This window comes from Pelodiscus sinensis, chromosome 9 (genome assembly GCF_052426305.1).
Source record: "Pelodiscus sinensis isolate ZL-2025 chromosome 9, ASM5242630v1, whole genome shotgun sequence".
Classification (NCBI taxonomy): domain Eukaryota; kingdom Metazoa; phylum Chordata; order Testudines; family Trionychidae; genus Pelodiscus; species Pelodiscus sinensis.
The window spans coordinates 48,870,286-49,014,464 of NC_143060.1; the positions used below are offsets into that span (position 1 = coordinate 48,870,286).

Genomic DNA, 144,179 nt, shown 5'->3' on the forward strand with positions numbered 1-144,179 from the left:
GAGAAGTACTTAGAATAATTTGGACTTTATTCTTTGTAACATTCACTTAAATTCTCTCTCTACCATGAAATTTGGTGTCCTGTAAACCTCGTTTCATGAGGCATGAGAGATCGGTCGGCAAAGGCTTTCCTTGCCTACCGATCTACATCTTGACTACCGCATTGTGCCGATGATCAGCTGAGCCAGCACAACGTGATGGCCATTTTTATTTTAATGAAGCGGGGGATACTTAAATCCCTGTTTCATTGACTATGTCGGTATGTCTAATTTACATGCCTCTGCTGGTAGAGGCATGTAGTCTAGATATACCCAAAGATTTTAGTAGAACCTGGATTTGCCATCTAAAGATACAGATCTATTTCTATTGAATATTCCAAAGCACAGAGGGTCATAATTCAAAATGATCTGGATAAATTGGAGAAATGGTCTGAGATAAACAGGATGTAGTTTAATAAGGACAAATGCAAAGTGCTCCACTTAGGAAGGAACAATCAGTTTCACACATACAGAATGGGAAGCAACAGTCTAGTAAGAAATACGTGAGAAAGGAATCTAGGGGTTATAGTGGATCACAAGCTAAATATGAGTCGAACAGTGTGATGCTGTTGCAAAAAACCAGACATGATTCTAGGATGCATTAACAGGTGTGTTGTGAGCAAGACATGAGAAGTCATTCTTCCACTCAACTCTGTGCTGATTAGGCCTCAGTTGGAGTATTGTGTCCAGTTCTGGGCTCCTCATTTCAAGAAAGATGTGGAGAAATTGGAGAGGGTCCAGAGAAGAGCAACGAGAATGATTAAAGGTTTAGAGAACATGAGCTATGAAGGAAGGCTGAAAGAATTGGGCTTATTTAGTCTGGAAAAGAGAAGATTGAGAGGGGACATAATAGTGGTTTTCTGGTATCTAAAAGGGTGTCACAAGGAGGAAGGACAAAAAATGTTCTTCTTGGCCTCTGAGGATAGGACAAGAAGCAATAGGCTTTAACTGCAACAAGGGATGTTGAAGCTGGGCATTAGGAAAAACTTCCTAACGGTCCGGGTGGTTAAACACTGGAATAAATTGCCTAGGGAGGTTGTGGAATCTCCATCTCTGGAGATATTTAAGAGTAGGTTAGATAAATGTCTAGCAAGGATGGTCTAGACAGTACTGGGTCCTGCCATGAGGGGACTGGACTCGATGACCTCTTGAGTTCCCTTCCAGTTCTAGTATTCTATGATTCTGTGAAGTCACACTGAAACCAAAAGCAATTAGGTACCCAAGTATCTTTTATGAAATATTTATGAATGAATATGTATGAAATATTTTGAGCTAAGCAAAACATTTTGAAAGGTGAGTCATTAATACTTGCTCAAATTAAATCTGAGTTCCATGTTTTCTGTTGAATGTTTGTTACATTTGTATTAAATGTTCAGATAGAAAGTGTCTAATTGCAAAAACATCTTAGAATCCTGCAAGCCTTACAGATTGTAACATACATGATTATGAAGATGACTTGATATGTATCTTGCTAATTTTTGCTATTTGTTTCGAATGAACTTCCTTCTGGAATAACCAGCAAAAATAACGTGGTTTTCCAAAAGAAATGGGGAGTAGTCATACACGTTTTGAGCTATAGTCCAGCTAGCATAACGTGTTCCTAACAGTGCTTAGTGCTTCCTATAAAAGACAATTACAGAATAATTTGCCTATTGTGGAAATTTATTCCTAACCCCTGATAGTTAGACTTATGCCCTAAAGCATGTGTGTTTATGTGTGTTAATGGAATAAGTGTTATTCTAGCTAGTATAACTGCAGAGGCTGTCATTTTTATGGACTGCTGGTCACTGTCATGTAGCGGGTCCTTTTGACCACGGCCTCGCATGTATTTCCCATACTGCTACACAAAAGCCCCTCACAAGAAAAACACAGGCCACTGAGGCAGATCCTGAGGCAGAGCTTGAAGTCCCTCGGGTGCTCAGCACTGTTCTCAGTAAACGGAACTTACCTTGGCAAGCAATTGGGCCAAAAAGATAAGAGCAGGGACACAAGCTGTCCCATACACTAAGTTAACGAGCACTAAAAAAACAGGACAAGATAGAAATAAGAGAAATGAACTGTCATATACATCAGATAACAAACACCTGGAGCAGGGAAGCAAAAACATAGCTAGCTTTCACGTGTGCCAGTCATGTCTGCATCAGGCACTGACCACAATGCCTTGAGACAGACGTCATGTCACAAGGAAGGAACCCTAATATGGTACTGGATATCAAATAACCCTAATATGGTACCGGATGTCAAAATTATAGTATAAAGCACCCTGAGCCCTAATCTCGGGGAGGTTCCATATAAAAAAATAGAAGGCACGTATCGTCCAGCCTGGCTGAGGGGTTGATCACCCAAGGCCGCCTCCCACCTACCGAATCACGAAAGGGTGTACGAATCCGGAGCATGCTATGTGTTATTTTGTGTCTGTGCATCATAATTGTTTCTGGGCTTGTGAGTATTGCTTACTATATTGTATTAACCATTTCATATTTAGAGGTTGTTAAGTATACGTAGATTAATGACTAACTCCACCAACTGTTCAAAGATAACCATAGAAGGATTGGCTGCAGGAGTTTTTATTATTGCTGTATTGATTTTATTTGTTATATTCTTTTTTTGCATGCTGCGCTGTCTAAGATGAATCAGAGACAGTGACTTAATATAATCAAATTGTAGTTAATAAAGTTTGTAATTGGTTAAGTGCATTTAAGTCTCGGGCCTTCCTCCTTCGCTGCCCCAGTCCCTTGCCACAAAAAACCACCCCTAGACAATCCTCGAACCTCTGGTTCATAAGTCACGGCTCCATAATTAAGGTGGTTTTGTAAGTTGTACTGAAACGGGACTAAACCCCTTTTTACATAGTTTAACGAGTTAGTTTGCCTTGAACTTGACTCACTTTGCCTTCCCAGGCTAGTTGAAATTTCTACATAATGTCCTTGATTACAGGCCTTTTCAGGTTTATTTTAAAAAGGTTGATATCTAAAAATATTAGCAAGTTTTTTTCTTTTGAGGAATTGCATAATGTATCTGTGCAGATAGAAAGAAATTATTGAGTGTTGCAAGAGCCTTAGGGGAAGTGATTACTGAAGTCAGGGGAAAGAATCCTTTACAAGGTCTTTTCCAGGAGGGATTTGTTAGTGAAAGTAGCTGAGAGCAACAGAAAATACCAGCTACTGTTGTAAATCAAATAGATAAATTCATGGAGGATAGGTCTATCAATGGCTGTTAGCCAGGATGGCGTCTCTAGCCTCTGCTTGTCAGAAGCTGGGAATGAGTGACAGGAAATGGATCCCTGTTCTGTTCGTTTCCTCTCAATGGATTTGCCACTAGCCACTGTCGGCAGACAGGATACTGGGCTAGATGGACCTTTGGTCTGGCACAGTATGGCCGTTCTTAATGTTCTTAATGGTATCCAGTCTGGTTCTGAGATGCTGAGATGTAGGGGAGTCAGCAACCTCTGCTAGGTCTGGGCAAGCTGTGTGTGTGGAGGCCTTTCTCTGTATGCCCAGAAAGGGCAGGGCCAGGATCAGCCAGCCCACATTGCTGCATGGAGCACGCAATATGGAGGTTTGGTGGCAATTTAAAGGGCTCTGGGCATGCCACTGCAACTGTGGCTGTGTGGTGGCCAGGAGCCCTGGGTCCCTTTGAATCACCAGGCCCTGGGGAAATTGTCTCCTTTGCCCCCACCTCACCCCCGTCAGAGATGATATGGCAGAGTTGCTGTTCTGCTCCTTCTGTGGACATGTATTGCACAAGAAGGCAGGTTGTTAAAATGAAAGACCTGCTATCCACCATTAGTGTCTTGTAAAACTTATTGCTGCAATGTTCGACTGCTCATGCTCATTACACATGAGGTGTGCATGCTCGTTGTGTGCACCAGTGCAGGAAGTTTTTTCCTTAGCAGTACCCATAGAGAAGAGCCTGTAGTGTCCTCTGGAGTGGAGCCTCCACGGTGTGTATAAGGGATACTGTGCTACCCCCCACCCTCAGTTCCTTCTTGCTGCCAGTCATGGCACATGGAACTGCTTTTGTTCCAGCTGCCTGCTGTAGCCCTTTGTTTGGATAATAGTGTTTCATGGGGTTTGTGTATATAGTACCCGAGTAGCGTAGTGCCTGGCTAGTTAGTGATTTTGTTATTCCTTTCGGAACTTTGCCCAGATCAGAGCAAGCCCCAGATCTCAGGCTACAAATCCTGCAACAATTGCAAATGGCCCAGCTCAGCATGTGTCTCCTGCAAGAGTTGCTTGTGCAGCCTGGGCGAAGGTTACTTAAGTGACAAGTGCAAGATTTGCAAGTCCTTCAAGCCTAGGACTAAAAAGGGGTGGGACTTTGCACCCTTCTTTATGGAGTCAGCCCTAACTCTGCCACCAATGAGCTGATTTGACTCAGCGCTGAGCATTGTAACTTTGGTGGACAGCTCTTTAGCAGTACTGTACCAAGTACCCTCCAGCACCGCGCTCCATCAGCAGCTCCGGTGAAGCTGAAGATGATGATATGGGGCAGTTCACCATCCTCAGCAGTCAGTGGGATAAATCTGGGGGTGAGCAAAGACCCATGTCAGGCAGTTCTTGGTCCCCCTCAGGCTTCTACACCCCAGCTCAGGTGGAGCAGAGTAACCCAGCCCACTCCATGCTGGCTTTTCCGGACAGTCATGGGATTGTTAGCAAGATCCACGGGCCCTTTAAGCTGCAGGCCCTGTGGGTGGCACAAGGGAGAGTGACTCTTTCAGTCTCCCACAGCTCCCTGAACACAGGGAAAACCTGTGTGATGCCAACAGGTAGAACCAAACCTGGGACCTCCAGAGATTAGTGAATGAGCCTCTGTCACTTGAGCTGAAAGCCAGCTGGCTGTGAGCAAAGGCTGTAGAGGAAACTCATTCGAACTCGCTGTAAGTGGTCTCAGTGCCACTACATGGGACAGTGACCCAACCCAGTAGGTGTGTGACTTACACCTGTACTCAGGCCTACTCAGTCCCTGTCCTGGCAGCACCGTCCCACACTAAGGGAAGAGTCCAGGCAGAGTTCTCTTGCATGCAGCTACTACAAATTGGACCATGAGATCCATACCCTGTTGACCCCTCTCTGACTGTGGGGCTGGGAGTCCAGACAGAGGGAGAGATGGAATGACTCTCCAGCACAGGAGCACAGACCTTTGGTGGCATGCACACCCCAGCAGGACCGGGGACACCAGTACTTAAGATCCCCAAGTCAACGGTACCACTCATGCAACCACTCATGAGAAAGGTGCAGCTCCCCGTGTGGATGCCTTCTCTACCCACTCCCCCTCATAGTCACAGTCTCCTTAGTGGCCCCATTCCTGCAGTGTGTGGAGTAGATTACTGCCCACGGGCTATCCCTCCACCACATGAGACCACATGTGAGGAAGCCTCCATGATTTTATCTGGGTGAAAATTCTTTAGTTGCTGTCTCTCAACTTATGAAAAATTCACCATAAAAATACTATCTACATAGCTAAATGAGAACCCCAGTGATGGCCCATTATGCAACATTTCTCCATTATCAAAATTAAAAGTGCATTCAAAGCTATGATGAGCCCAATTGCTGGGAAGGCAGGCAACCCACTAATTCACTTGGAGCCTCTGGGAAACCCAAAAGCTGTACATTACATCACTATGTTTAGAAACAAAATTAAGAAAAGTGAGTGACATGATTCTTCTTCCATTAGAAAGTTATTGAATGTTTAGTGTAAATGTCAACATCCTCTGTTCAATAAAACAGTCAATAAAACAGTCACCAGTAAAACTGATTTCCATAGAAAAATATGAAAACAGTACGAGAAGGGTCAGCTCCTTCCTATTGGACTTTCCACGTCTCTAAATTTGACGTTGGGGTTGAAATGGATTATTTCAAGAAGGTTTTGACCTATAGAACATTCGTATGATCCCAAGTGTCACAGGGAGGGTTGGGTCCCCTTAGGAGGGAACTGGTCCAGCCCACACATGACCCGCACTCAGTTTGTAATAAGTGCCATGCCAGGGCTCAAGCAATTGTTGTGCGATCATAACTGATGCAGTAAGCCCAGCAGTGCGTTGGCCCGGAGGTTCTGGGGCTCAGCCCTGGCAAGCCCTAGCACTGTCTGAGCCTCACTAACAGCCCTTTGATGGGCCTGCCTGATTGCCGCTGGACCGTTTCCAGGGCTGGAGGGGAGCAGGGCACTGGGAGAGGGAGCTGTGGCTGAGTGAACCTGCAGAGACTTAGCAGACTCCTGAATGCTGCAGGGAGCAGAAGACTCTGAAGAAAAGCCTGTGGCTTCAGGGACTGTGATGGGCTGTCCCCACCTCACAGATGTGGAAGGGGCTAATGGAGGCCAGATGGGCCAATTAACCCTGAGGGCTGTAGTTGGAGGAACAGGCTCATCCTTGCTGGAAGAGGTGGGGCCTGCACAAGCCAGGTGGTTCCTGGTAGGGGGTTGCTGTGGCTAGGAAAGGCAGCTGGGAGTTGGCTGCTGTCACTCCCTCAAGGGAAGGGGCTGGAGGCTGACAAACCCCTGAGAGTGGGGGAGGCCATACACGTAGCAAGCTGTCCAGGGAAAGGGCAGCAAGAAGTAGGACTCTGCAAGGATAGTGGCTGCTTAGTACAAGGTCCCTGGGCTGGACACTGGTGTAAATGGTAGGCCGGGGTTGCCCTACCTGCCACAGGAAGTGGAAAAAGCCAAAGATCAGCCAGAGAGATAGAGGAGAGTGATTTCCCAGAGGAGGAATATTTTAGTGTCCTCTCCGGAAGGCCAAGCCATGTGGTGGGAGGCTGTAGATCTGTGTGTGGCTGAGGCAGTGAAGTGAGAGAAGCTTCAGATCAGCAATGACGTGCAAGCCATGGATGGGACAGAGAGAAGAGGTTGGCCTGGAGCTAATCCCCAGAGAGACCGGGAAGAAGCAGCAGTCCAGGAATGAGTGAATCACCCCATGAGAGGGACCAAAAGACTCCAGCCAAGTAAGGCTACAAATGGCCAGCTAAAAGATTGTGAAGAGCACAGTAGGCATCAATCTGTAAGAGCACATTCAGTAACCTTGCTACAGTTAATTAAACTGGCTTTTGCCAGGGCCTCCTAAACCAGGGGATAGTCTCATAAGCCAAGGAAAAGGGACTGTGCAGCAGGAAGAGCAACTCCATGTATGGCAATGTCATTTGATGGGAATTGTGACCTAGCCTGGCCACGAATGTACATTCCTGTTTGGAGGGAAAATCCCAAGCATCATGGACTTTCCCCATGCAGCTCCAGCTTATCTTGATCTTAAACTGATCTCTGTGATCCACGTGGACCTGCACAGGAATGGACTAATATCTTTGCTGTTAATGTTCTCATGTGTTCCACAAGCTGTTGTCATATGAGTCCCAGCAATGGCCCCGCACAATTTGGAAACCCTATTATCTCAAAGCCAGCAGTTACCTCAGGATTATCTTTCATTCCTGTCACCTTGAGGTAAACCATATGCCTGATAGCTTGAGAAACCTCTCGCACCACTTACCCGCTGTTAACTTCCCAACTTCAAATTGGTTGGCAACAGGCCTGTGGCAGTGTGGAGTAGCCAATTTTCAGACAATGTCGCAGTCGGTTACTGAATGTGCTCTTACTGAATGTGTTCTTTGTGTTGATTCAGTATTGGGAAATGCAGTAACATGCACCTCTCAATGTCCCTTGCAAACAGAGGCAGCTTTCCTTCACATGGAAGAACTTCTTTCAAAAAGAAACTTTCTATTTCCTTTTCCTTGTAGCTTTTGATTCAACTCATTTTAAAGAGAAGTTAAATCCACCATGGTTTAATGTTCCTGCAGGCCACCGAGGACCCGTTAATTATATATATTGAAGCCCCCTTTCCTTGAGGAACATCCTAATTTCCACAAGACATGATGCAAACTTCACCAGCAGCACTGCACCCCTGGAAAGCCATTTTACCATGTTATACACGAGAAGATAAGGCTATTGGCTGCTAACTTCTCAAAGAGGCTCCCAAAACTGTCAATTACAGAGGGTGCTTGTCACTATTTTTTGTTAACAATGTACATGGCCATTTATGTTAAAGATTTCCTCTAGAAAGATTTGTGCATGTGGTGACCTCTGGTGGGTTATGCAGTATAAAGAAATTACATTGCATTCCACATTTTTTTAAATAAATGAAACCTTTGTGTTCCCCTTCATGCTCAGTGCTCTACCTGTAGCAATGGAAACTATTCTGTTGATGTTAGTATCTTTTTGTTTCAGACATCCAGCAACAGCAGCTGCAATATATTAACACTGAGCTTGTCCGTAGAGTCATACAGAGGTAATAGAGTCTCCATCTCCCAGATGGCTGAGGTTTCTTCCAGTGATTTCTGTCTTTTCTGGACTCTCCTCGAGGGATGAGAGGCCATGGAAGGTGAAGTGGAATCTGACCCATCAAAGTAAGTAACTATAAATATTACTAATTGTCTTTAACATTTGGTGGAAAGTTCCCCGGAAACATGACTTACTGGAATAAGTTCTGCTTCACTGAATAATTCAAAGTGTCTCTGCAGCCAGTGAACTCCTGATCAATGCTTGGTAAATAGTCACGCTTGCTCAATCCATCTTGCCCAAGTAAAGTGCTATCTCCCAGAGCTGGGCACAATAAGGTGTTTTTAACCCAAAGTTGAGTGTCTGTCAATAGAGGTGGCTTACAGAAATGTAAAGTTTGGCATTTATGCTCTTTAAATATTTGTTCCAGTATCCAAATGTTTTGGTTTACCAAAGAGATCTCAGCGAGGGTAATACACAGATATTCTGGGGTTGTACAGAAAAGCCTTTTAAAACATTTCCATTGCAAGTGAGTTAACTGGCAATCAAAGAAAAGACCTCAAGTGTCGACATTCTATCAGGTATATGTCCTCTGCACCTGCCAGTCCAGCTGCCACTGTCAGCTGATGCCTTTCAGGTGAGAAGTGGACTGGGGTCATGGAAATTCATCCTGAAGATCCTGCCACATTCACAGGCTGGGTGAACCACCTACTAGATGTTCCAATATCATGGTGTGTGCAAGGTTCAGTCCTGCAATACATTTGTCTGTACTAAGCAGAGTGTTAAATCTGTTTATATTAACCTCACTGATCGTTCCTTAAGTAGTTGCTACGCTGAATCTGTTGTAGACATCAGTTGCATGTTTTCCTTCTCTTCTTGTGCAATGTGAGAGTCAGTCATTATGTCTCTAGCCCTGTGTATATGTGTGTTTCTCATCAGGGATCTGTGCTGTGCACAACTGCATGTTATAAAGAGCCCAGAAATGCAATGAGGTGAGACCTTCTGTGTAATCAAAGAAGAGCATGGAAAAATCCAATGTGGGCTGTATTCCAGGGAAGCGTGCTCCTGTTATCTCTGTACTTTGATGTTGACTGATGGGGATGCGAAGCGCCAAGGGGGAGTGGAGGCTTAGAAGAGCCATCAAAAGGAGTTGTTGAGGGCAGGATCCAGAGATGATCAGAGCTCCACAGCCACTATTCTGAGTGCCGGGATGATATTGCTGAGCTGCCTCATCATTCAGCTATTCTGGGCTTTCTGTGTCAAGGGACAAGGTAAGAGGTAAATGAATCAAAAAGATTGAACAGCACTTTGCAAAACCATTCTCTGGTGTGCAGGGATAGATACTAAACCAGCCTGATAGTGCAAGGAGCCAAGGTGTGGTACAGGAACAGGTACCACATAACAGGTTATGAAGCCTCTTTTTTGTGTACGTCTAGAGAATATTTTCACCTGTCAGAGTTAGTGCCTGATACAACAGGGCTGGGTATATTCCTCCCGCCCCCCGATACATTGGAGTGCAAAAGTGCCTGAGTCATCCCAGCATTTTGAATGGGTTGCTTATGTAATCAGAACAGCCAATGAAATTCACTCTGTACATCAGTCCCTGATCCCAGTTCTACTCTGGAATTATCTATTCCACTATGTGAACTGTAATTATATTGATTGTGTGCATGTTTAAAAATTGTATCACTCCTGTATTCAGTTTATGTATTCCAGGAAACAGACATGGGTTTGATGTGTAGCTACTGTATGCAGTGCTGCTTGTCGCGTATGGATAGATAATACATATGAGGTCCTATAGGGCGAACAGGCCTTTTCATTCCTGACACCCATTCTGCTTTGTGCATTCCCAATAATCACATACGATAAATCTGCCATGCAGCAGTGTTCCCTGTAAGCGAAGTGCTTGAGCAGCTGCTCAGGAGAGATTCCAGTGCCACCCAGGTGATTAGCAGAGCACCCACAGCCCAGCAGCATGTGTTTCTACTGATGGTGCACACCTATACAAACCTTGGTGCACATAACAAAATTTATTCCACAGATGGATGGGAAAAATTAGGGAGCACTTTGCAATGTATGGTTTTTCCAGGAGCTTGGGTGATTTCTTGGTAGATAAGGATTATTTGGGTTTGCTAGAGGCAAAGGAAGTTCCATTTGAAATTTATTAAAGAGGACCTGCTCTGAGGAAGAATCAGGACTGTAGAGAGAAGTAGTTTTATTTGTAGTATCCTTGCCTCACTTGCGCTCTAAGGACTATGGTTAGCATTTCTGTCCTAGGGGACGTCTTTTAACGGTCCACTCAAAGTTTATCCAAATAATCCCATTGAAGCAAGGGGTAGAATTTGTCATGGACTATGCAGAGGGTTCTGTCCCACAACTCACATATTGGGTGTGTGGGAGGGGGGAGGTGTCTCCAGGACATGACAACAAAGCCACTCACAGACCGGGTCCTAGCTATTTTGGAAGTCCAGTGTCATTTAGGACTTTGGGAAGCAGTTGATTGCTCTGGGCCTATGTGATCACCAAGCCTAGAAGAAAGCTGCAAAGAAGCTATTATTGAAGAAAGGGATCCAGGTGTGGCTGTAGCTCATCAGCACCCAGCATCTTCACTAGCTATAGCACAGCTGCAGCGATGAGCTGCTGCGATGTAGCTCTAGTCGTGCACGTGGCTTTGGAAAGCTCCACTTCACGTCTTTACATCACGTCGGTGGTTGAGGTATTAGGGGATGTTTTATTCCCTCATTTCTTAAGGCGGAGTCTCAATGCTCCTCCACAGAGATGAAGGGGGTTGCATTTTTGAGTACCTAAAATGCTGGTTTTTTACTTCCCTTGAAATACTGCTTCTGGCAGGGCACTCCTGTTACATCTTGTTTCCATTCACTGAGACCATTTATTTTATGTGAACACACCTGATTGCAGACTATATACGAGCTGCTTTTCACTTTAAATTCATACTCTGAATTAATGTCCATGTGTAGACGAGCCCCTGCTTTCTGGATCTCTTCCGGAATACTTTATTTCTAAATTGAGCGTCCACACGCAAAAAAGAGTATTGAAAAACTATTTGCAATTTCAAAATAGAGCACCCACACTGATTGGATGCTATCTTGCATTTAAGGCCACCTGGAACCGCTTCAGGCAGGTCATTAGGTCAGCAGTGACTTCCTGGAGCTGCTGCTTGAGGCTATCTGAGACGCAAGCTTAAAGAGACCCCCCCGTACAGCTGTGTCTCAGCTGTTTATTCTCCTGCTTGCCAACCGCTCTGAGGGACAGCAAAGCATTTCCACTGCATGCTTTGGTTGCCCTGTGTTTGGACAGCACAAAGCTGCCTGCTATGGAGCCGGTGCTGCCCCTGGACATGCAACAGCCATAACTGTCATGCTGCAGCTTCTGCAGACTGCCCTCCAGGCCCTGCAGGAACGCAACCTCAAGCTGCTTGAGGAGACACTCAACATGTGTGTGGGAGCGCAGCTCTTTCAGATGTAACCCACTGTGGAGCACCGCTTCTGGGACCGGCTTGTCATGGAGCAGTGGGACAACTAGCAGTGGCTCCAGAACTTGAGGAAGAAGACATTTCTGGAGCAGTGTGCCTGGCTCACCCCTACCCTCATGTGATGGAACGCCCAGATAAGACCTGCCATCCCCCTGGAGAAGCGGGTCACCATCATGATTTGGAAGCTCGCCATGCCGGACAGTTACTGATCTGCCGGGAACCAGTTTGGCATGGGGAAGTTGACCATCGGGGCCCTCAACATGCAGGTATGGTGCTCTCAGGCTGCAGTCTCAGAGGTGGGGGTGACGTGCTGGAAAGGGGAACCCTAGGGAAAGGAGGGGTGGGAGTGAGTGGGATAGAAGGTGGGAGGAAGCCACTGTCCTTGGGCAGTTCTCCAGTCCAAACCTAACACAGCTGTGCTAATGGGGATAGACTATATAGGGGGTGGCTCCTGTTGTGTTTGGGTGGGGGTGGGGGGGAAGGATGAGGATGGCTTGGCCATCCTCCCAAGGGCTCTGGCACCCCTGTGAGTCTGTTTGGTTTGTTTCTCTCCTTCTGCAGCTGGTGAGGGCAGTCAACACTGTCCTTCTGTTTGGAGTCATCCACCTCGGTGACGTGGATCCCATAGTCGCTGGTTTGTCACCATGAGCTTCCACAACTGCGGGGAAGGAGGGAGGCTATTGATGGCATCCACATCCCCATCTGGGCCCCCAATTACTAAGCATCTCTGTATATTGACTGCAAGAGCTATTTTTCCATAATCCTGCAAGCTCTGGTCAACCACCGTGGCCAGTTTTTGGATATCTTCATCGGCTGGTTGGGGAAGGCACATGACACCCGCGTCGTCAGGAACTCCAGACTCTTCCAGAAGCTGGAAGCTGGCACTTTCTTCCCTGACCACAGCATCAGGGTCGGGGATGTGGACATGCCCCTGTGCATCATGGGGGACAAGGTCTACCCTCTTGTGCTGTGGCTCATGAAGCCCTACACCGGATACCTTGACCCCAGCAAGGACTACTTTAATGTCCGGCTGGGCAGGGCCTGCATGCAGGCTGAATGCACCTTTGGGCTTCTCAAGGTGCAGTTCAGATGCCTCCTGACTGGCCTGGATGTAGGGGAGCAGAACATCCTCCAGGTGGTGTCTACATGTTGTGTGCTGCACAACATCATGGAGAGGAAGGGAGAGGCTTTCCTTCCAGGGTGGGGGGCAGAGGCTGGATGGGAGTGCAGGGCCTTTGAGCAGCCGAACTCAACTGCCATCTGTCGGGCCCATCAGGTGGGGGTGCAGATCCGGGAGGCTCTGAGGGAGAACTTCTCACAAGGACCCAGTGACATTCTCCCTTGGGCCTCCCCATTGGGGCCTGTGTATCAACTTTCTCTGCCTTTCCTCCAGCAAGCCCCTCTTTTCCTCCAACCTTCTCCCCTGCAGAGACAATAAAAAATGGTTTGGTTTTGAAAAAAAGAGCTGGTTATTTATTTGGGATAGAAGTTACTGGGAAGGGACCGGGGAAAGAACCTAGAAATGGGTGGGAGGAGGGAGGAAGGGGAATGAGAACCTTGGAGTGGGGAGGGAGCTTACAGGGGAAGGAGGGAGGAGGAGAGGCTCAGGGGCTAGGACTAGTGTGTGGCTTGGGTACTTCCTTTGCTTCATGTGTGATGACCTGGGCAACCACGAGGGCCGGGGGGAACGGGGAGGCTAGGGGGAGAAGCAGGAGGGTGGGCCTGAGCAGCATCTGGCATGGAGGGGGAACAGGGTCAGGCATGGGAGGGGGGACGGACTGGCATGAGAGGTGGTCAGGACCAAGGACTGGGGCAGGAGCGGCAGCAGGGGCAGGAGCTGGCTCCGGATGAGTGAGGAGAGCCTGCATTGTCGCGCACATGTTGTGTCCCCACTGCAGCAACTCCATCCATGTCTCTCTCTGCCACTGCGTTTCCTACCGGACCTTCTGGACTAGTGTCTCATGGAGGGCCCAGAGTATGGAGACATGCTCCCGCATCACGTCTTCCTGGGGGCTTCAGCCTGCAGCTCCCCTGGTGTTGGGCAGTGCCTCAGGTGGCATTGCCTGCCCCCCTCTTGTAGCTGGTCTGGCTGGGGAGAATAAAGAGAGACGGTCAATCATCCCTGGAGACACTGTCCCTGAAGCTGTATATAAAACCATGGTAGATCCACATCTTGAATACTGTGTACAGATATGGTTGCCTCGTCTCAAAAAAGATAGATTGACAAAGCCCTGGCTGGGTTGATTTAGTTGGGATTGGTCCTGCTTTGGGCAGGGGACTGGACCTGATGACCTTGTGAGGTCTCTTCCAGCTCTATGATTCTATTAGAAAAGGTTCAGAAAGGGGCAACAAAAATGATTAGGGGTTTGGAACGGGTCTCGTATGAAAAGAGATTAAAAACACTGGGACTTTTCAACTTAGAAAAGAGGAGACTAAGGGGGGGATATGATAGAGGTCTATAAAATCATGGAAAAAGTGAATAAGAAAAAGTTATTTACTTATTCCTACAATATAAAAACTAAAGGTCACCAAATGAAATTAATAGGCAGCAGGTTTAAAACAAACAAAAGGAAGTTTTTCTTCACTCAGCGCACAGTTGAACTGTCGAACTCCTTGCCAGAGGATGTGGTGAAGGCTAATACTTTAACGGGGCACAAAAAAGAGCTAGCTAGATTCATGGAGGTAGGTCCATCAATGGCTATTAGCCAGGTTGTGTAGGAATGGTGTCTCTAGCCTCTGTTTGTCTAGAAATGGGTGACAGGAGAGGGATCACATGAGGCTTACCTGTTGTGATCCCTTCCTCTGGGTCATGTGGTACAGCTTCTAATGCTAAAGGTTTCTTTTTCACTTCTCCTGAAATACTGCTTAAGACAGAGCACTCCTATCATATTTTATTTTTAGGTTCTGGTGTCCCCCTATTTCTTTTAATTCAAAAGTGGAAGACTGGTATTAAATATGTTGTTTAAAGCTGATGGTGAAGTGATGCTCCTTTCCTGACACTGACTTGTCTTTGCCTTCTGTTTATTTAACCCAAACAAATCTTCCAGATCCGAAGAAAGATTCAAGATATCTATCCCGTTGTCTAGATAGGCCTTTATATTTCTATAGAGACTAATTATTTAAATTCTGTGCTGAAACACAGATTTATTATTTCCTGATTAATATAATTCTAAAATAACCATATCAAAATAAATTCTTTTGGATGTTCTCTTAGGCATCACAAATGGTTATGGATTTTGTTTCTTTCATCTTTAGAGGTAATCTGCCAGTCACCAACAATTAACAATGGAAAAGTAATTACTCTAAAGAGAGTTTTCAAGGAGCATGAGCAGTTGCAGTTTACTTGTAATAAAGTATATAAATTCGGTGAAAGATCTGATGCAGAATGTACCGAAAATGGATGGCATCCAAATCCATCTTGCAAAAGTCAGGTTTTGTTCATTTTATACTGCTTGTTCTGTTACTTTTATTTTGCTAGCCAACGATGGTCCTGATCCTCAAATAGTACTCACAAATAATATGTACTGTACCTTCAAAAGCAGTGACTCCGAAAAGATTATAGAGATCATAGTGGAAAACAACTAAACCGTGATGCTAAGGCAAAAAGTCTAATGCAATTATTGTATAAAGTGAGGTAGAGTAAGTAGAAGTAGGGGGGTGGGTTTTTTTTACTTATACGTAAAGCATTTGTGACACCAATACTGGAAAATCATACCCAGTTCTGATGTCCACATTTTAGAAAATATGTTGAAAAAATGGAAAGGAAACAGAAAGGAGACACAACTAGTTATCTGGACCAATACCTTACAATGAGATACTCAGACTAAACTAAACGAGCTTCTTTTCAAAAGGAATAGTAAGGCATACATTGATCTTCATGGGGAGAAAATATCAGATACTGAAGTGTGCTTTAACGTAAAGAAAGGCATAGGGAGAACCAATGGCTGGAGACAACTCAGACAAATCCCAATTAGAAATGAGGCACAACTTTTGTAACCATTGGAACAAAGTACCAAGAGAACTGATAGATTCTTCATGTCTAGATGTCTTCAACTCAAGTCCTGTATGTCTTTCTGGAAGATATGCTCTAATCAAACTAAAAATAGAAGTGGCTGGTCAAATTCGATCCTTTGTGTTATACTGGAGGCCGAACTAGAAGATCCTTTCCGGTCTGAAAATCCATGAATCTATGATGTTAGAAATAAGAATGGGGAAGAGCAATAGTCATATTTTAACCCCTGCCTATCCTGGCAAGGCTTTGTAATCATGAATTTTGAGAGGTGAGGACTGCATGGTTATAAAATAGATTCAAGCAACTACTAAGAAATATTCAGTATTTGAAAAGTCATGGAAATGCGAGTCTGGTCCTGCCATCCCTATTCATGCGACCAGGCAAGTAATACTCAGCATAAGATTAGTACATTTTTCCCCATATGAGCATAATTTAGTTGAAAAGGCAATGTTGGCATTTTCATCAATGCACTTATGCGTAGAAATTGGACAAAATAGAAAGAAAACTCATTTCTAAAAGCTCCCTGATACAGAACACTAAAGTGAACCAATGCAGTATCTAGAAAAGGTTGTATTGCATTTTCTGAGTTACTCTGGAGTGCAAAGAGAACTGAAAAGCATGAGGAACTTTCTTTTCCTCACAGGAACTTCAGCTAGCTTGATTCATTACTCCTATCGGTAAATGAAGATTTGTGGAAGGCAATACATAATTGTACCACTGTGGAATTCTTGTCACATGTTGCTAAATGTTTGGCTGCATGTGTGTGTTCCCTCTGTGTGCCTCCTCAACTCCGCACAGACAGACAGCAAAGCAGACCTCCAGCAAACCACCCAAATATCACAAAATGGATAAGGGATGAAGGTACCTGGTTAGGTTTATTGTCAATGAAGCATGGTTCTAGTATCCAGCAAACTCTTATCAGATCACTAATACATGCATTCCCCTTGCAACACAGCACTCAGTCAGTGATGGGACTTTCCATTGCCCTCTTGGTTGGACAAAGACTGTCCCTCTGAGCTATGTCTGGAGTGATGTATAACTCGTTTCTATCAGTGCATAAAGATGTATCAGGGCGCCAACCTTTGATGTTTCCAGGGGCCTCCTGTTATCTTGTACATGTTGCTTTGATCAAAACATCTCTGTTCAACATGTTGTCTTCTTGACCTCATCTTTAGGATGGGTCAGTGTATTCCTGTTATCTCTGAGGAATGTGCTATTGTCAAGGTGTTCTGGTACCATCTTTCTGGAATATGCTTGTGCGAGTGCTCTGTGCCTGGCAATATCAGCCTCATGTTTGCCACATTCTGTGAGCAGGGCATGCCTTGTACTTACAGCTTAACTTTGCTTTATTATCAGCATAGTTCTGCCTTCTTAAGCCTGGGCCTCCTATCAGGCTTCTGATACATAGGCTTATGTTTCAGACCCCCTTCTTCAATTGTTATTATGTGAACAAGAATTCACTCCATAACAGAAGAGATATCTAGTCTAGATATTGAATGAAATCACTGAAATTGTGCAAAATAATCTGTACTTCTTTACTTGAAACATTTGTTTCTTCAAAATGCTTCTAATGGTTTATGATTTAATTCTGTTTTGGCCAGTTTCTTCCCTTAAACATATATAGGAAAACAGCCACAATCAAATCCAGTTAACAATGTTTCTTTTCTTTTTTTCCCAATTTGAGCAATGTTTGTTTTGTTTTATGTGTCTTTTAGATATTATCTTGTGGAACATCCCTACAAATGTAGGATCTAACACTCATTACAAATCTCAAAATATACTGTTTCTGGTTCCACTATTAGCAAATATGACTTCTGGGGGGAGATTGAAAGAACTGGGTTTGTTTAGTCTGGAAAAGAGAAGACAAAGGGGACATAATAAAAGCTTTCTAGTACCTAAAAGGTAGTTACAAGGAGCAGTGAGAATTCATTTAGCTGCCAACCTTGTCCCCCACCCTCCTGCCCCCATTTCCTCTCCCCTGCCCCCAACCACAGAACTGTCCCCCTGTTCTCCCACTACAGAAACCTGCTCCCACCCGCCGCTACAGAAACCTGCCCCCCGGCACCCTGCCTCCCGCTGTAGAAACTTGTCCCCTGCTGGCTTCATGCCCCCTGCTGCATAAACCTGTCCCCTGTTCCCCTTGGCACACTGTTCCCTCTCCTCATTCCACGAGGAGTACAGCTAGTTCGGATTAGAAGCCTAATCCTAACTAGCTACTCCGTGCCGTGTGTAGCCGCGCGGCACAGGGTTCGAACTAGCCGCCATTTAAAAATGGCGCCGGCCGGCTTCATGCAAATGAAACCCGGGAAATTCAAATCCCGGGCTTCATTTGCAATTGTGGATGACTACATTACCCCCGCTAGTTCGAACTAGCGGGGTAGTGTAGACATACCCCTAGTGTACCCCAAAGGCCTCTGTAAAGACAATGGAGAAATGTTCCATGCAAAGCCAAATGTTTGCTTTAAAGTGGGCACTGTGCAGCAGTTGCCCAGAAGTCTCAGCAGAGCATCGGGACACACTTGGTCTGGAGGCAAGTAGGCATGGTAAGGGAATAGCCAGGTCAGGGACCTGTATGTGGGAGGGGTGTGTAGAAGAGGGCAGCTTCCCACTGAGTCCAGCACACACCAGATCTGGCCAGTAGCAGGGAACACACATGGTTTGCTGGACAGAGTACTACTTTGCCAGCCTGCAGGAGGTGTATGTGTGTGTGTGACACACATGTGGCCTCCTGGACAGTGTGCTAATAAGTTCCCCTCTTTCTCCTTCCTGCAGGTTGCTATGCGAGATATCAGTCTTTTCTAAATCACAACGAGTGATCGGGAGTGAATGCTGAGTGAATGTGTCCATAAGCCTGGGCTTTATGCACAATGCTGTGTGTGGGAAGATGTCCTGTCATCAAGGATGGAATAAGGCAGAGCTCCCCAAAAACCTTGTGGCTACGTCTACACTGCATGCTTTTTGCGCAAGAACAAGTGTTCTTGTGCAAAAACTTGCAGAGCGTCTACACTGCATGTGAGTTCTTGTGCAAGTAAATTTACAGTAAAACGTCAAAAAACATGGCTTCCTGTGCAAGAGTTATTCCTCTTCCCACAAGGAATAAGCCCTCTTGCACAAGAGCTCTTCCACAAGGAAGCAGCGTGGACAGGCAACAGGGGTTTCTTGTACAAGAAAGCCCTGTGGCTAAAACAGCCATCAGAGCTTTCTTGCACAAGAGAGCATTCACACTGCCACGGGTGCTCTTGCACAACAGCACATGGCAGTGTGGACACGCTCTTGTGTTAAGACCTTTTGTACAAGAACTCTTGTGCAAAACAGTTCTTGTGCAAAAAGCCTTCAGTATAGACGTCGCCTGTGAGAATGATCAAAGAGTTCCTGTGTGAGAGCTTCATGGGGCTGAGCAGTCCGAATTAGCAACAATGAAGCTGTGCAACTGTTCTGTTTACAGAGACAAAAGCTGAATGATTCTCAACTATGTGGTGTTTTCACTTCCAGTGAAGTGTGTCTGAGCTCACAAAATGATATATTAAGTCCAGTTCTCTTGCAACAATAAGGCCTGTGTTATGCAGGAGATCATACGTGGTCCATTGATCACAGTAGTTCCTTCTGGCCTCATAATCTGTACACAGCATTGGTACAGGCTTTCATGCCATCCATGTGCCTCAAGCCTGTCCTGCCAAGACACCTCTACAGATGAAAGCACCATGTCAGTCTCTATACCTACTCAGTCATTGGCATTTCTGCTTCAGTGCTAATGAGGGAGCTCACTAATGTCAATTGTGCTGCTGTTTTATAGGACATAGATACCTCTCCACTAGAGTCGAGACAAAACTGAACTTGTTTTGCTGGCCATCAATTGGCCATGATATAAATATTACTTTGGGGAAACTACTTAACTGGGTCACCCTCAAACCAGAAGTGAAATGATCTATATTTATTTACAAATCACCCAATCCTCTATGAGAAGCTTTTAAAAATCCTTGCTATTATCTACAAACTAGTGCTCTTAATTTCTGACTCATTCAGCTTCAACAAGTGTATTGAGCTATGAAGTGATGCACAACTCATCAGGATCCGATTTAATTCGAGAATGATCTGACAGTATCAGTAAAAAAAACAAAAAAACCCCCACCCTTCTCTTACAGCTATCTAAGACACCTTCCTTCACATGAGCGTTCTCCAGATTTCATCACTGTAATTTGGTGAATATGAGCCAAAGTAGAATGTGTCTGTCGTCTTTGTCATAAGCATAAGATAAACATAGAAGCCAGGAGTAGTGTCAGCCGATGGTCAGGGCGGTGTGTGGTGTGTGCGTGTGTTATACACCTGAGTCTTCAACTGCTAGGACCGGGGTCACTTCGCAGCGGGCAGCCAAAAGGCTGACGGGCGCCCTAAAGTTTTACACCCAAGTCTTTAGCTGCTAGGACCGGGGTCCCTTCACAGTGGGCAGCCTGTAGAAGGATGACGGCTGCCCCAAGAGTTTGCAGGGAGAGCTTTTTACATCCGAGTCTTTGACTGTTAAGACACAAGGTCCCTCCACAGCAGGCAGCCTAGAGAAGGCTGACGGATGCCCCAAGGATCTGCCCCGTGGAGGCGACAGAACCCAAATGCTGTGTCTGCTCCTATGACTGGCTGGAGTTCTTTTAATTGTGTCTGGTTCTGTTACAGCAACAGGAGGAGTCAGGTTAAAGCTTAAACAGTTACAGGTTTATTAGAGTGTCTTATAAAGCATGTGATTACAATGGCTATTGTTCTATTTCTTAACTGCTAGCAAATACAGATCTTAACATGCTTACAAAGGAAAAGGAAGAGAGAAAAATATAAGGGTACCAAGTGACAGCTTAATCTTTAAAGAAATCTATTCTATGCGTGCACTAAAACAAAAAGACACATACGGGTACAATTTTTACCCCCTTCTGCGTCCCTCGATTCCAGCATGTCAGGCCAGGATCAGTCCCTCAATTCCTTGGAAAGACGAATACGAGGTGGGCGTCCCCGTGGACCTCGGGAGGCAATCACCTAACCCGACCAGCAGGTAGATGGTAGATTGACACTCAGAGTGAGTGTGCTTCTGGGTCCATCTTTATACCCATGGGGTCACATATTCTCTTTCTTATCTACGATGCCAAATTGTGCTGGTTCGCCTTTGTGATGCCAGTTCTTACAAGGGAGTTTCGACGTAATTTACACTTGTAAGAGAGAGAGAACTAAATTGGGAGAACTGGACATTCTTTGCTCAGAGGGAGATTCCTCTCCGGGATGCCTGTGTGTGATCGTATCAACATAGGTGCCAGTCAAGGGCAGTTTCTCGCAGACTCTTGGTCAGTGATTAGCTTGACCACCCTCTTATCTATGTTTACAGTTGTCCAGGGTCATGATGAGCCAGCACATCTGGTCCTTCTGTCAAGGCTTCAAAGACTATGCTGATTTTATTGCTCTCTATGCCCTGTGTGCTCTGAGGCACCTTATAGGAGCAAGCAAAATGGAGGTTGTGGGGAGTGGGGAGGGTTCTGTCTGGCTACAGGTAGGGAACTTTTTTCTGGGACAGGGGCTGCTGACTCTCAGAAACATTAGTTGGGGGGGCATATACAAGTGAAAAGCAAACCAAAAACAATAACAAAACCCCCTCAATGAACCCTCATGGATGTGACCCCTGACTGAGAAGGAGAGAGACACTCCCACCAGTCCCCTCACATGCCAGAGCCCATGGGGGCTCAGGCTAGTAGATTTTGTGTGCTTCAGCACCATGAGCTCCCCAAAGCTTGGGGAGCCCTGAGCCTCAGGGGCCAGATCCAGGCAATTTGCGGGGGCCTCATCCATCCCCTGGGACTGAGGTTGCCCACCCCTGATATAAACTCATACATTGGTCCTTTCAAATATTTGCCAAAATATTTCCAAAGTCAGTTCAAGGAGCTGATCATGCACACAAAGCCATTAGTAAATCAACTCCCAGTCACATTAGATGTTGCATCTCCATTTATGACTGGCCAAGAAAGTCTCTGAAGAGGTGCAGGTGAGCCAGAAATAAGGTATTTTTGCTGAAAAAAAAAGTGTTGTAATAAGTGAACTCAAGCTCACTTACTACAATTGTAAGCTCAGATCTTTAGTAAAAACCTGGCTTAGGTGGCCAGGATGGTATATTTTGAAACACTGCTCTGAGTGTGAGATCAAACAAGCAGCTAAAAGCAATGCCCTGAACAGCCCAATGCTGATACAAGTTTGTCAGAGCTTTAAGTGCCTGGGGGAGGAGGAGTGTTTGCCGTAGTTCTGTTTTTCCAGCAGGGAAATTTCCACTAAGAGTCAGCACCAGAAATAGAAGCTGCGTTCTGTATTTGTGCTAAATGCAGGACAATGTAGCACTTTAAAGACTAACAAGATGGTTTATTAGATGATGAGCTTTCGTGGGCCAGACCCACTTCCTCAGATCAAATAGTGGAAGAAAGTAGTCACAACCATATATACCAAAGGATACAATTTAAAAAAAATGAACAAATATGAAAAGGACAAATCACATTGCAGAACAGAAGGGGGATGCGGGGGGGTGGGAAGGGGGAGGAAGGAAGGTAAGTGTCTGTGAATTGCTGATATTAAAGGTAGGGAGAGTGGGATGTTTGTGAGTTAATGGTATTACAGGTGATAATTTGTATTTGTATTTGTATTTGTATTTGTGCTAGTCTTCTTCTCCCTTTTGTGTATAAAAAAGAAAAAGAAAAGAAAAAAAGAATGGACCTGGAGCACCTTAGAGACTACGATAATAGCATGAGCTTTTGTGGGCACTACCTACTTTTTCAGATGAATGAAGCAAGGGGTCCAGAGTACAAATAAATAGCAGAAAAAGAAGGGAGATTCGGCGGGGTCAGGGCAGGGAGCCTCATCAATTAAAGTGTCTGTGCTAAATGAGGCTGGATACTGCTTTTAACAAGCCTCTGTCTGCAGCACCGGGGCAAGCTTACCCCATAGTGGAGTACCCATGGAAACACCATCTCGAAGAGCGACAGTTACTGCACCGAGGTGAGTAACTTCGCTTTTCCAGCCTGTCTCAAGTAACTTCCCTTTTCCCTTAGGCTGTGTCGAGACTCAGGGGTTTTTTCGGGAAAAGTAGCCTTTTTCCGAAAAAACTTCCCCTGCGTCCAGACACAAGCCGCGTTCTTTCGAAATTAAATCGAAAGAACGCGGCTTTTCTTTCGATGGCGGTAAACCTCATTTCACGAGGAAGAACGCCTTCTTTCGAAAGTTCCTTTCGAAAGAAGGCGTTCTTCAATGTAAATAGGGCTTCTTCGAAAGAGAGCATCCAGACTCACTGGATGCTTTCTTTCGAAAAAGCAAGCCGCTTTTTCGAAAGTTCAACGTGCAGTCTAGACGCTCTCTTTCGAAAGAGGCTTGCAGTCTAGACATAGCCTTAGAGAAGTTAGCACCATCTTTAATAGTATCTAAAAACTGTCAGACAGAGGGTGTTCTTCATAAAACCTCTAGAGCTAAAGTGAAAGGGATATTGTTAAAATAAAGTCTGTATTTGATTCTTTACATTTCAAATGCTTTAACTGTTTTCCTTTCTTTTCTGTCTTTAAAAAATTAACATGATTCCAATAACTTGTTTTCCATGGCACCAAGCAGTCTCAGAATTCTGTACTTAAACCCCTGAGCATGTTTGTGCCATACTATGGCAGGACCATGTTAATACTTTAGACTCTGGGCTTAATTATTCCATCCAACCAGACACAACAGGGGTGAAGTGTGGAATGAACTGCCAAAGAGACTCGACAGATCCCGTCTGACCACCTTTAGGTCTCACGGCAAGACTTCATTTTTTGGGTAATGTTTTTCAGTAAGACACATAACAAGAATTTCCTCCCTTTTTCTCCCCAGCTAACCTTAGTAAATACTCTGAGAGATTGGAGAAGTACAACAGACTTCACCAAATCCATGTAAACCTCACTGTGCCAATTTTATGCAAAAGATATTCAGATGAGACAATGTTAGTAAAGCTAGTAAAAAAAAAAAAGGCAAATGCTAATAACCTTAATTAAGGGGGATTTATAGCTTCATGTCCTGTTTCTAGATGTTAAACTTGTTTGTGTATTTCGGTTTAGAAATTAGATGTGATCCTCCATTAGTGACTAATGGAACCTACCACCCTCAAAGGAGAATGTTTAGAGAAAAGGATGTAATCAGAGTGAGCTGTAATGCAGGATTTCACTTTGATGCATATAATAGACACAACATTGCCGAATGCACAGAGAATGGCTGGTTACCTATTCCAAGATGTATCTGTAAGTTGCTTTTACTTTAGAATGTCAAAACTCAAACGATTATACAGTTTCTGCAATCGATAATGTAAAAGACATATTTCCAGGGTTTTTCCTTTTACAAAGTTTATTTTGATGGACTTGGATAAAGCAACTATGTCAATAACATGATATGATGTAAGTCAGGGCTACTCAACACGCGGCGCATGGACCATTTGTTTGCAGCCCACGGTGCGATTAGAATTTATGTGGGGCTCAACACATGGCTTGCGGGTAGGAGCCAAAACAAAAAAGTAGTCAATAGAATGGTTTTCGGTTGCTATGCGTTTTAGTAGTTAAATTCCAGGACTGTTATTGCTCATTAAAAGTGCTGTCATATGGGTAGAAATTGGGTAAATATTGCATTTTATTAATATCAGCAGAACTGATTTAAATGGGACCTGTGTGTTTTGTAGTCTTGCCTTCATCTTTTTATTCACGCCCGTCAGTGTGAAAGATGCTATTTTTGCATATATATTTGCATGTATATGCAACCACACTTAAGATGCAGCCCTCTGCATGTGCTGTGAGTATCATTGTGGCCCTCGGGGCTTCCAAAGTTGAGTAGCCCTGGCGTAAGTTAACAAAGCTGTAAATAACTATAAAACATCACAATATGCTATGATTGATCTGACAAAATGTGTGAGATTCAGTCCTTCTATAGGGAAGATTAATAGTTGTATATTTTATCCATCCAACCGGTAGCATGCCAGGCACTCTATTTGTATTGTATGTATGGTAAAAAGAAAATAAACACTCACATACACCAAAGTCCTAGTTTTTATACCATCTTCCAAAGCCAAATCAACAAGTTCTTTCTCAGACGTATATTCAGGCTTTCTTTGGGTAAAATCCCACTGTCTGCAAAGATAATTGAGTAGGGCCTGAATAAAAATTGAACAAAGGATTTCAGAATCTGGGGTTGGGTTTCTATTCACATTATATAAGTAAAACTAGCTACTTCCTTTAACTTCACTAAACACAACACATTATTCAATATCCCAAGGTAACAAAATTAGATAAAAAGGAAGGTGAAAGAGAAGGCGGGGTGGGGGGTGGAGAGCACGGGAGGAGATTTAGAGCCTTACAGTGTTGTTATAAATTAACTGTCTGCTAATGGAACTCTGGATTTTCTGGGAAAACTGTAGGAAGTGCCTCCTAGATCTGCACATGGAGGAAACTGTTTCTATGAGGCTCAATCCTGTCTTGTGTGGAGGGGATTCAGTCACCTCCTTGACACTATCTTGCCCACTTGTGGCTATCCCTGTATAATGAGAAGATCTCCCCGCCCTCAATATGTGGGTTCTGGGGACAGGACCCTCTGTTAAACAGTAGAACAATTCAGGTAAACTGTGAGTGGAATCTTACAGAGTTTTCCTTTCCTCCCACCTCTTCCAAAAAGTGTCCAAAGAAGGGGGCAGTGCTTCTTGGAGTCTGTGAATAGAAAGCTGCTATGCAACTATCAGATCCTGCTAGGTAGGAAAAGATTACCAGTGAGAAGAGAACTAGCATGTGAATATTCAACACTTTACAAACTGGGTTTTTCTTGCATGCGCTTTGTAATAATAATATATATATTTATCTCTTTTTCAAAGTACCCTGTGCCTATCCACATATAGAAAATGGAGCATTAACTAGGGCTTATAAATATTACAGAGAACAAATGTTTCCAGCAACGTTAGGTAGGACAATTCACTACCAATGTGATCAAGGTTACACACCTAAAACCGACGAAAGATACGCCACATGTACTAAAGAGGGCTGGGATCCCAAGCCACAGTGCCTTAGTAAGTACATATACATTTGTTTTTTCTTTAGAATTCCATTGCACTATACCAGCATTTCCCAAAGTGTGGTCTGCGGCCCAGTGCCAGTCCTCGGAAAAAAAATACTGGTCCTCAGAAAATATACGAATTATCACGCACAATCCTATTAATTTGGTACATTTAGTATTTTACTGCATGATGTGCGCATGCTTTCATGTGGCTGAGCCTGTGTCAACGGTTTTTGTGTCACGTGACACATCAGTCTTAGTTTGTTTCTGTGTGGTGCGACAATGTGTACGTCTTCTTAAGTTAACTGCTTAAGTTTTCTTTGTTTATTTTCAATTAAATACTCTCTCGTTTTCATCTTCAATGTGAATAAATGGCTGAAGAATATGATGGGAAATACAACTAATAAACATTCTAACAATGTGTTACCTAACACAAGTGAGAATAAGAAGATTAAAACTCCTTGGACCTGCAATTTTCCAATGAGCATTTGAAATTTGGTTTTATAAGTGTTGGTAGTGACAATCGCTTGCCAATCTGTCATGCAGAACTATCCAATAAGTGCATGAAACCATCAAAACTGAAACGCCATTTGGAATGCAAACATCCAGAATACACAAGTAAGCCCACAGATTTTTTCATAAATAAGAAAAATGAATTATTTTCTACTAAAAAAAACATGAAAAGTGCACTTTCTATGTGCTCTTCAAATGAAAACTTTGTGTTGGCTTCATATGAAATTTCAAAACTAATAGTCGAGACAGGTTATCCACATTCTGTTGGTGAATACTTCCTGCATTGCATATTATTACATCCCGTACTTTATGGAGGAAGAAAGGAAATCAGTTGGGTTCGCTGTCTTTATCCAACAATACAGTGAAATATAGAATTGAAGATATGGTGAAAAATATTGAGGAAACTCTTGTATGTCGAATACAAAATAGTCAGTTTTTTGCATCACAAATGGATGAAAGCACTGATATTGCCGATGATGCCAATTTGATGTGTTTTGTTAAATATGATTACGAAAGCTGCATTCAAGAAGATCTCTTATTTTGTAAAGCACTTCCAACAAGAACAACGGCTGTCAAAATTGTTAAGCTAATCGACAATTTTATTATTCAAAGTGATATTGACTGGAAAAAATGTGTTGGACTGAGCAGTGATGAGGCTCAAGCAATGGCAGGATCTCACACTGGGCTTGTCCTACGCATTCTAGCTGTAGCATCAGACTGTGCATAGGTGCATTATAGTATTCACAGAGAGGCACTAGCTGTGAAAACCATCACTTCTGAGTTCCACTCTTCAAGAATGTGTGAAGATTATAAATTATATAAAATCTCATCCTTTGAATTCCAGAATCTTTACTGCTTTGTGCAACGAATTAGGAAGTGAGTATGAGCATCTCTTACTACACTGTGAGGTTTGATAGCTATCAAAAGGAAACATTTTGAAACGATTCTTTGAAATGAAGGATGAAGTTTTATTGTTCTTGGAGTGACACCCTCCATCGGCAAAATATGTTATATTTAATTTTAAAGACAGGTTTCATGAATTTGATTGGTTAACAATGGTGGCTTGCTTATGTGGCATATTTTGTCTTTTAAATGAGTTAAGTCTGAATTTACAAGGCACTAAAATTAATATTTTCAAAGCTCACAAAATAGAGGCAACAATTTAAAAACTTCATTTATGGGCACAGCAAGTTAACAAGAGAAACTTTAAATCTTTCTGTATTTTAACTGAATTACAAGAAAAATATGCTGAAACTAATATCTCTGCAGCAATCAAAGAATATCTCTTGTGGCTAACATCAAGCTTAAATGAATATTTTCCTCCAACTGACTCCAGTAAAATGTGGATGAAGAACCCGTTTACTGTTGAAATCGAAAATGAAGAAATATTAAAATTGAATGCATCCGAAGTGGATTCATTAATTGAACTTTCCTGTGACTCTGCCTTAAAAGAGAACTTTGATAAACTTTCCATGATTGATTTTTGGGTGAGCTATATAAATGAATATTCATGTTTATCTGAGAAAGCAGTCAAATTCTTAATGCCTTTTGTCATGACATATAAATGTGAAACTAGTATCAAAAAGACTGGGAACCACTGCACTATACTAAGCATTATATAGCAGAATGGCATCATTGGATAGAATCAGGATGGAGCAGGGTAAGTGTTACTACTTCATTGCTCCAGTCTGGCTCCTGCATTCCCCTAGCCAAGATTGTCATCCAAGGATACACCTTTGCATCTCACTGCAAGACTTCATTTTTTTTGTGCATAAAGTTTTCCGATAATAGTTAGAATGACACATAACAAGAATTCCCCCCCCTTCACTCCCCAAATAAAATAAAAGTTTACTTTGATGGACATGGATAAAGCAACTGTGTCAATTACATGATATGGTGTAAGTTAACAAAGCTGAACGTATAAACTATCACAATATGCTATGATTTATTTGACAAAATGTCTTAAACTCAGTCCTTCTACAGGGAAGATTAATAGTTGTGTATTTTATCCATCCAAATGGTAACATGCCAGGCACTCTGTTTGTCCCGTATGAATGGTAAAAAGAAAACAAATAAATAATGATGGGTCATAGTTAGATTCTGAGTCACTCATCCTAGTTTTATACCATCTACTTGTTCCCTCATTTTTTTTCTGAACTGTCCTGAAGAAGAGCACTGCATAAGCTGAAAACCTTGTTTCTCCTGTTTCCTGCAGATAACCCAGGGAACACTCATATACCCTCCGAGGGCTCAAGGCATGACCTGGTTAATTTAGCCCCCTCCATTTCTTTCTGAGGGCTCAGGGTGTAGGTTATCTTTCCTTATCTATGGGGCTCAAAGGGAAAAAAACTGGTCAATTTAAGTACCCACTCTTTCTCACAGGGCTCTGAGCAATATGGGCCTGTGTGATCCAGTGAAAGAACTTTATATTGCTGTTCTAAACATCTAATTATTAGCAACACATCGAGAATATGTATGCCAAGCAAATCTCGTATGCTCACCGCTCCCAAGTATAGAGGCATTTCACTAATGGGCTAGTTAGGTGTCACTCATCTGGAGGTTCCTGGCAATGCCTCTGAATTTCATGGTCACACTGAGCAGTCAGAGTACTGGCTGCTCAAGGTTGATGTCCAGAAATGATTCCCAAAGAGACAGTGTTATAGCTCTTTAAAGATTAAGCTGTCACTTGGTACCATTATTTCTATTTTCTATCTTTACCTTTTTTTCCTGTAACCATTTTTAAGACCTATATATATTTGCTAGTATTTAAGAAATAGAGCAATAGCCATTGTAACCATATGATTTATAAGCTTCTTTAATAAACCTGTAACTGTTTAAGCTTTAACCTGACTCCTTCAGTTGCTGTAATAGAACCAAGCACAATTTAAAAGAACTTCAGCCGGTCATAAAGGGACAGTCATAGGAAGAGCTTGGGTGTTTGGATCTGTGTCACTCCCAGGTGACAGATCCGTTGGGGCACTTTTCAGCCTTCTCTAGGCTGCCCGCTGTGAAGGAACTTTGTGTTCTAGCAACTAAAATCTAAGGTGTAATAAGCTTTTCCTATATAAAGGGGCGTCTGTTGGCCTGCTGGCCACCCTCTGCGATGGGACCCCGGTCCTAGCAGTAAAGACACGGACATTAAACCTTTTCTCGGAAACACACACACACACACACACACACACACTGCCCTGACCGTCGGCTGACAGAATTGGCGTAGTCGGCAGGATTGTGCTATTGGTTCAGATACAGCAGCATGAAGCCAGTCACGATTGACATGGATCTTAGCTGTATCTGACGGACCGAGTGCTGTCCCCGGAGTGCTGGGGAGAAGCGGCTTGTTCTGCCACGGGTGGGGCCGAGTGCGAGCCCACACGAGCGGCGTCCAGCTGCGCCGCCGCGGTCCTGGCCGGGCCGGGAGGACAGGACTCCAATTCGGCCCCGCCGTGCCAGACAGCGCAAGCGCCCGGCAGGATGACACCACCCGGCGGAGGAGGTGGCCCCGCCCCGCGGCAGGAGACGTCATTGGGGAGGGATGCTCAAAAGGAGTGCCGCTGCTGGAGTAGAGGAGGAGTTGCTGCCGGACGGAGGGCGGCCAGGCGGAGGCATCTCGGGCCCCGGCTACGGACACTCGAGAGACCCAGCTGCCATGGCGATGCGACGAGGGAGGTAGGAAGCGACCCAGGGCAGGGTACTGGAACCCAGGGGGTTGGTGTGTTAAGGGGACCCTCTCCCCCACCAACCAGGACTGGGGGTAGCACCCCCCAGACCTTAGGGCCCTGGGTCGGGGCTCGGAGTGAGGGCAGGCCCAAGCCCCCCTATCCTCCCCCACCAGCGCAGACACCAGTGAGTCAACCCAATTGTGGACCGGTCCTGCAGGGCACCAGGGGCAGGGTACCAGAGTGTAGGGAGCACCAAAGACGGAGACCTTGGGTGAGGGACGACGGAGGGGCAGGACAGCAGCCCTGTGCGGCCCGGAGGGGGTCGCCCCGGCGCCACGCCTCTCCACATGTGGTAGAGAATGTGGGTACTGTTGGTGGGGTATTGACGGTGGGTTTCTCCTGGGGAGAACACAGGGGAACCAGACCGGGATGCCACGGACCAGACATGGAGACCCCCAAATTGTTGGAATGGATGGTGGAAACCCAACACCAAAACCACCACCAACAGACGCAGTTAATCCAGCAACTGATGACGCAAGCCCAGGAGCAGCAGAGACAACTGATCCGGGAGCTTTGTGACCGACCTCTGCCCCTGATGGGGGGAGGGGAGACAACGGGGGGCGAACCCCCCAGGCCCCGATCCGCTTCACCAAGATGAGCCACTCAGACGACCCGGAGGCGTACCTCGTGATGTTTGAGCGGGTGGCGGTAGTGGCCCGGTGGCCCGAAGAACAATGGGTGACCATCCTGGCACCCTACCTTACAGGTCCAGCCCAGCTTGCATACAGGGGCCTCTCGGCGAGAGAAGCCCTCCATTATCACCGGGTCAAGGAGGCTATCCTGGACCAGCTGGGCATTACCCCGGAGACCCAACGACAGAAGTTCTGGGACATGAGATACGCCGACGGGGCACGGTCCCGGGCGGTGGCGCAGAGGATCCGAGAGGCGAGGAGCCGCTGGCTCGACCCAGAGGGGAAGACCGGCCTGCAAGTGGCTGAGATGGTCTATTTGGAGCAGTTCACGCACATACTCCCACCGGAGGGACAGAGGTGGGTCCGCCGACATTGGCCCGGAGCAGTGGGCCTTATGGAAGACTTTCTCACCACCGAGGGGATTGGCGAACCCGGGCGGCCTTGGATGGGGACCCCACGTGCCACGCCATCCAGCACGGGGCTCCGGAGGGCGAAGGAGGGGTCTGCGAGGGAGGGCGCAACGCAAAAGGGGTGGACAAGAAGAGGCGACTAGCCCCGGTCTGGTCATGGCTGGCCCCGAAGGACACCGCGAGTCAGGGAGGGGGGCCACCTCCGGATGTACCGCGTCACCCGGACCCCGAGCCCAAGGAAAACCTCTGTTTCGAGTGTGGACAGGAGGGGCACTTCCAACGCGATTGCCCTTTTATGGACTGCTCTTTCGGACAGGCGCTCACCCTGTACCAGGGCAGACCGGAGGAGAGGCCCCGACTGATGGTACAGGTCCACCTCAGCCCCTATGTATAGACGCCCTCGTTGATACCGGGAGAAGCCAGACCCTGGTCAGAGAGGACCTCGTGGACCCCGCGACTCCGAGGGGACCCCCGGTGAGGATGCAGTGCATCCACGGAGACGTCCGGGAGTACCCCACGGCCCGGGTAACTCTGACCAACGAGGGAGGAGAGACTCAGTGCCAGGTGGCCTTAGCGCCGCAGCTACCCTACCCTCTGATACTGGGACACGACTGGAGGGGGTTTCACCACCTATGGGCAGTGTGGCGCAGGCCAACAGAAGATGGGCAAGCCTGTGCGGCTGAACCCGCTATCCCAGAGGCCCCCTCCACGGCGGACGCAGAGGGGCACAGAGGGACGGTGGCAACTCATGATGGAGGAGGTCCTCGAGGGGAGAGACTTTGTCGAGGCCCAACAGGCCGACGCCTCCCTCCGCCGAGCATGGGAATACGCGACCAACGGGGCAGTGGACGATCCCGACGACGGACAAAACAAGACAAGGTTCGAGGTACATGCGGACCGGCTGTATCGCGCTTTTAGGGACCTGGTAGGCGGGGGTGACCGGAGACAATTACTTGTCCCGCTCACCCATAGGAAAGCAGTCCTGGAGCTGGCCCATGATAACCCGTGGGCCGGGCACCTGGAGGTGGAAAGACCCTCCAGAGAATACTGCAAAGGTTCTATTGGCCCAGGGTGTACCGGGAGGTGCGCAACTTCTGCCAGTCCTGTGAGGCGTGCCAAACGACAGCGTTGGGAAGGGTCCTTAAGGCCCCTTTAGTGCCCATGCTGCTGGTGAATGAGCCCTTCAAGCGGATTGCCCTCAACCTAGTGGGACCCCTTGAACAATCTAAGACGGGGAATAAGTACATCATGGTGGTCATAGACTATACCATGCGGTACCCCGAGGCGGTCCCGCTAAAGAACACCACCACCCCTACCCTCGCCACCGAACTGGTGCGGATATTCGCGAGGGTGGGGATCCCCAAGGAGATCCTGATAGACCAGGGCACCAATGTAACCTCCCGCTTAATGGCCGAACTGGGTAAACTGATGGAGATCAAGCTCCTCAGAACGTCGGCCTACCACCTCCAGGCAGATGGCTTGGTAGAACATTTTAATCGAACACTGAAGGCAATGCTTCGCCGATTTGTGGACGAGGACCCTAGCGGCTGGGACACCCTACTCCCCGCTTTGCTGTTTGCAATCAGGGAGGTCCCGCAGGCGTCCACGGGGTACTCCCCCTTTGAACTCCTATACGGGCGAAGACCCCGCGGGATATTGGACGTCCTGAGGGAGGCCTAGGAAGAACACGGCCCGAGGGGAATGAGTACGGTCCGGTATATTATACCACTCAGGGAGCGGTTGCAAAGGCTGGCCGAGTTCACCAAGGTCAATCTCACCCAGGCTCAGGAAAAGCGGGCCCGCAATTACAACTGGGGCACCGAACGGCGGAGCTTCGAGCCCGGGGACCAGGTATTGGTACTCCTCCCCTCCCAGGAGTCCAAGTTGCTGGCCAAGTGGCAGGGCCCGTTCAAGATTCTCCGAAGTTTCGGGGAAGTGGATTACGAGGTACGGCAGGAGGGGAAGAGGCGAACCATCCAAATTTACCATGTGAACTTATTGAAAAGGTGGCAGGTTCGCGAGCAACTGCTGGTTGTCCCAGAGGAACGCGAGGTAGACCTAGGTCCGTGGGTTGGAGACTTAGCCCCCTCACTGCCGGTGCGAATGCAGGCAGCCCTGACACCGAATCAACAAGACGACCTCCGCCTCCTACTCCAGCAGTACCCGACAGTACTGTCAACTACGCCGGGAAGGACGGCCATGACAAGCCATCACATCATGACCACGCCCGGTACGAAGGTGTGCGACGCCATCCGCCCCCGCCCCCGAAAGATGTGGGACACGGTATGGGGAGAGGTCCAGGCGATGCCGGAACTAGGGGTCATGGAAGAATCCCATAGCGAGTGGAGGAGCCCCATTGTCCTCGTGCCCAAACCTGATGGACCCTCAGGTTTTACATAGATTTTAGAAAAGTGAATGCCCTCTTTCGGTTTGACGCGTACCCCATGCTGGCCCGAGGAACTGCTGGCCCGATTGGGGGGGCTAAATACATCTCGACCCTCGATTTATCCAAGGGCTATTGGCAGATTCCCCTTACCCCCGCATCGAAAAAGAAAACCGCGTTTTACACTCTGTTAGGGCTATTTCAGTTTGTAACAATGCCCTTTGGCCTGCACGGCGTGGCGGCCATCTTCCAAAGGCTTATGGATAAGCTGCTACACGACCACCGGCAATACGCCACGGCCTACATCGACGATATTGCCGTCTTTAGTAGGTCGTGGGCTGACCAACCCCAACAAGTGCCGGTTCGGGAGGCAAGAAGTCACCTACCTCGGGTACACGGTCGGGGGTGGGATGCTGAAGCGGCTCATAGATAAGATCGAAGCACTGAGAGACTACTCGGCCCCAAAAACAAAGAAACAGGTCCGCCAGCTACTGGGGCTGGCCGGGTATTACCACCGCTTTGTGCCGGACTTCGCAGCCATAGCAGGCCCCTTGACAGACCTGACCAAAAAAGATCAGCCGACGAAGGTTTTTTTTGTAATGTTGTGTTGAATTTTGGTTGTATACTCTTCAGGGCAAAAACTGGGGCCTTATTTGTTTTGTAAGGAATATAACACAGATTTAGGAACTTAGCAATAACGCACAAACTTGTAGATGGAATATAGAAAGGATGGGCCCATTTCTCTTTCTTGTTGCACAGATTTGGAAAAGTCCACTTCACATCTTTCCACCTCCCATGGGTGCTGAAATATCAGGGCATGCTAAGTTCTTTCATTTCTTAATTTGGTGGGTCGAAGTCCCTCCACAGAAATACAGGAAGTGGCATTCTTCAGTACCTAAAATGCTAAGTGTTTCTTTTTCACTTCTCCTGAAAAAGGCTATGTCTACACTAGCCCCCTAGTCCGAACTAGGGAGGCTAATGTAGGCATTTGAAGTTTCAAATTAAGCCCAGGATTTAAACATCCTGGGCTTTATTTGCATCTTCCCGTGCAAAAAATTGTGCCTGCACGGGAAGATGAAAATAAAGCCCAGGATATTTAAATCCCAGGCTTCATTTGCAACTTCAAATGCCTACCTTAGCCTCCCTAGTTTGAACTAGGGGGTGAGTGTAGTCATACCCATACTGCTTAAGACAGAGCACTCCTATCATATTTTATTTCTAGGTTATGTCCATGCATGAACTTGGAGTAAATGGCTAGGTTTGGAAATTAAATTAATCAGCTAGTGTTTTGGGAAATTATACAGGTTTAGCAATTAAGGAAATTAATCTTTCCCCTGTGAAGAGAACAACACATATAGGATTAGTTTATATGTAATAAGCTTTTTTAATTACTATTTTGTCACATTTCCATTTCATTGCTACCTAGCCTTTAAACATTTACAGACTAACCTGCAAACAGAGTTTGAATCTATATGGGTATGTCTACACTAGCTCATATCCCAGGCTTTATTAGCATGTTCCCATCCGGCCGCCATTTTTAAATCCCCCTAAGTTCAAATGAACTGCCGGCTGCTACACGCGGCAGTTTAAAGTTAATCTGAACTAAGTCCTTAGGTCGGATTAACTCTTACACCTCATTCCACAAGGAGTTACAGTTAATCCGAACTAAGGACTTAGTTCGGATTAACTTTAAACTGCTGCATGTAGCCACAGGCAATTCGTTCGAACTAAGGGGGATTTAAAAATGGCGGCCGGACGGGAACATTCAAATAAAGCCTGGGATATTTAAATCCCGGGCTTCATTTGCAACTCCGATTGCCGGATTTGTCTACCTAGCTCGAATTAACGAGCTAGTGTAGACATACCCTATGACATTTGATGTTTAATATGAAAACCAATGTATTCTTCCACTTAAGGTATTTAAAACAGAAACAATCCTAGTAGATCATGCTTTATTCAGACTGACATGGCCAGATACATCACTTATTAGATTCTTAATTTGTTTTACAAATGGAGATGATAGTATGGGATTGAATTGCTACTATCCTGGCACCAGGCATACTTGCTTCTGAGAGGATTTCTTAACATTGCCATTTAATATTGAACTCATGAGTTTTCAGAGTCCTGAAATTGTTTATATGTTAACTGAATATGAAGATGTTTATCTAGGAGATGTGTGACAGGTGATAGGTACATTAACTGTTTGTTCTCACAGTTGGACTAACTAACATTTGCAGCTCTGGTCTCCCCCTATTTCTTTTAATTCAAAAGCAGAAGGCTGGTATTAAATATATTTGTTGTTTAAAGATGATGGTGAAGTGATGCTCCTTTCATGACATTGACCTGTCTTTGCCTTCTGTTTATTTAACCCAAACAAATCTTCCAGAGCCAAAGAAAGATTCAAGAAATCTATCCCATTGTCTAGATAGGCCTTTATATTTCTGTAGAGACTACTTATTTAAATTCTGTTCTGAAACACAGATTTAATATTTCCTGATTAATATAATTCTAAAATAACCATATCAAAATAAATTCTTTTGGGTGTTCTTTTAGGCATCACAACTGGTTATGGATTTTGTTTCTTTCGTCCTTAGAGGTAATCTGCCAGCCACCAACAATTAACAATGGGACATTAATTACTCTAAAGAGAGTTTTCAAGGAGCATGATCAGTTGCAGTTTACTTGTAATAAAGGATATAAATTCGGTGAAAGATCTGATGCAGAATGTACCGAAAATGGATGGCATCCAAATCCATCTTGCAAAGGTCAGCTTTTGTTCATTTTATACTGCTTGTTCTGTTACTTTTATTTTGCTAGCCAATGATGGTCTTGATCCTCAAATAGTACTCACAAATAATATACGTTCAAAAGCAATGACTCTGAAAAGATTATAGTGATCATAGCAGAAAACAACTAAACCGTGATGCTAAGGCAAAAAGTCTAATGCAATTATTGTGTAAAGTATATTGTGTAAAGTATAAAGTGGGGTAGAGTAAATAGAAGTAGGGAGGTGGGTTTTTTTTACTTATACATAAAGCATTTGTGACACCAATACTGGAAATATTGTATCCAGTTCTGATGTCCACATTTTAGGAAGTATGTTGAAAAAATGGAAAGGAAGCAGAAAGGAGGCACAATTAGTTATCTGGACAAATATCTTACAATGAGATACTTAAACTAAACTAAATGAGCTTCTTATCAAAAGGAATAGTAAGGCATAAATTGATTACATTGTATTATCTTCATGGAGAGAAAATAGCAGATACGGCAGGGTGCTCTAATGTAACAGAAAGTTATAGGGAGAGCCAATGGCTGGAATCAACTCAGACAAATTTCAATTAGAAATAAGTCATGACTTTTGTAACCAATTTGAACAAAGTATCAAGAGAACTGATAGATTCTTCATGTCTTGATGTCTTCAATTCAAGACCTTTATGCCTTTCTGAAATATATGCTCTAATCAAATGAAAAATATAAGTGGCTGGCCAAATTCAATCCTTTGTGTTATACTGGAGGCTGAACTGGAAGATCCTTTCAGTTCTGAAAATCCATGAATCTATGATGTCAGAAATTAGAAATAAGAATAGGGAGGAGTAAAAGTCATATTTTAACCCCTGCCTATCCTGGCAAGGCTTTGTAGTCATGAATTTTGAAAAGTGAGGCCTACATGGTTATAAAATAGATGCAAGCAACTACTAAGAAATATTCAGTATTTGAAATGTCATGGAAATGTGAGTCTGGTCTTGCCATCCCGACTTATGTGACTACTTACCAGGCAAGTAATACTCAGCATAAGATTAGTACAATTTTCTCCATATGAGCATACTTAAATTGAAAAAGAAATGTTGGCATTTTCATCAATGCATTTATGTGTAGAAATTGGACAAAATAGAAAGAGAACTCATTTCAAAAAGCTCCCTGATACAGAACACTAAATTGAACCAAAGCAGTATCTAGAAAAGTTTGTATTGAATTTTCTGAGTTTATTTTGGAGTGCAAAGAGAACTGAAAAGCATGATGAACTTTCTTTTTTTCATGGAAACTTCAGCTAGCTTGATTCATTATTCCTATCAATAAATGAAGATTTGTGGAGGTAATACATAATTGCACCACTGCAATTTTGTTGGAAAAATTGCTGTTTTTCCAACAAAACTTGAGGAATGTCTACATTGCAATTGTGTTCTTCCACAAGAAAGAACAGAAGGGTTTCTCATTCTATGAGGAAGAAGGCTTTTTGAGAAAGAGCTCTTTCATGAAAAAGCATGTGTAGATGGGGAAGAGGGAGCTTTATAGGAATAAGAGCTTTGTTGGTGGCCATTCCATCCATTGCAATCACAGCTTACATGCAAGAGAGCATCCATTCAGTCTGGATGCTCTCTTTTGAAAAAGCAGATCGCTTTTTTGATGCACTTTTGCAGTGTGGATGCTGTTTCGGAAGAAGTTTTTCAGAAGCTCTCATCTGAAAAAGCTTCTTCTGAAAGAAGACCTGTAGTCTAGACAAAGCTTAATAAATTGCTTATGGAGGTTATGGAATCTGCCTCACTGGAGATTTTTATGAGCAGGTTAGACAAACACTTGTCAAGGATGGTCTAGATCAGAGTTTCTGAAAGTGTTCCATGGAATCACTTTGAGAAACATGTTAACTGACCACCCCGGTTTATTTATTTACCAGTGCCATGGCCACACAGACTCGTGGCTGCTGTTGGCTCCGTTTCACTCTTTGCAGCCAAGCAGAGCAGAAGAAAGTGGTGGCCCAGCCCACACCACTTCCCGCAGTTCCCGTGGGCTGCAAAGGACAAAACTGAACCAACGGGAGGCTCCATCGCCATGGCACCAGTAAATAAATAATCCAGGGTGGACGGTTAATGTTTTTCTCAAAGTGATTCCACTTTGGGGACAGGACTTGATGACCTCTTGTGAATCCTTCCAGTTCTAGGGTACGTCGAGACTACAGGCTTTTGTCAACAGAAGTTTTGTCGACAGATACTGTCGACAAAGCTTCTGTCGACAAAGAGCGTCTAGACTACATTCAGTTCTGTCGACAAAGCAAGCTGCTTTGTCGACATAACAGTGTGGACGCAAAGGACAGTTTAGATGCAATAATGCCTTCTGTCAACAGAACTCTGTCAACAGAAGGCGTTATTCCTCGTAAAATGAGGTTTACCAGCGTCAACAAAACTGCTGAGTTCTGTCGACATTATGTTGACAGAACTCAGCGGTAGTGTAGACGCAGGTTTAGTTTTGTCGACAAAAGTCCACTTTTGTCAACAAAACCCTGTAGTCTAGACACACCCCTAGTGTTCTTTGACTCTATGATTCTTTGAATTATCTGCTAAACAAGTGCTGTCATTTCTATTTTATTAAGCGTCTACAAGTTAATTGAGCTATGAAGTGGTGGTGCCCATGGGCCGATTTAACTTATCAGAGAATCTAGGCGATCTGACAGCCTCAATGACAAAATAAAATAAAATACAATCTTCCATTACAGCTTTTAAAAGGCCATTCCTATTATGGTGGGAACTGTTGTCACTGGGGGCAGAGGTTGAGCTAAATATATAATTAATTCAGTAAGGAGAAGAGATGTAATTGGCAGGAAGAGGAACTAATGGGGAAGCACAGAGAGTGAGCTGGATGTGGTAGAGAAGGCTAAGTGGAAGGAACTTTCTTAACATGTGCCCAGGGAGTCAACAGCCTCCATGGGCCCCTGAGCAAGAGCTCCAGGTTCTCAGAAAGGGCGGATCTTCAGGCAGACGGGATGGGCAAGGACAGCCAGTCCTTTATGCTGCCCAGAGCATACCACACTGCTCCTCCAGAGCCGATAGAGCCACACAAAGCATGTGGCACAGCATTCCACCATGAATTTAAAGCAGCAGGGCCTCCGTCCACCAACACTGTTACAGTAGCACTGGTGGCCAGAGGCTCGAGCCCTTTAAATCACATGCCTATACTATGGTTTGCAGCACTTGGAATCTAAAGATTAAAGATCTTATGGGGGAAAGAAACTGTGTGTATGATATAAATAAGAGAGCACACAAATGAAAGAGATAGTGCAGAACATTAGGTAGCTGAATGAGCATCCTCTGACAAATCCTTAAAAAACCCTTCAAGGAGAGTTAGATGGCTGGATGGGAGATGAGCAGTCTGGAAGCAGTGGGATTTTGTCATCAAGGCTGCATCCTTAATCTCATGGGTTACGATCACACCATTGGGCATTCATCTTGATCCTGAAAGATGTTTTGACAAAACTGGAACACAGTAATGGACCGACAAGACATTGTCACCTTCACTGTCTCCAGCTAAATCTTGAATACCTCCCGTTGGCTCCGTTTTGCCCTTTGCAGCCCACGGGAACGGCGGGAAGTGGTGTGGGCTGGGCCACCACTTCCTCCTGCTCTGCTTGGCTGCAAAGAGTGAAATGGAGCCAACAGCAGCCAGGAGTCTGTGTGGCCATGGCACTGGTAAATAAACAAACTGGAGTGGTCAGTTAACGTGTTTCTTGTTGTCCTTCGTTCTGTCATGTCATTTTCCACCCGTGCCATATCTTTACTAGCTATCTCTCAGTTTGCCTTTGGTTAGTACAGTGTTTCTCAAAGTTGCTCCCCTTGGCTAAAACACTGAACCACAGCCAAAAGGACCCTCAGGCTCTGTGGCTGCAGAGCTAGTAAGTAGCCAAACTGGGGATGTGGGCAAGGGGTGAGGGCACTCACCTGAGGGGTGCAAGGTGGTGGGCCAGCTAGCTTCCCCCATTAGAAAGGCAGGATAAGGCACCCACTGAAGACACAGTGGTGGGGATGGTTGCGGCATAGCATAAGGGTGAGGACACTCACCTGGGATGGTGGGTTTGATTCACATAGCAGTTTTCTGAGAGTGGCTTCATTGACCAATTTGAGAAATGCTGGCTCAGTAAAAGCCTGGTCTAGCCAGCCAGGATTGTACAGTTTGCAACACTGCTATGATCCCATAACCAAAAAAAATTAGCTAAAGGCAATCCCTAAATAGGTACACATTTGCCAGGTGCCAGATAAAGGGATTTGCTTTGTTTATGTTTCTCCAGCATTGAAGTTGCAAGTATGAATCGGCACCAGAGACAAAAGCTGAGTTGTCTGTTTTTGGTATTCCTTTATTTCCCATTTTGTTTTATTTTGTCTTGAAGCAGGATCCAAATTTAACAATAGCAGCTCCAACCCATCTGAACTAACATCTCTTTTCCTCGTTAAAGAACAGTTGCCAACATCTTTAATACCGTCTAAAAATAGTCATAGAGTTATTCTTATAATACTCTCCACTGCTAGAGGAGTAGGACATAAGGGATGCTGTTTAAAATAAAAAGTCTTATTTTATACCTTACATTTCAAATGCGTTATCTGCATTTTCTTCTTTTTTTCCATGTCTTTAAAATGTTAACATGACTTAAATGATTTATTTGCCATGGGCTCTCTTATTCTATCCAGCCAAATACACCAAGGATGCAGTGTGGAAGAGATTAGACAAATCCAGTACAGTCACATTTAGGTCTCTGGGAGACTTCATTTCTTGGATAATGTTTTTCCACAGTAGTCAGAATGATGCTTAAAACAACAGCTGCTCCATTCTGAAACCCAAAATAAAATAAACTACCTCAAGCAAATATTCACATCAAAAGAGCTATAGAATTTTAGTCCATAGGAATTTTACTGTGCCAATTTTATGAAGATGATGTTCAGATATGAAAAGCTACAGATTGGACCTCCCTGGTCTGACACCCTTAGAATCTGACTGATCCCGAATGAGGGATTTTGCCAGACCAAGGAAGGTCATTTCTGGGATCCCCCTGCCACTGCCCTCCCATCAGCCATAGCCCTGTTGCCTTTCTCTGAGCCAGATTCCCCCTGCGGCAAGCCCCTTGGCTCAGGGCTCTTGGCCCCACCATGGCAGCCCTGCCACTGGAAGCACAGCCCCACTATCAGCCTCCCAACCCCTCAGAGCAGTCCTCTTGCTGGGATTCAGCTGGGTGGCAGCCCTGCTTGGGATTCAGCTTCATGGGGCAGCCCTGTTGCCTCCCAGCCTCACCAGCACCTCCACTGGATGGCAGCAAGGCTACTGAGTTCTTTGCTGCACCATCAGTCCCACTCCTGGGTTCTTAGCCCTGTCATCAGGCAATTCCATGGGTGGGCTCCTGGCCCTATGGTACAACCTGCTGTCATCTAGTCCTGCCAGACAGTTGGGCTTCTGGGAAGCAGCAGGGATGCTGGGCTCCCGACCCTCATTGCCAGATAACTCTATTGCCTCCCAGAGTTGCCAGCCTGGGTGGCAGCCAGTTGCACTGCCACAGGGCAGATCTTCCACTGAGCTCCAGCCCTGCTGTAGGGCTCCAGCTACCAGCCCTCCATGGGACTCTTTGGTCCTGGAATATACCTGGTCCTTTTGGACTATGGAAGTTGCTGGACCAGAGAGTCCCAGTTAAGAGAAGTTCAACCTGTAGTAAAGCTAGTAAACAAGTTAAGGTACATCTACTCTGCAGCATTATTTAAAATAAGCTATTTGGGTACATCTACACTAGCCCACTATTCGAACTAGGGAGGCTAATGAGGGCGACCGAAATTGCTAATGAAGCACGGGATTTAAATATCCCACGCTTGATTAGCATAATCCTGGCCGGTCACCATTTTGGAAACTGACTAGCCCGAAGTAACTGCCAGCGTTTACATGTGGCAGAGAAGCGGGATTCCGAGATAAACCCTTTAGTTCAAATTAACTGCTACTCCTCATGGAATGAGGTTTAAGAGTTAATTCAAACTAAAGGGTTTATCTTGGAATCCTGCTTCTCTGCCGCATGTAGATGAGGGCAGTTACTTCGAGCTAGTCAGTTTCCAAAATGGTGACCGGCCGGGAATATGCTAATCAAGCGCGGGATATTTAAATTCCATGCTTCATTAGAAATTTTGGTCGCCCTCATTATCCTCCTTAGTTCGAAATAGGGGGCTAGTGTAGACGTACCCTTTCAGAATAATAACTCCCAAAATAGTTATTTAGATATAGGCTTTATTCCTCATGAAATGAGGATTTATTATTCTGGAATGAGAACCCATTATTTTGAAATTATTTTGAAATAACAGGCTTACTGTGTAGATGTTTACCTTGTTAATTTGAAATAACTCTTGTTATTTCAAAATAACATTGTAATGTAGACATTCCCTAAGATACAAATGATCTTAACTGAAGGGGAGACTTACAGCATAATATCCTGTTTCCAGTTGTTAAACTTATTTGTGTATTTCTGTTTAGAAATTACATGTGATCCTCCATCAGTGGCTAATGGAACCTACCACCCTCCAAGGAAAGTGTTCAAAGAAGAGGATATAATCAGAGTGAGCTGTAAGGCAGGATTTCACTTTGATACAAATAATAGGAACAATATTGCCGAATGCACAAAGACTGGGTGGATGCCTTTTCCAAGATGTACCTGTAAGTTGGTTTTAATTTATCATATTTAAAACTGTTACTGCCCAGTTATACAAGTATTTATATAATTTCTGCAACTGACAATGTAAAAAGAAATGAAACAGACATAACTACAAGTTTTACCTTAATGGACTTAGATAAACATCTGTGAAAATCAGATGATATGGTATAAGTTAGTAGAGTTGTAAATTACTATACGTATGTGCTATGATTTGTTTGAGAAATGTGCTAGATTCAACTTTCAACAGGGAAGATTTGTAACTGTGTGTATCCAAATGGTAGAATGTCAAAAATAAGACTGATGTACTGAATGAATGGTAAAACAAAAACCTATAGGTCATAATTGGATTCTGAGTCAATCACTGAGGCTATGTCTACACAGCAGGGCTACATCGAAATTAAGCTGCGCAATTCAGCTACGTTGATTGCATAGCTGAAGGTGAAATAGCTTAACAGCTGTGGTGCTGCCTACATAACAGAAAGTCGAAGGAAGAACACTCTTCCTTCAACTTCCCTTACTCCTCATGAACTGAGGGTTACAGGAGTCAGAGTAAGAAGTCCTCCACCAGCTGAAATCTACTCGCGAGTATATAAGTGGATTTGTTGAGCCCTGATAATGACAGTTATTCTGAAATAATGCTGATGTATAGACAAAGCCATACATAATAGCCCTAGGTTTGTACCATATTTTTCTTCCCTCATTATCAATTTTCTAAAACAGTCAGATCCTATTACAGTAAAACTCCAATAGTCTGGCATCCAATAGTCCCACACTCCTGATAGTCCGTCATTAAAATGGCAAGAGCCTAGTGAGTGAGCCTCATCAAAAAATGAGTCACAAGGTAACAGCGGCAGCAGCTGAACTGAGCAAAAAGGGTAAAAAAGGCTTAAAAAATCTAAAACATTACAGTATACTGTATACAGTATGTACAATAAAAGGGTTAAGAACACTTTATATACAATTTATAATGTATACAGTATATATATATAACCTGCTTATAGTACCTCCTGATAGTCCGGCATATCTGATAATCCAGCACCACCTAAATCCCATAGGTTCTGGATTATTGGAAGTCTCCTGTAGTAGGACAATATTACCAATATGAGAGAGAAGATAACCCTGATCATTAGAGTGTACATGTTCTGAACTCCTCACTCCAGTTAATGTAACATTCAAGTAATAAAGTACAAACGCTGAGAAGAGAACTAGAATGCGAATATTCAGAACTTAGCAAACTGGATTTTTCTTGCATATAGTTTGTAATAATATTTATTTTAAACTTTTTTCAAAGTGAGACCCTGTGAGTACCCACATATAGAAAACGGAGCATTAACTAGGACTTATGAATATTACAGAGAACAAATGTTTCCAGCAACGTTAGGTAGGACAATTCACTACCAATGTGATCAAGGTTACACACCTAAAACCAACGAAAGATACTCCATATGCACTAAAGAGGGCTGGAATCCCAAGCCACAGTGTCTTAGTAAGTACATATACATTTGTATTTTCTCTAAAAAATTTACTGTACTATAAATACTAATATTTATACAGTGCAGTGCATCATTGGATGGACCAGGACTGGGAACTGGGTGAGTGTTAATACTTCATTACTCCGTTCCGGCTCCTGCATTCTCCTAGCCAAGATTGTCATCCAAGGATACAAGTCTCTCTTTAAAAGGATTCTTCTTCACACCAGATAGTAGCAACAGCATTAGAAGGCACCAGAAGTGGGAACAGGCTTTCAGTAAATTGGCTGTAGGATTTGGAGAGGTGCTTTTCTCTTTTGTCGCTTTTCCTCCCTCCTTGTTGCTGATCCTTCCACTAGCATTTCTCTCTCTCTTGAAAGGGAATAGTTTAAAGACTTAGTATCTCCCAGAGAGAGAGAGAAAGAGAAAGAAGATGCTGGGGTCTAGCAGTCTTAGAAAGTGTGAGCAAAGATCAATAGAAACCTACGTTGGGAGTGACCTATGAAGAGGGATATTTTGTGTTGTGAAAGAAAAGCTAATGTGGTTCTTTTGTCTTGAGGATTTTCAATTGTCAGGAAATAGCCTGTGAGGGTGACAGACTTACAAGGATTATATACCCTTATGTGCTATTGTCCATGTCCCAGGTGTGTATGTACATACACACACTCACACGTACATGCGTGCATGTACATACTTTCTGTCTGCTGTGTGGATAATTCATTGTTTCTTAGAGCATGTCTAAATTACAAAGTTCAGTTCATTTAATGTAAGTTGACATGTAACTGATGTGTAACAATGCCAGTGGTGTGTGTCCTTGCTAGCGGTGCTTGCATGGATGCAGAGAGCAGTAAACTATGGCAAACCATCCCAGAGTGAAGCTAACTGCAGAGGAGACTGGGAAAGGTTGCAGTGCCTTACAGTACCAAACATTGTTGCTGTGTGGAATGGGAACCAGACTTCACATTCACAGGTGAAGTCTCCTCCCTTCCCCCAACTCTACTTGGTGTCAATCGCAAACAACCCACATTCTTGTACCTGTTTTCAAAAACCTGGCTTAGCGTGGTATATTTCATAGGCCGAGAAACATGGACCTCACTCAGCTGTGCACGCTTGCTGTGAAAGTTACAAATACCTTTCCTGAGACAGGAGTCACTGTGCAGAGCATTATGATGTCCTTCAAGCAGCCCCCTGAAGTCAGTTGTTGCTTGCAGTACGTGGATATGGTGGAACACTGTTTCTGAGTCTGAAAAACAAGCTCTGGCTGGTGGGGTAACATCATTATGCAACTCTGGGACAGTGAGCAGTGTTTACAGAATTTTTGAATGTAGAAGGGCACTTTCCAGGCGCTTTGTATAGAGCTTTCCCCAGAAGTGACACACAGCATTGCTAAAATGAGATGTGCTCTGATAGTGGACAAGTTGGCAGCAATCATTCTGTGGAAGCTTGTAAAGCCAAACCACTGCCATTCAGCAGGGACTCAATTTGGAGCCGGTAAATCCACATGAAAGCTGTGTGATCCCAACTTTCAGGTCCATTAATTGACTTCTGCTCAGCATGGTAGTGACTCTAGGAGATGTGTAGAACATAGAGGATGGTTTTGCTGAAATGGGATTTTCTAAGGTACATTTACACTGCACACTTATTTCAAAATAAGCTCTTTCAGAATAGAAACTCCGAAATAGCTGATTTAAAAATAGCATGTCTACGCTGCACATGCCCATCAATGAGCTATTTCAAAATAGAGCAAACAAACTGATTGGAGTCTCAGTCACGTTTAAAGCTCCCAGAAGCACTTCAGGCAGGGCATCATGACAGCTGTCACTTCTTTGAGCTGTTTCCTGAACCTATCTAAGGATTAAAGGGACCCCTGTCTACGGTCATTTCTCAGGCTCTTCTCCTTTGCCTACTTCCTTGAGGGACAGCAAAGCCTTACCACTGCCTGCTCTGGTTTCCCTTGCGGAAACCACAGCACTCCTGCCATGGAGCCAGGTCTGCCTCCAAGCAGTCAACGGCTCTTAGACCCCATGCCGCACCTCCTGCTGCAGTTACTGCAGGCTGCCCTTGTGGCCCTGCCAGAGCAAGACCCCCAGCTCATTGTGGGGCACCTTCTCTCCTCTCTCCACATGCTGCTCATACATCATAACACCTCCCTCTCTTCCCTGTGCACCATGCGCTGCCTCCTCTGGAGACTGGGCACCAATTCCGACTGGTGGGACAGGATTGTCATGGAGAAGTAGGGTGACCAGCAGTGGCTCCAGAACTTTTGCAAGTGCAAGGACACCTTTCTGGAGCTGTGTGAGTGGCTTGCTTCTGCCCTCAGGCAACAGGACACCCACATGAGACCCACCATCCCCTTCCAAAAGCAGGTTGCCATCACACTGTGATGATGGTGGAGGCTCCCTCTCTGAATGATTTTTCATTCCCGCCTTCACAAAGCCCTACCAGGGGATGGGGTAAGTAGCGGGTTGTTCCTGGTGTGTTTGGGGTGAAAGGTTGAGTTTGGGGACCTCCTGAGGGTGCTGGCAACCCTGTTATTTTCTGTTTATCTCCTTCTACTGGTGGTGAGGACCCTCAACGCCATCCTGCTGTGCCGGCTCAACATCTTGGGCAATGTGGACCCCATTGTTGCCAGCTTTGCCATCATGGGCTTCCCTAACTGCAGGGTGTGTATGTATGTGTGTGGCTATTGGCAGTACATATATCCCCATTCAGGCCCCCAAGCATGAGGCCTCCGAATACATCAACCAGAAAGAGCACTCTTTCATGGTCCTGCAGTCCCTCATGGACCACCCCCACGGTCGGTCCACCAACATTAATGTTGGGTGGTCAAGGAAGGCAGTACTGCAACTCCAGCATCACCCAGAAGCTGCACATAGGCACTTTTTTCCTAGACTACACCAACAGAGTTAAGGAAGTAGACATGCCGATACACATCATGGGGGATGCTGCCTACCCTCTGGTCCCCTGACTGATGGAGTCCTACAAGGGAAATCTCAAACAAAACAAGGAATGTTTCAATGCCAGGCTCAGAAAGGCCTGCATGCTTATGGAGGGCGCCTTCAGCCATTTGAAAGTGAGGTTCTTCTTTGAGTGATTATTCACATCGATTCCAATTTAGGTTTACATGCTCCACGTACACAAATGTCAGAAACTTTTCCCCTATCAGCTCTTGTAGGGTTGGTGGTGGAGAACCCTTGAGTGGTGCCACTATATCAGAGCATATATACCACTGTCGACACTCCCCTCCTTCGGTTCCTTCTTACCGTCCATGTTGATATTGTAACTGTAGCTATCTCTTGCTTAGCGAGTGCTTAGTCCCTAGTGTTAGCTTTTGTTCTTTGGTCTTCACTTTGTTTTTCTCTATGATGAAAAATACAAGATTTGCCAAAGATTTAAGCCTTGTACTAGAATGGACAGAGAGCGTAGGCTCCAACAGCTCCTGATGGAATCCATGTTAAAATACCCTTAGGGTGAAAAATCAGCCCCAGGAGCCAGCTTAGTGTGGAGAACCCTAACCTTGATAAGAGATGCAATGCCATTAATAGGCAGGAGCTCAGTGCCATGCTGGAGGACGGCTGCACAATAGCTAGAACTTCTCTCTGGGCAGCCATAGATTCTGCAGACTCAGTGGCATGAATTCTCTTGACAGAGGTGGTTTTGCACCGGTCTGCATGGCTTCAAGCCTCAGGACTCCTCCCGGAGGTCCAGACTACATTACAAGATATTGCATTCAAGGGCAACAGACTATTCTCAGAGCAGAGTGACAGTAAGCTACACCCCCTCAAAGACTTGCAGGCAACCATGAGATGCCTGGGGATGCATACACTGGCCTCTCAAAGGTGATCTTTCACCCTCAGCCTCCCCAGGACATTTCTCAGGCAGTTTTCCTGCCTGCCCCACCCCCACACAGGCTGCAGGAGCCATGGGTATATCTAGACTACATGGCTCCGTCAATGGAGCCATATGAACAAGTTTACCCAGCATAGGAAAAGAAGCGGGGATTTAAATAAGGCATAAGGGATCGGTCGGCAAAGGCTTCCCCAGCTGACAGATCCGCGTCTAGACTGCCACACTGTGCCGGATCAGCTGATCATCGGCACAGTGCGGCAGCCATGTTTATTTTAATGAAGCAAGGATTATTTAAATCCTCGCTTCTTTGCCTATGCCAGGTAAACTAGTTTACATGGCTCCGTCAACAGAGCTAGACATACCCCATGTGTGTTGGTGAATAAGAGCCTGAGGAGAGGGGGGATTGTTCTGTGGGCTTGCTGTTCTTCAAATTGTGCTGGGGGCAGGCACAGCAAGTGAAGCACCACTCCTCCCTCTCTCAGGCTCACAGCCCAGAAAGAATAACGTTTTTCTGAGCGAGGTGGGCGAGGGGGCGTAGGGAAGCAGGGGAATATGTCTTTGGCTTCCTGCTGCATCTGCAAGACAGATCCAGTGGCTGGGTGGGCCATATTTTTCCGAGACCTGATCTAAACTCTTCTTGACAAGTGCTTGTCTAGCCCGCTCTTAAAAATCTCCAATAACAGAAATTTCACAGCCTCCCTAATTAATTCATTCCAGTGCTGAACTATCCTGACAGTTAAGAAGTTTTTCCTAATGTCCAACCTAAACTTGCTGCAATTTAAGCCCATTGCTTCTTGTTCTATCTTCACAAGTTAAAAGGAATTTTTCTCCCCGTTCCTTATGACAACCTTTTATGTACTTGAAAATGGTTACCATATCGCCTCTCAATCTTCTGTTTTGCACTCTAAAGAAACCCAGTGTTTTCAATCTTCTCTTTTTAGCTTATGTATTCTAGACCTTTAATCATTTTTGTTGCTCTTCTCTGGACTTTCTCCAATCTGTCCACATCTTTCCTGAAATGTGGTCCCCAGAGGTGGACACAATACCCCAAATGAGCCCTAATCAGCATAGAGAAGAGCATAAGAATTACTTCTTGTGTCTTGCTTATAATACCCGTGCTAATACATCTGAGAATGATATTTACCTTTTTTGCAACCGTGTTACAATGTAAAGTCATATTGAGCTTGCAGGACACTGTGACCCCTAGATTATTTTCCACAGAACTACCTCCTATGCACAAAATTCCCATTTTCTGTGTTTGCATCTAATTATTCTAAATGGAGTACTTTGCATTTGTCCTTATTACAATTTCATTCTATTTAATTCAGACCAATTTTCCATTTTGTATAGATTATTTATAATTTTAATCCTATCCTCCAAAGCAATTGCAGTCCCTCCTGATTTGGTATAATCTGCAAACTTTATAAGTGTACTCTCTATGCCATTACCTAAATAATAGATTAAGTTATTGATCAGAACCTAACCAAGCAATACAAAACACCACTTGTTATGCCCTTCCAACAAGGCTGTGAACCATTGATAACTACTGTCTGGGAATGGTTATCCAACAAGTTTTGTAGCCATCGATAGTAGCTCTATCTAGTTGCATTTTTCTAGTTTGTTTATGAGAGGGACGTGAAAGACTATGAAAAACTTTACTGAAGTCCCAGTGTACCACATCTACTGTTTCTTCCAACCACAAGGCATGTTACTGCCATCAAAAAAGCTATTAGGTTTGTATTAAGATGTTCATAATAAACCCATCAAATCCATGCTGATTATTACTTGTCAACTTACTATCTTCTAGATGTTATTAGCTTTCTGGGTACAAGAGTTACACTGACTGACCTGTAATTCCCCAGGCTGTCTTTCTTTCCATTTTTATAGGCAGATGCTACATTTGCCCTTTCTAGTCTTCTGGAATCTCTCGCATCTTCCAATGACTTTTCAAAGATAATGGCTCAGATATCACCTCAGTCATTACCTTCAGTATTCTACAAAGCATTTCCTCAGACTCTGGTGATTTAAAGACATGTAACTTGCCTAAGTAATTTTTAACTTGTTCTTTTCCTATCTGATCCTACTCCATTTTCACTGGCATTCACTATGTTAGGTATTCAGTCACCAGCAATCTTAATGAAAACCAAAACATATTCATTAGGCACCTGTCAGGGCTGTTCCCCATTCTGGCTCTCCCAGTTCAGAAGCTAGGGGCCTGCAAGAGACCTTAAATACCTTGCTTCTTTAGGTTATTCTTACAAAAACTCCCCTGTGTCACAGACTCGCTAAATTTGTGGGGGGATGGGGAGAGAGGGGTAGCCGCTATCACCAAGCAAAATTAAAAAAAAACACCTTTCTTCTTGAACCCAGGAAGAAAGCAACTGGACTTTTCCCATAGGGGGACCCCCAAGCTCCTTTACAACAAGGGAATTTGAAAACAAAGAGAAAATAACATCAGCCTCTGGTAGCTGACCTCTTCGTCTAAGGCATGCAGACACACCCACACACACAGAGACCTCCTGTTCCTTTCCAGGATACAAGACTCAAATCATTGCCTTAAAAAAAGATGATTTTATTACCAAAACAAAAAGATATACTTGAAAAAGCATACTTAGTTGCTAGCTGTTACAGAGAAACTGAGTAAAACAAGTTAAAACACAGAGAACATCTTGAAGTATACTCTTGGGCTGTGTCTAGACTGGCAAGTTTTTCCAGTTCCAAAAACTTGCCAGCTATCTACACTGGCCACCTGAATTTCTAGAAAAGCACTGACGATCTCCTGTAAAATCATCAGTGCTTTTCTGGAAATACTATGCTGCTCCCGTTCGGGCAAAAGTCTTTTTCCGAAAGACTTTTGCGCGAAAGGGCCAGTGTAGACAGCATAGTATTGTTTTCCGCAAAAAAGCCCTGATCATGAAAATGTCGATCAGGGCTTTTTTGCGGAAAACCACGTCTAGATTGGCCACGGATGCTTTTCCGCAAAAAGTGCTTTTGTGGAAAAGCATCCTGCCAATCTAGACATTCTTTTCCGAAAATGCTTTTAACTGAAAACTTTTCCGTTAATATAATAGAATCATAGAATCATAGGACTGAAAGGGACCTCAAGAGGTCATCGAGTCCAGCCCCCCGCCCTCAAGGCAGGACCAAGCTCCGTCTACACCATCCCTGACAGATGTCTATCTAACCTGTTCTTAAATATCTCCAGAGAGGGAGATTCCACCACCTCCCTTGGCAATTTATTCCAATATTTGACCACCCTGACAGTTAGGAATTTTTTCCTAATGTCCAATCTAAACCTCCCCTGCTCCCCATTACTCCTTGTCCTGTCCTCAGAAATCAAGAGGAACAAATTTTCTCCTTCCTCCTTGTGACATCCTCTTAGATATTTGAAAAACCGCTATCATGTCCCCCCTTAATCTTCTTTTTTCCAAACTAAACAAGCTCGGTTCATGAAGCCTGGCTTCATAGGTCATGTTCTCTAGACCTTTAATCATTCTTGTTGCTCTTCTCTGTACCCTTTCCAATTTCTCCACATCTTTCTTGAGATGTGGCACCCAGAACTGGACACAGTACTCCAGCTGAGGCCTAACTAGTGCAGAGTAGAGCGGCAGAATGACTTCACGAGTTTTGCTTACAACACACCTGTTGATACAACCTAGAATCACGTTTGCTTTTTTTGCAACAGCATCACACTGTTGACTCATATTCAACTTGTGGTCCACTATGACCCCTAGATCCCTTTCCGCCATGCTCCTTCCTAGACAGTCGCTTCCCATCTTGTATGTATGGAACTGATTGTTCCTTCCTAAGTGGAGCACTTTGCGTTTCTCTTTATTAAACCTCATCCTGTTTACCTCTGACCATTTCTCTAACTTGCTAAGGTCATTTTGAATTATGTCCCTATCCTCCAAAGAAGTTGCAACCCCACCCAGTTTGGTATCATCTGCAAACTTAATAAGCGTACTCTCTATCCCAATATCTAAGTCATTGATGAAGATATTGAACAGTACGGGTCCCAAAACAGACCCTTGAGGAACTCCACTTGTTATCCCTTTCCAGCAGGATTTAGAACCATTAACAGCAACTCTCTGACTACGGTTATCCAGCCAATTATGCACCCACCTTATCGTGGCCCTATCTAAGTTATATTTGCCTAGTTTATCAATAAGAATATCATGCGAGACCGTATCAAATGCCTTACTAAAGTCTAGGTATATGACATCCACCGCTTCTCCCTTATCCACAAGGCTCGTTATCCTATCAAAGAAAGCTATCAGATTAGTTTGGCATGACTTGTTCTTCACAAACCCATGCTGGCTATTCCCTATCACTTTATTACCTTCCAAGTGTTTGCATATGATTTCCTTAATTACCTGCTCCATTATCTTCCCTGGGACAGACGTTAAACTGACTGGTCTGTAGTTTCCTGGGTTGTTCTTATTCCCCTTTTTATAGATGGGCACAATATTTGCCCATTTCCAGTCTTCTGGAATAGCATTTTCGGAAATTCATGCCAGTGTAGACGTAGCCTTAGGGTATGTCTATGCAGCAAAGTTATATCAAAATAACAGCCATCATTTCAAAATAACTTTACTAGCGACTACACAGCCAAACTGAAATTTTGAAATTAATTTGAAATAACGGAGCGCTTATTTCGAATTTGGTAAACCTCATTCCATGAGGATTAATGCCAAATTCAAAATAGCTATTTTGAAATAAGTGCTGTGTAGACACTTATTTTGAAATAGGGGGTCTTCAGCCTTCCCAGGGTGCCCTGGTGGCCACTCCAGCCTCAACCAAGAACACTCCTCTCCCTCCTCCCCTCCCCAGAGCCCTTAAAGGGGTTGACTCTGGCCACAGTGCCTGTGCCAACTCCAAGCCTGCCAGCCCAGAGCCAGCAGTCACTGCCCCTGACCCAGTGGCCCCAAAACATGAGCCAGCAAGCCACTGGCAGCCATCCCTCCACTGCTCCCTAGGAGCAGTATGCCAGCTCCCAGGAGCCTGCCAGGGCCTGGAGAAAGCAGGCGCCTTCCTGGTCCAAAGTGGAGATCATGGAACTTATTCAGGTTTGGGGGGGGATGCCCCCAACGTCCATGATCTCCTCACTAGAAGGAGGAACATGGCCATCTATGGCAGGATAGCTGCCAACCTGGCCACCAAAGGCTACATGTGAACCCAGGAGCAGGTTTGCATGACATTCAAGTTGGTCCGGTGAGACCCCCCCCAACCCAAAGTCCTGAGCTTCCCTTCCCACTTCTTCCCCTTGCTTCCCCCTTGCAGCTCCCTCCTCCCAGTTTTCCCTCTCCCCTCTCCCACTGTCTCTCCCCCCTTCTCCCACCTCCTTTCCCCAGTCTTACCATAGTTTCATTCCCCCCCACCCCAGTTTTGTTAAATAAAGAGAGTTTGTGTTTATAAAAATACATGTATTTTATTCGACATCAGGAAGGGTTGTTAGGAAAGTAGGAATAAGAAATCCTCCGGAAAAGGGCTTAGTTTCCTGAAAATCGCGTCTAGACTGGTGCTTTTCTCCAGCTTATCCCCAAGCCGGAAAAAAGCGGCAGCCATGTAAATGTAAATGCAAATGCCACGGGGGATATTTAAATCCCCCGCGGATTTACAATTCCAAAGTGTCTAATCTGCATCCCTTTTCCAGAAAAGGGGTGCAGTGTAGACACAGCCTAAGGGTACAGTGTTATTTCAAAATATCTTATTTCGAAATAGTTAATTTTAAATAGCTTATTTTGAAATAACGCATCTATACACAAAATGCATTTTGAAATAGCATTTTGCTATTTCAAAATAGCGCGTCCACACCGAGTGGATTGTGAATCACATTTAAGGCTGGCTGCAATTCCGTCAGGGTACCAGGTGAGGACTTACCTTGTGTGGCTGCTGCCTGAGGCTACCTGAAGTCTGTGCTTAAAGGCTCCCCCCACCTCACCCCCAGACAGCCGATTCTCAGGTTTCCCTGCTTGTTTGTCTACCTCGGTGTTGTCAAATAAAATGCATACAAACTGTCTTTATTTAACAAAACTGGGGGGGATGAAACTCTAGGGAGACTGGGGAAAGGAGGTGGAAGAGGGGAGGGGGAAACCTGGGCGGAGGTAGCTGGACTGGGGAAGCAAGGAGAAGAAGGGGGAGGGGAAGCTTAGTGGTGGGAGTCTCGCCAGGCCAACTGTCTCCCAGAACAGCCAATGCGGGGGCCTCAGCATCCCCAGGGAGATGGGGAAGAGGGTGTGGAGGTTGAGGAGGGTGTGGAGGGAGAAGCGGGACGGGGAGAAGGAGTGGGAGGAAGAGCGGTAGCTCAGGAGGCGGCAGGCACTGGAGTGGCAGAAGGCAGCACGCGCTGCACCAGGGCCTGCAGGTGTTGGCAGATGGCTCAGCCCTGGGTAAGCTGCTCCCACTGGATCTGGAGGTCTTCTTGCACCCAGTTCTGGAGGGTGAGCTGCAGGGCTTGCAGTGCCCCCAGATGCTGCTCTTGGTACCCCTGCACTGTTCAGGTGGACCTGCTAAGCCTTTGGGTGCGGGAGCACATCCTAGGCAGGGTGGTTTGCACTGCACGCACATCTGGTGCGGCTGTGGAGAAACAAGTCAAGTGGTCAGTTCTCCCAGGGGACACAGTGTGTGAAGCCAAGCACCCCTCTGTGAGGTGAGGGTGACCATGCCCTGAACCATTAGAGCTGATATGCTTGCACAGAGGCCGTGGTCAGAATGTCCGGCTATCCCCAGGAGTGGGAGCTGCCCCGAGACCACACCCATGCCCCTGTACTGTGCTGAGGTGGGGGAAGATGTCCCCCGCCTCTGTGTAGAGGGAGCTTGTGAAGGGAGGGCATCATGCTGTCTCTTCACACCCACCCCGGACAGTGTGACTATCAGGCCAAGGCCCCTGTGTTGCACACAGCTGGAACCACCTGCCCAGGGGTGGTACAGCATGTGCTCGCACGTGCACAGGTTGCTCTGTGATCCATGGTAAGCAAGGCCCACATGAGCAGTCCCTGGTCTCCCTCCCCGACCCCCAAGGAAGGGGACAGTGATGGCACTCACATGTTGTGGTGTCCCCAGACAACCCTGGTGACTCAGCTGCTGGGACAGTTCAGGGATCCTGGCAGTGTGGCACCCTCCATGGTGGCTCCTGAGGCTCCTCCTCCATGCCCTGGTCAGGGCTCTCTGCTCCTGGATCATTGCCCCCTGGGGTGGCACGGACCATCCCGCCCACCATTATGTGGTCCAGGGCATCAAAATGGGGAAAGGTGTCTGCCCCTGTGGGGGAGCTGTTCTGTATGGCCCTTGCGTATGCCTGCTAGAACTCTTTAATTTTCATGTGCACTTGCTCCTGGGTGTGCATGTGGCCTTTGGTGGCAGCTATGCAGCCGTACATGGCTGCGTTCCTCCATCTAGTGCGGAGATCATGGACATTAGAGGCCTCCCCAGAAACCTCTGTGAGGTCCGTGATCTCCGCATTAGTCCAGGAGGGCACTCACCATCTTCAGCCCCAGGCTGGCTCCTGGTAGCTGAGGGACTGGGCGGTGGATGGCTGGCTGGCTGGCACTGGCTTCCTGGCTCATTCTGCGGGCACTGGATCAGGGGCAGCGACTGCTAGCTCTGTGCTGGCAGGCCTGGATCTGGCACATGCAGTGTGGCCAGAGTCTACCCCTTTAAGGGCTCCAGGGCTGGGAGAGATGAGAGGAGTTTTCCTGGTTTGGCCCAGAATGGACACCATGGCTGTGTCTACACTGGGCCACTTATTCCGGAAAATCAGCCACTTTTCCGGAATAAGCTGCGAGCTGTCTACACTGGCCCTTGAATTTCCGGAAAAGCAACGATGCTCTACTGTACAAAATCAGCCGCTATTCCGGAAAAACTATTCTGCTCCCGCTCGGGCATAAGTCCTTATTCCGGAACACTGTTCTGGAAAAGGGCCAGTGTAGACAGCCCAGTAGTCTTTTCTGGAAAAAAGCCCCAATCGTGAAAATGGCGATCGGGGCTCTTTTCCGGAAAAGCGCATCTACATTGGCCACAGACGCTTTTCCGGAAAAAGGGCTTTTCCGGAAAAGCAGCCTGCCAATGTAGACGCTCCTTTTCCGGAAAAACTGAAAACGGAATAGTATTCCATTTTAAGCATTTCCAGAAATTCATGCCAGTGTAGACACAGCCCAGGTGAAACTAGGAAGGGCTGGAGGCCCCCTATTTCAAAATAAGCATCTATACAGCACTTATTTCAAATTAGCTATTTCAAATCTGGCATTATTGCTCGTGGAATGAGGTTTAACAAATTCGAAATAAGCGTTCCACTATTTCGAATTAATTTCAAAATAGCGTTTTGCCTGTGTAGATGCCATTAAAGTTAATTCAAAATAATGGCTGTTATTTTAAATTAACTTTGATGTATAGACATACCCGGCGAGAATTGGCATGACCATATATACCAAAGGAATACAATGAAAAAAGTAAACACATTATTAAACTGACAAATCAGATTTAGTACAGAAGGTGAGGTGAAGGGGGGGAGGGAGGTAAGGAGTAGCTAATCAATGAATGGCTAATTGGGGTGATAAGTGGGAAGCTATCTTTGTAATGGTTAACGTGATTAGCATCTTTGTTAAGGCCCATTTGTAAAGTGTCAAATTTTAGCATAAAAGAAAATTCTGAAGTTTCCCTCTGTAATCTGGTGTTAAAGTCTCTTTGAAGTAAGATCCATATCTTAAGGTCATTAAGGCTATGTCCAGGTAGGTTGAAATGAAAAGCAACTGGTTTTTCCTTGTGAAGATGTCTGATGTCTGATTTGTAGACATTAATTCTTTGGCGAAGTGTCTGAGACGTTTGTCCAATATACATAGCAGAAGGATACTGTTGGCACATGATGGCTTAAATTATATTTCTGGATGAACAGGAATATGTGTTCTTGATCCTATAACTGACATGGTTAGATCCAGTGATGGTGTCACCAGAGTTAATATGTGGACAAAGTTGGCAACGGGGTGGGTTGCAAGGGAAAGTTCCAGGACTGGTATTAATGTGGTATGTCCTGTGATTGCCACCAAATGTGAATTTTGGATGATTTTGTTAGGTGTTTAAATAAAAGCTCATCCATTACTTCTTTCTGGTTAGGTGGTTTGGAGTAGGTCCCTACTATGACATCTCTTATTTTTTCTCTTTAATTCTTACCTAGAGATTTTCATCAAGCCTATCTCCTATTTCCATCTCAACCTCAGTGCAAGTATATACATTTTTAATACAAGCAATACATTCTCCCTGTTCCCCTACATGTCCCTCCTCAGCAATTTGTACTCTTCTTTGCCAATATTCCAGTCATAAGTATCAACCCATTAAGTCTCAGTGATGCCAACTATGTCATAGTTGTGTTTACAGCCTCTCCCCAACTTACGAACCAGTTACAGACCAAGCAATTGGTCGTAACTCGGTTTTATCGTAAGTCGGACCCCATAGAGTTACACACGACCGTGCTGTTCATAAGCGCGGATCGTGTTCATAACCCAGGATCTGCCATTTACGACAGCTTCAGTTGTAAATGCAAATGGCCATAAGTCAACCGTTCACTACTCGGGGACCGGCTGTATTTATGAGCATTTCAAGTTCTTCCTGCTTATTCCTTGTACTTAAATCAGAATACAGACATGAAAGATACTGATTTGATCCCCTTAGTTTTGTCTTATCTCTCCTTTGTGCCTTCTAAAACAGAATGTTCCCCCTTGCTTTGAACTGTTTTCCCAGGTCTCTATTTTTTTTATTTACCTTTGGGCTTTGGTCACCTGCCCCTTTGAAACCCAGTTAAAAGACCTCCTCACTAGGTTAGCCAATCTGTATCCAAATATGCTCTTCCCCTTCCTTGATAGGGGCGCCCATCTCTGCTTTTTACTCATTCTTCCTGGATAAATATCCTGTGGTCAAGGAAGCCAAAACTCTCCTTTCAGTACCGACTTTACAGCCAGGCATTTACCTCCAAGATGCAGTCTTTTCTTCCACTCCTACCATTGAATGAAAAAATGGAAGAGAACATGACTGGTTCTACAAACTCCTTCAATCTTTCTCACAATAGCTTTAGTGCCCACAATGGTGAGTAGCATGGGGGTGGTAATCAGAGATTCAGATGATCCTCAACAATTCCTCATTAATGTCTCAGATAGCACTTGGAATGACATATTAGGATGACAGATGGGTACCTCTGCCCCCCTCAAAAGAAAGTCCCAAGTCGCCACTACCCTGTGTTTCCTCCTTGGAGTGGTAGCTGCAGACATCCCAGTTTTGGGGGCACAAGCCTTCTCCTCTTCTACCTTAGCAGATTATTCCTCAACTGTGATTTGTTTGTTTTTGTTTTCTTTTTTCTGTTAAATGCTTGACTTCCATTTGCTACCTGAACTCAAGCCTTTTCTTCCCTTTTTTTTAGAAATATGTTCTCTTGATTCTTTCGAACATGGTTATTTTCTGAATAATTATAGGACAACCTATAAAGAAGGTGTTGAAATTTCATATGCATGTTTGTATGATTATGTACCTGAAAATCCAGAAGCCAAAGCTGTATGTACAAAGAATAACTGGATGCCTCCTCCAAGATGTATCTATAAAAGTAAGCAATATTTATCTTCTATTGAGGGGCTGGTTAAAAAACCATCAACATGCCTAAGAGAAATGCAAAAATACCAGTTCTACCAGGTGACTTGTCATGTCAATGCAATGACTCACTAAGTAACTGTGTTATTGTATTTCTGTGACTCTCAAACTTCTTCGCCCATCAGTTTCCTGCTATTTGCCACCCCATTTGCTGTGTTATTTCTAAATGTTAGATTGTAAACTCCTTGGGAAAGGTACCAGGTATGTCTTTGTCTTCTGTGACAAGATGAGCTTATTTTGTGGAGTGTTAGAGAATAATATCCTGGAGGTCAGCAAATCCAAGCATAGAAGGAACTCCAAAATGTGACGAGAAGTCTGGTGGCACCTTATAGACTAACTGAAGTGTTGGAGCGTAAGCTTTCGTGGGCAAAGACCCACTTCGTCAGATGCATCTGGCGAAGTGGGTCTTTGCCCACGAAAGCTTGTGCTCCAACACTTCAGTTAGTCTATAAGGTGCCACAGGACTCCTCGCCGTTTTTGCAGATTCAGAGTAACACGGCTACCCCTCTGCTCCAAAATGTGAGTGTGTCTCATGGATAATATCCTGTTGGTTACACCCTTTCATTCAAACTGAGGGAATCCAGCATGCTTGTTGTATTGATCATAACTGTGGAAATACTGCAGTGGGAAAGGCTGTCCCTGAAGAAGGCATGTTAAGTGATAATGTCTATGTGATATTTCATCACTGTCTCTCTCAGGCTACATTTAGACCTCAGGCTTCTTTCGGAACAAGCTTTTTTCGGATGAGATCTTCTGAAAAAACTTTGTCCAAAAGAGAGCGTCTACACTACAAAGGTGCATCAAAAAAGCAATGCACTTTTTTTGAAAGAGAGCATCCAGACTGAATGGATGCTATCCCCCATGTAAGCTGTGATTGCTATGGATGGAATGGCCACCATGGCACCTGTGCTTTTTCCTCTTTCCTCTTCTTCCAAAAGAACTCCCTCTTCCCCATCCACACACACCTTTTTGTATAAGAGCTCTTTTGCAAAAGGCGTTCTTCCTCATAGAATGAGGAGTACAAATGCTGGGAAAACCCCTCTGTTCTTTCAATTTATTTACAAGAGAACATGATTGTAGTGTGGATGTTCCTCAAGTTTTGTAGGAAAAACGTCCGTTTTTCTGACAAAACTCTGTAGTGTAGACAACTGATTAGCCCCTATGAAGCTGCTTCCCATTATCAGCACACAATAAAAAAGCAGAACTTCTCACAGAGTAAGAGCCAGCAGTGTTGGAACCAAACTTACCATTTTCAGTCCAACCATTCGTGACATTGGTTTTGGCAAGTCAGTATCAGGAATGATCATGAGAGATGAGAAACACTGGCATGCACGCTGATGATTTCTTGTTTTCTTCTCCCACTTTCCAAAAGTCTGGAGGAATGTGTTCCAAAACTTTTTAGTGTTCCTCCATTTCATTTTAGATGTATTTCTTCTATGGTTACCTTATTCTTACAAACAAACTTATGAATTAACAGTATTTATCTTTAGGTAATGTCATTTTCTATTTTAGAATCATGTGAAAAAGCTCAGATGAGCAATGGTTATTACACCCAAGATAAGGACAAATTTGAATTAAATGAAGAAGCAACATACAGGTGTCTGGCTGGTTACACGACTCCTGAAGGAAATGAGGAGGGGACTGTACAATGTCTTAAAGAAGGATGGACGTCACTCCCCAAGTGCATTAGTGAGTAAAGAGCCAGAGCATAAAATCTTACGAACTTTCTGGCAATTATTCTTGCTTTAGGTTTCTTAGTAATCATCCTCTGATTTTAAGGATCTATCACACTGACGTATTTCACAACAGAATAATCTACAAAATTAGCACAATAAATAAACGAGCCTTCCTTTGGATGAGTGCCTTTTAATTAAGTGATATCCCATATTTCTAGAGTACTGTGCACATTTCTATAGGATGTGGATTCCTTGCATCTCATTTCCCATTTAGCAATCAGTAAGGAGATGAGTATGGGTTGTGTGGTGTTCATGAATGTCATGATTTGAAAAGTCTCTGTGGGTAGCCATTTTATTCTGTATCAGTGAGGAATCTTGTGGTACCTTAAAGGCTTATAGATTTATATGGCAAAGACGCACCTGACAAAGTCATTTTTACCCACAAAAACGTATTCCCAAAAAAATCTGTTACTCTTTAAGGTGCCACAAGACTCCTTGTTGTGCTTGAAAATAAAGGCAGGGAGTATGCCAGTGCCACAGCATGGATTACTGTGGCTTGTAAACAAGAAGCAGATCCTCAAATAGGATAAAAAGGGTTCAGTGTTACAATCCACATTAGTCAGTATGGCTGTGACTAGACTGGCAAGTTTTTCTGCAAAATCATTTGATTTTGCGGAAAAACTTGCCAGCTGTCTACGCTGGCCACTTGAATTTCCAGAAAAGCACTGACAATCTCCTGTAAAATCATCAGTGCTTTTCCGGAAATACTATGCTGCTCCCGTTCGGGCAAAAGTCTTTCTCCAAAAGACTTTTGTGCAAAAAGGCCAGTGTAGACAGCATAGTACTGTTTTCCTCAAAAAAGCCCTGATCGCGAAAATGGTGATTGGGGCTTTTTGGGGAAAACCGCGTCTAGATTGGCCACGGACGCTTTTCCGCAAAAAGTGCTTTTGTGGAAAAGCATCTTGCCAATCTAGACATGCTTTTCCAAAAATGCTTTTAACGGAAAATTTTTCTGTTAAAAGCATTTTTGGAAAATCATGCCAGTGTAGACGTAGCCTACACGTATAGCCCCATGGCACAACACAGCAGAAAACAGTTGGCTGGTTAAAATATCCTGTACCACGTATGTCTGAAGGGGTTGTTAGGGTAAAGATAGCATGGATGTCTTGGCCCTTCAGGTGCTAAAATGACCCATTGGAGCATACATAACTGCCAAAGAAAGGCTGAAGAAGGAGGAGTAACCTCAAGATCTGGAAGGCCCAATGGGGGGGTTAAAATCACCTTTGTTTGATCTCTTGCTCTGGTTCCATGCTGAGCACAGCTGGACCAGACCTTACAATCTGTATTCTGGATTCTCTAGAGTGGAGCAGAATCCACCCCTTACAGATACTCAGGTGAGCAAAACTACAAGCCAACTGTCACAGCCATAGTAAAACTATATAGTACACCAAGGAAAGAAGGAAATTTATCACAGTCTCAAATGTCAGGGAAAAGAACGAATCCAAGGAAGACAAACGTTTGTGCTAGATATTAGGGAGATATTTTCCATTTTAAGAGCGTAAGAGTTCACTCTGAAGAGAAAGGTTTGAGTCCTCATCACTGTAGAAATATTCAAGGACAAACAGTTCTGGTAAACATGAGTGGGAATGATGTAAGAAGCAAGGATGCAAAATGCAGATACATACTGTGATAGACTCAGACTAGCCATCTGCCACTCACTGGTGGAGAGGAGACATGCTGGGACTTGGGTGAACAGCTTTCTTTCCTGAGTTAAAAAAAATGAAGCCTAAAACCACCATAATCAGGCAGGCACCTTGGGTTCAATTAGAACTTGCTAGAAGCCACAAAGGGTATGTCTACACTAGCTTGTTAGTTCGAGATAGGTAGGCAAATGAGGGCAACCGGAGTTGCAAATGAAGCCTGGGATTTAAATATCCCGGGCTTCATTTGCATCTTCCCAGGTGCCGCCATTTTTAAATTCCCCTTAGTCCGAACTCCGTGCCCGCGGCTACACGCGGCACAGAGTAGGTAGTTTGAATTAGGATCTCTAATTCAAACTACCAGTACACCTTGTTCCACGAGAAGGTGGGGGGGGGGGGATAATTTGGGGAAGTGGCCCAGGGTAAAGCTGCCAGATTGCAAGTGCCAGTAAACCTGTCTGTTGCCGCTGCCTCAGGGTCCCTGAGCTGGGCGATGCATTAGTGGGTGGGCCCAGATTCTCTCTAACCGCCCCACAACATCTCAGTGTGCCTCAAGAAAGGAGATTAGGGGATTTTACCCCAAACGTATGAACTAGGCTGTGATGAGAATGGCTCAGCAGGCTGTGGCTCCTGCCTCTGGTAAAGAGAAAAATGCAGTGTGGAGGACTACAGCAAGCCTTTGAGGCTAACAGTAACCACTAGTAGTGCAAGACCCACAGGGAATAGCTGGAGCTTTGCCACAATAGCTATTGCCAAACTGTCTTTCTCTTGTGCTGTTTTCTCTACCTATGAAACTTTCCTTCCATCACCACTTAGCCCTAAAGAAAGATGAAGGAGAGTGTGTGGGATTTTGTGGAATTTTCCATTTTGATGTTGCACTGTACAGTTTCCATTTTCCATACACAGTCAGTGAAGTCTAATTTCACAAAGGTACATATGGAATGAGGATGCTTTCGAATACCTGAGTTTCTAGTGAAGAACAAGAGGCGACATTTCTCTAATTCTACAGAGACGTGTGGAAAGCCTCTCTTTGAGAATATTCGTTTCCACACAAATAAACCGGTGTTTCTGCCTCATGAAATGCTGGAATATGAATGTGCAGATGGATACCAAACACCAAATAAGACCACAACAGGTTACACCGCTTGTGGCAGAAAGGGATGGATGCCTCAGCCCCAGTAAGCTGTTTTAATTAAATGTCTGCTATGCGGAATGAATTTCTTCAACTGGTTTTAATTGCTGTTATAATTGTTAATTTAAATAGCTGTGATTTAGGTGCAGGTTACATTGTGGCAAATTACTGGAGGGGAAGTTTTGATGTTTGCTGGGACAGATGAGAACCAGACACTGCTTATCAGCCAGCAACCCTCAGAAAACAATAGTCATCACAGTCTAAAATGACATTTTCAATAACATTTTCTGATTTCTAATTTTCTTTGAAATCTTGGAACAAACTTCATTGGTGACATTATTGACATGCAAAGCATGACGGCTATGCATTGTATCCTTCCATCTCCACTGCATACACTGTTTTTACAGACTAGAGAACCAACGTAGGTTGAGAAATGGCAGCTGAGAAGTATAGGACTGCAGCAAGAGAAAATTCTGTTTGGACTATTGGAAGCAGTTAGTTTCCTTGTTCAGGAAACTTAATGATGTTGATCTATTACCTTTCTGGGGGGTATGTCTAGACTACAGGGTTTTGTCAACAAACGTGAACTTTTGTCAACAAAATTATACCTGCGTCTACACTACCGCCGTGTTCTATTGACAGTAAGTCGACAGAATGCGGCAGTTTTGTCGATGGTGGTAAACCTCGTTTTATGAGGAATAATGCCGTTTTGACAGAGTTCTGTTGACAAAAGGTAAATGTGGATGCGGGGAAGAATTTATGTCGAAAATAAAGACCTCCAGGTAGAAGCCCTGGTGGACACTCCTGCCACAGCTTTCAACTCTATAAAAAGCTCTATTCCCCCGTAGGGCGTTGAGCTCTGGGAGGTCAGTCCCCCACTCTGGGCTCCTTTCTATTGTCCCTGGGTGTTGTTCCAGCCTTGGGGCCTGGCTTGGCAAGTTGGGGCCTTGTAGACGTCCTCTCGAGCTGGCACGATTGCTGTGGCTGCGGTGGTGGCTGCTGCAGAGTCTGCTGCTGCAGCAGCTGCAGCGGTAGCTGATCAGGAGCTCCTAACTGACCTCCTTCTCCTCTGGCAGCCTGCCCCAACTGCCCTGTGTGGCCCCCATTTATCCTAGAGCATGCCCAGAAAGCTACAGGGGCTGTGGTCTCCTTTACCCTCTGAATTGAGTTAAATCCTTCCTGTCTAGTGTGGGGGAGACTCACCACATCACAATGGGGCAAAGTTGGGGGGTTCATATAGAGAAATTGGTAGGACTGAAGTATTTTACTGGGCTCTTCTTCTTGTCCTTGGAAAATTCCTTAATCCAAACACAATCATAATATCTGTGTATGTATAGAAGCTCCACCATGCGAAGAAGAGCCGCCTGTCATTGACTTTGGAGGGATTGTTAGCAGTGACAAACGGGAGTACAGGCAGGATGGCAAAGTGCAGTACAAGTGCAATCCTGGATACACCCTGACAGGGCCTGAGTGGATCACCTGCAATGGCAAAGCCTGGACACCTGCACCACAGTGTTTGGGTAAGAGGAACTGCTGCTTTGCTCTTTCCTACAGGTTTGCTCTTTAGTAGAGAGGACCCAAATCCAACCTAGGAATTCAGATGCTCCTCGGCTCGAGGATAGTGGAGAAGTGGTTTCAGAATTCAGCGCAGATTCACGTGTCCGATGGGCTAGACTTGATCCTTGGATCCAAATATGACTCAAGCCATATCTAGTCCCTAGCAATCACTGTTACTGAGATCTTTGTAGCTCACCAGACCCATTTCAAATATGAATTGGAATTGGGAGGGTCTCTTTTATGACAAGACCAAGAGTATCTGCATTTTTTTACTTTACAGAAGAGACATACCTGCAAAGATTCAGCCCACTCTTGCTGACTTTTTATATATACATTACTGTGTCTGGAAGTAATTAAAATGACTAAATTTTATTAGAAAATCCATGATTCTATATTACAGGTTGAACCTTTCCCTGGTGTGGCAACATGCATGATCTGGCATGATTTTAATTAGCCAGATATCCACTTATCCTGGGTGTAGCCAAGTTTCCCACGGTCCCATAAACTTTGTTTACAGCCACCAGTCCTGGCTCTCAGGGTTCTGTTCTGTTATTTAGTTCTAATTTACCCCTACATGTCTTCTAAAAGCCCAGAAAGCAGTGGAAGGGTTGATAATGCTGCTAGACAATATAGACCTTCGATAGTTTGTCAAATTTTCTGGTTTGGCACCGGTCAGGTCTCAAGGGTGCTGGACTACAGAGATTCAACTTGTAATTGTTCTTCGATATGGGTTTTGAGTGTCTTTTTAAATGTAGTTTTCTAAAGAAATTAGCTAATACTCTTCTAGTTTAATTCTGTGATATTCATGGAGCTGAATACATTGTATCTATGTGATATTTTTACTGACGTTGTGTAACAAAGAGTCTTCTTAAAAGTCAAGTGTCCTAGAAGTACTTTGTATTGTGCAGGAACCTCTCGTCTTTTCAGGGGATACTATTGGATTATATTGCTTGTTAGGACCTCAGATAATTGAAGTCCTGCCTATCTGAGTTAGATAAAATCATATACAAATTAGGTGAATGTGTATATATATGTGTTACTGCATAACTCTGCCTATAAAATATATTGCTTAGTGACCCTTGCAAGCTTTGGCAGCACATGCATTTGACTGCCTAAAGGCAGTACACAGCATAATATAGCTTTATCTCCTGACTATAAAGACAGTGTTCTGTGCTTCTTCTCCTAAAACTGTTGCGTCTCTTGACACTATTAACAACCTAAAATAGAACAGAGAGATGCATTCCCTATTAGGATTCCCAGCTGCCTGGTTTTTTATCAGAAAATCCAGTCAAAAAGCAGACCTGGAGTGTCTGGTTGTTACTGGAAGATTTGTTTTTTTAATTAAAAACCTTTATTCTTTAATTTGTCTATTCTGGTAATTAAGTTTGTGGCCTACTCTAAAGGTATTTTCAGGAAAAGCTGCAGTTAGGGACACAGATACAGCCCGCTAGTTAAGAGTAGACAATCAAGCAGTAAATCAAAGACAAAAGCAATATTTATCTAGAAGTGAATGATTACAGCAAATGAGTAGACAGATAAAATAGAGTTAATATTAAAAAGGAAATGAAGTGGCATGTCAAATAAAACCACAACACTACAATTTAACTTTATGGTATATTCAGTTACTTAACATGCTATGCCTTCTAACAATTATATCAAATACACGTTTAACACTAAATACTTAACACGGCCTCCAACAAGTGCTGATCAGGCCATTATTAGTTGGGAGGGAAGAGGCTCTCATTTAGGCCAGATCTACACCCAGGGGCAGTATCAATCCACGGTACGCTCTCTCAACATGACTAACATAGCTGGAGCACCTTGAATTGAGTTATTGTGGCATCTCTACTGTGGGGGATCAACAGGAGAAACTCTCCCTTTGATTCCCCTTACACTTCTCCATCTGGTGGAGTACCAGAGTTGACAAGAGCACGATCAACAGTCTGTTCAGTATGTCTTTACTAGACCTCACATGATTCCTCTCTTGTCACCCATTTCCAGCCTCTGAGAAACAAAGGCTAGGGATGCCATCTACTTATCCTGGCTAATAGCCATTGATGGACTTAACCCCCATGAATTTATCTAGTTCTGTTTTTAATCCTGTTGAAGTCCTGGTTTTCATAATATTCTCTGGCAGGGAATTCTACAGGTTGACTACACTGCATGAAGAAAAACTTCCTTTTGTTTGTTTTAAATCTGCTACCTATTGATTTCATGTGGTGACCCCTAGTTCTTATGTTATGGGAACAAGTAAATAACTTTTCCTTATTTACCTTTTTCCATACCAGTCCCGATTTAATAGAACTCTATTATATCCTCCCTTAGTCTCCTCTTTTCTAAGATGAAAAGTCCAAGTATTTTAATCTCTCTTTATATTGGACATATTCCAAACCTTTAATCATTTTTGTTGCCCTTTTCTGAATCTTTTCCAATGTCACTCTATCTTTTTTAAATGAGGTGACCAAATATGAATGCAGTATTCAAGATGTGGACATACCATGGTTTTATATAGAGCAGTGTTTCTTAAACTTTTTAAGACCGAGGAACACCAAACAATACTTTTTTTTTTATTAGGAACATGAAGGATTTTTGTTGTTGAGCAAAACAAAACAAAAATGTAGATGGGCCAAATACCAGAAAAGCCTCTTCTGGAAAAAAATGTGCTATTTGCAAACCTCTTTCTGAAAAAAAAAAAAAAAAAAAAAGCAGTGTAGCCCTATCCATAGTGTTTTATACATTGCAGAGAGAGTACCCAGCAGAAGGATTATGTTTTGCAGTCACTTTGCACAGGGCAGGTAAATGGTTGCACAAGGTGCAGGACACTGAAGAATCAGGCCCTAACGTTTTCATATGTTTTTTCTCTAGCACCGTGTATCATCACAAAACAGCAGCTGGATGCCAAAAATCTGCTTCTGTCCAATGGCCAAAGATATGCCCAGCTGATTCAGAGTGAGCACACAGTGGAATTTATGTGTAGTAAAGGATACACCCTCATAACCCCTTCAGTCAGGGTGTGTGTTAATGGGCACCTGGATTTGCCTTCATGCATCTCTGGTAAATCTGCACTGTATTGTGATAATTCAGTTTTCTTAGGTGTATTTGCTGTCTTGTGTATAGTCATTTGTGTCCTTGTATTGAGGAGAGTATTCTGCACTGAGAGACTTGCCCCTTCCATTAGAGGTAATCCCTCATGAGGCATTGCATCACCCTTTATAGGCACAATGTAGTGGGCATATTGTGCAGAACAGAGCAGTCACGTGTAGTGTGGACAGCAGTTCCATATGATGGAATTCCTTTGTATGAACCTGGTGGGCAATGTCATAGAATTGCTTTAAAGTTAGAGTTGCAAAGTGTAGCACTCAAAGGACTGGAAATGTTTAGTTATTTTTACTCCTATAACTTCTTGCTTCATTTGAGGTGAATTCATTGCTGTTCAGAAGGCTTGCACAAAGTTGGGGATAAGTGGTGCACAATGCTTGTGCTGCTCCTCTGTGCATGGATACATTTCTCTCTCACTGAACGACTTAGATAGTGGCTAAGAAAAGTTTATATAGTACATGGGAAAACATAAACATTAAACAGTTGCCTCAATCATTGTTCCACTCTCTCTGAGTGAAAGCAGGGCTGTGCTAGAAAAGTATACTATGATTATTCAGTTAAATGCTGGCCATAATGTATACCCACTTACCCAATTATTTTTAAATGAGATAGTTTTGGCCTTCACAACATCCTCTGGCAAAGAGTTCCATGAGCTGGTTATGAAGAAATACATCATTTTGTTTGTGTTAAATCTGCTGCTTATTAATTTCATTGGGTTATTAATTCCCTTGTTCTTTGTGTTCTGTGAAGAAGTAAATAACATTTTCTTTGTCAATTTTCTATATAATTAAAGATTTCTGTCATATCCCCCTTTAATCATTTATTTTCCAAGATGAAAAGCCCCAGTGGATTTAATCTCTCTTTTTATGGAAACTGTTCCATACCCATAATCATTTTTGTTGCTCTTTTCTGTACTTTTCCAAATCCAATATACCTTGACTGTCCAGATCTGCATACACTTTTCAAGATGTGGGTGCACCATAGATTTATATAGAGGCCATATGACATTCACTGTCTTATCATATATCCCTTTCCTAACAATGCCCAATATTCTCTTAGGTTTTTTGACTGCTGATGAATAGATGTTTTCAGAGAACTATCCTCAATAAATGCAAGATCTCTTCCTTGGTAACAGATAATTAGAACCCCATCATCATCATCATCATATATAGTAGCCCAGTGTCTGTGAGTCTGTAATGCTGACGTACATGGCCACGCCCCCTGGCCGTGTATGTCAGTGGCCCACCCTCCTTCCCCTCCCTCCGTGGTGGCTTGGCTGAGTGCTGTGCTGCTCAGCTGGGCCCCAGGCGGCAAACAGCCATTTGGGGAGCGCGGACCCCAAACAGCTGCTTGCTGCTGCTTGCACCCCCGCTGGGGCCCAGCCGAGTGGCGCAGCACTTGGCCGAGCTACCACAGAGGGAGGGGAAGGGGGGCGGGGCGCTGACGCACATGGCCAGGGGGTGTGGCAGTGTACATCAGCGTTACAGACTCTCAGGCACTGGGCTACTATATATATGATGGCAAACCCTTTGATATCTGAATCACCCTGCCTGAGTTGAAAAACAAACTCCCTAGCCCAGGGAGGAACCTCAGAGGAGCATGGAACAATTTATCATATTCTACACACAAGCTGTGCTGCTGGGGCTACGGTGTGCTCTGAGAGCAGGCCTTGGGTCTAAAACTTAGGGGAGGGGGATAGGAGACTCTCACTGACCCCTCCCCTCCCTTATCTGTAATATCTGAGGATAAGGCTCCTAATGTTATGGTCACTGTGCATGGCTTAGAGCCACATGCACACGTCCATTATAACATTTGAAGGGTCTAAACGTGGTAGGCTCAGCATTGGACAAGGAGCCATTTTCCCCATAGAGTAACATGACCAGAAAAAATTACATAGGCATTTGTGCTGAACATTATCAACATTGCCATTTTTTTCCTTTTAGAAACAGGGAAAAATTGTAGTCGTCCACCAACTCTTGAGAATGGAGACATAACTACTTTCTTGGAAAAAGAATACACATCTGGCTCCTTTGTGGAATTCAAATGTCAAAAATTTTATGCAATGGAAGGACAGAATAGATCTTTTTGTGACAATGGAAATTGGACAAAGACACCAGTTTGTTTAGGTAAAAATACAAAACAAAACACCTCTTTTAGGCTTTGAGGGTTTTTTAGAGTTTCACAGAACAAAGCTAATGGCTTGTGTAAACACATTACTTCAGTGTGCTAAACTGGGAGATTACAAAGACAACTGCTTGTCACCCTGTAGGATTCTGGGAGGGGCTGCTCACCTTCAGGGTCTGTGGGTGGCCACTCCACCCCATTATACACTGCTCTGTTCTTGTGAGGGATCAGCTGTGGCTGCCAGCCCTAGGGTAGTCTCCAGCCCAGCAAGCAGTCTGTAACAATAGTCTTTAAACACAGGTCCTGGTGCAGGGCAGGGCAATAATAACCCACAAACTGTCAACAGGTCCATCCCTTGTTCCAGACCGGGTGACAGGTTACCAAATAAATAGTTCCAAGGCCTGTCCCTGGTTCAGGGCAGGGTAGCAGGAAAAGAGTTTTGAGCCCGGGACCTGTATTAGGTCAGGGCAGCAGGCAAACAAACAAATAGTTCAAGGCCCATTCACAAGAACCCCAGCTTGGTCCCCTTCCTTAGGCAGAGGTCTGGCAGATGCAGGCTCCTGATCGGGAACAGCTGAGGGAGGAGACTGCCATCCAAGAGCGAGGTGGCATGGGGGACGAAGGCCCACCCAATACACTCTGTCCCAGCCCTGGGCCCAAGCAGCAGCAGGGTGGTCTGCTGCTGAGTCAGTGGGGATCCATTCCACAACATCCTTTCTCCCCCTCGGGCTGTACCCGGGTCCAGTGCAAGTCCTTGGGGCACCATCATTCTGGAACCTCAAGCCAGATAAGCTGACTCTCCAGGCAGTCGTCCAGTAGTGGTCCTGGTGGCCCAGGCCAGTCCTTGACATTCCCAAGGTCTAGCTCCTTGCTTGGGTGTGTGGGGGAGGCTTCTGGCTTCTCTGATCACTGGGGCTTGACTGGCCTTTCTGGGGGGCCTTTTATATCCCTGACCCCGCCTCCTGGCTTCAGTCACGTGGGTTGCTAGGGCCATGTGCTACCCACCAATGCTCAGAGAGGGGCCCCTCACCCTTGGGGCCATTCCACCCCACTATATTGCTCCTTTATTCTTATTTTAGAGCCATGTGCTATCTCAATGGAAGAAATGGGAAACCATATGGTAGAGGTGAATGAGAGCACCAACGAGAACATACCGCAATGGGTGTATCTAAACCGTGGTGATTTTCTTGAGCTTCGCTGCCAATCAGGATATTCACTTGCAACTAATTCATCTGAATCTACTTTTATGGTGCAGTGCAATGAAAATCCGATTGTCTATCCAGAATGCAGAGGTAGGTAGAGTTAGATTCTAATGGGTATCTGAGATATCCCACTTTCTGTACAGGGGGGTACTCTATTGTGAGAGGAATAAGTGAATGTAAAGGAGCTGCTTCTTTGCTCTGGTTACTACAATGCTAGTACAATGCTTTCAGAGAAAATTAGCATTACACCAGGCATGTCCAAAGTCCGGCCCGCGGGCCAATTGCGGCCCGTGTTCCGGTTTAATACAGCCCCCCAGGTAATTTGGCAATATCTATCTTTTATGGCCCCCAACGAATCCATATGTATTGAGATGAATACATTGTAAAATCTCAGTTAATGTCAGTTGGTCTAAATCAGTTATAAATATATTTGGACACAACATGTATACTTGGTGTTATGTTCCTGTTCATATTTTTTGAACTTAAAAGTTGACAGACAACCTTTATTACCAATAATATGTAATGTACTTTACAATGTTCCTGACATATATTTCAGCTTTCTGGATTTTTTTTTTCATCTGGCCTTCAGATATGAAAGGCAGAGTGATTTAACACCTGTTTAGATTTGTCATCCATGTGACGAAATGAAAAGTATGCCGTTTGCAATAAACTTTGCATAAAATAGTTAATTTGCATTTAATTGTAATGGTTCAAAGAATGTCAGGCAAAATGGTCGGCCCTCACGCATGTTCACTTCATCAAATCTGGCCCTCTTTGAAAAAAGTTTGGACACCCCTGCATTACACTAATTAAACTTTAGGTTCCAAGAGACACTATGAGGCATAAGCTTTCATGGGCAAAGAACCACTTCGTCAGATGCATCTGATGAAGTGGTTCTTTGCCCATGAAAGCTTATGCTCCAACACTTCTTTTAGTCTATAAGGTGCCACAGGACTCCTCACCACTTTTGCAGATTCAGACTAACACAGCTACCCCTCTGATACTTGACACTATGAGGCAGATTCTCTCTGCTCTATTATAACCCCCTGAGATAATTTAATACCCACATGACATTTATTTGTCAGACAACAATTTTTAAAATGTAAATGAGTTGCTATCTGTAACTAGGCATATCTAATGCTATTTCAGATGTTACTGAATATTTACAGAATGCATTCACAGAATATGTAATGGCAGTACTCAGAGGTCATCTCAGAAACACACAGTTCAGAGCAGCTCAGCCCTCTCTTGAGAGCACAAATTGGATCTATAAAGGAAAAACTGAGTTTGTATTTGGTGCTTGGTTTGTCACTATTGGGTATGCTAGTAGGTATGCCATACAGTCAACTGCAGTGTGTAACAATTTGTCACTACAGAATAACACAAAGTCCTTTAAATTTCTATTGTATCATTCCTGACAGAGCAAATATATTAGAAATGGTTGAAAAATGGAGAAGCGTTTTTTATATTTGATGGTTTTTCCATTTTGGAGTGTATTTTCATTTTTTCCCCACAAAATATATAAAACATTTCCCCCTTTTTATTACTAAATACAATAGAATAAATGATATCAAAGACATTTTCCATCTCCTTTTCCCTTTTTCATCTTTGGCTCTTCTATAATGTAAATATTCCAAACTTAGAAAAATTTTCAAAATTTAGAAAGTGGAAAAAAAGGAAAAATTGAGAGGAAAAGATAGACATTCTTTTTTTGTCTCTTTCATTAAGATGAAAACAAAAACAAAAACAAAAAACCAGGAAAAAGTATTGTGTTGGCAGATATGAAAAAATAACATTCAGTATTTTGCGTATATTGTTTATCCTTTCCACTCTCAAAATTTTAAATATCCAATTTTTATGAAATGTAGAAATATTCAAAACAAAAGTCCTATATCAAACAACCAAATGGTTTTTTAAAAGTATTTGGTTCAGATAAAAAAGTATTTGATTTAGACAAAAAAGTACTTTCATAAGCAACAATTTTGAATGATTTTTTTCACCAGCTTTGGTATATATATTGCTTAATTAAAAATCAGCTCATCCACATTCTATCTGGCAACTTCTTAAATAGACATTACAGGAAACAGAATAGGTTCCCTCCTATACAATTCTGTATGTTTTATTCTAAATAACTTACAATAATTGTTGATGCATTGTACAGCCTACTGGCCTATTTTCATTTGTAAAATGTTTGTCTCATTCTTGTTAGAAATTGTATGTAACCTCCCCGGAGTGGTTAATGGTAGATTCAGACCTGAAAGGAATATATATAAGGATGGTGATGTCATTATAATCATTTGTAATCGTGGATTTCACAATCATAATGGACAAAATACAGCTGAATGCACAGAGAATGGCTGGTTTCCTCCTCCAAGATGTGAGTGTATTTGTCCTATCTTGCTTAACAAATGTCAAAATGCCAACTCAGTGTACTAAATATATCAGACTGGAAATGTCCTAGCTAACCATTACTTTCAGTTTTGCATTGGTAAGGTTAGTTAATCTCTTAGGGTAGTTATCATCAAAGATTTTCTCTTTTTAGCTTTTCTCCTTAAAAAATTAGAAACACTTTCCATACTTTTCTTTCCTTTGGGACTCTTCCCACAACTGGGCATGTCTAGTTTACTGGGCTTCAAGAAGTGCCTCTTTTGCAAAGAGGTGATCCCTGTAGCTTGATAAGCATTCCCAGTGCATTTGCTGCCTGCACAAAGGCCACATTCCACAAAAGCTTGATCCCTGCCAGAAGCTCAGACCCTGGTCTTATAAGGACTGAAAGCTCAGAGAGAAGATGATCTTTGTAGAGGCAGTTTTCTGAGTCTCTCTAGACCAGCCCCAAGAGTCACATGGCATATGTGAGTCACCTGGCATATCTGGCTCTCAACATCTAAAGGCCGTGGGTCAAAGACACAAGCCCTCTCACTCAAGAGATCAGGAAGTCACCACAGTGAGCGCACAGATAGCCATAACTGATCTCCCTCCCCTTCTTCAAGAATGTCCCTATCTCCGATATCTGTAGGGTAATGTCATAGGTGGCAATTCAAATGTTCTTCACAGAACATCATGTGGTCACTGAAAACTGGAAAGGGGAGGGGGGAGAAAGCTTTTAGCACCTTCAATGGTAGAGTCCCCACCAGTTTAAATCCCGATTGAGTCCATTAGCATGTGAATTGAATTTGTGTATATAATGTAATTCCAGGCCCAACCATAATCTGATAGATCTGCAGGTGGCGGTCTATTCACAGGCCTACTCCTCAAGCCAAATACACAGAGAAAGTTTGGAATTACAATACATACACAAATTCAATTCACATGCTAATGGACTCAATCGGGATTTAAACTGGTGGGGACTCTACCATTGAAGGTGCTAACAGCTTTCTGAGCTGTATCCTTCTTGTTTTAGCAAACTATCTATTGCCTTTGATCGTTATCTGCTTAGGTTTAGTACCCATTATCCAGATACTTAAAGAAAAAACAGGAAGGGGCGTGGGAGACAGAGCATCATTCTTTTCCCTCCACTTTCCCTTCTCCTGTTTATTTCGAGTTTTCATATACCCTACTCATAACTCCAGTCATCTGAAGAAGTGGGCTGTGACCATGAAAGCTCATGATACCTTCTACATGTTTTGTTTTGTTTTTTTTTTCTGTAAGGGTACGTCTAAACTACATGGCTCTGTCGACGGAGCCATGTAGATTGGTTGTTTTGGCAAAGTCAAATGAAGCCGTGATTTAAATGATTGCGGCTTCATTTAAATTTACATGGCTGCCGCGCTGAGCTGACAAACAGCTGATCAGCTGTTTGTCCGCTCAGCGCGCTAGTCTGGACGCTCCCCTGCCGACATCAAAGCCCTTTGTCGGCAGCCCTGGTAAACCTCATCCCACGAGCAATAACGGGGCTGCCGACAAAGGGCTTTGATGTCTGCAGGGGAGTGTCCAGACTAGCGCGCTGAGCGGACAAACAGCTGATTAGCTGTTTGTCGGCTCAGCGCGGCAGCCATGTAAATTTAAATGAAGCCGCGATCATTTAAATCGCGGCTTCATTTGACTTTGCCTATGTGTCTAATCTACATGCCTCTGACGACAGAGGCATGTAGTCTAGACACAGCCTGAGGCTATGTCTAGACTGCAGGCTTCTTTCGAAAGAGGCTCTTTCGAAAGCATCTTTCGAAAGAGCCTCTTTCAAAAGATCGCGTCTAGACTGCAGGCGGATCTTTCGAAAGAGAAATCCGCTTTTTCGAAAGAGAGCACCCAGCGAGTCTGGATGCTCTCTTTCGAAGACGGCCTCTTTACATTGAAGAACGCCTTCTTTCGAAAGAGGAACTTTCGAAGGAAGGCGTTCTTCCTCGTGAAACAAGGTTTACCGCCATCGAAAGAAAAGCCGCGTTCTTTAGAAATAATTTCGAAAGAACGTGGCTTGAGTCTGGACGCAGGGGAAGTTTTTTCGGGAAAAGGCTACTTTTCCCGAAAAAACCCCTGAGTCTGGACACGGCCTGACAGACCAACTCGGCTACCCCCTGAAGCTTCTATTCTCCTTGTCTTCCATCTGGCACCTCCTCCCCTTTCTGCCCAACTGCAGCTCTCCTTCTCACTGTCCACCCATCCATCTGACTCTTCACCCCCTCCTACCTGCCCAACTGCTGCTCACCTCCCCATTCACTTCCTCACCCTGCTTGCTCGCCTGCCTCAGCTCCCCACCTGCCTCCTCACCTGAATATTGGGACTGGTGGCTGGCAGCCTGGCCGGACCAGCGGCAGTGGGTCCAGCAGTGCGGCTGGGAGCCCAGCAGTCACTCCCTGCCCAGGCTGCACATGGTAACTGGTGCTAGAGAGGGGAAGTCCAGGAGGTAAATTGGTGAGTCAGTGGTGGCTTCTGCATTGAGCTTTCTGACATTCAGGCAGATTGCTGCTACAAGGGATTTGTTCTCCCCTCATCTGGCAAACTTCTTCATTTGGAACCCATCAGGTTCCAAGGGTGCCAAACCAGTGAAATCTGAAGTGTATTCCCTTCTGTAACCCATGGCTATCCCTCTAGGCTCCATGCAGGTTGCTACGTTAACTATGTCTCTGTGTGTAAAGTTAGCAAATTCTGATTTATAGAATCTGTATTACATGAACAGAAATATGATAACCTGGATCATCAGTCTGTTGTGTCTATTGCTGGATTAAATTATATACTTTGCATGATTTTTAAAAATTTTTTCTGTTATTCTCTTTATCTGATAGGTACTCAAGATAAATGAAAATAAGAAGCCTCAAACAGATATTTTAAAGTAGCATCTGGAGACCATTAAGACTATTTCTAATATATACACATTATCTCCTATTCTTTGTCATAATGTGTGCTTGGATTAATATTTAAAAGTTCACATTCTTGTTTATCAAGATATACACTACAAAAACAAATTTGAAGCAACATCAAAGAGAAAAAAAATTGTTGTAATTTTAAGGGCCTAAATCTTTACCTAAAGCTCAAACCCAACCAGTGCCTCTTCTTTAGTTTAAAATGAAACCATATTCCTCTGTGCTGTCTGGTTTTCTCTCTTGACTGACAGAAACAGCAACATTTCCCACTTTGTCAAAACCAGAAACCATCAGACATTTGATCTTGTGACATTTGCAGATCAGGAAGTTTAGTTCAGGAAAATATTTGGCGTTTCAGCTGTGTCATCCACTGCTATTGACCACTGACTGCTGTGTAAAGAAAATGCATCATTCTCTGTGTTAAATAAAGTGAAAAGCAATCTTAACATCTTACAAAAGAGTTGCACAAAAATGAACCAAAATCTGCAGAGAATTTCAGCAACTGTGAACTGAAAGTGCTTTGTGAAGTTCTCTATTCTTTGCTCCCCTTTTGAAAGTCAATTAGATAATAAATCAATGCTTTTGGCGCTGTTTATAGAGCTAGAAGTCCAAGTTAGAATACTCTTCCTCTGACTTCCCTTACTTCTCATAAAATAAGGGTTACAGAAGTTGGAATACGAAGTCCTCTGGCATGACATTATATTGAAATAACTGCTTCTGATATGGATAAGGACAGTTTTATTTTGGAATAACATGAGTTATTCCAAAATAACGCTGCTCTGTAGACATAATCCAAGAAATTAAATCAGTGCTGTCACTGAGGTGAATTTCCTAGAACCACCAGGTGGGAACAGACAATGAGCGAGCACTGATAGGATTCTTTGGTCAAAGTGCAGGCAAATCAAGGATATGTCCCCAAAAGGCCACAGAACATGGAAAAATGCATTCTGAAAAATGAGAATAGATGTATGCTTTATTCCAGTCATTAAAATTCCCATGTACATATACTTCCCATACTCTCTCAGAGATAATCCTCCTGCCAGGAATCACCCTGTTCCCATTGTTGCAGATGCTCTCATCCTTCTACATCTTTCTATTCTCAGTGCATACATGTGAAAGTATTCACTAGAGAAACTTCTGTATCTTCTAAATTATGTGTTATTGAAATCTCACCCTTGATATTGTATTCGTTTAATTTTTTCACCTATTTGTTTTCTGTTGATGAAATAAATATGTATTTTCAACCAATAGCTTTAGATGCTTTGCAAAAATTCTTCACATAAATAGTCATCAAACTGTTTTGCTAAAGACCAGTGACACTAGGGCAGACCTTGGCTGAGATTTCTGATGGATTCCTGTGTACAATGAGGACAGGAGTAAAATTCATAGATGGTAGTTGGTTGGCCCTAATTGTTTCCTCTATTTTTTCCATATATGTGTGGAACACATTTTAATGTGTACCAAAGCATAGGTGGATGTACACCACTAGTGAAAATATGCTTCTTATAGCATAGTCCGCATCTACACTACAACACTGCTGTGTAGACATAGCCCCACTGTAAGGATTCCACCACAGCTCAACTTAACGTAAACCCACTCCAGCTATGCATTTTGTGTAGCTGGATTTGTATACCTTAAACCGACCTGCTTGGTCTACTTTAGATCATAGATTCATAGAGCTGGAAGAGATCTCAGGAGGTCATCTAGTCCAGCCCAACTAAATCAACCCAGCCAGGGCTTTGTCAAGCCGAGACCTAAAAATCTCTAGGGATGGAGATTCCACCACCTCAGTCAAATGGTACAACCCCTAGGTGCATCTAGACTGGCAAGATTTTGCGCAGAAGCAGCCGCTTTTGCGCAAAAACTTGCCAGCTGTCTACCCTGTCCGCTTGATTTTGCACAAGAGCACTGACGATCTACTGTCTGAAATCAGTGCTTCTTGTGCAAATGCTTTGACACTCCCATTCAGGAAAAAGCCCTCTTGTGGAGATATTTTTGGGCAAACGGGCCAGTGTAGACAGGCAGCGAAGACGTTTTGCACAAAAGCAGGCTAAACAGAAAAAAGCCCTAGCGGACGCTTGGAGGCTCCATAGCCACAATCAGCTCCCAGACTTCCTGGTAACCCGAGTCCCCTTAACGCAGGCTGCTGAGGTCACAAGACAGGAGCCCTTCTCCCGACCTCTGGCCAGAGTCTGCCACATGGCCCCTGCCATCCAGCAGACACCCCCCAAGCACAATGGCAGCTCCAGGTGGGGATCAGCCACCTGCACCCCCAGCACAGGAGGCCCCCAGGGCCAGAAAAAGAAGGGCCCCATCCTGGTCCTCGGGGGAGCTGGAAGCCCTCCTGGACCTCTGGCAGGAGGAGGAGGCCCTGCACGAGACCCGTTCCCGGCGCCAGAATGCGGAGATCTTTGCCTGCATGGCCCAGGCGCTAGCCAGCAGGGCCATCCAGCCCGGACCCTGGAGCAAGTCTGGGCTAAAGTAAAGGAGCTCTGCCAGGGCTATGTCCAGGCCAGTGAGGGCCAGGGGGCAGGAGCCGACACCTGCCCCCATTACCAAAGGCTCCATGCCATTCTGGGCCAGCCAGCAGGCTCCGGACGTCCCCGTGGACAGCAGCATGCACCCCCCTGTCACCAGGACCACCGAGGCGGGGGAAGGAGACATTGGCAGTGTGTCAGAGGACAAGGCCAGCACTGCCACCCTGCAGGCCCCCTCATGCAGCCCAGATGTCTCCCGTGCATCCTCGGAGGCCGGGGAAGGATCCACCAGTGAGTGTTGCACTTTGCACTCACAAGGGCGGGGTGAGGGTGGGGGATCCAGGCACCCTTGAGGGAGGAGGGGGAGAGCATGTCACTCAGGCCACATGAGCTGCACGCTGTGTAGCATTAGGCAGGAAGCAGCACATGCCACTACGTGCAGCCTGGTGACTGAGCGGGATGTGGCTGCGGCAGGCAGCTGCAGGACGCACCTGGGACCATGCTGCTCTCACACATCCGGCGGGACCAGGGGGCAAGGGTGGATTCGGGCTGGAACAAGCCAGGGCCCCAGGGACTCAGGCCAGAGCCTGCACCTCGGCAATGGTGCAGCACACAGAACGGCACACTGTCCCATGCCTGGCTGTGAGGCACAGCCAGCTGCTCCTGGGAAAACCGCAGCATCACAGCCCTGTGAGCGTGGCCCCCACTGAGCCCTTCGCCTGCTCCCGGTGCCTTGGCTGGCTCCCTGAGGGAAGTCCCCACTGTGGCCACATATGTCCCTGGGCTACGTGTGTGAGGGCTAATGGGAGGGAGGGGGGAAGCACTCGGGCCAGCCCTAGGACCACCTGAGTTTTGCTGCAAGGATGGTACACTCCCTGGTCACCCCTGGTTCCGTCCAGGAGACATCCCACGCAATCGGGATCTGAGAGCCCAGACCACGTCTGCCAGATGTGCTCCCAGGCACTGTGTGGGGATTCATCTTGCTCCCTGTCAAACACCATTGATTAGTCCAAAGCTTGACAGCCTCCAGCGGCAGGGAGTTCCACAGGTGAACACAACACAAGCGCCCTCCCGCCCTCCATGGGGCCAGGACACAGACCGGTGGTTACAATAGGGATGAGAACCCTACTCCAGGGATGGTCCTGTATGCAAACATGCAACACGGTAGGGAGGGGGGTAACCGAGTGGGCCAAGCTACACTACTGTGGTGTCACCTGGGCTCAGGGGTGGAGGGCATGAGGTGTGGGGACAGTGGCTGGGCTGCCTGACTGACCCATCCTTTCTTCTCTTCCCTGCAGTGGGACCAAGTACAAGCTGGGGACCCTCTAGCCCTGCAGCAGCAGCGGCAGCAGCAGCACCCCCAGCCACCCAACCACCGAGGCAGCGGCTCCGCCACCGGGACCAGCTCCTTCGGCGCCACATGCAGGCCGTCGAGTGAGTCAAGGCAGCCATCACTTGGTGCATGGAGGCGGACCAGCAGTGGCACCAGGAGACCTGGGGCACCTTCCAGGTCCAGTGCATCCACATGGCGGATTCGATCGCCACCCTCACTGTCCACATTGGCCGTTCCATCCATTATGGCATGGCCTTGCGCCACGCCCCTGCCATCCCTCCCCTAGCACTGCCCCGCCCCCTCTTGCAATGGCCCCTCCTGCTTCTGCCACTCCTGCAATAGCCCCTCCTGTTCCTGCAATGGCTTCTTCTGCCACTCCTGCTCCTGCCCCTCCTGCCCACCTCCCCGTGCAGCCTGCCCCGATGTGGCCTGCCCCCATGTGCAGGTCCGCCCCCACAGGAGTAGCTCCTCCCCTTCCCACTTCAAGATCTCCTCCCTCTCTCCTTCTTGTAAATAAAAAAATGCAAGTTTTTTCTGTTCAAAACAAAACTGTGTTTGGTGTTTATTGGGAGAGGAGGGGGAAGGGTAGTGGATGGGAAGGAGTTGTAAAGGGAGACCGAGGCAACTCTACTATGGGGCCTGAGCGAACATGTCTGTTAGGGCCTCCCGGGTGCGCACCCCATCCTGGTGCGCCTGGCGGATGGCAGCTGTGTGGGGCTGTTCATAGGCCTGGGCCTCGGCTGCCATCCATGCGGGGAGGAAGCCTCCCCACTCCGCTCCACAAGACTGTGGAGCACGCAGCCACTACCTCCGTGGCGTTCCGCTCACCCATCTCGAGACGGGTGAACAAAGAACGGAAGCGGGCTTTCAAGAGGCCAAAGGCGCACTCCACGTGATTGCGGGCCCGGTTGAGGCGGTCGTTGAACCGGGCCCGGTTCTTGTCCTGATGCCCTGTATTGGGCTGCATTAACCAGGCCAGCAGGGGGTAGGCCGCATCCCCAACGATACATACGGGCATAGGCACATTCCCGACAGTACACTCCCGCCGGGGAAGTAGGTGCCTGCCTCCAGCCTGTGAAACAGGCTAGAGTTGTGTAGTATGCGGGAGTCGAGTGCCCTGCCGGATTAGCCCACATCAACTTCTAGGAAGTGGCCATGGTGGTCCATGAGGGCCTGGAATACGATCGAGCAGGACCCCTTCCTGTTCATAAAATGGGCCGCTCGATGCTCCAGGGCCCAGACGGGGATGTGGGTTGCATCCAGGGCTCCCCCACAGTTGGGGAACCCAAGGACAGCGAAGCCGGCCATGGTAGTGTCCACGTTGCGCAGGCGGATGACTCTTGGGAGCAGGATGTCGTGGAGGGCGTGGACGACCTGCAGAAGAGTGCAGAGAAACACAGGGGAACACATCACATAAGGCAGGGTGAGTGTGCGCTCCTTTGGGCCCCCCCATGCCCTCTGTGCTTACACACACACACACACACACACACACACACCAGGGCCCCTTCTCTCCCCACCAGCAGTCCTGTGCAAGGGAGGGACGGCCCAAACCCCTGGGTGACCCAGCCTGGAGTCTTGGCTACCTCTGGGCATGGAGTGCAACACCCTCCCTCCACCTCACTCCCCCTGGGACTTACCTCCATGATGATGACACCGACAATGGATCTGCCCACCCTGAACTGGTGTGCCACTGATTGGTAGCTGTCCAGGGTGGCCAGCTTCCATAGTGCGATAACGACCCTCTTGTCGACGGGGATGGGTGCCCGCAGCCAAGTGGTGGCTCTCTGGAGCGCAGGGGTGAGCCAGGCACACAGCTCCAGGAACATCCGCTTTCACATGCAAAAGTTCCGGAGCCATTGCTGGTTGCGCCAGGACCAGCCGGTCCCACCAGTCTGTACTGGTGTCCAGTTACACAGTGGCCTCTCCACGTTGGGGTGAGGATGCCACAGGGACGCCATGGCTTCCCTGGTGAGGGAGTCCAAAGCGATCTGCACCTGCAGGTCTTGGAACAGGAGGGCAGCAGCCTGGAGCACCAGCTGGCACTCCAAAATGGCCAGCAGGGGCCAGAGCAAGCATATGGCCACCCCTGGCTCCATGGCAGAAAAAACAAGGGAGATGAAAAAAAAAACCAAGCAAAGGCACTAAGTGACAAAAGGCAGTGGTGTCCAAAAAGGCAGAGGGCAACCACTAAAACTGTTACAGCTGTCAGTCCCTCCAAGAGGTCCCAAAGCGCGCAGCAGGAGAGAAACGGCTGTCCAGGAAGATCCCTTTAAGCACGTGTCTGAAAGGAGCTTCAGCCTCCACCCCCGGAAAGGGATGGTGCCCTTTTGCCCTCTGAAAAATGGTTCCGGGCTTCTGCTTTTGTGAAAAAGCGTCCCACCAATGTAGACGCACTTTTGCACAAAAGCGCATTGTTATAACGATAACTCCGGGACCAATCTAGATGCGCTTTTACGGAAATACTTTTAATAGAAAAACTTTTCCATTAAAAGTATTTCCACAAAATCATGCCAGTCTAGACATAACCCCTGAGTTTAGAGATTCATTAAAAATTTTTGCTAATGGACTTGCAATTTCACATGCCAGTTCCTTTAACAGTCTTGGATGAAGATTATCTGGGCCTCCCGATTTACTCCCATTAAGCTGTTCGAGTTTGGCTTTTACCTTGGATATGGTAATATCTACCTCCATATCCTTAGTCCCATTTGTTCTGTTGCCATTATCCCTAAGCTCTTCATTATCCTCATTAAAGACTGAAGCAAAGTATATATTTAGATATTGGGCCATGCCTAGATTATCCTTAACCTCCACGCCATCCTCAGTGATTAGCAGTCCCACTTCTTCATTTTTTGTTTTTTTTCCTATTTATATGGCAATAAAACCTTTTACTATTGGTTTTAGTTCCCTTTGCAAGGTCCAACTCTACATGACTTTTAGCCTTTCTCACTTTATACCTACATGCTCTAACCTCAATAAGGTAGCTTTCTTTGCTGGTCCCTCCCATCTTCCACTTCTTATATGCTTTCTGCTTTTTCTTAATCACTTCTCTGAGATGCTTGCTCATCCAGCTTGGTCTAAAACACCTACCTATAAATATCGTCCCCTTTCTTGGGATACAGGCTTCTGATAGCTTCTGCAACTTTAACTTAAAATAGTCCCTAGCCTCCTCTACCTTTAGATCCATAAATTCTTTAGTCCAATTCATTTCCCTAACTAATTTCCTTAATTTATTAAAGTTAGCCCTTTTGAAATAAAACCCCCTAGTCTCAGATTTATTTTTGTTTATCCTTCCATTCAGTTTGAACTGAATTAGCTCATGATTGCTCGAGCCAAGGTTGTCCCGTACAACCATTTCTTCTGAGTTCCTCACTACTCACCAAAACCAAATCTAACATGGCATCCCCCCTGGTTGGTTCAGTAACTACTTGATGAAGGAAATCATCAGCTATCACATCTAGGAAAATCTGAGTCCTATTATTATTACTAGCACTTGTTCTCCAATCTGTATCTGGAAAGTTGAAGTCTCCCATGATTACACAATTTCCATTAGTATTTACTTTATTGAAAACATTAAAGAGGTCTCTATCTATATCCAAATTAGATCCCGGTGGTCTATAGCTGGAGGAACCCCTGGACTTCCTGTTCAGTGTACTCTGCAGCCACGGTGGCCCTACCACTATATGAAGGGATGGCAAAGATTATGAATTCCCTGTGGCAAACTGCATCTTCCCTGCCCCTATCTCCATGAGTATCTGAATATCCACTCTACCCCCAACTGTTGGGTAACAGATGCCTTGACTGTCTCATACAACTTGTCTGTACCATACATTATTATGAAATGTAATATTGGCAATATATAAATTAGATGAGACCGCAGTTGAGGAAGATGGCACGATTTTATCAGGGTGACAATTCTTTAGATGTTATGTCTCAACTTTTGGAAATTTTATCATAAAAATACATTATACATAGCTAATTGAGAGAGAATGCGCAGAGATAATCTGTTATGCAACATTATTCCATTAGCAAAATTAAAACTACATTCAGAGTTATTATTGGCCCAAGTGGTAGGGAGGAAGGCAACCTACCAATTCACCTGGAGCCTCTGGGAAACCCAAAAGCTGTTTAGAAACAAAATTCACAAAAGTGAGTGACATATTTTTTCTTCCATTAGTTATTGAATGGTTAGTTTAAATGTCAACATCCTTTGCTCATAAAAATGATCATTTTTAATGTTGTGGCAAAATTGTGAGTGTGCATATGGTGGTGTCATTTAACTTTTATTTGCAGAAAAAATACTATGAAAATGTAATCTGAAGTTGGAAGTAGTTATGCAATTAAAGAAGTTGGATGCTTTTCATAATCTTTCTGTGGTTTTAGAAGTAATGTAGTCTTGAAAACAGTTCCCATGTTCTTAAATATGCATACATGTATATGAGCTGTCATTACATTAGAACTGTTTATTTTTAATAGGAGTGAGTTTATTTATATACATTAAAGTCAAAATAATACTTAAAATGTTATATATTTAAAGGATAATTTTGACTTTAAAGTAATTATTACTTTTATAAAATAAATAAAAATTTAAATGGTTGAAATATAAAAATAATTAGATCATCTTTTTTTTTTTAAAAAAAAGTGGATTTCTAAATTCAGGAAAGATACGGTTTCTTTGAGTTAAAGATTGCTCCAACGATTAAAGAACAATGGACTGCATTTGATTTTAGGAAACTAGAGCTACCCAAACCCCTGAATTGTTCCATAAACCAATCACCATGCTCTTGGATGACACAGAAAGAAGCAATCCAATTTTGCGTAATTCTGCTTATTGGGACAGGAATAGGCATATATTCCCAGAGTCCAGAAGGATCCCCTGTGATAATTTAGTGTGACCTGCTCTATAACCCAGAACTCCCCCAAAACAGTCTTATTAGGGCCCAATTGCATGCAGCAGCGTAGACACATATATGAAGAGACTACCCCTGCCTCGATGAGATTACAAATCTTCCTTTACTAATAACTAGAACAGACAGAAACATTTCCAAATAATTTTGTTCAGCAAAAAAGATCCTTTTCTCAACACACAATTTTTTTCATGAATATGTAACTGAATTTTCCAATACCAATGATACATTTAAAATTAGGACATTTCTGTTATTAATTTTGTGTGTGTATGTGTGAGACTCATAAATTGTGCATTTACAATCCTTGCTATAATGACAGCCGAAATTCTCACATAATAACATGACTCTAGGAGCTGGAGTCTTAAAAATTGCATAAAATACCATGCAGCTCATGACAAAATCATGAGAGTTGGCAACACTGACCCCTCCCTCTTTAAGAGTGGTGCAGCATGCACCCCCCCCCCCCCCCTTGCCTTGCACTACTGTGTTTCAGAAGGCATTGGCCCTCTTTATGGCAAGGTGATTTCCATAATTCTCCTTAGGGTGAAAAGACTTCACATGACTTCAAATGTGAGCCAGCACCTTCAAGCCCTGGGGTCAATACCTCAGCTGTGTTGAGTGTAATCTAAGCAAAGCTGATGACTGGTGGGGGAAAAGTGATTGAGCTTGGTTATGTGGCCAATGATGGCTGAAAAAAGCACAAGGGACAACTCCACAGCAAAGAATTGGCTAGGGCTACATGTGGTAGGTTTTCTCTTCCCCAACACAATACATCCAGACACCACATTTGTCAGCTGATGACTTCCCTATATGGAAACAATCCTTAGCAGCCTCTCTAGCTACAATAGACATAATCAAATCTACATCATCTGATATTTCCTGAGAATAACTATCAAACAATGAAAAAAAAGCTTAAAAACCAAGTGGTCCTGTAGCATTTTAGAGACTGGCAAAAATATAGACAGTACAGGAGCTTTCATGGGCACAATCCACTTCTTCAGATAACAACTATGGAGCAAGAGGCACAGAGAGGCAAGTAAACGGCAGGAAAAAAAGGGGAGAGCAGAGGAAAAAAAAAACCCTATCAATTGAAGTGTCTGTTCTAAAGGATTGGTGCTTGTTTTTCCTATATTTTTATAATCTATTATTAATCATGTCTGTCACAGTGAGTTTTCCAGAGAGCAAAGTATTAACTCGGTCCAGGATTACATTACTTCTTATTGACATGAATATTTTTTTCTCTTTGGCATCTTTCCATTTCTTCTTTTTCTCTTCTTTTTTCTGTTTTGTTCAATTTCTTTTTTGTACACTCATTGCTCACTTTCTTCTCTAGGTGGTGTTATAGTTCTCTCTCTCTCTCTTTCTCTCTCTCTCTTTTTCTCATTCCATTTTTAACCTGTTTTCTCCAATCCTAGACTTTATCCTCCATCTTTTATTTCTCTTAAGTCTCGTTCCTCTTCCTTCTCTCAGTACTCCATCATTACAGGAAGAGCATGGTATGTAATACTCTAATGTACCCAAACTGTCTGAAGTACGCCTGTGGTTAATATGTTCATGGAGAAATGAGGTCATGAACAGAACAGTGATTACTTGAGCAACAAGAAGTGGGACAACTGGGATACTTAATTAGCTTTGGCACAAGATGAATTTTATCAAAGCCTTCATCACTTTGTGAATTAAGTTTTAAGTCAGGATGATGGGATTAGTATGGCATAAATTGATTTAAGTCTGTAATGATGAATTAGCATGGCAAGCCAAAGGATTTCAAAACAGGATACAGGTCTGCTTCAACATCTACCCAGAGCCAACTCATGAAGAGCTAGAGCAGGGCTACTCAACACGCTGCCCGCGGTGTGGTTTGGGTTTGCGCGGGGCTCAACATGCGGCCCGTGAGTGGGATCCTTTGAACATGTCTTCCCCTGGGAACATGCCTCACAATGGCAAGTCTGTTGCTATGCATTTTAGTAATTACATTCCTGGACTGTCATTACTCATTAAAAGTGCTGTCGTATGGGTGGAAATTGGGTAACTATTGCATTTTATTAATAACAGCAGAACTAACTTAAATAGGGCCTGTGTGTTGTGTAGTCTTGTTTTAATCTTTGTATTCATGCCTGTCAGTGTGAAAGAAGCTATTTGCATATATGTTTGCATGTATATGCAACCACACTTAAGTTGCGGCCCTCAGTATGTGCTGTCATTGTAATATCACAAGATATCATTGTGGCCTCCGGGGCTTCCAAAGTTGAGTTGCCCTGAGCTAGAGTATCATGTTACCCTTCCAAAGTTGAGTTGCCCTGAGCTAGAGTATCATTAGTTTCATACAGTGGTGCTGCAGCTTCAATGCCAGTATGACTTTGAATATTTTGGTTTCAATATCAGAGATTGTTTTTTTTTTCCTTCGATTTTTTTTCCTGGTGTACAAATCATAGTGAATCAATAGTGCAGTATTATCATATAGCAGCATTTATGATAACTAAATACTGTCTAGTAGTTTTATTCCCTATGTCTATATTTCATTTAAGAGGCTGGTGGAAAGTGTGGGCTTCCACCAAGAATTGATCATGGAGACACTGTTTCATTGCCATTAAAGCAATATGTATCAAATTCAAAAGTGGAATGCAAATGCCAAAGTTTGCCTATATTGGAGCATCTCAAAGTGTTACATGTTACTCTGGACAATGGACAGATCACCAGTTTGCCAAATCTATTATATGAAAAAGAACAGTGGTGAGTTATACACATGTGTTTTTCAAGTTAAACAAGTTTGCCTGCTTACACAACAGTATGTGTAGCCAGGATATATGGGTAGTAGCAGAGATGAAGCACATAGGTAGTAGAAAATAACCTAAAAGGATTCCCTAGCACCAATAAATACATTATGCCCCACTGTAGTTTACACATGGAGAATATGGAATTGTTGCCCCTTTTCTTGGAGTCTCGTAGAATTCAATAAGTTAGTAATTAGGGATGATAGAATGTGGTAAGGTGGAAAGAGGAAAACTGTAATTATATTCTGTATTGGGGCACCGGTGTTTGTAGACAATGCAGAAACGCTTATCCACATTGTAGAGCAGGTTCTGTTTCTGTCTTTAATTTCTGGGTCTTTTGTTACATTTCTTTATACAAGAGTTTTCTTCATGAGCATCTTTACATTCTTATGGGAAAAGGTTCAACTGAAAGTGGGAAGGTGAGCGATCCCATATTTCAATGGAATTATCAGCACCTGCTCATTGTTTGTAAGGCCTGGTCTGTGCGATAGGAGTGCTGCTTCTGCTTCTGGAGCTCGCTGCAGAATTCTAGCTCTGAGTCTCTGGGTCTTATTTATGTTAAGATTTCACAATAGCACCCAGGACACAGATTCTGGCCTCTGCTAGAGTGACTGTGAAACACTGGAAAAGCAAAAAAGCAAAAGCATTGTTTGTTTACTATCTATTTGTATTGCCAGCGCAGATTCTTTTATGGGACAGCTGGGAAGTCTCTCAGCTCTGGGCGGATCCTGGGATGGCATGAAGCTAGAACCATGTGGGGGCATGTCAAGGGCCAAAGGGGGCAGGAGAAGAGTCAGGTACATGCATGGAACCAATTTCTGGCTCGCAGAGCAGTCCCTAGGGGGCCATTCTAACCCTTGTAAATTGTCATACCCCTGTGCCTGCTTTAATTCTCCTACAGGAGATCAACTGGGGCCACAACTGTACAGTTTGTGAAACACAGTTGATATTGTGAATTTGTACTATGGAAAACTGCCATTATCATAAGTGTTGGATCCACCATTGCTGAAAATTCTTGTAGCAGGTACACACTGGAGTGGAATAATGAGATATCATTATGGTTAATGATTCAAAGAATCAAGTGCTATTGAGTCAAATGTCCAGGTCAGATCTATATGCAAATAGCTAAATTGCCTTTTTTTTTGGGCGGAGCCTTGTACAGAAACCCCATAGGACTTGTAGAGGACTAAGATACAGCTGAGATGGACTTATGAAAAAATAGTATGTGTTATCAGGTGCTGTCAGGGCTGTTCCCCACTTTGGCACTCTGAGTGCAGGAGATGGGGGCCCACAAGAGAATTTAAATACTTTGCCCCCATAGACTCTGCATATAAAAACCTCCCCAGAATCACACATGCACTGGCTTTGAGAAAAAAACAAAAGCTGCCACCATCAAGTAATTTAACCTTGAAAAAAAACAGTAGGGAACACTTGAATTCCTTCCCCAGAGGTACCCCAAGCAAGCTTGAAAAAAGAAAAGAGAAAAACAAGCTACAGTCTCTGGTATGTGACAGCTCAGTCTTTGCAGGCAGACACACACACAGACACACTGTTACTTTCCAGGACACAAGAATCAAATCATCACCTTAAAAGTACTTTTATTAACAAAACAAAAGATATACTTGATAAAGCATACTTGGTTGCTAGGTTTTATAGAGCAACTAAATACAACAAATTAAAACACAGAGAAAATCTCTAGGAACAACTTTTAGACAGTGAATGGGGGAGGGAAGACATGGATTCACAAAGAAGTTTAACCAAACCACCAAAATAAAGAAAAATACCCTAATCGTGACTAGATACGCTGAATACCCAGAATGTAAACACAGGCATGAATAATCTTTAGTTTAACTACAATACCGATAACATGACCAGAAAGCCAAGTATTTATTTATTTATTTTTATTGACGACATGGTAAAGGTGTATAAAATATAATTAGTACATGACATGGTCACTGAACAGAGTTTAATGTAATTCTCTGGCATTCTAATATATAAAGTGACATTTCTTCCTTCTTTGCAAAATCAAAGCTGCTGTTTAATATTACAGAGTGTTGAATATTCCAGTAAAAGTGTGAAAGTTAAGAAACTAAAACACCGGGCCAGATCTTCTTTAATCCAAAAGTAAGTGTTGAGTGCCCTATTATGACATTAAGAGATTTCCCCTGACACTCAACCCTATGCTGAGAATTATCCTCAAGACATGCTCCTCAGGCTTCATCCTGGCTCTTAAATCACAAAGATCAAGGGATTTAGAAATTTTTGTCCTAGAGAGATTCCTCGCCCTCCCCCCCCCCCCACATCTTATTAGAAGGTCTTGTTTGACTGAAACCCTATCAAGGCTTTTTCCCCACACTGGCATGATAAATGCAGAAGTGGGGGCCTGCAAAAGTACCCCTAAACCTTATCTTTCTAGGCTTTGGTATAAAACTTCCCCCCAAAATCTTAAAAACACCTAGATTTTGGGGATAAAAATCCACTGCCACCACGTAAGTACTGATAAGGAAACCAGGGAAAGACCACTTGGAAAATCTCAGCCCTAAAGTAAAAACCAAGACACAAAAAATAACCAATACCAGGTTAATAAAAAAGAAAGAGAAAACTTTTATTATCACCACAATACTCCTGTTACAAGCATAATGACTAGATGGAAAAGTCACCAATTAATATACTCATGGGGGGATTCCATCATGGGCCAAAACTTAGTTGCAAAAGAGAGAAAAAACCCATTTTTAAATGCATAGAAATCAGATTCCTATTCCCAAACCATAAAACAATAAAACATAACAGATTTATCTAAACTTTACCCTACTTACAGATAGTGAAAAGTCTTTTCTTGGAGAGAGACATTTTGTCTGTCCCCCTCAGTAGCTGGAGAGAAACTGCCCAAGGACAAAGGAGGGAAAAATAAAAATTCCTTTGTCCCAGTTTGAAATTCCTACCTACATTCCTATAGGCAGGGCTTGACAAACAATGTAATCTATTTGCCTGTGGTGAGTAGATTACACCCTGGAAGAGCCGGCGCAGAGTGATCTGTGCATGTGCAGAGCGCAGAACTGCGTGGCTGGCGAGCGGGGCTCGCCGCTGCTCGGTGAGCCCTGCCTATAGGTATAGTTAACCCCTTAGTCTCCATGCTGCTGGCCATCTCTCATGATCATGATAAGCCCTAAAAGAATTTCTTTGCAAATTTTGCATATAGCAGGCAAAACTGTATAGAATCCTACAATTCCAGATGTAACAGTTCATAGTAGATTATACTAGAACTGGTTGAGCATCAGAATTTCTCTTCTGTGGAACATTCTTGGACTTTGATAAATAATAATTGTTTCAGAACAAAGGAAAATATTCCCATGGAAGGGATATTCCAAAAACATTTCATTAATAAATAATTGGAGTGTTTGTTTTAAACAATTCAAAATGAAATTCCATGCTAGAGAGCCAAAGCTCTGAGGCTCCTGGTTCAACCACATCTCCCAGAGCCCTGACACAGAACTGCCACTCTGCTAGCTCAGTCCCCGAGAAGACCTGGGATGCCCTGCTGCAGAGAGAGGATCCTGGGAAATTCTCAGGGCTAGTATTACCTTCAGAAATTATTTTTACAAGTAACTTTTTAATTTTCCATTATCGATCTGATTTCTTAGGATAAAGGAAAATAAGCCTCTCACGGTATCTTTAACCAGAATTTTATGTTTCATTAACCTGTTATGGCGATAATCTCTGGTTACAATTTTTTGGTATGTTTGCCCGGATTACAATTTACATATTGGTTACACATTTATTCATGTCTTTGATCAAATGTACATTTCTACAACTAATTTCAATTAAAACAGGATGGGCAAATAGATTTGGAAAAATAAGATCTGAGCCAATTCTTTGTTTTACTCAAACTTTTTTTTTATGTTTAAAAGGAAATCACACATTCTTCTGCTTCCTAGTAGACACAGCAGTATTTCCTGACTGGCCAATCAGATGACATGTTGGAAATATCACTAGAAACCTTGATCTTGTGCCATGATTTTGTTTTATTTCAGGAAAATATCCAGACATTTTTACGATCACCTATCACTGGTAAAACTGATTTCTGGGAGACGGAAAAAAAGGAAAAGAAAATGGTAAGACAAAGACCAGCTCTTTTCTACCAGACTTTCCACATCTCTAACTACGACGTTGGGGTCAAAATGGATTTTTTCAAGAAGGTTTTGACCTACAGAATATTTGTATGATCCCAAGTGTCACAGGGAGGATTGGATCCTCTTGGGAGGGAACTGATCCAGCTCACCCATGACCAGTGCTCAATTTATAATAAGTGTGATGCCTGGGCTCAAGCAATTTTTGTGCATTCATAATGGATACTGCAAACCCAGTGGCACCGTGGTGCTGAACTGCCAAGCCCCAGCACAACTAAGCCTCACTAACAGCCCCTTGATGGGCCTGCCTGAGTGCTTCTGGACTGTTCCCAGGGCCGGAGGGGAGCAGGGCACTGCTAAAAGACTGTGAAGAACACAGTAATGCAGGCAGTACAGATGACCCTGGTGTCCAACTGGGTCTGTAGTCATCAATCTGTAAGAGCACATTCAGCAACCTTGCTACAATTAAACTGTCTTTTGCCAGGGCCTCATAAACCAGGCCATAGTGTCATAAGCCAAGGCAAAAGGGATATGTGGTGTGAAGAGTGACTCTATTTATGGCAATGTTATTGGATGGGAATAGTGACCGAGCGTGGCCAGGAACATACACTTCTGTTTGGGGGGAAAATCCCGAGCATCGTGGACTTTTCCAATGCAGCTCGAGCGCATGTTCATCTTCTGAAACTGTCCTCTGTGGTCCACCTTTGCTGTTAATGTTCTCATGTGTTTCACAAGATGTGGTCATATGAGTCCCAGGAATGGCTCCGCAGAGTTTGGAAACCCCATTTTTTCAAAGCCAGCAATTATCTCAGGATTATCTTTTAGAAACTTCTCATACCACTTACCCACTGTTACACCAAACTGGTTGGCAACAGACCTGCAGCAGTGTGGAGAAGCCAACTTTCAGACAATATCACAGTCATTTCTTTGTGTTGATTCAGTGTTGGGAAATGCAGTAACATGCACCTCTCAATGTCCATTGCAAACAGAAACAGCTTTCCCGTAATTGGAAGAACTTTTCTAAAAAAGAAATGTAGAGTATTTCCTTTTCCCTGTAGCTTTTGATTTAACTTATTTAAAATAAGTTAAATCCACCATGAAATAAAGTTTATGCGGGCCAGAGAGGATCCATTAGCTCCATATATTAAAGCTCCCTTTCTTTGAGGAACATCCTAATTACCTCAACATAATGCAAACCTCACCAGCAGCACTGCACCTCTGGAAAGCCATTTTACCTTTTTATACACAAGAAGATAAGAATATTGGCGGTTAACTTCTCAAAGAAGCTCACAAAACTGCCAGTCTTTGTTTTTGTCACTATTTAGTTAACAATGTACATGATCATTTCTGTTAAAGATTCCCTTTGGAAAGTTTTGTGCATGCAGATCCCTGTGGTGGGTTATGCAGTATAAAGAAATAACATTGGGATCCATATTTTTTAAATAAATGAAACCTTTGTGTTTCCCCTTCGTGCTCAGTCTTCCACCTGTAGCAATGGAAACTATTCTGTTGATGTTAATATCTTTTTGTTTCAGGCATTCAGGAACAGCAGCTGCAATCAACTCTTTTTGAGGACCTTGACCATTAATGTCTCTGCCAAGCAAGGTAACATGAGCGGAGTCATCCACATCACATGTTAATAATAAAACCTAGTCCTCGTCTAATGCCACTAATGTGCTGGCTGGTTCCATCTGTGGCCATCTTGCTCGTTCTTTCCTTTACAGTCTTCACAAATAAAAGCATTTCTCTAATTTTCTTAACTGTTTCTTAAAAGTTAAAATGGTCAAAGATGTGCTCAGATATCTAAACGAAACATGTTTCACATATTCTCCATCTCTGAACAGATTCCCCCTTTTACTGAGTTCTTCAGATGCCATGCAACCAGCAGTACTGTTTCTGCTGGGTGCCTTCATCCATTAAGGTCACACATGTTTTGTTTGCACTGCTTTGCGCTGGAGCATGGCTGCTGCTTTTGCCTCACATCACCAAGTGGGTAGGTTCAGCAGATGTCCAATGTTCCTTTTCACAATGTTTTTCTAGGTTTGATTTCTTATTGTGAGAGAGTTTTTCATTGGGAATGAGGCATAGCAGGGGTACGTCTAGACTGCATGCCTTTTTCAACAGAAGCTTTGTCAACAGATACTGTTGACAAAGCCTCTGTCGAAAAAGAGCGTCTAGACTACAACCAGTTGTGTCAAAAAAGCAAGCTGATTTTTCAAAAGAGAATATAGACGCTCACTTTTGAAAAAGCACAGTATGGATGCAATAGCGCCTTTTTTTGACAGAACTCTGTTGAAAAAAGGTGTTATTCCTCATAAAATGAGATTTACCGCCGTTGACAAAGCTGCCGAGTTCTGTTGACTTACTGTTGACAGAACACGGCGATAGTGTAGACGCAGGAATGGTGTTGTTGACAAAAGTCCACTTTTGTAGACACAACCCTATAGTCTAGACACACTCCAGGAGTCTGGCTGAACTCACTATAAAAATGTAAGCCTCAGTCCTACCATTTTGAAAGTGTCAATGTTCATCTTCCGCCTTTATCTTGTAAATTATTTTATTTTGACCGAGGGTGTTTATCTGGTCTATTTCAGGTAGGGGAAGGGCTATGGGGTGCTGCCTCTGCAAGGGCCGAGTGCTTGGGATGCAACCTCCCATCAGACAGCACTTACAACAGGCAGCTCCCTGCTTGGCAGCACAGTGGGGCTAAGGCAGCCTTACCAATGTTCCTCCATAGACCCTGGTGCGGATTGGGAGACACATGGCTCCACACACTGCTCTTGTCTGCTGGTACTGCCCCCTCAGTTCCCATTGCCCACAGTTCTCCATTCTTGGCCAATGGGAGATGTGGGGTTGGTGCTTGACAGGAGCCATGATAAAGGCCCCTTCTCCCATGGGCCATGCTGGCCATTTCTGGGAGTGGCATGGACCTGGGACAGGCAGGAAGCTGGCGTGAGCAGCAGAATCACTCCAGTGCTGGAGTTCACAAGTGACTGGGTGAGGGGGAAGCCAAAGAATGGTATGCAGGAGGCCACAGGTTGCTTACCCTGAAGTTAAGATGTTAGAGTCCCAGATTCAAGCCCATGGTAGAAAAGACTTAACAGAGGGTTATGAATCAGTGAAGATATTCAATCCCTAGGTTCTGTAAACTAGGGTCAGTTGACTCAAGGCCCACTAACCCTGGACCTATATTGAAATAGAACCATGCCCTATAACAGGGCTACTTAACTTTGGAAGCCCCGGGGCACAATGATACTCACAGTACATGCCAAGGACTACAACTTAAGTGTGGTTGCATATACATGAAAATATATATGCAAATAGTTTATTTCACACTGATGGGCAGGAACACAAAGATTAAGCCTTAAGCCATGGCACCGAACCCAAACGTGGTGAGTGTGAGCCAGTCAGCAACTCTCAGGCTCTGCCCACAAGGCTAAGCAGCCAGCACTTCCCACAATGCCCTGGCGCTCCCAGCATCTCCTCCCTGGGGGCTAGAAATGCCAACACCCTGTACTTATCTGTTCCAGCCAGCCCATTAGCTTTCATCTTTCAATGTTCACCGTGCCTGGGAGACGTCTCACTGTTGTAAAGTGTGTTCCCAGTGGAGGCCATGTTCAAAGGATCCCATCTGTGGGCCATGTGTTGAGCCCTTCGTAAAACTCAAACCAAACCGCAGGCCACAAACAAACTGGCCACATGTTGAGTTGCCCTGCCCTAAAACATACCTTGTGTGCTTATTCTGCATGCTGGGGTGTTCTTTAACTCTGAGTGTAGAATCTTCAGTCTGGAACCTCCATTGCAAAAAGGGAGATCAGAACATCACTCTGTGGGCATTTGGTAGAGAGGTAATAGAGTCTCCATCTCCCAAATTGCTGGGGTTTCATATCCCATAATGTGTACTATAATGCACTGATGATGATGATTATTTTGTAAGTGATAGTGATTTCTGTGATTTTGGGCCTCTTCTCGAGGGATGCAACACCATGGAAGATGAGAAGGAGTCTGACAAATCAAAGTAAATAACTATTAATGTTACTAATCTTCTTTAGCATTTGTTGGAAAGTTCCCATAACCCATTATTTACTGGAATACATCTGCTTTATGGCAAAATTCAAAGTGTTTCTGCAGCCAGTGAACTCCTGATCAATGCTTGGTAAATATTCACACTTGCTCAATCCACCTTCCCCAAGCAAACTGCTGTCTTTCAGGGCTGGGTACAACAAGGTGTTTTTAACTGAAAGTTGAGTGTTTGCCAGTTGAGGTGGTTTATACATATGCTCCTTAAATGTTTGTTCCAGTATCCAAATGTCTTGGTTTTCCAAAGAGATCTCAAGGTAAACCACAGCTATTTCAGGGTTGTACAGAAAAGACTTTATAAATGTTTCCATTGCAAGTGAGTTAACAGGCAATCAAAAAAAAGATTCAATCAACATTCACATTCACATTCAATCAACATTCAACATTCAATCAAGTATATGTCCGCTGCACCTACCAGTCCAGCTGCTACTGTCAGCTGATGTCTTTCAGGTGGGAGGTGGACTGGGGTGATGGAAATTCATCCTGAAGATCTTGCCATGTTCACCGGCTGGGTGAACCAGAATTAGAATTTCCAATACCCTGGTGCGTGCAAGAGAAGGGGTCAGTCCTGAAATAGATTTGTTTGTACTGAGCAGAGTGTAAAATCCATTAATATTTATCAAGTGAAAGTTTATATTAACTCTTACTCATAGGCTACATCTAGACTGCAGCTCTTTACTGGGATATCGCTGTATCCCGGAAAAGCTATGCTGCATCTAAGGAATGTGTCTGATTTTTTTGACAAATTTTCAAAAAAGAGGATGCATTCTTTCGCCATCCTTGTAAATCTCATTTCATGAGGAAGAAGGGATGACTCGAAAGGAAAGGTTTTTCCTAAATTTGGTGCTGAGTAGATGCACCAATTTTTGGAAAAGCCTTTTTCGAAAGAAAAGCGGAAAAAGAAATGCAAATTGCTGTTCGCAGTTTATGTATCTTTTTGTGACTTTTCTTTGTAGTGTAGACGTAGCCATATTTTAAGTAGTTGCTTATGTAGAATCTGTTGCAGACAGCCATTGCATGTTTTCCTTCTCTTCTTGTGCAATATGAGTCAGTCATCATGGCTCTAGCCTTCTGCATATGTTTCTGTTTCTGTTCGGGGATCTGTGCTGTGCACAACTGCGTGTTGTAAAGAGCCAAGAAATGCAGTTAGGTGAGACCTTCTGTGTAATCAAAGAAGAGCATGGAATAACCAATGTGGGCTGTATTTCAGGGAAGCTTGCTCCTGTTATCTCTGTACCTTGATGTTGACTAATGGGGGTGGGGAGAGTTAAGGGGGGTGGAAGGTTAGAAGAACCATCAAAAGGAGTTGTTGAGTGCAGGATCCAGAGATGATCAGAGCTCCACAGCCACCATTCCGAGTGCTGGGATGACTTTGCTGAGCTGCCTCATCATTCAGCTATTCTGGGCTTTCTGTGTCAAGGGACAAGGTAAGAGGCCAAATGAATAATAAAGATTGAACAATACTTTGGCTATACCATTCTCTGGTGTGCAGGGATAGATACTAAACCAGCCTGATAGTGCAAGGAGCCAAGGTGTGGTACAGTAACAGCTGTTGTTGGCACCCAAGGCAGGGGGTAGGTTATGAAGCCTTCTTTTTGTGTACGTCCAGAGAATATTTTTGCCTGTCAGAGTTAGTGCCTGATACAACAGGACTGAGTGTATCCCCCCGATACATTGGAGTGCAAAAGTGCCTGACTCTTCCCAGCATTTTTTAATGGGCTGCTTATGTAATCAGAACAGCCAATGAAATTCACTCTGTACGTCAGTCCCTGGTCCCAGTTCTACTCTGGAATTATCTATTCCACTAAGTGAACTGTAATTATATTCATTGTGTCCGTGTTTAAAAATTGTATCATGCCTGCATTCCGTTTTTTATGTATTACAGAAAACACTAAGACATGGGTGTGATGTGTAGCTAATGTGTGCAGTACTGTTTGTCGTGTGATAGATAATACAAATGAGGCCCTATAGGGTGAACAGGCCTTTTCATTTCTGACACCCATTCTGCTTTGTCCTTTCCCAATTATTACATACAGTAAATCTGCCATGCAGCAGTGTTCCCTGTAAACGAAGTGCTTGAGCAGCTGCCCAGGAGAGATTCCAGTGCCATCCAGCTGATTAGCAGAGCGCCCACAGCCTCCCATAGCCAGTAGTATTTTTTTCTACTGATGCAGAGACCAAAATTTATTCCACACATATTTGGGAAAAATTAGAGAGAACATTGCAATGTAGGTAGGATTTTTCAGTAGATTGGGTGATTCCTTAGTAGATTTAAGAAGATCCTTTTGAAATCTAAGTATTAAGGAGGACCCGCTCCGAGGAAGAATTAGGGCTGTAGAGAGAAGCAGGATTTTTTTTGTAGTACCCCTGCCTCATTTGAGTTCAAAGGATTATGCTTAGCATTTCTGTTCTAGGGGGCATCTTTAAATGGTCCACTGAAAATTTGTTCTGGACTAAGCAGAGGGTTCTGTCCCAGAACTCACATATTGGGTGTCTGGGAGGGGGAGGTGTCTCCAGGGCACGACAACAAAGCCACTCATAGACCGGGTCCTAGCTATTTTGGAAGTCCAGTGTCATTTAGGACTTTGGGAAGCAGTTGATTGCTCTGGGCCTATGTGATCACCAAGTCTAGAAGAAAGCTGCATAGAAGCTATTGTCGAAGAAAGAGATCCAGCTTTGGCTGTAGCTCATCAGCACCCAGCATCTTCACTAGCTATAGCACAGCTGCAGCAATGAGCTGCTGAGATGCAGCTTGGAAAGCTCCACTTCACGTCTTTACATCACTTCGGTGGCTGAGTTATTAGGGGATCTTTTGTTTCCTCATTTCTTAAGGGGGTGTCTCTATGCCCCTCCACAGAGATGAAGGGGGTTGCATTCTTTTTTTTAGTTAGACAATCTCCCTTAAATTTTTTTTATCTCCTAGAACTGGAAGGGATGTTGAAAGGTCATTGAGTCCAGTCCCCTGCCTTTTCAGCAGGACCAAGTACTATCCCTGATGAATTTCTGTCCCAGATGGCCTACTGCAAGGATTAAACTCACAACCCTGGGTTTAGCAGGCTAATGCTCAAAACACTGAGCTATCCCTCTCCCCCTGTTCTTCAGTACTTAAAATACTGCTTCTGGCCAGGCACTCCGGTTGCATCTTTGTTCCATTCATTGAGACCATGTATTTTATGTGAACACACCTGATTGCAGACTATATATGAGCTGCTTTTCATGTCAGAATAGTTAATCCACTTTAAATTCATACTCTTTCTTACTCTGAATTAATTTCCATGTGTAGACAAGGCCCTCCCTTAAGGTTCTCTCCACACAATCAATCAGAGTAACAGTTCTTATGGAAACTTGTGATAGAAATTCCACGCTGGAACTCAGAATGATTGTTCCTTGTGAACATAATTCTAAAATGGTCATTTCAAAATTTAAATTTTGTGATTATTTTCTGATGAATGTATTCTTCTGGGCTGTTCATGAATTTTGTTTCTATTATCCTTAAGGATAACCTGACAACTACCAACAAAATTATTAATGGAAACTTAAAGATGCCAAAGGCAGTTTATAGGGAGAATAAACGATTGCAGTTTACCTGTAATGCAGGATATACATTCAGTGAAAGATCTGATGCATAGTGTAGTAACTCTGGATGACATCCAAAACCATTTTGTGAAGGTCAGTGCTTATTAATTTTATACTACATATTCTATTACTTAGAATAATAGAAAACTAGAACTAGAAGGGACCTCAAGAGGTCAAGTCTAGTCCCCTGCCCTTACAGCAGGACCAAGCACTATCTAGACCATCCCTGATACATGTCTATCCAACCTGCTCTTAAATATCTCCGGTGATGAAGATTCCACAACCTCCGTAGGCAATTTATTCCAGTGTTTAACCACCCTGACAGGTAGGAAGTTTTTCCTAATGTCCAGTCTAAACCTCCCTTGCTGCAGTATAAGCCCATTGCTTCTTGTCCTATCCTCAGAGGCCAAGGAGACCCATTTTTCTCCTTCCTCCTTGTAACATTGTTTTAGATACTTGAAAACGGCTATCATGTCCTATCTCAGTCTTCTCTTTTCTAAACTAAACAAGCCCAATTATTTTAGTCTTCCCTCCTGGGTCATGTTTTACCTTTAATAATTTTTGTTGCTCTTCTCTGGACCTTCTCCAATTTCACCACATCTTTCTTGAAATGTGGCGCTCAGAACTGGACACAATACTCCAACTGAGGCCTGATCAGAGTTGAGTGGAAGAATGACTTCCCATGTCTTGCTCAAAGGGTGGTGCTGCTGAGCCCGGGGCACAAAAATGGCTCGGACTGGCTGGCTGGCCAGCGTTTGTAGTCAGGCACCAACTGCTTCTGGAGCTGGGCCGCGCGGTTTGAAAGTCCCGGGCCGTGACGTCACGTCACGACTGGGCATCTCCCCTCCCACTTCTTGTGCGGCATTTGAGCACATTGCGCATGCACTCTCTCTGCCCCACAGTGCCCTGTTGATGGCCACGGGGAATTTAAAGTGAGGGTCTGCGGCACCCCGTCACAAATCCCTGTCCTCCTCCAGCAGCCGCTAGCCGGCCCAAGACATTAGGGTGTGTCTGGGCACAACCGGCATACTCCGTGCACACGCCTGTGAACAGAGGAGTAGTGAGTAGAAGTATGGAGGTGATTTTTACCTCTTAATAAGGCATTAGTGAGGCCACAGCTGAAATTACTGCATCCAGTTCTGGTGAGAGGAAGCAGAAAGGAGACAAAGAAGTTACTTGGGGACTTGAAAAAATGCCTTTCAGGGAGAGAATAGAAGAGTTTATTCAGCTTAGTTTAACAAAAAGAAGAACAAGGTGTAACTTGATTACATGATTTTACCTTCATGGGGAGAAAATATCAGCTGTTAAAGGGAACTTTTTAATGTAGCAGAGAAAGGCATAGGAAGAACCAATGGCAGGAAACAAGTCAGACAAATTCCAATTAGAAACAAGGAACAAAACTGAGCAAACCAACAAGGGAAGTGGTGGAGTCTCCATGGAGCACATGACCTATGAGGAGAGACTCAGGGATCTGGGTGGCTGCATCTAGACTGGCAAGTTTTTCCTGCTTTTGCAGAAAAACTTGCTAGCTGTCTACACTGGCCGCTTGAATTTCCGCAAGAACACTGACTTCCTACTATCTGAAATCAGTGCTTCTTGAGGAAATACTATGCTGCTCCTGTTTGGGCAAAAGTCCTTTTGCACAAAGCTTTTGTGCAAAAGGGCCAGTGTAGACAGCTCAGATTTGTTTTGCACCATTTTCGCGATCGGGACTTTTTTGTTCAAAAACGCATCTAGATTGGCACAGACGCTTTTCCGCAAACAGTGCTTTTGTGGGAAAGTGTCCATGCCAATCTAGATGCTCTTTTCCGCAAATGCTTTTAATGGAAAACTTTTCCGTTAAAAGCATTTGTGGAAAATCAAGCCAATCTAGACGTAGCCCGTTTGTTTAGTCTGCAGAAGAGAAGAGTGAGGCAGGGGGGATTTGATAGCAGTCTTCATCTTCCTGAAGGGAGGTTCCAAAAAGGACGGACAGAAGCGGTTCTTAGTAGTGGCGGATGGCAGGATAAGGATCAATGGTCTCAAGTTACAGTGGGAGACGTGTAGGTTGGAGATTAGGAAAAACTATTTCACTAGGAGGGTGGTGAAGCAGTAAGGTGGGTTACTTAGGGGAGGGATAGTTCAGTGATTTGAGCATTGGTTTGCTAAACCCAAGGTTGTGAGTTCAATCCCTGAAGGGGCCATTTAGGGATATGGGGCAAATTTAACAGGGCTGGTACTTGGTCCTGCTAGGAGGGCACTAGACTTGATGACTTCTCAAGGTCCTTTCTAGCTCTATGAGATAGGTATAGCCCCAAAGGGAGACTCTCCATCCCTAGAAGTTTTTAAGTCCCGGCTTGACAAAGCTCTGGATGGGTTGATTTAGTTGGGTTGGTCCTGCTGTGAGCAGGAAGCTGGACTTGATGACCTCCTGAGGTCTCTTCCAGCCCTGGTTTCTATGATTCTATGTGTGGATTTCCTATATTTGAAATAAAGACCCATGCTTTAAGCTAGCATGTTTCTCCATTTACAATTCTGAGGCTTCCATCTTGTTAGATGGGCAATTATAGGTTATGCATTTAATTATTGCCATTCAGATAATCTTTCATTAGTTTACAGGAGCAAAGAGGTGCCCAGATTGAATCCTTCCTTAGTTATTCATGGCCCTGGTCTATACTAGGGAGTTATTTTGAAATAAATTCCTTCATTTTGAAATAGCAAGCGGAGCATCCACACTACCAAGCCTGTTAGTTTGACATCATAGGCTGGTTATTTGGAAATCTGGACTCCTGCTTTCCATGAGGAATAATGCTGATTTTGAAATTATTTTAAAATACCATGAGTGTGGATGCTCAGCTGCTGCTATTTCAAAATAATTGGCCTCCAGAGGCCTCTCACAGCAGCACTTGTGGCTACTTTGGCCACACCTGCCATCTCCACAGCTCCCCTTCTCCTGCAGATGTTTTAGAAGTATAGGCTGCAGGGAAAGGGTTTGTGGCATGTGCAGACTTTTGCCAGCCCCATGCCACATCACAGCAGCACAGGAAACATTCCAGATTGTTTTTCCAGTCCCTCCCCTGTTGTTGTATATTCCCCAAATAAACACATTTGGTTTTTTCCAAAGAAAGAGAGGCTTCTTTATTTGCTCTGCAGGAGAGGGGGAGAAGGTAGGAAGGAAGGGCAGTGGAAAGGAGAGGTGGGGGAGGAAAAGAACAGAGGGGATATGCAGGGGCTCCTTGTGGAGAGGCCTGGGGGAGAGTCTTACAGCTGGCCTTGGCTGAAAATCTCCCTCAAGGCTTCCCAGATGAACTGTGTCCCTTGATGTTCTTTCCATGTGGTAGTGGTGTTCGGCTGCTCAAAAGTCTGGCCAACTGCTCTTCCCCCCACTCTGACACAGAAGTTTCCCTCTTACTCTCGCTAAGGGTGTGGAGCACACAGCAGGCTGCCACCATGAAGGGGATCTTGTGCTCTCCAAGGTCAGACAGTGAGGAGACTCCAGAACCTCCCCTTCAAATGGCCAAACTCACACGCCACCACTGTGTGGAATCTGCTGAGCTGGTATTGAAGTTTTCCTTGCATAGGTTGACTGTGTAGGGCTGCATAAGCCAGGGGAAGAAGGGGAGGCTGTGTCACCCAGGATGTATATGGGCATGTCCATGTCACCGATCCTGATGGTGTAGTCGGGGGAAAATGTGCCGGCAATCATCTTCTGGAACAGACGAGTTCTGGAATATGCGGGCATTGTGCACCTTCCCCGACTACCTGATGTTGATATTCATGAAGTGGCCCTTGTGGTCCACCAGGGCCTGCAGCACCATGCAGGAGTATCCCCTTCCTATTTATGTAGTCCCAGGTATAGTGGTTGGGCCAGGATGGGAATTTACATGCCATTTATGCCTCCACCCCTGCAGTTGGGGAAGCTCATAATGCCAAAGCCATCCATGGTGATATCTACATTATCTAGAGTGACGAGCCTCGGTAGCAGCATGTTGTTAATGGCCTTGTCTACCTGCAGAAGCATGGCCTCGACTGTGGATTTCCCTATGCTGAACTGGTTCCCTATGGAGCAGTAGCTGTCCAGTGTGATCAGCTTCTATGGGGCAAAGACAATGTGTTTCTGCAGGGGGATGGTGGGTTGCAGTTGGGTGTCCTGTCACCTGAGGGCAGGGGTGAATCACTTGCAGAGCTCCAGAAAAATGGCCTTCCACAGTGTTCTGGAGCCACTGCTCGTCATCCCATCTCTGCATGCTGTTGTGGTCCCACCAGTCTGAACTGGTCTCCAGCCACCAGAAGTGGCATTCGACAGTGTCCAGGAGTTTTAGGAGCATTTTCAGCAGCAGTAGTGCCAGGACCTGAGTAAAGGGGTCCTCTGGTTTGGGCTGGTCATTGTCCTGCTGGAGCAGCATGTGGGCAGTCTGGACAAACCGTGCCATGAGGTGTAGCACAAGGCCTGTGAGCATAGCACTGTTTGGCAGTGGCTGTGGTTCCATATTGTCAGTGCTGCGGCATCTACAAGGGCAACCAGAACACACGGAGTTCATTTTGTGTCCCTGAGGAGGGGAGCAGTGGAGGAGTGGTGAGTGAGACATGGCCGTAGAGAGGAGCCCCTGAAAGCACACATTGCAGCTTGCCTGATCCAGCAGCCACAGGAAGTGTCTGCCCTCCTGGCACCCTCCTCGGAGTGCTTCTGGGGGCTCTAAGTCCAAGGGAGGCTGCAGTCAGTGTGGATGTGTTATTTCAAAATAATTTGGAGCTATTTTTATGCTGTCTTGTGAAGTGGATGCGCTATTTTGATATTTCAGGAGTTATTATTTTGATTTTACTTATTTCAAAATTATTTCCTAGTATAGACATGCCCATGCAGTTTACACATCACACTTCTTAACCTAGCAGCTTTTAAAAACGAGTAGTCCTATGGCAACTTAGAGACTAGAAATATATATATATAGTATCATGGGCAAAACCCATTTCTTCAGATGAGTTGATCAGTGGGAGGGACTGGCCACCAAAGGACTGTGCCTGTAGTCTCACGTGGGCACACACTTGGGATGGCTAGCCACTCCTCCCCACTCACGCTTCTGTTTTTAGACTGTTAGTTCGCTTAATGCTAACACAACATTTCTCCTTGAGCTCCTAGCTCGAAGTGTTGTTGTACTATACGGTTTGACCACAGTACCATGCTCTTAACTCTTTGCCCTGTCTTCTATTCTCCCTCTTCCAGGCATTTTCAGAGACTTCTCACACTTCTCCAATCATTACCCCTTATAGGAGTCTGGGCTTATTCAGAGAATAAGTCAAAAATAAATCTCAGATTGTCAAAATCTGTCCTAAGGTATAGCCCTTGCCTCAGAGCCTGGGTGAGCAAAAGGGTTCCTTCATCCTGTTCTTTTTTAAAAATGAACCCTTGCAGGATGACCCATCTGGGGTTCAGATTGCAGCTGTCCTGCTCAGAGCTGACTACTTTGTAGATCACTGAGTCAGCTCTCTGTGATAAATGGGGTCCTAGAGGACCCAGTTGAGGTGACTCAGGGTGCACTGCAAAAAATGGGACAATTAGTGGTTATTCTACTACTTACCACAGAACCATCTCTGTGATACCTTACTACATACCCAGAAGCCAACAACTCAATGCCCTTAAAGTGACTCAGCCTTACACTTCCACCCAGACACCAAAGTCAAATAAAGTTCTACTAGTCTCAAAGGGAGGTCATTGATATTTCAAATCTTACCCTAAATAAACACTTATGGCCATTTCTTGTTAACTAAACTAAAATTATTTTTTAAAACGGGAGTATTGGTTAAAAGTTCAACATACAGGCAGACATGAGTTCAGCTCTTGAGGTTCAGCTATATAACATAAAGATAGTGATCTTGCTGTTGCTCTGCCCTTCCGGGGTGGCCTGCGATCACTTCCAAATTTTAGAAGTGGCCTTTGCTCAAAAATGATTGCAGAACTGACTTAAATGGGGCCTGTGTGTTGTGTAGTCTTGCCTTAATCTTTGTATTCATGCCTGTCAGTGTGAAAGAAGTTATTTGCATATATATTTGCATGTATATGCAACCACACTTAAGTTGCGGCCCTCAGCATGTGCTGTGAGTATCATTGTGGCCCATGGGGCCTCCAATGTTGAGTAGCCCTGAAGTAAAGCATATTCATTCAAAACTCCTATCAGTACCTATTAGGGTCCATTTCCAAATTCCTATTTATGGTATTAACTTTCTAAAGGATAATCTATGAACTTTGTATGATATCGCTACTGTTCCTGTTGCTTCAGTCTCTGCCACAGATTCTGGGTATACTTCTTCCATTGTCCTCCAAGAATCTGTGGACTAGGGAGCATGGATCTGGGCACAGATTCAGATTCCAGTCCCATGCACTCGAACCTCCTACATCTTCTACTAGGATTTCTAAGGAAAAGTTTGTGATGAGAATTCCTCGAGTAATTCAGTGCTCAAGAAAGTTGCCAAATAGGAAGTATATCAAAATTACGTTATTTTATTTTTTTAAAGCTAAGGAAGCTAGAGAGCAAGAATTAATACAAGAGAGTCCTAGAGCATGTCCACACTGCACACTTATTTCTAAATAAGCTATTCTAGAATACTTATTCTGAAATAGGTTATTTCAAAATAGCACATATACACTGCTGGGAAGCCTCAAAATTAGTCCGAGGCAGGCTTCCTTAATGTAGGAAATTAATTTAGAGCCCCAGGAGGCACTGAGAAGGAATAACTTAGAATGGCCCTAGTGAGCGGCTATTTTGAAATAGTAGCAGTGGAGCGTCTACACATGCCTTATTTCAAAATAGCTACTTTGGAATAGGTATTATTCCTTGTAGAATGAGGTTTACAGATTTCAGAATAAGCTGTCTGTAATTTTAAAATGATCTTGAAATAACGGAATGGCTGTGTAGATGCTTGGAATAATGGTTCAGTGTACATGTACCCCTAATTTTACCTGGGGTTTTCTGAACCAGAAGCTATAATAACTATTTACCATTTCAGGACATAAAAACAATGGAAACACAGCTACTCCATCTGATAAATCATAGAATCATAGAATAGTAGGACTGGAAGGGACCTCAAGAGGTCATCAAGTTCAGTACCCTGCCCTCATGGCAGGACCCAGTACTGTTGAGACCATCCCAGATAGACATCTATCTAACCTGCTCTTAAAATAACTAGAGAGCTGTCAAGTGTCAATTTTATTTTATTGATTCTCTATTACACATCTAAAATAGCAATGGTTTAGAGCACCCCAGATATAGTTATCCAAAGTCTGTGATGGCATAGAGTAGTCAGGGAATGATTCCTGGTGTTCAACCTTCCTACTAGCCGCTGGGGAATTGCATGTTAGTGTCTTAGGGCATGTCTCCACTACAAGATAAGGTTTAATCTAACATGGTACTCAGCCTTTTGTGCTGCTCCTCTGCTTGGGTAAATTTCTCTCTCCTGGAGCACATTAGGTGGTGGCTGAGAAAAGTTTATATACTGCATGAGTGGGGTGTTCCAGACAAGCTGCAGAATATGTAGTGGAAAAAACAGAGCCCACACGCTGTGAGAAAAGATGAACATTAAACATGCCTGAGTCATTGTTCAGCTTTCAGTCTGAATGTAAGCAGGATTGCTCTAGAAAAATATAGATTGATTATGTAGTTAAATGCTAACTGTGATGTATACACACGTACCCAATTATTAATAAATGTGATAGTTTTAGCCTTTGCAACATCCCTGGCAAAAAGTTCCATGGGTTAACTGTGAAGAAATACTTCATTATGTTTATGTTAAATATGTTGCTTATTGATTCATTGAGTGACCCCTTGTTCTTTGTGTTACATGAAGCAGTAAATAACATTTTCTTTGTCAATTTTCCATATAATTAATGATTTCTGTCATATCCCCCTTTAATCATTTATTTTCTAAGATGAAAAGCCCCAGTGGATTTAATCTCTCCTTTTATGGAAACTGTTCTATGTCAGAATCATTTCTGTTGCTCTTCTCTGTACTTCTCCAAATCCAATATACCTTGGCCATCCAGATCTGCATGCAATATTCAAGATGTGGGTGCTCCATAGATTTATAAAGAGGCAATATGATATTTATTGTCTTACCGTACATCCCTTTCCTAAAGATGCCCAATAGTCTCTTAGGTTTGTTGACTGTTGATGACATTGAGTGGATGTTTTCAGAGAACTGTCTACAATGACTGCAAGAACTCTCTCCTGGCAACAGCTAATGAGGACCCCATCATTTTGTATGTTAAGTTAGGATTATATTTTACCATGTGCAAAATATAATCAACATTGAATTTCATAAGTTCACCTGCAGATTTTGCCACTTCACTGTTTATCCCCTTTTCTAGGTCATTCATGAATCTGTTGAAGAGCACTGGTCCCAGTACAGATCTTTGGAGATCCCTGCTCTTTACCACTCTATATTCTGAAAACTGACCAGTTATTTCTAATCCCTGTTTCCTTTCTTTTCACGGGAGTGTCCGGAAATGCTTACAGGATCATCTAACAAACCTTAATTGAATGGCCAACCCTTTGTCATTTGAATCACCCTGCCTGAGTTGAAAAACAACCCCCCCACTCCCAGCCCTTGGCAGAAACTCAGAGGAGCATGGAACAATTTATCATATTCCACTCACAAACCGTGCTGGTGGGGCTATGGTGTGCTCTGTGAGCAGACCTCAGGTCCAAAACTCTGGGGAGGAGGCAGGCAACTCTCACTGTTCCTCCCTCCAATTGTCCCCTGTCTATAGTGTCTGAGGATGAGGCTCCTAACATTAGGCCACTGTGCATAGCTTAGCCACATGCACATGTACATTATAAAATCTGAAATGTCCACAAGCAGTTTGCCTCAACGTTGGAAAAGGACTGAAGAAATTGCAAAGGAATTTGTGCCAAACATTATCAAAATTGTCATTTTTTCCCCTATAAACAGGAAGAAATTGTAGTCGGCCACCAATTCTTGAGAATGGAGACATAACTACTTTCTTGGAAAAAGAATACACATCTGGCTCCTTTGTAGAATTCAAATGTCAAAAATTTTATGCAATGGAAGGACAGAATAGATCTTTTTGTGACAATGGAAAATGGACGAAGGCACCAGTTTGTTTAGGTAAAAATAAAAACTCTTTTTACCTTTGAAGGTTATTTAGAGATTCACTGAAAAAAACTAATTACTTGTGTAAATACGTTACTTCAACGTGCTAACCCTGGGGGATTACCAAGACAACTGATTCTTTATTATTGTTTTAGAGCCATGTACTATCTCAGTGGAAGAAATGGAAAATCACACAATAGTGCTGAATGAGAGAGCCAATGAGAACACACTACAAGGGGTGTTTCTAAAACGTGGTGATTCTCTTGAGTTTCGCTGCAAACCAGGATATGTACTTGTAACTACTTCATCTGAATCTACTTTTACGGTGCAATGCAATGAAAATCCAATCATCTATCCAGAATGCAGAGGTAGGTAGAGACTGGATCTAATGGGTGTCTCAGATATCTTGCTTTCTGTACAGGGGGGTAATTTATTGTGAATGTAAAGGAGCTGCTTCCTTGCTCTGGTTACTGCAATGTTAGTCCAAAGCTTTCAGACAAAATTTGTATTACACAAACTAGATTTTAGGTGCTAACAGACACTAGGAGGCAGATTTTCTCTGCTCTACTCTGACCCCCTGATTTCATTTAATAACAAAGTGACATTTATTTGTCATACAACAATTTTACAATTTTATTTAAAGATTTATTACTAAAAGTAATTATTGTCTTGAGAATGCCAAAGGATCCTGATATTATCCCCACTCACTGTATTTTCAGTTAAGCAGTTAACATTTTTCCCTAATTTAAAGCCCATCTCAAGCTTTTTAAACATTTCCAATATGAAGTGTTCTAAGGCATTTCAGGCAACTAAGGCAAAATCTCTGGTGTCATAGTCAGTTTTTGAGGTTTACAGGATCTTTCTGTTCAAAAGAACTGTGTCTAAACTGCGGTTTCAATTTCGAAATAGAGCTTTTTCAAAAGCGTGCCATTACATGATTATGCAAATGAAGCATGGGATATTTAAATCCTGGCTTCATTTGCACTTTCAAAGTGCTTCATTTACATCCCTCTGCTGACAGAGGGATGTAGACTAGACACATCCGTATTTTACACCTTGCAGAGAGTGTACCCAGCAGAAGGGTTACATTTTGCAGTCACTTTGCATGGGGCACTTTGCATGGGGCACCATAATGGTTACACAAGGTGCAGGATGCTGAAGAATCAGGCCCTAACATTTTCATTTGTTTTTCTCTAGCACCATGTAACATTACAAAACAGCAGCTGGAGGCCAAAAATCTGCTTCTGTCCAATGGCCAAAGACACACACATTTGATTCAGAGTGAGCACACAGTGGAATTTATGTGCAGTAAAGGATACACCCTCATAACCCCTTCAATCAGGATGTGTGTTAATGGGCACCTGGATTTGCCTTCATGCATCTCTGGTAAATCTGCACTGTATTGTGATAATTCAGTTTTCTTAGGTGTATTTGCTGTCTTGTGTATAGTCATTTGTGTGCTTGTATTGTGGTGAGTATTCTGGACTGAGGGACTTGTCCCTTCCATTAAAGGTAATCCCTCATGAGGCATTGCATCACCCTTTATAGGCACAATGTAGTGAGCATATTGTGCAGAACAGAGCAGTCACGTGTAGTGTGGACAGCAGTTCCATATGATGGAATTTCTTTATATGAACCTGGTGGGCAATGTCATAGAATTGCTTTAAAGTTAGAGTTGCAAAGTGTAGCACTCAAAGGACTGGAAATGTTTAAAGTTATATTTACTCAGACATCCTCTTGCCTCATTCTGGGGGAACTCATTTCTGTTCAGAGGGCCAGCACAAGGTAGGGCATGAAAGGTGCACAGTCCTTGTGCAGTTCTTTTGTGCATGGATACATTTCTCTCTCACTGAATGACTTAGATGGTGGTTGAGAGGTTTATATACTGCATAATTTGGTGTGCTTCGGACCACTGGAACGGTGCTGCAGCATGGATAGTGGAATAAACAGAACCTTCACATTGAATACTGAGAGAAAACATGAACATAAAGCAGTTGTTTCAGTACAGGCAGGGACAAGATAGGGACTGTAGGTATGTTCTTAAGTTGAATCTGTATGTAAGTCGGAACTGGCATCCAAATTCAGCCGCTGAATCTGGACACCAGTTCTGACTTACATACAGATTCAACTTAAGAACCCCAGGCGTCCCCAAGTCAGCTGCTGCTGAAACTGATCAGCGGCTGATTCCAGGAAGCCCGGGGCAGAGCAACTTTGCCTCAGGCTTCCTGTAGTCAGCCGCTGGTCAGTTTCAGCAGCGGCTAACTTGGGGACGCCTGGGGCAGAGCAGCTCGGGTGCTGCTGGGTTGGTCCAGTAGCGCGGCCGCTCCTCGGCGCTACTGGACCAACCCAGCAGCACCCCAGCTGCTCTGCCCCAGGTGTCCTGATTCAGCCACTGCTGAAACTGATCAGCAGCGGCTGAATCAGGACTCCTGGGGCTGAGTAGCTGGGGTGCTGCTGGGTTGGTCCAGTAGCGCCAAGGAGCGGTGCTGCGGGACCAACCGGCATCGCCCCACCTGCTCTACCACAGGCCCCGGGCTTTGCTCCACATCTCCCTGGTCTGCTGGGGGGGGGGCACTAGCTGTGTCCCCCCCCCAGCAGACCAGGGAGACGCGGAGCAAAGCGGCGGAGGACCCGGGCCAGACCGCGGCGCTTCCAGATCAGCGCTGTGGTCCGGCCCGGGTCCTCCGTGGCTTTGCTCAGCGTCTCCCTGGTCTGCAGACCAGGGAGATGCTGAGCAAAGCGGCGCAGGACCCGGGCCGGACCCACGGCGCTTCCAGCTGATCTGGAAGTCCCGCGGGTTGGGCCGGGTCCTCCGCGGCTTTGCTCAGCATCTCCCTGGTCTGCAGACCAGGGAGGTGCTGAGCAAAGTGGTGGAGGACCCGGGGCCGGACCCGCGGCGCTTGGAACCCATGGAATTCTTTGCCAGAGGAAAAGGCCAAAAATAATTGGGTAAGTGTGTATACATTATGACCGGCATTAAACTGCATAATCAATCTATATTTTTCTAGAGCAGCCCTGCTTTCACTCAGAGTGAAAGCTGAATGATTACAGGTAGCCCCCGAGTTACGCGGATCCAACTTATGTCGGATCCGCAGTTACGAACGGGGATTTTCTCGCCCCAGAGGATTCGAGCGGCGGGACACCTGGTCCCGCCTCCCGCCTCCTCCGGGGCAGGAAAAGCTGCTCCCCGTCTCCCTGGTCTGCTGCGGGAGCCAGCAGACCAGGGAGATGCTGAGCAAAGTGGCGCAGGACCCGGCCCGACCCGCGGCGCTTCCTGCTGATCTGGAAGCGGCCACGGGTCCGGCCCCGGGTCCGGCCCCAGGTCCTGCGCCGCTTTGCTCCCCGTCTCCCTGGTCTGCTGGCTCCCGCAGCAGACCAGGGAGACGGGGAGCAGCTTTTCCTGCCCCGGAGGAGGCGGGAGGCGGGACCAGGTGTCCCGCCGCTCGAATCCTCTGGGGCGAGAAAATCCCCGTTCGTAACTGCGGATCCGACATAAGTTGGATCCGCGTAACTCGGGGGCTACCTGTAATCATTCAGCTTTCACTCTGAGTGAAAGCAGGGCTGCTCTAGAAAAATATAGATTGATTATGCAGTTTAATGCCGGTCATAATGTATACACACTTACCCAATTATTTTTGGCCTTTTCCTCTGGCAAAGAATTCCATGGGTTGACTGTGAAGAAATATTTCATTTTGCTTAAAAAGAACTAGCACTGTAGAGCAGAGAAAAACAGGGAGAGTAAGATGAAAGGAGGCTCCCATTTCCTCTCCACTCTGCTCATCTGAAGGAATGGGTTTTGCCCACAAAACCTCATGATAGTGTGTGTGTGTGTGTGTGTGTGTGTGTGTGTGTGTGTGTGTATAAGTGTGTCTCTCTGAGGTTTCATTTTGTTTGTTTTAAATCTGCTGCTTACTAATTTCATTGAGTGACCTCCCTATTCTTTGTGTTGTGTGAAGAAGTAAATATCATTCCTTAGTCAATTTTCATATAATTCATGATTTTATAGAGCTCTATCATTTCCCCCTTTAATCATTTATTTTCCAAGATGAAAAGTTCCAGTGGTTTTAATCTCTCCTCTTCCATACCCATAATCATTTCTGTTCCTCTTCTCTGTACTTCTCCAAATACAATATACCTTGGATGACCAGATCTGCATGCAGTATTCAAGATGTGGGTGCACCATAGATTTATACAGAGGCCATATGACATTTACTGTCTTATCATACATCCCTTTCCTAAAGATGCCCAATAAGCCTGACGACTGTTAATATACATTGAGTGGAGGTTTTCAAAGAACTATCCACAATGAAAGCAACATCTTTTCCTTGGTAACAGCTAATGAGGACCCCAATCATTTTGTATGTTTAGTTAAGATTATATTTTACCCTGTGCAAAATATAATCTACATTGAATTTCATGAACCATTCATCTGCAGATTTTGTCACTTCACTCTTTTTTCCCTTTTCCTGGTCATTCATAATATGCTGAACACCATTGGTTAGAGTAGAGCTCCATGGAGAACTCTATTTACCTCTCTTCATTCTGAAAACTGAGTACTTATTTCTACTCCTTGTTTCCTTTCTTTTCACAGGGGTGTCTGGAAATGCTTTCTGGATCATCTAACAAACCTTAATTTAATGGTCTGACAGCACTTGATAGACTAACGAAACATGTAGATGGTATCATGAGCAGGGCTCGCCGAACTGTGGTGAGCCCTGCTCGCTAGCCGCGCTGTCAGGCGATCTGTGCATGCTCAGATCATTCTGCGCATGCGCAGATCGCCTGAACCCGGCTCTTCCGGGTTGTAATCTACTCGCCACGGGCGAGTAGATTACACAGTTTGTCAAGCCCTGATCATGAGCATTTGTGGGCACAACCCACTTCTTCAGATGACTGAAGATGTGGGCTGTGTCCAAGAAAGTTCATGATACTATCCATATGTTTTGTTAGTCTATAAAGTCGTATCAGACCATTTATTGTTTTTTTCTGTACAGACTAACTTAGCTACCCCCTGAAGCTTCTTAATTGAATAGCCAACCCTTTGTCATCTGAATCACCCTGCTTGAGTTAAAAACAAACTCCCTAGCCCTTGGCAGCAACTCATTATTCCCCACGCAAGCTGTGCTGGTGGGGAGATGGTCTGCTCCACGAGCAGACCTCAGGTTCAAATCTCATGGGAGGAGAAGACCCTCATTGTCCTCTACTGCCAATTATGCCCCTGTGTATAGTATCTGAGGATGAGTCTCCTAATGCAACTCTCTTAGCTGGGACTTTCTGGTCCACCAACAGTCATGGTCTGGCAAGATATTGCAGGACCATAGAGTCCCATTGCAGGGCCAACAATAAGGATTTCTGTTGGGTAGTCCAGTGTGTGGCTGCCCAGTGAAACTAGGAGTCCAGGTGAGTGTGGCGATGCTCAGTGGGTCCAGGTATGCATGTGGTTCCTCAAGGAGCCTTGGTGGGGCATGCAGCTGCCTGGACCCCAGTGCCAGGTTTCCGAGTGGAGTCACAGCAGCAATGGCTGCCCATCTGGTCGTCAGGGCAGTGGGACCAGTAGGAGGTGGGGAGCCAGCTGGGAGGCCAGAGGCTGGGCAGGAGTCCAAAAAAGACATCCCCTGGTCTGGTAAAATCCCTCATCTGGGACCAGTCAGGTCCTAAGGGTACTAGACCGGACCAGAGAGGTCCAAACTGTGGTATGGCCACTACATATAGCCTAGCCAAATGCACAAGTACATTATAACATCTGAAATGTCCACAAGTGGTTGCCTTAACACTGGAAAAGGAGCCACATGGGTTACCACAGCCAGAAAAAAGTACATAGCTATTTATGCATCCGATTATAATAACTGTCAGTTTTTCCTTCTTAGAAACAGGAAGAACTTGTAGTCGGCCACCAATTATTGAGAATGGAGACATAACTACTTTCTTGGAAAAACAATACACATCTGGCTCCTTCGTAGAATTCAAATGTCAAAAATTTTATGCAATGGAAGGACAGAATATATCTTTTTGTGACAATGGAAAATGGACAAAGGCACCAATTTGTTTAGGTAAAAATAAAAACTCTCTTTATCTTTGAGGGTTATTTAGAGATTCACTAAACAAAATTAATTACTCGTGTAAACTTCAACGTGCTAACCCTGGGGGATTACCAAGACAATTGCTTCTTTATTCTTGTTTTAGAGCCATGTGTTATCTCAGTGAAAGAAATGGAAAACCACACGGTAGAGCTGAATGAGAGAGCCAATGAGAACATACCGCAATGGGTGTATCTAAAACGTGGTGATTTTCTTGAGCTTCGCTGCCAGTCAGGATATTCACTTGCAACTAATTCATCTGAATCTACTTTTATGGTGCAGTGCAATGAAAATCCGATTGTCTATCCAGAATGCAGAGGTAGGTAGAGTTAGATTCTAATGGGTATCTGAGATATCCCACTTTCTGTACAGGGGGGTACCCTATTGTGAGAGGAATAAGTGAATGTAAAGGAGCTGCTTCTTTGCTCTGGTTACTACAATGCTAGTAAAATGCTTTCAGAGAAAATTAGCATTACACTAATTAAACTTTAGGTGCTAAGAGACACTACAAAGCAGATTATCTCTGCTCTATTCTAACCCTCTGAGATAATTTAAAAACCAAGTGATATTTGTCAGACAACAATTTTTAAAATGTAAATGGGTTGCAATCTGTAACTAGGCATATCTAAGGCTATTTCAGAGGTTACTGAATATTTACAGAATGCATTCACAGAATATGTAACGGCAGTACTCAGAGGTCATCTTAGAAACACTGTTCAGAGCAGCTCAGACTTCTCTTGAGAGCACAAATTGGATTTATAAAGGGAAAACTGAGTTTGTATTTGGTGCTTGATTTGTCACTATTGGGTATGCTAGTACTGTCTAGTCAACTACAGAGTATAACAATTTGTCACTACAGAATAATACAAAGTCCTTTAAATTGCTACGGTACTAGCCCTGACAGAGCCAGTATATTAGAACTGGTTGAGAAATGGAGAAGCAATTTTGGAAATGTGTTGTTTTTTACCATTTTACAGGTTTTTTCCTTTTTTCACAAAATATATGCATTATATACAAAATATTGAAGATTATTTCTTCTTATCTGCCGTACCAACATTTTTTCCCTGCTTTCTCCCCCCTCCCATTTTCATATTACTGCACAAAAAAAAAAAAAAAAAAAAAAAATGGATTCCTAGGGTTTCCTTTCAATTTTTCCTTTTTCCCACTTTGCAAATTTTGAAAACTTTTCCAACCTTGGAATAGTTATAATGTAGAAAAGCGAAAGATGAAAAAGAAAAAGTGTAGGAAAAAGCCTTTGATATCATTCATTCTATTGTATTTAGTTGAAAATACGGGGGAATGCTTTTTCTCCTTTTTACTCTCAAAATTTTAAATATGCAAATCTTATGAAAGCGGTATAGGATTTTTGTTTAGAAATTTTCCAAACAACCAAATTGTTTTTTTTTAAAGTATTTGGTTTAGAAAAAGGCCATTCCTCATAAGCAATTATGAGAATTATTTTGAATGATTTTTTAATTATTTTTTGACCAGCTTTAACATGTATATTGCTTAATTAAAAATCAGTTCATCCACATTCTATCTGGCAATTTCTTAAACAGACATTACAGTAAACAGAGCAGGTTCCCTCCTATACAATTCCCACATGTTCTATTCTAACTTACAATAAGTACTGATGGATTGTACAGCCTACTAATCTATTTTCATTCGTAAAATATTTGTCTCATTCTTGTTAGAAATTGTATGTGACCTCCCCGGAGTGGTTAACGGTAGATTCAGACCTCAAAGGAACATGTATAGGGATGGTGATGTCATTATAATCATTTGTAATCATGGATTTCACAGTCATGTGGGGTGCAATATAGCTGAATGCACAAAGAATGGCTGGATTCCTCCACCAAGATGTAGCAGTAAGTGTATTTATATATTTATGCCAACTCAGTGTATTACACATATCAGATTGAAAATGTCCTTGCTAACCTAGTATTCTTCAAATTGTGTCCTTATGGGTGCTTCCTGCACTGCTGATCACAGAGCTTCAGTAGCAGTGACCATTAGTTGGCATGGATGCTGTTTCTTCTCGCACTCTGCCATGAGACTGGTCAGCACACAGGCTAACCTCATTCAGTTGCCTCTCCTTCTCTCCCGCTAGAGACGGTGTCATTCACAGTCCATTACAACCACTGCTTTCAGTTTGCATTTATAGAGTTAGCACTCCCAGTGCATTTGCTGCCTTTGTGAAGACCACATTCAACAACTCAGACCTTGATCGAATAAGGACAGAAAGCTCAGACAGAAGATGATCTTTGCAGAGCCAGTTTTCTGACTCTTTCCAGATCTGCCCCAGGAGTCACCTGCCATACATGTCTTCCCCACAGCTCTCAATACCTATAGGCCTAGGGGCAAAGAAACAAGCTCTGCCACCAAAGAGATTGGGAAGTCACCACAATGAACGCACAGATAGCCATAAGTGATCTCTCTCCCCTTCTTCAAGAATGTCCCTATTGCCGAAATTTATAGGGTGATGACTTAGGTGGTAATTTAAACATTCTCCACAGAACATCATGTGGTCATCGTAAACTCCATCTCTGATGCCACGTTTGGCTCCACGGTACTGTCATCTGTAACTGAGACAACTCCCAAGTGCCAACTGACCATTGGAGACACTGCTTGGAAGCCACATGCAGTGAAACTTGCATAGGACACTGCTCAGAGAAGAAGATAATGATGATGTTACTCACACTGTGCACCAATGATGGTTCTTTAACATGTATGCTCCTTTGGATGCTTCATGACCAGGGCCAACCCTAGGGACAAATGAGCCTCCCCACTACTGTCCTTCCCATGCTTCTGGTGCACCATCTTTCCACTGTCAGCTCACCGCCTCAGCCCCCGTCTGCCCATCTGTTGCTTGTCTCCTTGCCGTCCACCTGCCTATCACTTGTGTCCTCCTGCCTGCCTGCCTGCTGCTTGCCTCCCTCTATTCTCCTTGTCATCCATCTGGCACACCCTCCCATCTGCCCAACTACATTTCTCTTCCTCGTTGTCCACCCATCCATCAGACTCTTCACCCCCTCCTACCTGCCTGACTGCCACTCACTTCCCCATTCACTTCTTCACCCTGCTTGCTCTCCTGCCTCCTCACCTGCATATTGGGTCATACATCAGTCGGGACACGGGACATACCAAGATGGTTCTGATTTTATCAAAGAACAGGGCTTCCCAAAATGCAGAGAGTGGGGAGATTTCCCTGATTCACCTATCCAAGGGACAGTTCTGTCCCCAGTCCTCCCTTCTCCCATCCAAGAAGTTCTTACCAATCACTCTGCAGGAAAGAAGACATTGCTTGCATGCTGACTAAACTTGTGTCAGGGCACAAGGAGAAATAGTGCATCTGAGTGGTATGGTTAAAAGAAACACACAGGATCTTTTTCAGGGGGATAAGGCAAACATGCCTCATTTATTGAAAATGTAACAAAGTAGCATATGAATTCACACACACACACACACTGTCTCTCTCTCTCTATGCTGATGTGATAATAACCAGTCCGTTGCTCTGCCCAGCCCATTGGCCAGATAGGTCGGGTGTGAGGGAGGAGCCGGGTCCTTGTCAGTCCAGACTGATGCTCCCTGGTTGTAGCAGGATGGAACCTGAAGATCCACACAAGTCACCCCATCCTTTATAGTATTTACTTTCCATGCAAGTCTCTGCATTTTGCCTTGTTAGTCACTTGGCATCACAATCAGACTTTCTGCAACATTATGTTTATCTGGAAGTTGTTATTGTAGGCATCTGATATCAATATGCTGATGACTGCTCCTCGGTGTTGTCTTCTGGAGAAAGTTGTTATTGGGTCCCTATCAAGGGGTGCTTGCCACTAGCTTCAGGGCTTATCAATCTGCCTTGGTCCAATCTGCATCTTCAGTGTGCTTTAGCTTAGTTGATAACCATTTGGTGCTTCTCAGTCTCCGGCTCCTCCTCTGACCATCTGGGCATACAGTGGCCTTCACGCTTATCTCCCCTAAAACATTCTCTCTCTCATTTCCACAAACAACACATTTACACAAATGCAGCACAGAAAAAAGGATACTTCTAGCAACTTTAACAAAGTCACAAAGTTTTACACATTAAACTTCTTTCTATCTCTTATAAGGCTTTACCTAATACTAATATTGCTATACATTACAATGTTCCATCCCTTCACTTTCACATTGGAACAAGCTAGCATCAAACAGAGCTGGAGCTAAGTTAACAAAGCTGACTGGTCTGTCTTGTGCTTAAGTCTCTCAAAATGTAATATAAATTCATATTATAACATACATTCATTATAACTAACTATTACCTACAAGATTACAAGGCTATATTGTGGCCAAGTGGACACTGTCACTGACGTTTTCTGGCCAGCAGCTCAGGGAGGCAAGCATGCCTACAGAGAAACACCCAGTGGGACATGCATCTTCAAGAAATATTGTTGCTATACAATGAATTTATTTTTTAAAAGAATCAAAAATAGGTACTTAAAAAGGGCCAAAGGCCTTGTCAGTACATAGGACTGACAGGTACATTTGTGTTGCTTTGCCTTAGACAAAATGGACTGGGTCTGAATTCAAGACCATATATATTTTGTTCAATAAGTTATGTTTCTTGTCTGTTAGCTGCTGAATTGGCAAATGCACTTGAATCAGTCTCTCCTGCAGGGAACATCTGAAACTGGGTATTTTACTCAGTCAGATGGCAGCTTATCAGGCAAGATGCAACAATTTCCAAAAATAAAAGATGGCCTTCGATCTTTGTAGCCTCAGTCAAACCCTTCCACAACAATGGCAGCTGCTCCAGACATTCCTCACTGCGTGATACATGAGATTTGTTTACTGAGTGCTAGGTAATAAAATGGGAAGACACTGATTTAACTGAAAATAATCTAGTTTGTAGCTAAGCCACTTTTTACAGAATAAAAAAAGTGACTTACAGCCTAACAATGCAAGTCATCTGCCCACCAAGGCTGACTTCCTGGACCCCTTCTTCAAACTACAGGTTGAACCACTCTCAAAATCAGGACTCTCTGATCCAGTAACATCTGTGGCCTGGCAAGACCATAGATGTTCCTGGACCAGAGATCCCAAGTGGCTGGGAATCCTGCAGCAGAGGGCCTGAACCTTTCTGGGACCAGGAGCTTGCAGAGTATGTAACAGTGGGGCCAGTGGCTGGCAGCCTAGCCAGATAGGTGGCTGCAAAGACAGTAGCCCTGCTGGGCAGGGAGCCTGGTTGGGGTGGTGGCAGTGAGGCTGGCGGCCGGCAGCCTGGCTGGACCAGCAGCAGTGGGTCCAGCAGCCCTGCTGGAGCTGGGAGCCCAGCAGTCACTCCCTGCCCAGGCTGCACATGGTAACTGGCAGCAGAGAGGGGAAGTTCAGGCAGGGTCAGCCCGTCCATATAGGCGAACTAGGTGGTCGTCTAGGGTGTCAAATTAAATGGGGCGCCAAATGGTGGCGCAATATCAGTGAGGGGTTTGGAGGTGGGGGTGCCGATTGCATGGTTCACCTAGGGCGCCAGTTGCTGGTAGCTACTCTAGGGCCACCCCTGAATGCAGGAGGTAAATTGGAGAGTCAGTGATGGCTTCTGCATTGAGCTTTCTGACATACAGGGCAGATTGCTGCTACAGACGATTGGACCTACCCTTACCTAGTAAACTCCCTCATTTGGAACCCATCATGTTCCAAGGGTGCCAGACCAGTGAAATCTGAAGTGTATTCCCTTCTGCAACCCTCAGACATCCCTCTGCTCTCCATGCAGGTTGCTTCATTAACTGTTTCTCTGTGTGTAAAGATAGCAAGTCCTGATTTATAGAATCCATATATGATGAACAGAAATATGATAACCCGGATCATCAGACTGTTGTGTCTATTGTTGGATTAAATACATGATTTTACATGATTTTTTTAAATTTTCTGTTATTCTCTATATCTGACAGGTACTTAACATAAATGAAAATAAGAAGCCTCAAACAGATATTTTAAAATAACATCTGGAGACCATTAAGGTGATTTCTAATATATACACACTATCTCCTGTTTTTCATCATAATGTGTGCTTGGATTCATCTTTATCAGTTCATATGCTTGTTTATGTCTATGATCAAAATATACACTACAAAAACAAATTTGAAGCAACATCAATCAGAAAAATAGCTTTTTGTAATTGTAAGGGCCTAAATCTTCACCTAACACTCAAACCAAACCAGTACCTCTTCTTAAGTTTAAAATGAAACCATTTCCTCTGCACTGTCTGGGTTTCTCTCTTGACTGACAGAAACAGCAACATTTCCCACTTGGTCAAAACCAGAAACCATCAGACATTTGATCTTATGACATTTGTAAGTCAAAAAGTTTAGTTCAAGAAAATAGTTTTAGTTGTGTCATCCATTGCTATTGACCACTGATTGCTGTGTAAAGAAAATGCATTGTTCCCTGTGTTAAATAAAGTGAAAGAAATCTTAACGTTTTATGAATAGGTGGCAGCTATGAAGTGAATGTGCTTTGTGAAGAAATACTCTATTCTTTACTCCCCTTTTGAAAGTCAATTAGAGCATGTCTACACAGCAGGTCTGAAGCCGAAATAAGCTATGTCAATTGAGTAGCTTAAGTCAAAATCGCTTATTTCGGCTTTTTTGCGCTGTCTACAGAGTAAGAAGTCCAAGTTTGAGCACTCTGCCTCTGACTTCCCTTACTTCTCGTAAAAGGAGGGCTACAGGAGTTGGAGTAAGAAGTCTTTCAGCCCAACATTATTTCAACATCATGTTGAAATAATTGCTTGCAGTGTAGACACGGAAAATGTTATTTCAGAATAACATGAGTTATTCCAAAATAATGCTGCAGTGTAGATATAGCCCTAGAAATTAAATCAGTTCTGTCACTGAGGTGAATTCCCTGGAACCACCAGGTGGGAACAGAAAATGTGTGATCGCTGATACTTTGGTCAAAGTGCAGGTAAATTGTGTATATATCTCAAATAGGCCACAGAACATGGAAACATGCATTCTGCAAAAATCAGAATAGATATATGCTTTATTCTAGTCATTAAACTTCCCATGTACATCTACTGCCATATTCTCTCACAGAGTATCCTCCTGTGAGGAATCATCCTGTCCCCCTTGCTGCAGATGCTCTCATCCTTCTACATCTTTCTATTCTCAGTGCATACATGTGAAAGTATTCACTAGGGAAACTATCACAGTACTTCTGTGTTTCCTAGGTTATGTGTTATGGAAATCTTACCCTGGATATTGTATTCCTTTAATTTTTGTAACTATTTGTATTGTTTTCTGTTCATTTGCTGAAATAAATACATATTTTGAACCCATCGCTTTAGACTCTGTGTAGAAAGTCTCCACAGAGGTAGTCATCAAGCTGTTTTGCTGAAGACCAGTGATAGTAGGGCACACCTTGGCTCAGATTGTTTCTGATGGACTCCTCTGTGCAATGAGGACAGAAGTAAGATTCACAGGTGGTAGTAGGTCGGCCTTCATTGTTTCCTCTAATTTTTTCCATATGTGTAGAGTACATTTTATTACATTCACCAAAGCATGAGTGGATGTGCACCACCAGTGGAAACACATGTTTCTGCCTGTGGGTGCTGTGGGCACTTTGCCAAGCAGCTGAGCAGCATTTGAATCTCTCCCGGGGTGGCTGCAAAAGCACTCAGATGACCAGGAACGCTATTCTGTCCTATTCTGACTTCACTCAAAACCCCAAGGTAAGTTATCCCACAGATGAACATGATGGCAATTTTTCTTTCCTGGTGGAATGCAGAGGGGGGATTCTTTCAAAGCACGACTTACCACATTCAACGCTGCCTCATGCCAGGATTCAAAGTGTCCATTTGGCCAATGAACTCCTGATCAATGTTTGATAAACACTTGTATGTGCACAATCACTGCCCCCACCAGCAAAATGCTGTGTCTTGGGGGCTGGCTTCACTAGAGCTTTTTACCTCCATGTAATTGAGTGAGTGTAACTCAAGGGACGTAATGCAAGTGTAAAAGGTGATTTGGCAGTTCCCATTTGTTTGTGTGTATCTCTCCTCTCAGTTTCTCAAACCATACTCACCTGAGCAGCCGGGGAGGGGTGAGTGAGTACTGATGTGTTTTTTCTTTGCTTCTCTATAAAAAACATATTCTGCAAAGAAACAAAGGGAATCTGCAGATGGATTTTTCTGCCGCACTCTGAGAAGAATTTCCCCAGGAATATTCCAGGAATCTTAACCCAAACATTTTCACAACTTGCTGGCTATCCCTGCAGTTGAAAATGTTCCAGAAAACATTACTGATTAATAGAGCAGGGATAGGGAACCTTTTTTTGGGTCAGGGGCTGCTGGCCCACAGAAAAATCAATTGGGAAGTGAGAAGCAAAACAAAAACAAACACCCCTCCCCCCAACTTTCTCAGGGGTGGGTTGGAACACCAGCATGGGCTTCTCAATGCTGGGGGGGGGGGGGGGGGGAGCGGAGTCTTGCGGGTCAGATCCAGACAAGCCAGGGGCTGCATTCGGCCACTGGGCCTTGGGTTCCCCACCTCTATACTAGAGAATCAGAATAGATTATATATAAATCTAATGAATACTGTGATTTGGTTAATCTGAGGTCCTTTGTGGGAATGTGTATTAGTGACTGTAAAAGTTCTTTTCTCTCTTTCATATCTGAGATGAGTACTTCTACCTGAGATTGAAGGTAAGATTCAAGGTGCTATGCAGCAAATATATATGCTTGACAATAGGGTATGTTATCAATGTTCACAAGGTCTGAGACTTATTAGGTCTCCAGTGGTGACATGTAAGGACGAAAAGTGGTTCCAATCAACAGTATGCAAAGGTATTTTACTTTCTTATTTCTAAAATAGCCTAGAAGAATGATATTGTTGGAATACAAACCTTGCAGTTTTACTCAGAAACATTTGTTTTCCTCTCTTTCTGTCTCCTTACAATGCACTAATACAACATCGTTTACAAGCCAGAAAGCAAATCTGTCTCCAATCTGGGATGTTCTGTGGCAGTGGTAATATAGGTTTAATGAGAGCATCCTCCTTTTGTTTGATTGAAAGATGTTTTTTACTGAGGAAGTCTAGGGTTAAAAAAAAAAATCACAGTGATAAAGCTTCAGTGGCGTAGCAGAGTTAGTCTGTAACAGGAAAAACTTAAAAAACAGCAAATACTCTAGTACCACATTAAAGATTAACAACACATGTGGATGGGATCACAGTGAATAGGTACCACCTAAACTGTATTGTAGTCTAGACTGTCTGTACTGCTGCATCTAATCACTTCCTTTCACTTTTGATCACAATATATATTTTAAACTAATTTTAAAGCAATCATAAAATAGTAGCAACATATAGGCAAAAAAGTTCATACTCTGATAACAGTACAGTTTTGTGATATTTGGAATAGGAAGCTATAAGGATAATTGTAACTGCTGTACTCTGGAATTACACACATCCAGCTTGCTGAAACAGAAAGCAGTAGTTTTATTCTCTGGCCCAAATCAGGCAAATCCTGCAACTCTTACTAGAAACCTTACTCCTGGGATACTTATAGCCTATTTAATTGCCATACCAAGAAGTCTGGGATATGGATTGAGATTTTTTTGAGTTCTGCCTGTCACTATTTGGTGTTGGTCATGGTGTTGGCAAATGTTTTAGTCCATGCAACAAAAAACACACACACACAACAAAAAACTTGCAGACATTTAGCACAATTGTATACAAAACATGACCTCCTTTGGTTAAAATTGTGTGTTTTAATCATTTTTCCTTTTTAAAAGTACAGATTTGTATATTTCATTTACAGTCTTTAAAAAATGTGTTCTTGTAGGAGTTTTCATTAACATGGTGAAGTGGGAAAGATTTCTTGAAAAAAGGAGACAAATGAAGACTCGTAGCTAATTTGAATAGCAACATGAATAGCAGCCAAGCGTGGATTGGATAGTGTGTGAATGAGGCTATGTCTTCATTGTTCATTTTTTGTGGAAGAGGAAATGCAAATGAAGCACTCATTTGCAAATCTCACGCTTTCATTTGCATACTCTCTTCCAATCCTTTTTTGCAAAAGAGGTTTTATGTGAAAAAAAAAAACCCACAGTCTAGATTAGGCCATTTTTCAGAAAAAAAAACCCTTTTGCGCAAGATCCCTTATTCCTCAAAAAAAAAATGAGGTTTACAGGGTCTTGCACAAAAGGGTTTTTTTCTGAAAAATGGCCCTGTCTACACTGCGTTTCCTCTTCTGCAAAAAACAAAACAAAACAGTGTAGATATAGCCTAAGTGCACAACTCTTATCTTTGCCATATATTTCAAATTAGATGAGTGCTGTGACACTGATGAATTTATCAGAATCTACACAAGTGAGAATGACCGATTAATAAAGACAAAGTGAGCACTGATGGGGTGCTATATGTTGTGAATGAACTGACCTGTGGCAAACACAAATAAACATACCCCTACACTATGAAAGTTGAAAAAAACCTCACATCCATTTTTCCCAAAATTGTGTTAAGGCTGCAATTTTTCACATTGTTGAAACAATTGTTATTGACTCCCCTAGTGTGTTCCAGCATCCTACTTTAGGCACCAGCCTCCTTATTCAAAGGGTGGTAAGAGTCAGGCACATAAAGACATACCTGCATTTGAGCTTGGATGTATGATTCCAGCTTGCATAGACATATCTGCCCTAGCTGTGTTCAAGCTAGCAAGACATAGGCACTAGGTCAGCTTAGCTTCCTAGCCCTCTGCTTGTCAGCAACCCACTTAAGGGTAAACCCAAGCAACCACTAGTGCTTCTGCAGCGCACTGCTATTTTTAAGTGAAAGGTTTGGAAACATTAGTGTGGGCATATCCACATCAGCTGTGCATAACACCTCCCAGCTCAAGAGTAGATAGGATCACATGACTGGGAGGGACTTTGAGAGATCATGAATTCTAATCTCCTGCACTCAATGACAGGGCCATCCCTGACAGGTGTGTGTCTAACCTGCTCTTAAAAATCTCTGTGGGAGATACCATAGCACCCCTAGGCAATTTATTCCAGTGCTTAACCACCCTGACAATTAGGAAGTTTTCCTAATGTGTAAACTAAAATTCCCTAGCTGCAATTTAAGCCCATTGCTCCTTGTCCTGTCATCAGAGGTTAAAGAAAATAATTTTTCTCCCCTCCTCCTCGTGACTACATTTTAGGTACTTGAAAGCTAATATCATGTCCCCTCTCAGTCTTCTGTTTTCTAGACTAAACAAGCCCAATTCTTTCAGTCTTCCCTTAAAGAGCATGTTTTCTAGAACTGGAATAATGTTCTTTCCCTGGACTTTTTCTAATTTGCCCACAAGTTTCCTGAATTGTGATGCCTGGAACTGGACACAGTGCTCCTAATCAGCACAGAGTAGAACAGAATTACTTCTCATGTCCTGCTTACATTGCTCCAGCTAATACATCTCAAAATGATCTTTGCCTTTTTTTTTAAACAACAGTATTATATTGTTGACTCTTATTTAACTGGTGGTCCACTATGTCTCTCAGATTCCTTTCTGCAATACTCCTTCCTAGGCAGTCATTTCCCATTTTGTATGTGAGCAACTAATTGTTCCTTCCTAAGCAGAATGCTTTACATTTGTCCCTATTGAATTTCATTCTATTTACTGCAGACTGTTCTCCGGTTTGTCTAGACCATTTTGGATTACAATCCTATCCTCCATAGTACTTGCAGTCCCCTCCCAATTTGGTATCATCCACAAACTTTATGTGTATTCTCCATGTAATTTTCTAAATCACTAATGAAAATATTCACCTGAATCAGACCCAGAACTGATTCCTGCAGAACCCCACTTGTTATGCCCTTCCAGCATAACTGTGAACCATTGATCACTACTCTTTGGGAACAGTTACCCAATCAGCTATGCATCCACATTAATGTAGCTCAGTCTAGGTTGTATTTCCCTAGTTTGTTAATGAAGTGATCATGCAAGACTATATGAAAAGTATTACTAAAGTCCAGATATACCACATCTACCACTTCCCCTATCCACAATGGTTGTTACCCCATCAAAGAAAGATATAAAGTTGGTTTAATTTGTTTCTTGACATACCCATGTTGACTATTACTTATCACTTTATTATCTTCTAGATGTTTGCAAATTGATATCTTGTTTATTTGCTCCATTATCGTTCCTGGTACAGAAGTTAAATTGACTAATCTGTAGTTCCCTGGTTTATTCTTATTTCTGTTTTTATAGATGAGCACTACAATTGCCCTTTTCCAGTCTTCTGGGATCTCTCATTTTCCATGACGTTTCAAAGATAATAGCTATGACTCAAATAGCTTCCCAGGCAATTCCTTGAGTATTCTATGATGCAATTCATCAGGCCCTGGTGACGTGAAGACATCTAACTTGTTTACGTAATTTTAACTTGTTCTTTCTCTAATATTACTCACTTTAGTTTGGCATTTTCTATTTTCTGGCAATGGAGTAGGATAATAGTGTTTATTGTAAAATGTAATTGAACTCTGAGTGATCTCAAATTTTTCTTGCTGATCCCTGGAAGTCTGAAATGCTTTTCAAACAAATCCTTCTGCTTAAACACTGTATATTACGTTCTCCAGGGAAAATCAATCAAACACAAGTATCCCAAGTGTGATGCACTTGCACTCTAAGTGCTCTACAATTTTCTGTAGGTGGCAGCATAAATGCACAACCAACCCCAACCATTTTCTAGTTCCTTCTCACGACCTGTGTGTGTGTGAGACAGAACACCTGCAGTGTCTTTACACAGTTTGTAGATGTTTTTTCTCTAATTAACCATGATTTAATTGTTATAATTATTAGTGTAATCAGATTTCCTCTTCGGTATCTACCTTGCATCCAGAGGTGGAAAAAACAATCCTGGGCTCAGCCTACCTTGTACCTGTGAGATTCAAAGCACGGAGTGACTCTCTGGTAACTGACCAACTGGAGGCAACATTGCTGGCCTCCACAGGTCTGTCTGCACTGCAACACTATTCTGAAATACCTTAGTCCTTGTGTATCCTTGTGTGGGTGGTTTCAAGGATCCCACTCCTCACTGTGCCAACTGAAACCACTCATGTTCACTGGTTCAAAGTCACTCTATTGTTCTGACATTGTCACTCAGCTCCCCTGCCAATGACTGTAATATGACATGTTTTCACATAGCCCCAGAGTTGGTCCAGGAACTTACTTATTCTCATGTTCTGCCAATCCTGGTGTTTATAGATGACACTGAGGATTTTTATAATTTGGTTCCAACTCCAATATTAAGATATGTATTTTTCATTTTAGAGTTTGATTTCTTGTTTTCTGACTTTAGTTTGTTCATAGAAAGTGTACAATGAAATACTGCCTCACGGTTTTATTTTTTATGTCTGTATTATTGGAAAATATTGTAGGGAATAATTCCAGACACCCTGGATGCGGTGAAAACAAGTAGAGGATTTATTGTACACCAGCTGGTGGAATGTCCCTCTGGGTATGTCTACACTACCACCCTAGTTCGAACTAGGGTGGTTAATGTAGGCAACTGGAGTTGCAAATAAAGCCCGGGATTTGAATTTCCCGGGCTTCATTTGCATGTTGCCGGGCGCCACCATTTTTAAATGTCCGCTAGTTCGGACTCCGTGCCCGCGGCTACATGTGGCACGAACTAGGTAGTTCGGATTAGGCTTTCTATTCCGAACTACCGGTACACCTCATTCCACCGCATCTCTGCCCATTGCCAATTAAACATGTTATTAATAATACAGGTAATTAATCCTAACAAGCTAAAGGAGCCAACATAAACAAAGACATGTTATTGGCCACTTTGTCTGCTGGAAATACAAGGCATCTACTGTGGGGGTGATATTGCCTTGAGTTGGCGCGGCCCTTGGGATCCTACCTTATTTTCTAGGAATAAAGCAGACAGTGAAAAAAACCCTCACATGGCTTCTTTAGGCACCAGTGAGGGCCTTATTGAAATGAGGCCCTTTTTGAATGTGGTTGCTAGGGTGACCAGGGTCATGATAGCTACTGGGTCTGTAACTTCCCCGGCCTCAGATTTAGGATTTTAGTTCTCAGTTCTCAGCAAGATACAATGGACTGCCATAATTTACCCCTACACCTCTTATTTTTGGTAATGGCACCATAACTTTTTTCTCACCGCCAGAACACATAAAAAGTTCAACAATAGACTGCAAACCCAAATATTTGCATGCAGTAGAGGGTACTCATATTGTTAGATGGGACACTGCCCTATGGACAGAGCCACCTGTTTTCTTTAAATATACAAATATTTATTTTATGACACTATATTTCAACAAGGTACAGAGCCTATTGGCAGATTCAGGGCTCTTCCAGGGTCAGCTGGGGTCATATATTCACTGCTGTGGTCTACAGAAGGTACCTTTCGAATGTGTCTTTGAGAATTTATCCCAATATATGTCTTTCAGATCTAGGTTCAAAGCTCTTTTGAAGTTGGTGGGAGCCTGTACTAAAAATCAGTCATAGAAAGCATGATCTATGAGCAGATGGAGAAATTTTGAAGTGTAGGAAAAAGTCTCATTATCTTGGTGCAATCTCTCCTCCCCTCACATTCATTTATTTAAAAGAATGAACAGAAAATATACAAAGAGTTGCAAACAGTAGATTAATGCCACATTAAGCTTTTAATTGTACAAGTCTCAGGAAACACTTTGTCACTGCTACGGCACAGCAGCGCCCACCTTTTGCATTGAAAGTCCATGCCTGCACATCCCCTAGTTTTTGATTTTGCCCCACATGCATTCAGAAGGCCAAGGCAGCAGTAGCACAACAACAGGGACATGTGGACCAAAAAGACTGTCAGCACCATTCCCCTACACTTCCAGTTTCATTAAATCCCCCTGCTTTGACTGGGAAACTGACTCTTTCAAAGGGTATTGCTGACCAGTGGAAATATTTTTACAATTGCTAGTAATTGTGGGAGCTGTGTTTTATGAGACTGGAGGGAGGAGATGGTTGTTCCAATTATTATCTTCCAGTAATCTGTATGGTTCATACATATACCCTCTGATGTTAAATAAAATTGCAAGTGTCAAGCACTCAAAATTAAGGTTGCTATGCAATCTGAATTAATCTTCGTTGTGTGCATGAATTGGTTACATAGTTAGTCTTTTAGTTATATTATATGAATTCCTATGCTGTCACAATGCCTTATTTCCCACTTTCATCCTACTTTGTACTTATAAGCCCCTTAGCCTCACTCTGCCAACCCTGCTCTTCCCCACTTTCTGGCTGCCAAAAACCCCTTCCCTCCTTACTTCTATTCTGTATCTACTCTCTCCCATTAAACACTGCTGCTCGATCCTCTTTATTCAGATCAGGCTGATTTTGACTTCTCCTTCCGTCCACCAGACAGTATATGAGACATAGTTTCTTTCCTCTTAGTTTTAATATATGCTACACTGACCTCTGACATCAGGACAGAGTTGTAAAACTCCTGCCCCCGAGCATGGAGATAGCCCAGAGAAGACAGAATCTTTGGTGATTAGTTGTCTGACTCAAACAAGTCTCCACTGAGCATGTTTGATTTTTTGAAGTATTATTAGGTTGTCATGGAGCCCCTCACTAAATCAATCAATCAATCAATCTCTCTCTCGCTCTCTCTCTCTCTCTGTGCAACTAGACTGGAGAGGATACTAGAAAGTGCAATATTGGGAATAACTTACATTACTATGGGTGGATTCTAGGGGATCATATATGTCTTTCCTTCCTTCTAGCCTAGGAAAATGAACTTAAAATGTTTGCAAATAAACTGCCCTCCTTCCTATCCCCAAATCAAATACATTTCCCACAGAGACAAAAGGGCATGGAGAATCAGGTAGAGTTTGATAACTTAAAGTAAGTAAATGTGATGAGTATTATTAGACTTTAACTGTTGCTAGAAAGTTTCTCCAAAATGAGATTTACCGGAATAAGCTCTTCCTCACTCTTTAATCAAAGTCCTGTGTGTCCTGTGAGTTCAATGTCTGATAAATAGCAAGCCTTGCACAATATCACAGGCAAATGTGATCTCAGCCCTGGGCTTCAATAGAGATTTCTGCCAGTTAATATGAGGTAAGTGACTAAAAAATAAAGTGTAATGTAAACATGGCCCAAATGTTGCTCCAAGCTCCTAGTTTGCTCAATAGATCAACCTGCATTCCATTTCCAGCACAGAGATAACCTTGGTGTTCTATTCATGGTTCCTGCCAGCCCAGTAGCCTCCTTTTGGTGCTGCCTTTGAAGAGGGAAGAGCACTGGTATTCACAGGTGGTCTCACCTTCAGAGAGGGGGTGACCTAGCAAATGGCTAATCAAAACTTGGGATGGGTCATAGAGTTGGGAAATGATGTGCAGGGAAACCTCTGTTTAAGGAGAGCACTGAGAAACAAACATGCAACTTGTACTGTATTCACGATGGACTTTACATCTGTTATCTGATGTTGCAAGAGAAGAGGTGGGGAGTGTAACAAGAGGGAGTAGAAAAGAAGGGCAGTCTTCATTTTTGGAGGACAGGATCGAGAAAACTCTGACAGGCATTACCAGTGCTGGGTGTATTTTGTCCACCACAAACATGACTTTGCTGAGATGTGTCATCGCTCAGATACTGTGGGCATTCTATGTTATGGGAGAAGGTAAGATACAAAATAAATTAAAGAACCCTCAGTCCCATTTTACTACATTAAAATAGTGATTCATGGAATATAGTTAATAGAGGTGTTAGTGGTAAAAGGAGGAGAGTGAATGAGAACACTGAGAGATGAGGATTAGTTATGAAGCCTTACTTCTGTGTTGTTCTAGAGATTATTCACATGTATCTACTGTCTAATAAAACATGGTTAAGTGAATACCCCAAAATAGTCCAGAATGATTCACAATGTAAAAGTATGTTCCTAGTTCTTTTTGTATGTCATTACAGTAATCTTGGTCACTGGTGAAGTTTACTAAGGCACTCAAATATCTGTTTCTCCAGAATCAGAGGGGTAGCTGTGTTAGTCTGAATCTGCAAAAGTGGTGAGCCTTTCGAAAGAGGCTTGCAGTCTAGACATAGCCTAAATGAATTATGAATTCAACAGAATTCATGTTTGTTTAGCAATTGTTTTATTTTCATCCCACTACAAGTGTAATGTTATCCTGATTGTAGAAATTATGGTATATAGGCCTGATACAAGGATACTATGGGGACCGATATTTTCAAAATACCTATAAATGGTGCATTGAGCTCTATAGAGAAGGGTACATTTATTCTTTGACATTAGACTTTCTGTGTCCTTTCCTATGACATCATACAACGCACTAGCCCAGAGGGGATGACTTTCTGGGAGACTGGGTTGTAAGCAGTTAATATTTTTGGTAAACTGAGGGGACCATTTGAACCATAACTTTTAATACCGCACAGGCTATTTTTGCTCAAATAATCCATGGTAACTAAATAATTCAGTAGTTCAACAACTTACCTTCTGGAAGATATGCAATTTTTCACACATGAACATCTAGATATCTGGATTCCATGTACACTAAAATCTGCATAGAATATGGGATGAGGTGCCCACACCCACAACTGATGCTGTGATCAGTTGTTTATAATTTCACTGTCTCAACTAATTGTTTATATGGTAGCAGACATTAATTCCTCAGTAAGAATCAAGAGTTATGTAGAGCTTGATGTCATATCTCAATAAACAAAAACGATACAGCTCATAAAGAAAGTGAGCAGAGTGCTACTTAGCTTACGACAATCACTTTCTCATCCATGTGGGCTGTACATGTGGCAAAAAGTTGTCATAATAGCAGGCCTTACTCAAATCTTCTCTCTAGTACAATTTCTCATCCAAGCTGTTAATTGTGTCCCTTTGATAATCCTCTGAAACTGAAGTTTTAGCTCTTTTGTCTTGGCTGCAGCTCATCATGGTTAACAAGTTCCCAGTGGACTAAAACTTTCCCATTTTCTGTTTCCTCAGAAACTGTCTGATCTACAATAATTAGGATGCAAGTCAGCTCCTCAAATTGCTTTGCCATTACAGAATTACGTAAAATCACATATTATGCAGGAAATGAATTTCAATGGAGGTAGTATATTTCTAAATAAAGTCATTACATAATTCAAAATAAATTAGTAACAGCAAGAATAAAGAAATGTTACGACACACTGACATACATATTCCTCGTTAGAAGAAAATCATTTACTTCTGTAAGAATATTTCTGAATAAAATAATAAAATAATTACATTAAATATTAATGACAAAGGAATAAAGTAGATGTACTTAAATTTGTGAGAGAGAATTATGCATATTTAGAAAAAATATTACATAGTTCTAGAAAAAGGTGATTAAGCTATTCCACAAAGTTCACAAAGGATTATTTTTTGACTATTTAGAAGTGCACTAACTCATGCAATGTATATTTTCTTCTAAAACTGTATAATTCTCTCTATATAGTAACAATTCTCCTTGATATGTCTATCGTTAACACTTTGTATATTTTGCTAATTACTATTTAAAAATGTACCAAATACCTAAAATATTTTTCTCTAAAAAGAAGACAAATGCATGGAGTTCATATTCAAAACTTCTGCCATTAAGACATGGTTCTGTTATTTAATCACTTTATTTAAAATACAGTAAATGCATAACAGAACATTATCCTCCAAAAATGAGTGATTTTTTTAAATATATTTATTAAGAGTCATCCTTTTTTCCTCTGACATTAAGGCTTTATATTAAGTGCATGTAAAGGAGGTAGAGGCACCAGCCAAATTATGATGAGAAAAGAAATAGAATTTTTATTACTCATATTCATTTTTAGTCTTAGCATTGAGTCCAACTCTCTGCAAATAGCAGGACCAATCCCAACTACTGTAAATCCTCCCAAATGAGGCTTTGTCAAGCTAGGACTTAAAAACCTCTAGGGGTGGAAATTCCACCACCTCCGTAGGTAACCCATTTCAGTGCCTAACCACTCTCCTAGTGAAACAGTTTTTCCTAATGTCTAACCTAGACCCCCTCCCCCATTGTAACTTAATACCATTGCTCCTTTTCTGTCATCTGTCACCACTGAGAACAGCCTCTCTCCATCCGCTTTGGAAGCCCCCTTCAGGAAGTTGAAGGCTGCTATCAAATCCCGCCCCCCATTCTTCTCTTCTGACTAAATAAGCCCAAATCCCTCAGACTCTTCTTGTAGGACATGTGCTCCATCTCCCTCCCCAATGCATCCGCATCTCTTCTGTAATGAGGTCCCAGAATTGGACGCCGATCCATTCAGTGGCTTAGATGGGATCCGGACTGCAACACATAGCACTGCTGACCTCCATGTCCTCAGCCAACACTAGGTTGTCTCCCTCTGGACTATTTTCTGGATTCTTCTGGGATTCTACCTGGCTCCAGGGCTGGTTGTCAGGCTCTGTGGGGGCTGAAGGAGCTATCAGGCTGTCCATAGGTTCTGGGGGTGGCTCAGGCAGCAGTCCAGGATGCCCAGCCCATTGTTCCTGGCTCAATCTGGGTCCTGGGGGTATAAGATAGGCCTTAGGTGTCACCATGAGTTTCTGCAGCCTCCTGTAGTCATTGGGCTCCAGCAGTGGTCACGGCAGCCTGGAACAGTTCTCAGGGCATGGCAGTGGCCCCGGTGGCCCAACCCAGTCATCCTGCTGAGGATGGCGGGGCGAGGTTCTCCATCACCGCTGTAGCTTTGGCTGAGCCTCCTCTCTGCATGGTTGCTGAGCTCCAACTGAGCTCAGAGCTCCCTCTCTTATACTTCCGGTACATCCCTTCTGCTTCCTGTGGGCAGGGCTTGGGTGCTCTGGCACTGCCAACCAAGGGGTATTTGGGCAACTTCCTCTTCCAGGTCATCAAGAGGCCACGCTCCATCACTACAGACTTATAAATGCCCGATAAGGAAATTTGCTTTGTTTATGTTTCTCCAGCAGTGAAGTTGCAAGCATGAATCGGCACCAGAGACAAAAGCTGCATTGTCTATTTTTCCTCTCTCTTTTTGTTGTATTTTGTCTTGAAGCAGGATCAAAATTTAACAGTAGCAACTCCAACCTATCTGAACTAACTTCTCTTTTCTCCATAAAGAAGAATTGCCACCATCTTTAATACTGTCTAAAAATGGAAATAGGGGTATTCTTATAAAACTTCGCTACTGAAAAAGGGGTAGGATGCAAGCAATGTTGTTTAAAATAAAAAGCCTTATTTTGTTCTTTACATTTTAAATGCTTTACTTGGATTTTCTTCTTTTCACATCTTTAAATGTTAACATGACTTAAATGATTTGTTTGCCCATGGGCTCTCTTATTTCATCCAGTCAAACACACCAAGGATACAGTGCAGAAGAGATTAGACAAATCCAGTACGGTCACTTTTAGGTCACTGGGAGACTTTGTTTTCTGGATAATGTTTTTCCACAGTAGTCAGAATGATGCTTAAAACAACAGCTGCTCCATTCTGAAACCCAAAATAAAATAAACTACCTCAAGCAAATATTCACATCACTAAAGATGGCAGAAGAGCTGTAGACTTTTAGTCCATAGGAATTTTTCTGGGTCAATTTTATGAAGATGAAGTTCATAAATGACATAGCTACAGAGTGGACCTCCCTGGTCCAGCACCCTTGGGATCTGATTGGTCCATGAGGGATTTTGCTGGACCAAGAAAGGTCATTTCTGGGGCCCTCCTGCCAGCCATAGCTCCGTTGCCAGTTTCCCAGCTGGCTTCTCCCTGCTGCTGGCCCCTTAGCTCAGGGTTCTCGGCCTTCCATGATAGCTCCACCATCTCAAACACAGCACCACTTCCAGGCTCCCAGCTGCACAGCGGGTGGCAGACCTGTAGGGTTTCAGCCTCACTGAGCAGCCCTGTGTTGGGATGTTGCTGGACCAGAGACGTTCAACCTGTAGTTAAGCTAGTAAACAAGTTAGGGTACATCTACACTGCAGCATAATTTCTAAAGAAGCTATTTCAGAAAAATAACTCCTAAAATAGCTATTTAGAAATAGGGTTTATTCCTCATAAAGACTAGGGCCGTGTCCAGACTCAGGGGTTTTTTCGGGAAAAGTAGCCTTTTCCCGAAAAAACTTCCCCTGCGTCCAGACTCAAGCCGCGTTCTTTCGAAATTATTTCGAAAGAATGCGGCTTTTCTTTCGATGGCGGTAAACCTCAATTTACGAGGAAGAACTCCTTCTTTCGAAAGTTCCTCTTTCGAAAGAAGGCGTTCTTCAATGTAAAGAGGCCGTCTTCGAAAGAGAGCATCCAGACTCGCTGGGTGCTCTTTTTCGAAAAAGCGGATTTCTCTTTCGAAAGATCCGCCTGCAGTCTAGACGCGATCTTTCGAAAGAGGCAATTTCGAAAGATGCTTTCGAAAGAGCCTCTTTCGAAAGAAGCCTGCAGTCTAGACATAGCCTAAGTCTAGACTGCAAGCTTCTTTCGAAAGAGGCTCTTTCGAAAGATACTTTCGAAAGACCCTCTTTCGAAAGAAAGCGTCTAGACTGCGTGCGGAACTTTCGAAAAAGCAAGCCGCTTTTTTGAAAGAAAGCACCCAGTGAGTCTGGATGCTCTCTTTCTAAAAAGCCTGTTTGCTTTCAAGAACGCCTTCTTTCGAAAGAGCACTTTTGAAAGAAGGCGTTCTTCCTCGTGGAATTAGGTTTACCACCGTCGAAAGAAAAGCCACATTCTTTCGATTTAATTTCGAAAGAACGCGGCTGCAGTCTAGACGCAGGTGAAGTTTTTTCGAAAAAAGGCTACTTTTTTCGAAAAAACCCCTGAGTCTGGACACAGCCGAAATGAGGATTTATTAGTCTGGAATGAGAACCCCTTTATTTTGAAATTATTTTGAAATAATGGGCTTATATAGTTGTTTACCTTGTTATTTCAAAATAACACTAGAATGTAGACTTGCCCTAAGATTCAAATAATCTTAACTGAAGGGGAGATTTACAGCATAATGGCCTATTTTCCAATTGTAAACTTGTTTGCCTGTTTCTGTTTAGAAATTAGATGTGATCCTCCAACAGTGACTAATGGAACCTACCACCATCAAAGGATTAGATAAAGCACCTGTGAAAATAAGATGTAGAGTAGCATTTTACTATACATAAACACTATGATTTGTTTGACAAAATGTTCTAGATTCAACTTTCAACAGGGAAGATTTGTAACTGTGTGTTTTATCCATCCAAATGGTAGAATGTCAAGAATAAGACTGGTGTACTGAACAAATGCAAAAACAAAAACCTATGGGTCACATCTGGATTCTGAGTCAGTCAATGAGGGTACATCTATATATAAGGACTAAAGTCAAATTAAGCTACTCAACCTCAGCTATGTTACTTATGTAATTTAAGTTGAAATAGTTTAATTCGGTTTTGGCTCTAAGAAGCAGAAAGGCAAAAGAACAACACTCTTCCTTCAACTTCCTTGACTCCTTGTGAAATGAGGGTTACAGGAATTGGAATAAGAAGTCTTCCAGATCACCATTATTTCAAAATAATGGTTTGCTGTGTAGACCTGCTCTTTGTTATTTTGGAATAACATTGCTGTATAGACATAGCCATAGGGTATGTCTACACTTGATCCCTCTCTCTCTCGAGAGGAATACAAATGTAGACATCCAAAATTGCAAATGCAGTGGGGATTTAAATACCCCACGCTTCATTAGCGTAATCGCGGACTGTCACTTTCCTTCAATAGCGCTATTTTGAGACATCAAACTCGGTCCCCACCGGGTTATTTTGAGAGAAAACTCCACTCTCAAAATAACCCTTACGCCTCATTATTGGACAACCTATAAAGAAGTGATGAAATTTATTTTGCATGTTGGTATGATTAGAGACCTGAAAATCCAGAAGTCAAAGATATATGCACAAAGAATAACTGGATGCCTCTTCAAGATGTGTCGATAAAAGTAAACAATATTTATCTTCTATTGAAGGGCTGGTCAAAAAAATGTACATATGCCTAATATAAATACAAAAATACCAGTTCTATCAGGTGACTTGACATGCCAATGCCGTGACTCACCTGAGTAACCATGTGACTATATTTCTGTGACCCTCAAACTTCTTCACCGAGCTTGTTTCCTGCTATCTGCCACCCCCCATTTGCTGTGTCATTTCCAAAAGTTAGATTGTGAACTCCCTAGGATGTGTACCAGGTATGTCTTTGTCTTCTGTGACAAGATGAGCTTGTTTTTGGGGTGTAAGAAAATAATATCCTGGAGGTGAGCAAGTACATGCATAGAGGAAATTCCAAAATGTGAGTGTGTCTCATGGATAATATCCTGTTGGTTACATCCTGTCATTCAAACTGAGGGGATCCAGTATGTGTGTTGTATTGATCACAACTGTGGAAATACTTCAGTGGGAAAGGCTGTCTCTGAAGAAGGCAGATTAAGTGATAATGTCTGGGTGATATTTCATCACTGTCTTTCCATTAATACGCCCCTTATGATTTGTCAGGTGCATAAACTATGAAGCTGCTTCCCATTATTAGCACACAATAAAAAGGCAGAAGTTTTCTCACAAAGTAAGAGCCATCAGTGTTGGAACCAAAATAACCATTTCCAGTCCAACCATTCTTGAGATTGGGTTTGGCAAGTCAGTATGAGAAATCATCTGACACACAAGAAACACTGGCATGCACGCTGATGATTATCTTTCTTATCTTCTTCTCCCACTTTCAAAAGTCTGAAGTAATGTGTTGTTAAAAAACATTTAAAATAGCGATGTTCCATTTCATTTCAGATGTACCTCCCCAAGTGCATTAGTGAGTAAAGCACCAGAGCACAAAATCTTAAGAACTTTCTGGGGATTATTCTTGCTTTTGGTTTCTTAGTTAGCTTCCTCTGGTTTTAAGGATCTATAACACTGGGGTATTTCACAGCAGAATAGTCTACAAAATTGGCACAATAAATAAACAAACCTTCCTTTGGATGAGCGCTTTTTTATTAAGTGGGATCCCATATTTCTAGTCCTGTGCACATTTCTACAGAGTGTGGATTCCCTGCTTCTCATTGCTCATTTGGCAATCAGTAAGGAGATGTGTATGGCTTGTGTAGTGTTCATGAATGTCATGATTTGAAAAGTCTCTGTGGGTAGCCATGTTATTCTGTATCAATGAGGAGTCCTGTGGTACCTTAAAGACCAACAGATTTATCTGGCAAAGATGCTTCTGACAAAGTCGTTTTTACCCACAAAAGCTTATGCCCAACAAATCTGTTACCTTTTAAGATGCCATAGGACTCCTCATGATTTGAAAATAAAGGCAGGGAGCATGCCAGTGGCACAGCATGGATTACTATGGCTTGTAAACAAGAAGATCTTCAAATAGGATAAAAAGGATTCAGTGTTACGGTCCACATTATTCAATGGAGTGACAATTTTAATGTTGCATGCTGCTTTCTCCCTTTAGCTCTTTCATACATGTACAGCCCCATGGCACAACACAGCAGAAAACAGTTGGCTGATTAGAATATCCTCTACCACCCAGGTCTGAAGAGGTTGGTAGGGAAAAGACAGCATGGATGTCTTGGCCCTTCAGGGTGCTGAAATGACCCTTTGGGCCTCAGATAACCACCAAAAGAAAGCCTGAAGAAGGTAGAGTAACCTCAAGACCTGAAGGCCCAAAGGGGGGTTTAAAGTCACCTTTGTTTGATCTCTTGCTCTGATTCCATGCTGAGCACAGCTGGACCAGTCTATAGAATCTGTACTCTGGCTTCCCTAGAATGAAGCAGAACCCACCCCTTAGAGATACTCAGGTGAGCAAGACTACAACCCAACTGTCATAGCCATAGTACAGTAATTCCTCATGTAACACTATAGATATGTTTCAGAAAATGATCGTATTAAGTGAAAACATGTTATGAGGGGGTCAATTTTCTCATTGAATATAATAGAAAGGTGGGGGTTGCATTTCAAGCGGGGGTGTCTGTTGGGAACAGGACATAAGGATGTGGAAGAAAGGGAACTGGGTTACAGCAGGGAAGGGAGGTGTTTGGCTCTGGGGAAGGGAAGGGGAGGAGAGGGAAGGGGGGTTGGGTTGGGAGTAAGCCCCTGTGATGGGTCTGCCGGGACCCGCACTGCGTCTGGCGAGGGGGGGTTGCCAGGGAACTGCCCAGTGAGCAGCGAACCCTCTGCCACTTTGCAAGGAGGCAGGGTAAGCCCCAAGCAGCCACCGACAATGGGCCGGCTGGGGAAATCGTGTTATTCCGAGGACGACGTGTAATTCAAAAAACGTTCCCTAAAAAAAAATTGTGCTATCGTAAAAATGTGTTAAGCGGGTACGTGTTAAATGAGGAATTACTGTAAAACTATATAGTACACCAACGAAAGAAGGAAATTTATCACAGTCTCAAGTGGTAGGGTAATGGTCGAATCCAAGGAAGACAAACATTTGTGCTAGATATTAGGGAGATATTTTGAATTTTAAGAGCATAAGAGGTCACTCTGAAGGGAAAGATTTGAGTCATTATCATCACTGTAGAACTATTCAAGGACAAACACTAGTAGGAATGATGTAAGAAGCAAGGATGCAAAATGCAGATATATACTGTGACAGACCCAGACCAGCAGTTTGCCACTCAGTGGTGGAAGGAAGACATGCTGGGGCTTGGGTGAACAGCTTTCTCTTTCCTGAATTAAAAAGCCAAGCCTAAGACCAGCGTAATCAGTAAGGCACATTGGGGTCAATTAGAACTTGCTAGAAGCCACAAACTGATTAGACACCGGCAGCTAATTAAGGCCTGTGATGCTGCTATAAGAGGGTATGTCTACACTACAGCGCTAATTCGAACTAACTTAATTCGAATTAGTTAATTCGAACTAAGCTAATTCAAACTAACACATCCAGACTAAAAAACTAGTTCGAATTAGCGTTTTGCTAATTCGAACTAGCTTGTCCACACAGAGTGGACCCTGAACCGGGGTTAAGGATGGCCGGAAGCAGTGCCAGCAGGGCATCAGATGAGGACTTAGAGCGTGGAGCTGCTGTCTCAGGCTAGCCGAGGGCTGTGCTTAAAGGGACCCGACCCCCACCCCTGACAGACAGTTCTCAGGGGTGCCCCGCTTGCAAAGCAGTCCTGGCTTGGATTTCCCGGAGTACCCACACTGGGCACATCACAGCACTCGGCCATCAGACCGGCTGCACTTGCCGCAGGCTGCCATCTGGGGAGACAGGGCAATCGGGGGCTGCAGGAGAGGTTCCACCCCCAGAAGCCCACAGAGCCACCCCAGTCCTCCCCATCGGGAGCTTGTACCCCATTCCTCCCTCACCTCTTTCCACTTACCCCTCCCTAACCCCCCTTCCTGATGTACAAAATAAAGGACAATTGTGTTCAAAAACAGAATCTCTCTTTATTGAACAAAACTGGGGGATACTGGGAAAAGGAGGTGGGAGAGGGGAAAAGAGAGGGTGGGAGAGGGGAGGGCAACTACAATGATGAGGGGTTGGGAACAGGTCCCATATGAAGAGAGGCTAAAGAGACTGGGACTTTTCAGCTTAGAAAAGAGGAGATGGAGGGGGGATATGATAGAGGTCTCTAAAAGCATGAGTGGGGTGGAGAGGGTGCATACAGAAAAGTTCTCCATTAGTTCCCATAATAGAAGGACTAGAGGACACCAAAGGAAAGGAATGGGTAGCAGGCTTCAAACTAGTAAGAGAAAGTTGTTGTTCACAAAGCAAAGAGTCAACCTGTGGAACTCCTTGCTGCAGGAGGCTGTGAAGGCTACAACTAGAACAGAGTTTAAAGAGAAGTGAGATAAAGTGATGGAGGTTGGGTTCATGGAGTGGTATTAGCCAGGGGGTAAGAGTGGTGTCCCTGCCCAAAGTTTGTGGCAGGCTGGAGAGGGATGGCACGAGACAAATGGCTTGGTCACTGTCTTTGGTCCGTCCCCTCCAGGGTCCCTAGGGTTGGCCGCTGTCGGCAGACAGGCTACTGGGCTAGATGGACCTTTGGTCTGACCCAGTACGGCCATTGTAAGCTCAGGGCTCAGGGTCGGGGGTCTCAGTGGACCACCTTGATTTTCATGCACACCTGCTCCTGGGTGGCCAGGCTGGCAGCTCTCCTGCCCTAGACGGCCACTTTCCTGTGCCTAGTGCGGAGGTCAGGGACGAGGTCCACGATGTCCGCATTAGACCAGGCGGATGCCTGCCTCTTGTGGTCCCGGGCAAGCTCCCGGGAGCCGCCAGCCTGGTCCCGGGAAGAGGGGGAGGGCTGGGGAGCATCGGGTGGCTGGCTCGAGCTGTGCCAGGTGCAGGGTCTGCTGGCTGGGTGCTGGCAGGCTTGCACCTGGCACGGGCACCGTAGACAGCCCGTGCCCCTTTAAGGGGTCTGGGACCGGGAGGGGGGCAGTAAAGTTTCCCTGGTGTTGGCCAGAGTGGCCACCAGGGAAACCTGGGGAGGGCTAGCCTCCCACTAGTTCGAATTAAGGGGCTACACACCCCTTAATTTGAACTAGTAAGTTTGAACTAGGCTTAGCCCTCGTAGAATGAGGTTTACCTAATTCGAACTAAGTGCTCCACTAGTTCGAATTAAGTTCGAACTAGCGGAGTGCTTGTGTAGCGCCTATCAAAGTTAATTCGAGCTAACATCTGTTAGTTCGAATTAACTTTGTAGTGTAGACATACCCAAAGGTGTCCCCTCAGGCATAGATGAGGGAAGAAAAAGAACAAAGGACAGGAAGGAGGAAGTGTTGTGTGCAGGAGCTGTGTGGGGGTGAGCAGAGGACTGATGAGGAAAGCTACTGGGAGGGATCCTTTGGGGAAGTGGCCCAGGATAAAGCTGCGAGTGGCAGTAACCCTGCCTGTTGCCACTGCCTTTGGGTCCATGAGTTGGAACACACAGTAGTGGGTGGGCCCAGATTTCTCCCAACTGCCCCGCAACATCTTCATCTGCCTTCTGAAGGGAGATCAGGACTCCAGAGGGGATTTTTACCCCAAACTTATGAACTAGCCTGTGATGAGAATGGCTCAGTAGACTATGGCTCCTGCCTCTGGTAAAGAGAAAGAGAATGTGTGGAGGGCCACAGCAAGCCTCTAAGGCTAATGCTAACCACTGGTAGTGCAAGACCCTCAGGGTACGTCTAAACTACATGGCTCCGTCGACGGAGCCATGTAGATTTGTTTGTTTGGCAAAGGGAAATGAAGTCGCGATTTAAATAATCGCGGCTTCATTAAATTTAAATGGCTGCTGCGCTGAGCTGACAAACAGCCGATCAGCTGTTTGTCGGCTCAGCACGCTAGTCTGGACGCTCCTGCGCCAACATGAAAGCCCTTTATCGACCTCCCCGGTAAACCTCATCCTACAAGGCATAACGGGGAAGTCGATAAAGGGCTTTCAGGTCGGCACGGGAGCATCCTGCAGAGCTGTACAATTCCTGGGAGCAGGCAAAGGGCTTGTCCCACGTGGCTGACTTTGCAAACCCTGTGTGAGGCAACATCATAGACAGACATGGGCAACTCCTTGTACACCCTGATGACTGCCAGCACATCTGCTGCTCCCACGGCCTTCACTGCTCAGAATCACCAAAGAGCTCTGGACTGGACTGGTGGGGAGATTCTGGACCTCACTGAGGTCTGTGGGGAGGAGTCCAACCTGCAGGATCTGCACCCAAGAAAAGGAATGCAGAGATCTGTGGCAGGATTGCTGCCAGCCAGGCTGAGAGAGGGCACATCAGGACCCTTGACCAGTGTTGCATGAAAATAAAAGAGCCGTGGCAGACCTACCCCAAGGCCAGGGAGCAGAGCAGATGCTCTGGGGTAGCACTACCCACCTGCTGCTGCTTTGATCAGCCTGATGTCATCCAGGGAGGTGATCCAGTCACCTCTCCCACTGTCATTGTTGAGTCCTCAACTTGGAGCTGGTCCCCTCACCACTGCAGGACATCTTCCAGGCTTTGGACAAATCCAGGGTGAGGGCACTTCTGGTGAGTTCTCTACCTTTCCCTACCTACAAGCAGGGGCAGGTGATGTGCTGGAAAGGAAGGAATGCTCCTCGTTGAGCCTACCAGCTCTGGGACTTGCACAACAGCTTGTTCTTCTTCGAGAGATGTTCCCGTGGGTGCTCCATATT

At 43.9% G+C, this 144,179-nt stretch overlaps 2 protein-coding genes across 8 annotated transcripts; both read left to right on the forward strand.

Annotated features, from left to right (window-relative positions):
• Positions 1-9,411: 9,411 nt before the first annotated feature.
• Positions 9,412-77,942, forward strand: LOC102456902 (complement factor H-related protein 3-like). 4 transcript variants are annotated; one of them, XM_075936713.2, is made up of 12 exons: positions 9,412-9,569; positions 36,111-36,281; positions 42,781-42,960; positions 44,250-44,444; positions 58,682-58,861; positions 60,418-60,594; positions 64,751-64,933; positions 67,836-68,024; positions 70,013-70,195; positions 71,273-71,485; positions 73,605-73,772; positions 76,615-77,942. In XM_075936713.2, the coding sequence occupies exons 1-12, from the start codon at positions 9,509-9,511 to the stop codon at positions 76,629-76,631; spliced, it is 1,917 nt and encodes a 638-aa protein (XP_075792828.2). In that variant the 5' UTR covers positions 9,412-9,508; the 3' UTR covers positions 76,632-77,942. The 4 variants fall into 4 exon arrangements, with proteins under 4 accessions (XP_075792828.2, XP_089636699.1, XP_089636698.1 ...); XM_075936712.2 differs by having other exon boundaries at positions 9,451-9,576; positions 36,070-36,281; XM_089780573.1 differs by lacking the exon at positions 58,682-58,861 and having other exon boundaries at positions 9,445-9,576; positions 36,070-36,281.
• A 19,710-nt stretch (positions 77,943-97,652) lies between these two features.
• LOC102456492 (coagulation factor XIII B chain-like) lies at positions 97,653-124,794 on the forward strand. Of its 4 annotated transcripts, XM_089780576.1 has the most exons (9): positions 97,690-97,811; positions 99,882-100,053; positions 108,883-109,059; positions 109,200-109,412; positions 110,242-110,430; positions 114,912-115,094; positions 115,228-115,440; positions 116,816-116,989; positions 117,638-120,994. In XM_089780576.1, exons 3-9 carry the CDS (start codon positions 108,996-108,998, stop codon positions 117,778-117,780), a joined length of 1,179 nt encoding a protein of 392 aa, XP_089636702.1. In that variant the 5' UTR covers positions 97,690-97,811; positions 99,882-100,053; positions 108,883-108,995; the 3' UTR covers positions 117,781-120,994. The 4 variants fall into 4 exon arrangements, with proteins under 4 accessions (XP_089636701.1, XP_089636700.1, XP_089636703.1 ...); XM_089780575.1 differs by lacking the exons at positions 99,882-100,053; positions 117,638-120,994 and adding an exon at positions 121,049-124,794 and having other exon boundaries at positions 97,653-97,811; XM_089780574.1 differs by lacking the exon at positions 99,882-100,053 and having other exon boundaries at positions 97,653-97,811; positions 117,638-120,991.
• Positions 124,795-144,179: the final 19,385 nt, after the last annotated feature.

What these genes read in the sequence shown, in the direction of transcription:
- LOC102456902 (XM_075936712.2), top strand. Translation starts at nt 9,509, where the DNA reads ATGATATTGCTGAGCTGCCTCATCATTCAGCTATTCTGGGCTTTCTGT. An exon ending in GCCTTTTCCAAGATGTACCT is followed by an intron (nt 42,961 to 44,249) that starts GTAAGTTGGTTT and finishes CTTTTTTCAAAG; the next exon opens with TGAGACCCTGTGAGTACCCA. An exon ending in TCCCAAGCCACAGTGTCTTA is followed by an intron (nt 44,445 to 58,681) that starts GTAAGTACATAT and finishes CCTTTTTTTTAG; the next exon opens with AAATATGTTCTCTTGATTCT.
- LOC102456492 (XM_089780574.1), top strand. Translation starts at nt 97,751, where the DNA reads ATGACTTTGCTGAGCTGCCTCATCATTCAGCTATTCTGGGCTTTCTGT. An exon ending in GAAGGCACCAGTTTGTTTAG is followed by an intron (nt 109,060 to 109,199) that starts GTAAAAATAAAA and finishes TTATTGTTTTAG; the next exon opens with AGCCATGTACTATCTCAGTG. An exon ending in AAAGGCACCAATTTGTTTAG is followed by an intron (nt 115,095 to 115,227) that starts GTAAAAATAAAA and finishes TTCTTGTTTTAG; the next exon opens with AGCCATGTGTTATCTCAGTG.